Source organism: Oncorhynchus gorbuscha, linkage group LG09 (assembly GCF_021184085.1).
Source record: "Oncorhynchus gorbuscha isolate QuinsamMale2020 ecotype Even-year linkage group LG09, OgorEven_v1.0, whole genome shotgun sequence".
NCBI lineage: Eukaryota > Metazoa > Chordata > Actinopteri > Salmoniformes > Salmonidae > Oncorhynchus > Oncorhynchus gorbuscha.
In genome coordinates this window covers 17,591,628-17,720,891 of record NC_060181.1, presented here as the reverse complement: position 1 = coordinate 17,720,891, position 129,264 = coordinate 17,591,628, and the positions used below count along the sequence as shown (strand labels likewise).

The following is a 129,264-nucleotide window of genomic DNA, read 5'->3' as shown; positions in this document are numbered from 1 at the left end:
GTACTTCAGTGACTGTTTAATCTCTCTCTCCCTCTGCCTCTTTCTCTCTCTCAAACCCCACCTTCTGCCTCTTTCTCTCTCAAACCCCACCTTCTCTCTCTCTCTCTCTCCAGTATAAAGTACTTCAGTGACTGTTTAATCTCTCTCTCTCTCTCCCTCTGCCTCTTTCTCTCTCTCAAACCCCACCTTCCCTCTATCTCTCCCTCTCTATCTCTCCTCCCCACTCTCGCCCCCCCCTCTCCCTCTCTCTCTCTCTCTGTAATACGATTGTGTCAGCTCACGTTAGTGTATGGCTGTTTGGCAGGCAGCACCATGTTGAAGCTCTGTTGTATCTGCTTACTGCATCTGGATGGCTGTTTGTGCTAGTGCTGGACTACGGCCAGGTGTGTGTGTGTGTGTGTGTGTGTGTGTGTGTGTGTGTGTGTGTGTGTGTGTGTGTGTGTGTGTGTGTGTGTGTGTGTGTGTGTGTGTGTGTGTGTGTGTGTGTGTGTGTGTGTGTGTGTGTGTGTGTGTGTGTGTGTGTGTGTGTGTGTGCGTGTGTGTGCCACTGTAATTGTGTAGAGGTGGAAAGCTTGGCATTGTTGCTGCTTTCCCTCACTGTCTCCTCCTGTCATCTAGCTCCTAATACAGAGAAGGGTTCTGCTATGAGTTTGAAGTGTACTTGCTTTGTATGAAGCATTAATAACTGTTGTTTTCTACTCATGAAAAGCACAGAACATATGATTTACTATATTTACTAAAGATAGTAAACTTCATTTTAGTATCTTGCTTGACGATGCTGTAGTGGATGGGGGTGGTGCCAACAGCCCAGTACATCACTGGGGCTGAGCTCCCTGCCATCCAGGACCTCTATACCAGGCTGTCAGAGGAAGGCCCGGAAAACTGTCGAAGACTCCAGCCACCCAAGTCATAGACTGTTTTCTCTGCCACCACACGGCAAGCAGTACCGGAGCACCAAGTCTGGAACCAAAAGGCTCCTGAACAGAGAACCAAGTCTGGAACCAAAAGGCTCCTGAACAGAGCACCAAGTCTGGGACCAAAATGCTCCTGAACAGAGCACCAAGTCTGGGACCAACAGAACCCTGAACAGAGCACCAAGTTTGGGACCAAAAGGCTCCTGAACAGAGCACCAAGTCTGGAACCAAAAGGCTCCTGAACAGAGCACCAAGTCTGGGACCAAAAGGCCCCTGAACAGAGCACCAAGTCTGGGACCTAAAGGCTCCTGAACAGAGCACCAAGTCTGGGACCTAAAGGCTCCTGAACAGAGCACCAAGTCTGGGACCAAAAGGCTCCTGAACAGAGCACCAAGTCTGGGACCAAAAGGCTCCTGAACAGAGCACCAAGTCTGGGACCAAAAGGCTCCTGAACAGAGCACCAAGTCTGGGACCAAAAGGCTCCTGAACAGAGCACCAAGTCTGGGACCAAAAGGCTCCTGAACAGAGCACCAAGTCTGGGACCAAAAGGCTCCTGAACAGAGCACCAAGTCTGGGACCAAAAGGCTCCTGAACAGAGCACCAAGCCTGGGACCAAAAGGCTCCTAAACAGAGCACCAAGTCTGGGACCAAAAGGCTCCTGAACAGAGCACCAAGTCTGGGACCAACAGGACCCTGAGCAGCTTCTACCCCCAAACCATAAGACTGCTAAAAGTTAGTTAAATAATTCATCAAATAGCTACCCGGAATATCTGCATTGACTCTTTTCGCACTAACTTTGACTCATCACATACACTGCTGCTACTGTTAATTATCTATCATGTTGCCTAGTCTCTTTGTTCCTAGTAATATGTACATACCTACCTCATTACCTCGTACCTCAGCAAATCGACTCGGTATAGGTACCTCGTGTATATAGCCAAGTTTTTACCTCGTACCCCTGCACATCGACTCGGTACAGGTACCTCATGTTTATAGCGAAGTTATTACCTCGTATCCCTGCACATCGACTCGGTACAGGTACCTCATGTTTATAGCGAAGTTATTACCTCGTATCCCTGCACATCGACTCGGTACAGGTACCTCGTGTATATAGCCAAGTTATTACCTCGTACCCCTGCACATCGACTCGGTACAGGTACCTCATGTTTATAGCGAAGTTATTACCTCGTATCCCTGCACATCGACTCGGTACAGGTACCCCGTGTTTATAGCCAAGTTATTGCTCCTCATTGTGTGTCTATTACTTTTATTATTACATGTTTTACTTTTCTATTATTTCTCTATTTTCTCTCTGCATTGTTGGGAAGGACCAGTAAGTAAGCACTTCACTGTTAGTCTACACCTGTTGCTTACAAAGCATGTGACAAATAACATTTTATTTTCTTGAAGGGGTCCAGAAAAGGTTCCTTTTCTATGGTTTCTCTGACTGGGTTCTGATATGTGTTCTGCAGGGCTGGCTGTGTGAGCTGCTGCGCTGGAAGGAGGATCCGTCCCCGGAGAACCGGACCCTGTGGGAGAACCTGTGTATGATCAGGCGCTTCCTGAGTCTGGCCCAGACGGAGCGAGATGCCATCTACGAACAGGAGAGCAACGCTCTGCAGCAACACTGTACAGACAGACTGATACAGCAAGTCAACAACAACACACTGGTCAGTCTACTCTAAATAGCCTGTACAGATATAGGATCTTAATTTGATCACTATGTTGTTGCTGAGAATTTTCCTGCGCCGCAACAAATGCCAATTAGTTTTTTTGATATACATAAATTCACTGAAAACCTGCACTACCACACGGTCATATTAACAGTAATGCACTTTTCATGAAGTTTAATTTTAGCCAACTAATAGCCTAACCACCGATCAAGCAACATTATTGACTAAACATTCAAATCCAGTTGCTGCAGGATTGTTTTGCTACGACAATGCTGGTTAAATTAAGATCCTACATCTGTACATAGACACACTCATACAGTAATACACAGTCAACACAAACACAAAAACAACTTTGGAGAGACAGACTCACACAGCTAGTCAATGACTACACACTGGTCAGTCTACCCGGTATAGCCTACACACACACACGTATACGGATGGAAGCGCACACATAATTCTACTCCGTTAATGTACATGCGTTACACATGCGTATGTAGATAATTGAATGTAGAGTTGTGTAGCTGTTTGACGATAGTGTTGATACGTGTAGTTTGGTCCTCCTGTAACACAGCCATCAGCTCCCATTCGTTTGTTTAGAACTTCACTTCCATCTGTCTCCACCAGCTCCAACGCCACTCCCCATTGCCACAGCAACACCATCAACGACTCCTGACCCCTCGGTCCCAGCAGCCCTTTCAGCCCCAGGCGGGGCCTCGCCTGCCTCCACGACAACCGTCCACAGCATCACAAGCCGAGAATGAGGGGGGTGGGGACCAACTGAAGACCTGGTTGGGGGGTAGTAAGGTTGATGGGAGGGTAGAGGACATTACTGGTCTGGGCAATAGGAGTAGGGCTGAGGGTAGTAGTGACAAGGAAGGGGGCGAGGGAGGTTGGTCGGGGGCCAGACAGAGTAACGGGGAGGGCAATGGCGGGCGTAATGGTGAGGGGGGTGAGGGGTTTCGGGTGTCCCGGGAGGCGCAGGGGATCCTGCAGAGCTTCATCCAGGACGTGGGTCTGAACCCAGACGAGGAGGCTGTCCACACCCTGTCAGCCCAGCTGGGCCTGCCAAAACACACCATCCTCAGCTTCTTCCATTGCCACCACCATAGTTACACACACCAGAACCATAGACAGGACTACAGTGAGATCTACCACAACCAACTTCCCAGCCAGAACCACAGGGACCAGGACCTGCTCTTCTGTATTGGAGCAGGCCCAACCCAGCCTGACAGAACTACAGGGGAGAAGGAAGAAGGAGGAGCCGTAGATCCCACTGGACGGATAGGTGGAGAGGAGGACATGGAGGGGGAAGAGGTAATAGAGTGGGAGGGGGGGAAAGAGTTGGATGTGAGCACCCAGACTAACACCGTCGTCACCCTAAAGGAGGAGGAGCAACATGACTCTATCCAATCACAGCCGGAGACAACCCAACCACATGACTCTGATGAATAGCATGGCCCCAACCACTAGTTGTCCCCTCTAACCCAATGACTCAACTAGATATTTTCACTACGCTACTGCAAAAAATAATATTCCCCATTTCTGAAGAACTGTAGTAATGATGTGTCATAATAGGTGATTCCCTTATTTGTAATGAAATATTGGAATAAAGGACTATGTAGTTACACAAGATATTTTAACTGTTGAGGATCCCATTTTAAACACATGCCAACAAATGCCTTGTAGTATGCGTCACTACCCACCTGGTCCTATGGCTAGATCGTCCTCCCTGGATTCTGATGATACTGAAATGTGAATAGTTTGTTTTGATTTCTTTCTCTGTCACCAAACTCAACTATGCTTTCTTATATCTTTCTGTCACAACGTCCACTTTTAGGTGTCTCTTTGACTGACTGTAAAATCAATTTTATGGTCAACAATCAACATATTTGAGTGGCTTCTTTCAAATTGTGTATGCAAATTATTTCACTCATGCAATTTAATACTTCAGTTGGTCAACTGTAGAAGAAAAGGCTAATATGCAAATAATGTGTGTGTATAACTGCCTTTGATTTAACCTACCTTCTTTGTAAAAATGTATTTGTTTTAAAATAGTTAATTCATTCGATTTATGAGCAACTTGATCGAAGTGATTGTTTTTAACATCTTTAATAATTTATCTGTTCAGAAATGCAATGAATGTGGATGTTAATACATTTTGTATTTATACCTGTGATTTATGATTTGCTTCGTCACACATTAAACACTTATAAAATGGAGCTACTGTTGATTTGGTTGTTTTTTTCTGTGGTATCTATGGTTACAAATATTATTTTCAATCTAAGCTGTTTTTTCCCAAACAGACTAAGAGGTAGACAGGCATCTTTTTTCTGACATGTTCACACCTGCTCAGTTATTATTCCCTTGAAAATAAATGTACGACAGTTGAGTCTGAATTTAAATGCACCTTAGCCAAATACATTTAAAAATTCCCTGTCTTAGGTTAGTTAGGATCAACACTTTATTTTAAGAATGTGAAATGTCAGAATAATAGTAGAGAGGGTGAACCCAATAAATTGGGCGAATTTTGGCCCAGTCCTCCTGACAGAGCTGGTGAAACTGAGTCAGGTTTGTAGACCTCCTTGCTCGCTCATGCTTTTTCAGTTCTGCCCACAAATGTTCTGTAGTATCGAGGTCAGGGCTTTGTGATGGCCACTCCAATACCTTGACTTTGTTGTCCTTAAGCCATTTTGCCACAACTTTGGAAGTATGTTTGGGGTCATTGTCCATTTGGAAGACCCATTTGTGACCAAGCTTTAACTTACTGACTGATGTCTTGATGTTGCTTCAATATATCAAATCAAATTTGATTTGTCACATACACATGGTTAGCAGATGTTAATGCGAGTGTAGCGAAATGCTTGTGCTTCTAGTTCCGACAATGCAGTGATAACCAACAAGTAATCTAACAAACAATTCTAAAACTGTCTTACACTGTGTATAAGGGGGTAAAGAATATGTACATAAAGATATATGAATGAGTGATGGTACAGAGCAGCATAGGCAAGATACAGTAGATGGTATAGAGTACAGTATATACATATGAGATGAGTATGTAAACAAAGTGGCATAGTTAAAGTGGCTAGTGATACATGTATAGTGTAGATGATATAGAGTATAGTATATACGTATACATATGAGATGAATAATGTAGGGTATGTAAACATTATATTAGGTAGCATTGTTTAAAGTGGCTAGTGATATATTTTACATTTCCCATCAATTCCCATTATTAAAGTGGCTGGAGTTGAGTCAGTGTGTTGGCAGCAGCCACTCAATGTTAGTGGTGGCTGTTTAACAGTCTGATGGCCTTGAGATAGAAGCTGTTTTTCAGTCTCTCGGTCCCACCAGCTTTGATGCACCTGTACTGACCTCGCCTTCTGGATGATAGCGGGGTGAACAGGCAGTGGCTCGGGTGGTTGTTGTCCTTGATTATCTTTATGGCCTTCCTGTAACATCGGGTGGTGTTGGTGTCCTGGAGGGCAGGTAATTTGCCCCCGGTGATGCGTTGTGCAGACCTCACTACCCTCTGGAGAGTCTTACGGTTGTGGGCGGAGCAGTTGCCGTACCAGGCGGTGATACAGCCCGCCAGGATGTTCTCGATTGTGCATCTGTAGAAGTTTGAGTGCTTTTAGTGACAAGCCGAATTTCTTCAGCCTCCTGAGGTTCACGATGCTGTCAGTTTGTCTGTGATGTGTATGCCGAGGAACTTAACTTACTACCCTCTCCACTGTTCCATCGATGTGGATAGGGGGGTGTTCCCTCTGCTGTTTCCTGAAGTCCACAATCATCTCCTTAGTTTTGTTGACGTTGAGTGTGAGGTTATTTTCCTGACACCACACTCCGAGGGCCCTCACCTTCTCCCTGTAGGCCGTCTCGTCGTTGTTGGTAATCAAGCCTACCACTGTTGTGTCGTCCGCAAACTTGATGATTGAGTTGGAGCCGTGCGTGGCCACACAGTCGTGGGTGAACAGGGAGTACAGGAGAGGGCTCAGAACGCACCCTTGTGGGGCCCCAGTGTTGAGGATCAGCGGGGTGGAGATGTTGTTGCCTACCCTCACCACCTGGGGGCGGCCCGTCAGGAAGTCCAGTACCCAGTTGCACAGGGCGGGGTCGAGACCCAGGGTCTTGAGCTTGATGACGAGCTTGGAGGGTACTATGGTGTTGAATGCCGAGCTGTAGTCGATGAACAGCATTCTCACATAGGTATTCCTCTTGTCCAGATGGGTTAGGGCAGTGTGCAGTGTGGTTGAGATTGCATTGTCTGTGGACCTATTTGGGCGGTAAGCAAATTGGAGTGGGTCTAGGGTGTCAGGTAGGGTGGAGGTGATATGGTCCTTGACTAGTCTCTCAAAGCATTTCATGATGACGGAAGTGAGTGCTACGGGGCGGTAGTCGTTTAGCTCAGTTACCTTAGCTTTCTTGGGAACAGGAACAATGGTGGCCCTCTTGAAGCAGCAGACTGTTCCCACATCATTTTCATTTGCCTGAAATGCGTTGCCTTGCGTCTGTTTGACCAAGAAACAAAGCCTAGGCAAATGACAAGACTCTAGACAACGTGTGGAAGCTGTAGGTATTGCAACCTCAGCCCCATTAAATGTGGTTCACCTTTATCAATGGGTTCAAGTGGCGCATTGATATATTTTCCAATTTTCAGTGATCAGATTTTCCTGCGCTTTTCGATGAAACGCACGTTCTGTTATAGTCACAGCCGTGATTTAACCAGTTTTAGAAACGTCTGAGTGTTTTCTATCCACACATACTAATCATATGCATATACTATATTCCTGGCATGAGTAGCAGGGCGCTGAAATGTTGCGCGATTTTTAACAGAATGTTCGAAAAAGTAGGGGGTAGGATCAACAGGTTAATGACTCCAACCTAAGTGTATGTAAACTTCTGACTTCAACTGTGTATAATCAATGACATTAACTGAGTTGCTGTTGTTTTGATTTTAAGTCAATCTTGTAATTTCCCAATGTAGCATGGGGAAATGCGTTGTTGGCTATTGCTCTTATGATGTATAGCACAGGAGGTTGGTGGCACCTTAATTGGGGACTACGGGCTCTGGCGGATGAGGCAACTATGGAGGATCAGCTACCTACGGAGGAATGGCTAATATGGAGGATCAGCTACCTACGGAGGATCAGCTACTATGGAGGATCAGCTACTATGGAGGATCAGCTACTACGGAGGATCAGCTACCTACGGAGGAACGGCTACTACGGAGGATCAGCTACCTACGGAGGAACGGCTACTACGGAGGATCAGCTACCTACGGAGGAACGGCTACTACGGAGGATCAGCTACCTACGGAGGAACGGCTACTACGGAGGATCAGTTACCTACGGAGGAACGGCTACTACGGAGGATCAGCTACCTACGGAGGAACGGCTACTACGGAGGATCAGCTACCTACGGAGGAACGGCTACTACGGAGGATCAGCTACCTACGGAGGAACGGCTACTACGGAGGATCAGCTACCTACGGAGGATCAGCTACCTACGGAGGAACGGCTACTATGGAGGATCAGCTACCTACGGAGGAACGGGCTACTATGGAGGATCAGCTACTATGGAGGATCAGCTACTATGGAGGATCAGCTACTATGGAGGATCAGCTACCTACGGAGGAACGGCTACTATGGAGGATCAGCTACCTACGGAGGAACGGCTACTATGGAGGCTCAGCTACCTACGGAGGAACGGCTACTACGGAGGATCAGCTACCTACGGAGGAACGGCTACTACGGAGGATCAGCTACCTACGGAGGAACGGCTACTACGGAGGATCAGCTACCTACGGAGGAACGGCTACTACAGAGGATCGGCTACCTACGGAGGATCGGCTACCACGGAGGATCAGCTACCTACGGAGGATCAGCTACCTACGGAGGATCAGCTACCTACGGAGGAACGGCTACTATGGAGGATCAGCTACCTACGGAGGAACGGGCTACTATGGAGGATCAGCTACTATGGAGGATCAGCTACTATGGAGGATCAGCTACCTACGGAGGAACGGCTACTATGGAGGATCAGCTACCTACGGAGGAACGGCTACTATGGAGGATCAGCTACCTACGGAGGAACGGCTACTATGGAGGATCAGCTACCTACGGAGGAACGGCTACTATGGAGGATCAGCTACTTACGGAGGAACGGCTACTACGGAGGATCAGCTACCTACGGAGGAACGGCTACTATGGAAGATCAGCTACCTACGGAGGAACGGCTACTATGGAGGATCAGCTACTTACGGAGGAACGGCTACTACGGAGGATCAGCTACCTACGGAGGAACGGCTACTACGGAGGATCAGCTACCTACGGAGGAACGGCTACTACGGAGGATCAGCTACCTACGGAGGAACGGCTACTACGGAGGATCAGCTACCTACGGAGGAACGGCTGCTATGGAGGATCAGCTACCTACGGAGGAACGGCTACTATGGAGGATCAGCTACCTACGGAGGAACGGCTACTATGGAGGATCAGCTACCTACGGAGGAACGGCTACTATGGAGGATCAGCTACTATGGAGGATCAGCTACTATGGAGGATCAGCTACTATGGAGGATCAGCTACCTACGGAGGAACGGCTACTATGGAGGATCAGCTACCTACGGAGGAACGGCTACTATGGAGGATCAGCTACTTACGGAGGAACGGCTACTATGGAAGATCAGCTACCTACGGAGGAACGGCTACTATGGAGGATCAGCTACTTACGGAGGAACGGCTACTATGGAAGATCAGCTACCTACGGAGGAACGGCTACTATGGAGGATCCGCTACCTACGGAGGAGCGGCTACTATGGAGGATCAGCTACCTACGGAGGTACGGCTACTATGGAGGATCAGCTACCTACGGAGGAACGGCTACTATGGAGGATCAGCTACCTACGGAGGAACGGCTACTATGGAGGATCAGCTACCTACGGAGGAACGGCTACTATGGAGGATCAGCTACCTACGGAGGAACGGCTACTATGGAGGATCAGCTACCTACGGAGGAACGGCTACTATGGAGGATCAGCTACCTACGGAGGAACGGCTACTATGGAGGATCAGCTACCTACGGAGGAACGGCTACTATGGAGGATCAGCTACCTACGGAGGAACGGCTACTATGGAGGATCAGCTACCTACGGAGGAACGGCTACTATGGAGGATCAGCTACCTACGGAGGATCGGCTATTATGGAGGATCAGCTACCTACGGAGGAACGGCTACTATGGAGGATCGGCTACCTACGGAGGAACGGCTACTATGGAGGAATGGCTACTATGGAGGGTCAGCTACCTACGGAGGATCGGCTACTATGGAGGATCAGCTACCTACGGAGGAACGGTTACTATGGAGGATCAGCTACCTACGGAGGAACGGCTACTATGGAGGATCAGCTACCTACGGAGGAACAGCTACTATGGAGGATCAGCTACTATGGAGGATCGGCTACTATGGAGGATCAGCTACCTACGGAGGAACGGCTACTATGGAGGATCAGCTACCTACGGAGGATCAGCTACCTACTGAGGAACGGCTACTATGGAGGATCAGCTACCTACGGAGGAACGGCTACTATGGAGGAGCAGCTACCTACGGAGGAACGGCTACTATGGAGGATCTGAAAACGTCTGACAAATCAATGGGCCCTGATGAAAATTTCCTGGCTTGTCTGACAGACTGACTGACTGCGCTCTCCTCTCCAGCCAGACTGGTTGTTCGGGGGTATTAATAATTTTTTTCAAATAAATCATATCACATGATATATTTAAACACCATTCATACGAGATTAAGTCCTTCAGAGAAGCAATTTGACTTTTTAAAAACACCTCCACACAATAACTGCCACTGCATAGGCCTATGAAGTGAAATCATCTTAATTATTCTTTAATGTTGTTCAAGGCGAGGACTCTTTAATCAACTGCACATTTTCTCTCTTTAGATTATTTTTTGCGTATTTTAATAAACCTTTCTCTCCCGAGAGTAAATCATAATTTTCAAAGATAATTTCTCATATATTAATTCAGGGTTTATGTTATGTGTTGTGCACAGAAAGACTAATGTGTGAGACAAACTGCCTCTAATTTCTTTCTATAAACTCTGCTGTAGAAGAGCGAGAAGTAGAACACGGCCAAATTACAGTTAATAGATCAAATGACTTTCATTAGTCATACATTAGCATATAGCTTACTTCATATATATCTAATAACGTCTTATTATTCTCGATCGTTCTGTTGAGGACGTTAAAAGCTCACTTTGGAGCACAAAGGAGACACTCTGATATACACTATTAACACACACACTGTTTTTTTACTCTGACCAGTTCAAAGAACAATAATGTTACCTTTGATATCATTGAGTGCAACTAGCCAACATTTCAATCAAACAATAGTTGATGGAGCATGAGTAATGTACTCTTAGAAAAAAGAGTTCCACGAGGGTTCTTTGGCTGTCCCCATAGGAGAAACCTTTTGGATTCCAGGGAGAACCTTTTGTGGTTCCACATAGAACTCTTTGTGGAAAGGGTCCTACATGGAACCCAAAAGGGTTATACCTGGAACCAAAAAGGGTTCTTCAATGGGGACAGCTGAAGAATCATTTTAGGCTCTAGATAGCACCTATGGTAGTGCAGTGGTGCAGCATGGCTGTAAGGTTAGAGGAATGGTGTCCAACATCACTCATGAGTATCAATGCACAAGGCGAGACCCAGATGCAGACACAGGAGGCAGATGGTTGGAGTCTTACAATGTTTAACAATCCAAAAGGAGTAGGCAAGAGAATAGTTGTGGACAGGCAAAAGGTCAAAACCAGATCAGAGTCCAGGAGGTACAGAGTGGCAGACAGGCTCGTGGTCAAGGCAAGCAGAATGGTCAGGCAGGCGGGTACAGAGTCCAGAAACAGGCATGGGTCAAAACTGGGAGGACTAGGAAAAGGGAGAATAGCAAAAAGCAGGTGAACGGGAAAACCGCTGGTTGACTTGGAACATGCAAGACGAACAAAGAAACAGGAAACACAGGGATAAATACACTGGGGAAAACAACCGACACCTGGAGGGGGTGGAGACAAGAGGACAGGTGAAACAGGGTGTGACATGAGCAGTGGTGCAGCAGGGTTGTAGGGATAGAGTTAGACTAATGGTGTCCAACATCATTAAGGAGCAGTGGTGCAGTGTTTTTCATAGATTGGTGATGTCTCCACAACCTCAACTTTGTGGTTTATCAATCTGATGATGGACTAACACATTTTTTGGCAACAACCCTACCCTCCCATTCTCGTATTACACTGGCATGATACAGAATCAGTGAGGAAATATAGGTTGGGTTTTAGATCATCTCGTTCAGACACACACTTCTAATGCTCGGAAGGAGAGGGACAAAACTCGCTTTGCGCAACTACCCTAGGGCGGAGGTCATAGTTTAGTTTAGTGATGCACTACATGACCAAAAGTATGTGGACACCTGCTTGTCGAATATCTCATTCCAAAATCATGGGCATTAATATGAAGTTGGTCCCCCCTTTGCTGCTATAACATCCTCCACTCTTCTGAGAAGGCTTTCCAGTAGATGTTGGAACATTGCTGTGGGGCAATGCTTTCATTCAGCCAAAAGAGCATTGAGGTCGGACACTAATGTTAGGCGATTAAGCCTGAATTCTAGTCGGCGTTCCAATTTATCCCAACGGTATCCAATGAGGCTGAGGTCAGGGCTCTGTGCAGGCAGTCAAGTTCTTCCACACCGATCTCAACAAATAATTTCTGTATGGACCTCGTTTTGTTCACGGGGGCATTGTCATGCACAGAATTGTCTAGAATGTCATTGTAGCGTTAAGATTTTCCTTCACTGGAACTAAGGGGTCTAGCCCAAACCATTATTCCTCCTCCACCAAACTACACAGTTGGCACTATGCACTGGAGCAGGTAGCTTTCTCCTGGCATCTGCCAAACCCAGATTAGTCAGTCAAACTGCCACATGGTGAAGCGTGATTCATCACTCCAGAGAACGCCTTTCCATTACTCCAGAGTCCAATGGTGGCGAGCTTTGGTGATCTTAGGCTTGTGTATTGATCTTTGTCTTGCATGGCGTTGCGTGTGGAGATCTTAGGCTTGTGTGCGGCTGCTCGGCCATGGAACCCCATTTCATGAAGCTCCCGACAAACGGCTCTTGTGCCTTTACAAATCATGTACAATCAATTGAATTTACCACAGGTGGACTCCAATAAAGTTGTGTAAGCAGCTCAAGGATGATCACTGGAAAAAGGATGCACCTGAGCTCAATTTCGAGTCTCATAACAAAGGGTCTGAATGCTTTTCAGCAGACCCAAACGGTTTTCACTTTGTCATTATGGGGTATTGTGTGTAGATTAGTGAGGAGTTTATTTATTTAATCCATTTTATAGTAAGGCTGTAATGTAACAAAATGTGTACAAATTCAAGGGGCATCGTATTAATGGCAAACTAACATGCAAGACAGGCAACGAAAAACAACAACAAAAAACCAGTTGGGGATCAAACAGATTGCTACTGGCTGAGTTGATGTTGTTGTCAGATTAACACGTTTTCCATCATGCACTATGTTCAACTACTTCAATGCTCAAACTATCTGTAAGTCTCAGACAGAGCATTAATAGATACTGGTGTTTAATTGTAGGCCTAAAACTTTAAATAGATTGAATGCACAGTTTATCAGCTTTATTTAGTTATAGTCTGTCACCTTGTAAAATGTTGGTGCTTTCTGCCTGAGTGAATCTGTGTCTTGTAGGACATAGGTTAGTGCCTCTCAGTTTTCTGTCTGCCACTGTCTATCTCTGTCTGCCACTGTCTATCTCTGTCTGCCACTGTCTATCTCTGTCTCTCTTTCATTATGTCTCTCTCTCTCTCTATGTTCTTCTGCTCCATGATGTTGCCCATTGCTATTCTTTACCAGATAGTGAATCGTTCAAGCCCCATTTGCTCTGAATGTCTTTTAGCATAATTCAATAAAGATTTGCGGCATTCTGTCATCTGTTACCATGACGACATCTCTACCGGGGCCAATCAGGGCCTGTGGAATCCTCGTCATCGGTAATATTTGCGATAATAACGTTAATGGCGTTTCTGAAAATGCAGCGCTCCTGATTATTATTACGATGGTAATGATGATGATGATGATTAGACATTGTTGTTTCGTTACGCTGCCCCATCTCCCCCTCCCATATCAACATCCTCCTGTAGTACTCTTAATGCAGGACAGGTTAATGACCCTCCCCCCTTACTCTCTCCCATCAGACATTACTGAGGTTCTTAATGGACTGGAGACTCATTGCCTTTTACTGTGATGACCTTCATGGCTGTGATAACTTTCATGGCTGTCACCAAGCAGTCAACTCTGAGAAGTATGAAGCACCATCAGCATTGAAGTATCATCAACACTTGTCAAAAGCAATCTTAAAAATAAATCCCCATATGAATGGTTTCTCTCTCTCTCACACACACATACACACTCCCTCAAGTTTTTCAAAATGATAAATGTATAAACTTCCACCGAACTTTGTGCGTTACATTTATTTTCATATTGACTTCTGTTCCTATTATCATCAATTGTCTCTAATTATCTCATTAAGCATATCTTAATCAGAACTAATGAGTTAGATTTGTCTGAGAACCGCTCTTGATAATCAGTGTCAGTTTCTCTATCAGTGTCTCAGTTGCTCACCAAAAACCTTACATGTCTCTTACATGCCGATCAGACCGTTCGCATGTTGATTTTGTCCACCCACAATAGATGCGATCAGGACACGCAGGTTGAAATATCAAAATAAACTCTGAACCAACTATATTCATTTGGGGACAGGCTGAAAAGCATTAAATATTTATGGAAATTTAGCTAGCTAGCTTGCTGTTGCTAGCTAATTTGTCCTAGGATATAAACATTGGGTTGTTATTTTAACTTAAATGCACAAGGTCCTCTCCTCCGACAATTAATCCACAGATAAAAGGGTAAACCAAGTTCATTTCCAGTAATCTCTCCTCCTTCAGGCTTCATCTTTTTCTTTGGACTTTATATGGTGCTTGGCAACCAACTTTAAGGTGTATAACCTCTACCAACTGGACTGGAGTATGGACCTCAGTTCATGTTGCAATCACCCATGTGGGTATATGCTCCTAAAAACCAATGAGGACATCGGAGAGACGGGACTTGGAGCCCGTCAAGTGTCATAAATAGAACCAAGTTATATTTTAGCGCCTGGTTACGCAAATGGTCATTGATGCGTGCGAGCAGAGTAGGTGCAATGATTGAATAACATGTATGTGTACATTTATTTTGCAACGTTTGCACACACACACGCAACGTGAGAGGTGTGGTCAGCATGTTAGCATAGAATCACATATAAAGAGATACCTTATTTACAAAACTATTCAGAGCCTTTGCTATGAGACTCGAAATTGAGCTCAGGTGATGTTTCCATGAATCATCCTTGAGATGTTTCTACAACTTGATAGGAGTCCACCTGTGGTAAATTCAATTGATTAGACATGATTTGGAAAGGCACAGATCTGTCTAGAGAAGGTCCCACAGTTGACAGTGCATGTCAGAGCAAAAACCAAGCCACGAGATTGAAGGAATTGTCCATAGAGCTCCGAGACAGGATTGTGTCGAGGCACAGACCTGGGGAAGGGTATCAAAACATTTCTGCAGCATTGAAGGTCTCCATCATGGAATGTAAGAAGTTTGGAACCACCAAGACTCTTCCTAGAGCTGGCCCCCCAGCCAAACTGAGCAATTGGGGGAGAAGGGCCATGGTCAGGGAGGTGACCAAGAACACGATGGTCAGTCTGGCAGAGCTCCAGAGTTCCTCTGTGGAGATGGGAGAACCTTCCAGATGGACAACCATCTCTGCAGCACTCCACCAATCAGGCCTTTATGGTGGAGGGGCCAGACGGATGCCACTCCTCAGTAAAAGGCACATGACAGCCTGTTAGGAGTTTACAAAAGACACCTGAAGACTCTCAGACTATGAGAAACAAGATTCTCTGATCTGATGAAACCATGATTGAACTCTTTGGCCTAAATGCCAAGCATCACTTGAATCACGTCTGGAGGAAACCTTGCACCAGCCCTACGGTGAAGCATGGTGGTGGCAGCATCATGTTGTGGGGATGCTTTTCAGCGGCAGGGACTGGGAAACTAGTCAGGATTGAGGCAAAGATGAACGGAACGAAGTACAGAGAGATCCTTGATGAAAACCTGCTCCAGAGCCGTCATGACCTCAGCCTTGTATGAAGGTTCACTTTCCAACAGGACAACGACCCGAAGCACACAGCCAAGACGATGCAGGAGTGGCTTCGGGACACATCTCTGAATGTCCTTGTGTGGCCCAGCCAGAACCCGGACTTTACCCTGATCGAACATCGCTGGAGAGACCTTCAAATAGCTGTCTAGCAATGCTCCCCATCCAACCTGACAGAGCTTGAGAGGATCTACAAAGAAGAATGGGAGAAAGTCCCCAAATACAGGTGTGCCAAGCTTGTAGTGTCATGCCCAAGAAGTCTCAAGGCTTTAATCACTGCCAAAGGTGCTTCAAAAATGTACTGAGTAAAGCGTCTGAATACTTATGTAAATGTAATATTTACAATTTTATTTTTTATAAATTTGCAAAAATTAAAATAAAATAAACTGTTATTGCTTTGTCAGTATAGGGGTATTGTGTAACTAGACTGACATTATGACCAAAATGATCATATTTACAATTTGTAGTCAATTTTGACACTAGAATAAATGTCTGGCTAACATCGATGCCACATGATCCATTTTCTACCAGAGAAATTGTTCATGCCTTAATGCCTTCAGTTGCTCTATAATGGAATGTTTTTTATAACATCTTTCATACCTGTCTTGCCATACTCCGTTGCTCTCCAGACAGGGGTAAATTTGCCATACTCGCGTTGCTCTCCAGACAGGGGTAAATTTGCCATACTCGCGTTGCTCTCCAGACAGGGGTAAATTTGCCATACTCTCGTTGCTCTCCAGACAGGGGTAAGTTTGCCATAAACTGGCCTCCCTTGGGTTCTCAGTTGATGGTACTGATCACAGCTGGCTCCCTCGTGAACTACAATCCCGACGCTCTGTCTAAATGCAAATACGCCTCACTTGCGATACAGTTTTGGAAACATTTGGAATGTAACTTTTATACTGTATAATGAGAAAAAAGATACCCCCCCCCAGGGTTGGGTAGGTTACTTTCTAAATGTAATCCATTACAGTTACTAGTTACCCGTCCAACATTTTTATCAGTGTAACTTTTTGATTAGCCAAACTCAGTAACATAATCTGATTACATTCAGTTACTTTTAGATTACTTTCCCCTTAAGAGGCATTAGAAGAATACAAAAATGTATGTTACCAATTAAATGACATCTATTGCAGGATAGATCAATGTTAAAGTTTGCATAGCTGGCATGTTAAATTTTACTTTATGGGTTGGTTATGTAGGCTTCTTCTAACCCATCACTTTCTACTACATATAATAATATGGTTAAATTATATCTTTACATTAAAAACAAAGTCTATCAGAATTCCAGTCATTCCAATAAATGTTATACCCCTTGATCTTCAAGAACAGGACTTGGAATATGGAAGTATACATTATCCAAATTGTTTTACCTGAGCATGAACCCAAAACTAAGGACTTATTAGCCAGCCCTACTCTGTTGTTTATGATTTTGTTGTCATGGAGGACTGATTGGGCTCATTTGATTCGAGTTGAAAAATAAATGCTGCGCTCATGTAATGGCCTGCTTTGAGAACTACTGAAAAGTGCTATTTACATGTGAAAAATGAATGCCATATGCTGCGTTTGCGATAGGCCTGTTGTTTAACTTTTTGTTGGTGACATTTTGATATCTTGATAATATGCAGCTGTTTAAAGGACAAATCTACAGATTAAATAATAACTAAATGGTCGCCCCGCCTCTGTTTTGGTAAAATGCGGAGGGATGGGCCTGGAGAAATGTACCCATTCTCAGATTTATAGACAGCTATGGATGCAAGGACTGACCCTCCACAATATCAGAAGTATTGTTTTAACCATGTTATGAGGCAATTGGGTGTTTGTTTACATTTACAGTCTTTACAAACATTGGAATAAAACAAGTCTATATTTTGGGTTCTCATGGAGTGTGACAGTTGAACTAAACTCATGAGGCATTTATAAAGTTATATTATTTAAGAGTCAATAGGGCTATGGATGTATTTATTTACTTTGTATCAGCATGATTTGGATTGAGAAATAAAAGCCCCACTTTTATTCCATGGGCTTCAATCCACACAATGCAGCTGTTCCAAGAGTGCATTGTTCACCGGCTGTCCACTGGTTTCAAAAACATTGATTGATAGGCTGCTTAAATTTCTTGAATTCAACCCTACACACACACACACACACACACACACACACACACACACACACACACACACACACACACACACACACACACACACACACACACACACACACACACACACACACACACACACACACACACACACACACACACACACACACACACACACACACACACACACACACACACACACACACACACACACACACACACAAATCTGACACAATAGTTGTCTGCTCTACTTACAGAGGGCTAGTGGCTATGGGGCTCTTCAGGGGCTGTCTCTTATTATGCTGCAAACCCTAAAACAATGCAAGCATTGTTCCTCAGTCTGTTTGGGAATAATCAACGGGCAAGTGTGCTTAATGTACCGTTTAACCATTTCACCATTGTAGATTCTCTTTTATCCTTCACAGACATGCACTTTGCAAGTGGGCCATCATCACACACGTTTAATCCGCATCATTCATCACATGACAGTGGATAGTGATGTGTTGCATGATAATGTTTTGATGTAGAAGTATGTAATATAAATGAAACATATCCCAAGGTTACTATTTTAATATGGGTCCTCAACCCATCCTGTTTTTGTTATGATTGATCATTTCAAGATATTACCTCCCTGGTCACATGTTCTATCAGCTGTGCACCAGCATATCCGCCTGTTTCGCGACTGTTTACAATCAGAAGACAGACCAGAATGGGGAACCCCGCATGAGCAGAACTGGTAAAACACACTCACAGTAAACGACAGAATATAGAAATTATTTTTTATTTATATTTTATTGGGAAGTAACTATTGTGTTTGCATGAAGTTGCTATTTTGTTTTGTCTTTATCGAGCTGCATGTCGGAAGTGTACAGCTGGGCCTGTGTGCAATGCTCTTGCAGCTAGCCTGAAGAAAAAAAAAACTAGCGAGACAGTTTAACGATTAAATTATATTACGAGCCATCAGCAACGCAGTGGCATAATACATTATTTGCTTGCTGTTGTAAATATGCATGGTGTTGCTACGTAGTTAAAGACATGTTTGTTGGTCTACCACCATGTTGTTGGACAACTAACGTTAGCTGCTAAGTCATGCCAATATTACACACTAACATTGCGGTGAAAATGTGTCTGTTCACCTTTTCTGTTATTAAAGCTATAAAGCTATAATTTTGTTAACTGTCTATTTATCCTGTGTTCACATTCGGTCGATGCATTTTGAGACATTCAGTTGGCCTCTACTTTGAACCTGTTGTTTGCTAGTTAGCTATGCACTAGCCTACCTGTTTATTATGTCCAAGTTATAGTTGCCAACAACACTTGTGGCCCAGTATAAGGCATTGATTTATATTAGGTAATTGCAGGGCGTTTGCATAGTGTAGTGACAGTTGAGTCAGGTTGTATCCAGAGCTGTTTCGGAGGCCAGACAGGAGAGGTCTGTCCAGTAAGAACCTTTCTGTCAGCGTCGACCCTATGATCTCTGAGCGAGGTACGCCGACTGCAGGGAAGCAGCCAGTCTAACCTGTTACTGAAGACATATCTAATCCGTAACTCCTTGTCTGTCCATCCGGATAGTCTACCCAAGATGAGTTATAGGTGCCGGTTTGGAGATAAATGTAGGCTCAGACTGTTTCTTTACAGATTTCCACCCATTATACAATCCGGAGTTCCGGATTATAGATCTAGCTAGTTGTTGTCCAGGCCGCCCTGCATTGGATCTTTCTAGGACACCCATGCGCAAATGCTACTTAGTCTCTATAGCAGGGGCGTAGCAAGAAAGTATCTAAAAAAATAAATAATAATAGTGTATTTTGCACCCCTGCTCTATAGACCTCGCTGAGATGACAGCTGTAGGGAAAACAAATCCCTAGGTAGTGGATAGAAAGAAACCTTAAAAGGAACCAGACTCATGGTTGAAGCTGATTAGTTATGGACATGTACCAAACTGTGCTAGGCTAGGGGCAGTAGGATGATTCTTGCCTATGATTGTCTTCATACTTTGTTCTTTGTGTGTGTGTGTGTGTGTGTGTGTGTGTGTGTGTGTGTGTGTGTGTGTGTGTGTGTGTGTGGGGGGGGTGTTTCATGTCTCAAACACTGAGAGACAGAACATTTCAGGATCCCGGTCTGCACCCTGGCCTGCTCAGGATCTGTGGTAGCCTATAGGCTGCATCCCCAATGGCACCCTATTCCCTACATAGTGCACTAGTTCCTTTGGGCCCTGGGGGCAAGTAGTGCACTATATAGGGAATAGGGTGCCATTTGAGATCTATCATTAGCCTGTGTGTTGGTCTGGGAGCTCCTGTAGACCATGGGACTAGAGCCCTGTACAGCAGTAATATGGAGGTAACTGTGTGCTGAAGTTTAGGCATGTGAGTTTGTTTAACAGGGGTACTCTCTTTTTCTCTTCATTTTCTATTTTTTTCACCTAGCATGGAGTTTATTGCACCAGGTCTCTAGTCCTAACTCTTCCTGTCAGCTCTGATTAGAGCAGCTCCTCTCGCTCCAATTCAAGGAGCTATATTGGCATGGGAAAACATAGTTAACATTGCCAAAGCAAGTGAATTCGATAATAAACAATTTAAAACATGAATAGTAAACATTACTCACAAAGTTCCAAAAGAATAAAGAAATGTGTGTGTGTGCAGTGTTGTAATCATGTACAAATAGTTAAAGTACAAAAGGGAAAATAAATAATCATCAATATGGGTTGTATTTACAATGCCGTTTGTTCTTTACTGGTTGCCCTTTTCTTGTGGCAACAGGTCACAAATCTTGCTGCTGTGATGGCACACTGGAATTTCACTCAGTAGATATGAGTTTATCAAAATCAGGTTTGTTTTTAAATTCTTTGTGGGTCTGTGTAATCTTAGGGAACTGTGTGTCTATGGTCATACATTTGGCAGGAGGTTTGGAAGTGCAGCTCAGTTTCCATCTCATTTTGTGGGCAGTGTGCACATAGCCTGCCTTCTCTTAAGAGCTCTTCTCTTGTGGGCCAGGTCTGCCTATGGTGGCCTTTCTCAATAGCAAGGCTATGCTCACTGAGTCTGAACATAGTCAAAGCTTTCCTTAAGTTTGGGTCAGTCCTCTCTGTTTAGGGCCAAGTAGCATTCTAGTTTACTCTGTTTAAAAAAATATATATATATATTTCCAATGTGTCAAGTAATTATCTTTTTGTTTTTTCATGGTTTGTGAACAGAGCCCCAGGACCAGCATGCTTAGGGGCTTCTTCTCCAGGTTCATCTCTCTGTAGGTGATGGCTTTGTTATGGAAGGTTTGGGAATCACTTCCTTTTAGGTGGTTGTAGAATGTAATATCTCTTTTCTGGATTTTGATAATTAGTGGGTATCTCTCTGAGTTTATTATGAGGAGGATCATAAACATCCTGTCTTTCCCTGTAGGATGACATCACAGTAGCTTATATTGTTGGTAGGTAGACAGACTAGTGCTGTCAACAGAACAGCAGGTGATGAGTCTGTGTCAGCAGGTGGCATATATAGTTAGGGCCAGCTAGGCTTACATCCAGAAAGGCTTACAGTTGAAGTAGAGTATGTTTGCTGTGTGGGGAGTACTAGGTGATCCACCACCTGGATTTGATCCTATGTAGCAAAATTTGAAATGTTTAAAAAAAAGTTTTACTTTGGTGTAAAGTGGAGACTCAAAGCAACAAAATGGTATATCATCCACTGCAGTTGAGGAACAATGGGAAAGTAATTCTACATTGAAAGTTGATAAACTTGTAACCCCACTTTTGAGAAAATGGCCCTTGAATATTTTTTGGTACACATACTGGAGAGCTCTTATTTGTCTACATCCATTCAGCATTGTCAACACCCTCTTAAGCCTTAGCTCCACCCATCTCTTTAAGGATACACATGTAAAGGCCATGTACTGAACAGAGTGAATACGGTAGTCTAGTAAACAACTAAAGACTGTAAGTAGAAGAATAAAGTAGTAGTAAAAATACACTAGTCTTTGGCCTGTATCCTGATCTGACTTTGGTGCCGGTCAGGTTGATCTTCACATCACCGTCTCTGGTGAACACGCACTATATCAAAACCCAATCCAAGTTGAGTTTATTTGGCACATGCATGGGATAAAGGTGTAAACGGTACAGTGAAATGGTTACTTGCATAGTAGCCTTTTGTTTAAACATCTAGCTAGCTAAACAATGAACCATAATCCCAACTCATTCTACCACGCATGACTCTGCAGGTAGCTAAAGATAACCAACTAGGTTCAATGTTAGCTAGCTAGCTAATATTAAGCTATAACTAGCAATGCAAATGGTGTGAGATGCCAATAATATTACTAATCAGATCATACACGTAACGTTAGATAGTGAGCGAGCCAGCTAACGTTAGCTAGCTAACAGTATGCTTTAACTTGCAATGAAATTAGCTTTCTGACAAAATTAGAAACATTTTAATATCTGAAAATGTAGCTAGACTCTTCCCCGTCTATATGGATGACCGCTTCTCTGTCATGTAGTTGCCATTTGTTTGAAAATGTAATCCAGAGACAGGTGTTTTTATACAACAGCCTCTCTCATCTCTCAGCTTCCACTGATTTAAAAACTTGGGCAACTTGTTTGTAACAACCACTGTTGTTTGCTGTTTCTTCTGACGACAGTGATGGGGGAAGACTACAGTGTCTGGTTCAATTTTTTTAAAACCTAAAATCGGGGATTTCCTCATCGTGATTCATTTTCAGCATGTAACAATCGTCAAAAAAAAGTAGTCCATCACAACGTTTTCCCACTGATCTTTGTCTTGGAAGTGCTTGCACAAAGGATAGTAACATCTCATCCTGTGTTCTTGGAATCTATAGTGCAATTAACTTCAGGGCAGCAATGGAACACTTTTTTCAGTTCTTAATGATATCTTTAACAAACAGCGTTAGAGGATTATCCACACATACTGAGCCTCTGATGTTATAGACAGGAGCATGCTTCATGGTAGACCAATCCAAACTAATTTCTTGGCCTGTCCAGCCCATCCATTATCTTAGCCAATCATGGTGTCGTGTCTTTGGCTATGCCGGATTAAGTGATATGACATGCTATTCTATAAAATAATTTATCCGGAATTAATATTACCTGATTGAGCTAATCATGTAAATGTAATTAACGAGTCGGGCACCACAAAATAATATTTATAGAGCTGTTATCTTCTGAATAAACTCTTAAAGACAGTAATATTTTACATTTAATAGCAATCAATATCAATCGTCATCTTAATTCAGTCTCATCTGAAAGTTGTAAATTCTTAGTTATCTGCAAGAACCCTGGCTAACAAGTTGAATCAGCAATACAAAATTGGGTTTAATTATTTATTTACTAAATACCTAACTAATTACACATACACATAATTAAATCATAACTTGATTACAAATTACGTCATAAAGGAAAACGTCCCTAGCGGGCGGAACAGATATGACAGCTTCTTACACAAGAAATGGACTGGGTTTGAGTGAAGGAGCGGGAAGACTGAGGAACAAAGGCGAAGCTGTGCTATCGTAAATACAGTATCTTATGCATTCTAAATTACCGCCCATTTGGAAAAGGAAAATGCAATAAATATTTACTCAGAGCTGCGCTTTGGTAGGTTGGTGGTAGATGAAAGGCCGCGTTGCCCAACCGAGTCCTTTGAAGAATGTCTCTGGTTGTCAATTGAATATTTTGTAGTAACGTCGATGGGTGATAGACGGGATACTCTTGTCTGTTCCTTCCTAACCCTCGTTGCATTTGCTGTTGCTAACTCGACGGCTAGGAGGTATCATTTCTGTAGTGAATAAGAGTTCAAAGTTCATACATACCATTCGCAACCAAAGCTCACGCTGATGTTGGCTTCGTTCTGTAGTTATTATCTGAACCATTCTGACATAGGACCATCATCATACATCCTCGGAACTGGAAGTTATATTGTTGTCAAGGGCTTCTATAGGAAGGGAGAGGAGGGTGTGTTTGAAAAGTTTTATAGCCCATGTCCCTTCACAGGGACGGACCACTGATTGAGCAGAGCCCTGTCTCACATTTTAGAAGTTAAAATCACATTTCATCCCATCACAAATAATTTCATATTCAAACATTTAAATTGAACAACAATTCCATGTGAATCGGATAACTCTGTGTAGACTTTCCACTGTAGAGTTTGTCATCTGATCATTGATGAGAATGTCTCGGATGACAACCGAACTGACATCATTTTCATTAAGTACCAAAGCACATGTTCAATTGTTTGGATTACCAGAATATAGTTCATTTCCCCACACCTTCTGATGTTCCCTGAATCTCTATGTTAACCAAGGGTTTTGCAAATGTAACCTCAGTAGGGTAGAGAACGGAAAAGGTGTGAAGAGGTATTTATGACTTGTCATAAACCTAACCCCCAGGCCAACGTCATGACAATGGCTAGCGGGAAGGTTCCTGTATTCTTCTGTGGATAAACCAACTAGGCTCATAATTTAAATGTTATTTGTATTTACAGATGGCATACAAGTTTGTTCAAGCACATGAAAGCTTGCATGTTCCCGAAGGCATTTTTGTCCAAATCAATTTAAAATAACTTAAAATGCCTCTCCTGCCTCCCGGGTGGCGCAGTGGTTAAGGGCGCTGTACTACCAGAGACCCTGGGTTCGCACCCAGGCTCTGTCGTAACCGGCCGCGACCGGGAGGTCCGTGGGGCGACTCACAATTTGCCTAGCGTCGTCCGGGTTAGGGAGGGCTTGGCCGGTAGGGATATCCTTGTCTCATCGCGCACCAACGACTCCTATTGCGCTCCGGGCGCAGTGCAAGCCAACCAAGGTTGCCAGGTGCACGGTGTTTCCTCCGACACATTGGTGCGGCTGGCTTCCGGGTTTGATGTGCGCTGTGTTAAGAAGTAGTGTGGCTTGGTTGGGTTGTGTATCGGAGGACGCATGACTTTCGACCTTCGTCTCTCCCGAGCCCGTACGGGAGTTGTAGCGATGAGACAAGATAGTAGCTACTAAAAACAATAGAATACTACAAAATTGGGGAGAAAAAGGGGGTAATAAAAAAATATATATATTTTTAATCCTCTCCTGTGATGTGCTACATGCCCCCTAGCTTCTTGAAACAGGTTACACTAGGCAGAGTGAAGAAGACTGAAGACTGAACCAATCTGTATAGACTACTTCCACTAAGATGGACCCTCAGTCACATGAAAGTCGTAGTCTTCTACTTCAGTGCTAGTATAGAAATAGTAGCACTGAAGTACCCTGCTCTTTCTGTTTTTTCCTCAGTGTATTCTGCTGTTGTCAGAACTAAGAATGTCTACTTTATCTGCTGTTCTACAGCAACATAATCAGACTGACTGAAAGCAGAAGAAAGTCTTTATGGTTCTGGGCAGAAACTACACAGCCCCTCTTGTCTAGCTCAGTTTACATCCAATTTGTTTTCTACCATTTCAGGTCTTCCAAGTCCTCAATCTTTCTTTTAATTGGAGTGGAGAGGGAGGGAGGGAGGAAGGGAGGGAGAGGGACTTCAACTCTTCACAGCAGGCATGAAGTGATGTGCTTTTTACAGTAAAGAGGAAGTGAATCATTATGTTGGTTTATTAATCTCCCTGAGGGAATGAAAGTGTAGCTTTATGTATTTCACTTGCATGGCTCATTTTATTTTGTAAGGCAGTTGTCAAATTAACTTTCTGTTTCTGTAATGTGTTGTCATACGCTGTACAAACGACTATATAAGGCTAATCATTGTTTCTGGCTGGGATCATGTAGAGGTCAGGACGAGGACTCTAATGTGTGTCGTAATAATGTCTGTTAATGGCTCAGACTGTGCTAAGGGTGTCCTCATTCCCCAAATGTCTGGATCGTATTCATTAGTGCACACTGTAGCAAAACATTTTTGCAATGGAAAAATAACAAGTGTTTCTTATTGGACAAGTCCAGGTTTCCCCTGTTTCAGTCCGGTTTGTTATGTTTGGTACCTAGTGGGTATGGCACAGTTTTTCACACAAGTGGGATTTAGTGGGCCTTGTTTCAGTATGCTAACTCACAGGCAAGTATCTTATCTTATCCCAGTACATGCTTCTAGATAACTTTACATTGCTATTTACCTATTGGTTTATTAATGCCTTCCGTTATGTATTTATTTGATTACATAAACGATGAATGCGGTGAACTATTGACTTATCTTTTTGCGATATGTGGTAAATTATGCAGTAGTTCATTTGCGTTGATTATTGCACTGAGAAGTTTGTCGTTATTGTTACAGAAAATGAGTTGACACTCTGAAATATAACTTCAGAATAGAAGTGAAGTCTTCCTCCAGGCATGGCCACCCGCACGCACACCAGGCCTGGTATTTTAGGTGCAAGGCCATTTGGCCTTCAAGAGGTGCCCAACCTGCCTGGGCACCAAGGCCATCTGGAAAAACACTAACTATTCCTTTAAGTGTATGTACAGTGGGGCAAAAAAGTATTTACTCAGCCACCAATTGTGCAAGTTCTCCCACTTAAAAAGATGAGAGGCCTGTAATTTTCATCATAGGTACACTTCAACTATGACAGGCCAAGACCAAAGAGCTGTCAAAGGACACCAGAAACAAAATTGTAGACCTGCTCCAGGCTGGGAATACTGAATCTGCAATAGGTAAGCAGCTTGGTTTGAAGAAATCAACTGCGGGAGCAATTATTAGGAAATGGAAGACATACAAGACCACTGATAATCTCCCTCGATCTGGGGCTCCACGCAAAATCTCACCCCGTGGGGTCAAAATGATCACATGAATGGTGAGCAAAAATCCCAGAACCACACGGGGGGACCTAGTAAATGACCTGCAGAGAGCTGGGACCAAAGTAACAAAGCCTACCATCAGTAACACACTACGCCGCCAGGGACTCAAATCCTGCAGTGCCAGACGTGTCCCCCTGCTTAAGCCAGTACATGTCCAGGCCCGTCTGAAGTTTGCTAAAGAGCATTTGGATGATCCAGAAGAAGATTGGTAGAATGTCATATGGTCAGATGAAACCAAAATATAACTTTTTGGTAAAAACTGAACTCGTCGTGTTTGGAGGACAAAGAATGCTGAGTTGCATCCAAAGAACACCATATCTACTGTGAAGCATGGGGGTGGAAACATCATGCTTTGGTGCTGTTTTTCTGCAAAGGGACCAGGACGACTGATCCGTGTAAATGAAAGAATGAATGGGGCCATATATCATGAGATTTTGAGTGAACCTCCTTCCATCAGCAAGGGCATTGAAGATGAAATGTGGCTGGGTCTTTCAGCATGACAATGATCCCAAACACACCACCCGGGCAACGAAGGAGTGGCTTCCTAAGAAGCATTTCAAGGTCCTGGAGTGGCCTAGCCAGTCTCCAGATCTCAACCCCATAGAAAATCTTTGGAGGGAGTTGAAAGTCCATGTTGCCCAGCAACAGCCCCAAAACATCACTGCTCTAGAGGAGATCTGCATGGAGGAATTGGCCAAAATACCAACAACGGTGTGTGAACCTTGTGAAGACTTACAGAAAATGTTTGACCTCTGTCATTGCCAGCAAAGGGTATATAACAAAGTATTGAGAAACTTGTTATTGACCAAATACTTATTTTCCACCATAATTTGCAAATAAATTCATTAAAAATCCTACAATGTGATTTTTCTGGATTTTTTTTCTCTCATTTTTAAGTGGGAGAACTTGCACAATTGGTGGCTGACTAAATACACTGCTCAAAAAAATAAAGCGAACACTTAAACAACACAATGTAACTCCAAGTCAATCACACTTCTGTGAAATCAAACTGTCCACTTAGGAAGCAACACTGATTGACAATACATTTCACATGCTGTTGTGCAAATGGAATAGACAACAGGTGGAAAATATAGGCAATTAGCAAGACACCCAATAAAGGAGTGGTTCTGCAGGTGATAACCACTGAGCACTTCTCAGTTCCTATGCTTCCTGGCTGATGTTTTGGTCACTTTTGAATGCTGGCGGTGCTTTCACTCTAGTGGTAGCATGAGACGGAGTCTACAACCCACACAAGTGGCTCAGATAGTGCAGCTCATCCAGGATGGCACATCAATGCAAGCTGTGGCAAGAAGGTTTGCTGTGTCTGTCAGCGTAGTGTCCAGAGCATGGAGGCGCTACCAGGAGACAGGCCAGTACATCAGGAGACGTGGAGGAGGCCGTAGGAGGGCAACAACCCAGCAGCAGGACTGCTTCCTCCACCTTTGTGCAAGGAGGAGCAGGAGGAGCACTACCAGAGCCCTGCAAAATGACCTCCAGCAGGCCACAAATGTGCATGTGTCTGCTCAAACGGTCAGAAACAGACTCCATGAGGGTGGTATGAGGGCCCGACGTCCACAGGTGGGGGTTGTGCTTACAGCCCAACACGTGCAGGACGTTTGCATTTGCCAGAGAACACCAAGATTGGCAAATTCGCCACTTGCGCCCTGTGCTCTTCACAGATGAAAGCAGGTTCACACTGAGCACGTGACAGACGTGACAGTCTGGAGATGCCGTGGAAAACGTTCTGCTGCCTGCAACATCCTCCCGCATGACTGGTTTGGCGGTGGGTCAGTCATGGTGTGGGGTGGCATTTCTTTGAGAGGCCGCACAGCCCTCCATGTGCTCGCCAGAGGTAGCCTGACTGCCATTAGGTACCGAGATGAGATCCTCAGACCCCTTGTGAGACCATATACTGGTGCGGTTGGCCCTGGGTTCCTCCTAATGCCAGACAATGCTAGACCTCATGTGGCTGGAGTGTGTCAGCAGTTCCTACAAGAGGAAGGCATTGATGCTATGGACTGGCCTGCCCGTTCCCCAGACCTGAATCAAATTGAGCACATCTGGGACATCATGTCTCACTCCATCCACCAACGCCACGTTGCACCAGACTGTCCAGGAGTTGGCGGATGCTTTAGTCCAGGTCTGGGAGGAGATCCCTCAGGAGACCATCCGCCACCTCATCGGGAGCACGCCCAGGCGTTGTAGGGAGGTTATACAGGCACATGGAGGCCACACACACTACTGAGCCTCATTTGTTTTAAGGACATTACGTCAAAGTTGGATCAGCCAGTATTGTGGTTTTCCACTTTAATTTTGAGTGTGACTCCAAATCCAGACCTCCATGGGTTGATAAATTTGATTTCCATTGATCATTTTTGTGTGATTTTGTTGTCAGCACATTCAACTATGTAAAGAAAAAAGTATTTAATAAGAATATTTAATTCATTCAGATCTAGGATGTTACTTTAGTGTTCCCTTTATTTTTTTGAGCAGTACTTTTTTGCCCCACTGTAAATGTTGGAGTATTTTTAGTAATAATATTACATTATTGTGTAGCTTTTTCTCCATCTGATTGGGTGGGTGGGCCTGTGCCTTCCCAGGCCCACCATGCCTACCATGCCTAGGCCCTCCCAGGCCCACGCCCCTCCCCCACAGGGGGAATCTGGAATCTTCCCTGAGACTGTTTGTGCAGAAATTCTTTGGTTGTGCAAACCCAGTTTCACCAGCTGTCTGGGCAGCTTGTCTCAGATGATCCCGTAGGTGAAGAAGCTGGATGTGGAGGTCCTGGGCTGGCGTGGTTACACGTGGTTGTGAGGCCGGTTGGATGTACTGTCATCCTCGAAAACGTTGTTGGAGGCGGCTTAGAGAAATTAACATTCAATTCTTTGACAACAGCTCTGATGGACATTCCTGCAGTCAGCATGCCAATGGCACTCTCCCTCAACTTGAGGCATTGTGTTTCGCTACAAAACTGCCCATTTTAGTGTGGCCTTTTATTGTTCCCAGCATAATTTGCAGCTGTGTAATGATCATGCTGTTTAATCAGCTACTTGAAATTCATCCACCTGACAGGTGTGGCATAATCTTGGGAAAGGAGAAATGCTCACTAACAGGGATGTAAACAAATTTGCACAAATTGAGAGAAATAAGCTTTTTGTGTGTTTGGAACATTTCTGGGATATTTTATTTCAGCTCATGAAACATGGGACCAACACTTTACCTGTTTATATTTTTGTTCAGTGTAGTTGTTACATTTCTAAATATTGAGATTGGAACTCCCCCTTTTAATAATGGTTCGGTTGGTCTATATTGGGCCATTTGAAGATGAAGGCCGTCATCTTACATGATTAGAGGACCTTGAGATGCTGGAACTGCTGCACTGCTAGTAGCTTCTGTTACATGTTCTGATTCTTCTGTAAAAGACATGAAACGTACACAGCCCGTGGCCTGACAGTGAGCAGTCATAGAGTTTGAGGAACTAGACGATCAGGCACGTCTGAAACACGTCAAACTATTTTCAGAATCCATTCTAGTTCAAAATGAGGAAACGCAACCCATTATTTACCTATTCACAGCATCTCTCTCTCTCTCATTGGAGATTAGTTCTAATTATTTAATGGGATAATGCCTTTTTAAAAGGGGGAGAAGAAAAACTGAAATTACTTAAAGAAGGCATTAGTCTTTGTGAAGAACAGATGTTGCCGAGGCAAACGGGAGCATGCATTATGCATATAAAATGATTTATTTTGGTAGCGTGCACGGCTGATTTATGGAAGCCCCGTTCCATGTGCCTCGTTAATGGGTTTAAGGAGATGCCTTTTGTAAAGGTGATTTCCATAATTAATAAAGGGACATCCATAATGTGTGCGCTGCTGCAGTGGAAGGAGGCATGTGTTATGTAGGCTAGGTCTAATGTGTGTACACACCAACACATTGATAACCTGCGAGGCCTATCCATGATGAAGAACAGACAGAAGGAGTTGTTTAACCTAAATAAGATAAACAGGGTTTATTGAGGATGTTATCAAATGTTGGTGTTTTTTAATGAAAGACGTGAGTGGTTTAGGGGTTTAGGCTAATTCTGGAATGGAGATGCTCGATGGCCTATCGTATTATGCGAAACATCATGATTTTTCTCTTTTGATACTGTAGGACTTAGCCACGACAACGTCATGGAAATCAGACTATTTGTCACATCTCCCACATAGAGCTGTCAGTCTGAACATTCCCTGGGCTATCTTTATTCCCTACTTTCTCCATGGAAGTGATTGTTTTTGTGCACAAGTCACTCTATCATTTGCATACACATTTTCATATTAATTTACATAATGTTATTTTCCACTTCTTGTTCTTGTCCAATCTGTCTTATTACAGTGTAGGCTGTCAGCAGTGTTTGAAAGCCACTCAGCACACATTACAGTAGTCTAAACTCCATGCATCAACGAAGACAGTCATCTGATCTATCAGTTCCTCCTTCACTATTGTCTTGTTGAATTCCCTTCACTAGTGTTGTGTTGAATTCATTTGGTGTGATCTCCATACCCAGGGATAGAGAGAAATACAAAGACTGCTTTTTCTGGTTTTGATCTTTGATTTCTCTTCTTTTTGTCCTGAATGTCCCTCTTGTGTTGTTTCTCTCAGATAAGCCTTCATCTGTCGTGAGTCTAAGCTGAGGAGAAACACATTGTTGTGACTGTAAGTACTGACATGGAACAAAGACAAAAAAGCATAGGCCTAAAGCTTAATTGGATAAGAATATTCCCATTTTATACTGTTTTGTTCTGTTTTTAATTGCTCAACTTCCTTCCACTCTTTCTATTATCAGATAAATCCTCCTGTTCTTGCTCTGGTGTGTTCAGTTACTCCATGGTAATTCTTTACTGCTGCAGTCATCCATGTTTTTTCTGGGTTAAAAAGAGGCCTAGGTGGTGGTAGGTGCGGTCGGCACAATGGGCGCGGTCGGCACAGTGTAATTTTAGAACATTTATTTTGGTGTTTTAGCTTTTTTAAACCTATTTCCTGCAATTCTCAGAATTTGTCCTTGGAGCAGAGATATATTTTTGCAGTTTTAAGGTTTTGCCAATAATGCTGACAGAAGATGTAGCAGTTTTAAAGCTAATCTCCAGGGATTCTACACATTCTGCCATGGAGCTGAGATAATTTGAAAGATAATTTCCTGCAGTTCTATGCATTTTGCCATAGCTAATGCTGTGTTCTTTTGCTCAAAGGGAAACATCAAGTTTTCAACTTCATATTCATCTCCAGCACCAGCTCAACATCAACATATGTGAAAATTATAGAAACGTGCCATTTTCACATGTTGATGTTGGGCTGGTGCTGGAGTTGAGAAATTGTGAAATTTCTGTTTAATAACATAATCAATACTATTAAATCGTTTTGGGAATGTTCTATTGCCTGACTGTCTAGCTTTTATTTTGATGCCTGTTAATGCTCAAAGATGATTTTTAATCAAAATTCTATACTGTATGTCTAATCTTTTCTACATACTTTATATCTGGGTTTAGTCATTTAAGTTTACACAGTGTATTTTTGTTTGTTTGGACTTGTTCTATGGTACACGGGTAGCTCTAACCCCTCCTGTTGTTCTCATCACAGGTTCTGTTGGGTGGGTGTCATGCAGCACCCTAACTTTGAGACTCACCACCCTCTCCAGCCAGAGGGAGAGCAGGAGATGGGTTTTGACCCGCTCCACAACTTAAACAGGAATCTCAGCTGTGGTGAGTCGACATTTACAACACATTCATTAAGGATTTATTAACATGTTATAAGTCTTATCATCTGAGGCTTAATTAAGCTATTCTGAATATGAAATGTTAATATCTAGTAATGTGGGGAAAAGTCGATAGTTACTTCTGGAAGATAGTATATCGAAATAACTCCTAGTATAGATTAGTGAAATATTTACAGTACCAGTCAAGGGTTTTTCTTTATTTTTACTATTTTCTACATTGTAAACTCAGGGGAAAAAAATAAAAAATAAACGTCTTCTCACTGTCAACTGAGTTTATTTTCAGCAAACTTGTGTAAATATTTGTGTAAATATTTGTATGAACATAAGAAGATTCAACAACTGAGACACAACTGAACAAGTTCCACAGACATGTGACTAACAGAAATGGAATAATGTGTTCCTGACCAAAAGTAAGTCAGTATCTGGTGTGGCCACCAGCTGCATTTAGTACTGCAGTGCATCTCCTCCTCATGGACTGCACCAGATTTGCCCGTTCTTGCTGTGAGATGTTACCCCACACTTCCACCAAGGCACCTGCAAGTTTCCGGACACCGACCCAACAGGTCCCAGATGTGCTCAATGGGATTGAGATCCGGGATCTTCGCTGGCCATGGCAGAACACGGACATTCCTATCTTGCAGGAAATCACACACAGAACAAGCAGTATTTCTGGTGGCATTGTCATGCTGGAGGTCATGTCAGGATGAGCCTGCAAGAAGGATACCACATGAGAGAGGAGGATGTCTTCCCTGTAACGTACAGCGTTGAGATTGCCCGCAATGACAACAAGCTCAGTCCGATGATGCTGTGACATACCGCCCCAGACCATGACGGACCCTCCACCTCCAAATCGATCCCGCTTCAGAGTACAGGCCTCGGTGTAACGCTCATTCCTTCAACGATAAACGTGAATCCGACCATCACCCCTGGTGAGACAAAACCACATCTTGTAAGTGAAGAGCACTTTTTGCCAGTCCTGTCTGGTCCAGCGACGGTGGGTTTGTCCCCATAGGAGACAACGTTGCCCGTGATGTCTGGTGAGGACCTGCCTTACAACAGGCCTACAAGCTTTCATTCCAGCCTCTCTCAGCCTATTGCGGACAGTCTGAGCACTGATGGAGGGATTGTGCGTTCCTGGTGTAACTCGGGCAGTTGCCATCCTGTACCTGTCCCTAAGGTGTTCTGTTCGGATGTACCGATCCTGTGCAGGTGTTGTTACACGTGGTCTGCCACTGCGAGGACAATCAACTGTCCGTCCTGTCTCCCTGTAGCGCTGTCTTAGGCGTTTCACAGTACGGACATTGCAATTTATTGCCCTGGCCACATCTGCAGTTCTCATGCCTCCTTGCAGCATGCCTAAGGCATGTTCACGCAGATGAGCAGGGACCCTGGGCATCTTTCTTTTTGTGGTTTCTAGAGTCAGTAGAAAGGCCTCTTGTGTCCTAAGTTTTCATAACTGTGACCTTAATTGCCTACCGTCTGTAAGCTGTTAGTGTCTTAACGACCGTTCCACAGGTGCATGTTCATTAATTGTTTATGGTTCATTGAACAATCATGGGAAATGGTGTTTAAACCCTTTACAATGAAGATATGTGAAGTTATTTGGATTTGACAAATTATTTGAAAGACAGTGTCCTGAAAAAGGGATGTTTTTGCTGAGTTTATAAGAAAACATGCCTTTGTCAGAAAAGGGTGCATTGATCAAGTATTCAAACATCCATTATGTTGTAGCTGAGCTTCATTGTGCCACATCATTGGTGTCTATAGCGTCTTCTAGTGGCTGCATGTTTAATGCTTTTCATGTGTGTTTAACAGGAGGATCTCTGGATAGTAGCACTTTGTCTGAGTCCACTTTCCTCTCCTACAGGTAATGTGTGTAATTTATGTTTTGGTCCACGTCACAGCCAGATCTAATTCTATGCTTATTCCATATTAGATTAAATAAAATTGGAAAGGGCTGAAAACTCACTAAAACCTCTTCTCATCTCTCTCATTACCTCCCTCCCTCTAAAGGAAAGAATGGGATGACTTGTTTCTGAACAGTAATTACCTGACCAGGATCCGTCAGGCAGGCATCAACGGTCGATTGCGGAGCAGCCGATTCCGCAGTGTGTGCTGGAAGGTAAACCAGTCACAGACAAACATGGTTCTTGGGTGTCTGAAGGTAGTTCTACCATGTGAGTCGTGTGTTGTATTCTAGTTGTACCTGGAGGTCCTTCCTGAGGATAAGAGCCAATGGATCAACAAGACCAAGGAGTTACGATCCCAGTACGAGAAGATCAAAGAGAGAGTGAGTTGGTGTGTGTGTGTGTCATGCGTTCACCTGTGCCTGCTCGTTTGGGTGAGCATGTGTGTGTGTGCCAGTCACTGACCGCCTCTCCTCCTCCCAGCACATCACCAACCCCCGTAAGGCTGCAGGCCAGCAGGACTTGGTGGTCAACAACCCACTCTCACAGGACGAGGGGGTAGGTGTAGCCTCAGTCTCTCTAGATACAACTTTTTTTCCAGAACCGTGGGAATGTAAACATCTAAATAACTCTATCACAGGACTAAGTGGGGTGTCCCTGTTGTAAATGCCTACTTATTATAATACCTTTAGGATTCCTTTATTATGATCTGTATACAGGTAACTGACAAAATAATGTAATGCTGGATATAAAGTAGATTGCTTCCACACAGGTGTGTTTCTGAGTTAATGGAGCAATTAACATCCCATCATGTTTAAGGTCATAAAAATGCTGGATATTATTTAAGCTACCATGGCTATGCCCCCATAGGATGACAATGCCCCCACCCACAGGGCACAAGATGTGCCTGAATGGTTGTTGAGCATGAAAACGATGTAAGCCATATGCAGTGGTCGTCTGAGTCACTAGATCTCAACCCAATTGAACAGGTTTTCCACCTCCATCAACAACATTTCTCATGGAAGAATGGTGTCATATCCCTACGATAGAGGTCCAGACACTTGTAGAATCTAGATGCATTAAAGCTGTTCTGGCTTGTGGTGCCCAGCACCCTATTAAGACACTATGTTGGGGTTTCCTTTATTTTGTCATTTACCCAAATGTCCTTGTATTGTGTATTGACCCCAATGGGGAATGGGAACCGTGTACAACATTTTATAATCAGTCTGGTCGTAGGAGGCTAGGTGAATGAGTCTATGGTGTATTTCCTGGTCCATATGTCATTGTGTTCTCCTCCCTCCTGTCCAGAGCCTGTGGAACAAGTTCTTCCAGGACAACGAGTTGAGAGGGATGATCAAACAGGATGTTATGAGAACGTGAGTCTGATTTAACATTTCTTAACTGTTAACCAGAGCTGTATTTAAATGTTTATCAGACTGTCATTCTCATATCTACTGTACACCTCTGAAATAACCCCCCCCTCCCCCCTCTTTTCTCTATTCTGTCTGTAGGTTTCCTGAGATGCGGTACTTCCAAGAGGAGGACGTAAGGACCAAGCTGACAGACATCTTGTTTTGTTACGCCCGAGAGAATGAACAGTTACTGTACAAACAGGTACCATTCCAGCATTAGTTAAGATTTCTAGAGGCACACAAGTGTTAGATATGCCACTAGGCATGCTAATGCACCCCATAGACTAGACAGTGTACTGTCTTCATAGTGCTACAGACAGAGAGAGGACGATGACCAGTCAGTGTTCTAACAGGAAGTGACACACGTCTAGCCACTGGGTAATGAAGTTTAATGATACCGGTCAATAATGATAACACACCTCATGCATCACCCTGAAAGAAATGGGCCATTCGCGCTCTCAATTCAATTCAAGGGACTTTATTGGCATGGGAAACGTGTTAACATTGCCAAAGCAAGTGAGGTTGATGATATACAAAAGTGAAATAAACAATAAAAATGAATAGTAAACATTACACATACAGAAGTTTCAAAACAATAAAGACAATGTCATTTTATTTATATACATACATACAGTGTTGTAACAATGTACAAATGGTTAAAGTACACAAGGGAAAATAAGCACAAATGTGTTGTATTTACAATGGTATTTATGTGTATTTACAATGGTGTTTGTTCTTCACTGGTTGCCCTTTTCTTGCGGCAACGGGTTCACAAATCTTGCTGCTGTGATGGCACACTGGAATTTCACCCAGTAGGTATGGGGGTTTATCAAAATTGGATTTGTTTTTGAATTCTTTGTGGATCTGTGTAATCTGAGGGAAATATGTCTCTCTAATATGGTCATACATTGGGCAGGAGGTTTGGAAGTGCAGCTCAGTTTCCACTTCATTTTGTGGGCAGTGTGCACATAGCCTGTCTTCTCTTGAGAGCCAGGTCTGCCTACGGCGGCCTTTCTCAATAGCAAGGCTATGCTCACTGAGTCTGTACATAGTCTAAGCTTTCCATAATTTTGGGTCAGTCACAGTGGTCAAGTATTCTGCCACTGTGTACTCTGTTTAGGGCCAAATTGCATTCTAATTTGCTCTGTTTTTTTAAATGACTTGACACATTGGAAAGCATTCTTTCTTGTTGTTTTCTCGTGATTTGTTCAGGTCTAATTGTGTTGCTGTCCTGGGGCTCTGTGGGTTGTTTGAATAGAGCCCCAGGACCAGCTTGCTTAGGGGACTCTTCTCCAGGTTCCCCTCTCTGTAGGTGATGGCTTTTATGTAAGGTTTGGGAATTATTTCCTTTTAGGTGGTTGTAGAATTGAATGGCTCTTTTCTGGATTTTGATATTTAGTGGGTATCTTCCTAATTCTGCTCTGCATGCATTATTTGGTGTTCTACACTGAGGATATTTTTGCATGCAGAGTCTCAATTTGGTGTTTGAAGTCTTGGTTGGTGAGTGGACTCCAGACCTCACAACCATAAAGGGCAATGGGCTCTATCACTGATTCAAGTATTTTTAGCCAGATCCCAATTGGTGTGTTGAATTTTATGTTCCTTTTGATGGCATAGATAGCCCTTCTTGCCTTGTCTCTCAGATCGTTCACAGCTTTGTGGAAGTTACCTGTAGCGCTGATGTTTAGGCCAAGGTATGTATAGTTTGTGTGCTCTTGGGCAACAGTGTCTAGATGGTATTTGTGGTCCTGGCGACTGAACCTTTTCTTGGTACAGCATTATTTTGGTCTTACTGAGAATTACTGTCAGGGCCCAGGTCTGACAGAATCTGTGCAGAAGATCTAGGTGCTGCTGTAGGCCCTCCTTGGTTGGTGACAGAAGCACCAGATCATCAGTAGACATTTGACTTCAGATTCTAGTAGGGTGAGGCCGGTTGCTGCAGACTTTACTAGTGCCCACGCCAGTTTGTTGAAGAGGGTGGGGCTTAAGCTGCATCCCTGTCTCACCCCACGGCCCTGTGGAAAGAAATGTGTTTTTTGACAATTTTAACCGCACACTTGTTTGTGTTCATGGATTTTATAATGTCGTATGTTTTAACCCGACACCACTTTTCATCAATTTGTATAGCAGACCCTCAAGCCAAATTGAGTCTAAGGCTTTTTTGAAATCAACAAAGCAGGAGAAGACTTTGCCTTTTGGTTTGTTTGGTTGTCAATTAGGGTGAATAGCCAATTTGACATTTGCTCAGTACATTGTTTTCATTGAGGAAATGTACGAGTCTGCTGTTAATGATAATGCATAGGATTTAAGGTTACTGTTGACGCATATTCCATGGTAGTTATTGGGGTCAAATTTGTCGCCACTTTTGTGGATTTGGGTGATCAGTCCTTGGTTCCAAATATTGGGGAAGATGTCAGAGTTTTAGTATAGCCGATCATTTCATTAAGAATACCATGAACACCACAGGCCTTTTTGCGTTTACTGTAACTCATTCAAGGTAATTGGAGAATCCAGTGGGTTCTGGTAGTCTTTAATGGTTGATTCGTATATGTTTTTGCTCTATATTTTGTTATAGAGCCAAAAAGATTGGAGAAGTGGTTTACCCATCTATTTTGGATAGATAATTCTTCGTGTTTGTTTTGTGTTTTCCAATTTTCCCAGAAGTGGTTAGATTCTTCAATTACATTGAGCTGATTTCTGACGTGCTGTTACTTCTAGTGAATTTTCCTGGTCCCTCATTTTTGCATTAATCATTTAAAATTTGATAGGGAAGCTGAGAGGTCAAGTATACTGTTAAGATTTTCTACTGCCAAGTTTAGTGGAACATTTTACCCAGGAAATTGTCTAAAAGGGATTGAATTTGTTGCCTAATTGTTTGGTAGGTTTCCAAACTGCATTTCTTAATGTTACTCAGTTCCTTTGGCTTTGATGCCTCAATCATGAGTATTGCTCTGTTCAAGTAGACTGTGATTTTGCTGTGGGCTGACTTTTAACGCTCTGAGAGAAACTGGTTTGAGGTCAGTGTTAACCTCTTGCGACGAGCAATCCCAGCATCAAATGCATTAGCATAACGCAGCGGACATAAATACCTCTTCAAACACAAGCTTAACCTTAACACTCATCTCAGATTTTCAAAATATGCATTACAGCCAACGCTAGACAAGCATTTGTATAAGTTTATCATGGCATAATGCTATGCTAGGCACTGCTGGCAGCAGGCAACATTTTCACAAATAAGAAGCAACCAAATTAAATCATTTACCTTTCAAGAACTTCAGATGCTTTCACTCAAGAGACTCCCAGTTAGATAGCAAATGTTCCTTTTTTCCCAAAAATATAATTTGAGGCGAAATTGCTGCAGTTTCTTCATGCTTGTTGAGAAATCAACCGGAAAATGCTACACTTTATTCAAAATTTGCTCCATAATGTTGTTTAGGATCCATCCTCAAGGTGATAATATATCCGCCGCGATAATTAGTTTCTCATAAGAAGCGATTGGAAAAATGGCTACCTCAGTATTTTGCGGGAGACACCATGTGACCACTTGCTATATATATATGGTCCCTTACAGCCATTCAATATGACGTTTTTTTATGCATTTCCAATGCTGTGGAAAACGTAAGCTCATTCACAACCATGAGGCGGTTTCAATAAATGCGGCACTTGCGCGTGGTTGGATATTTATCTGGGTTTCGCCTGTAACATTAGTTGTGGAAACGTCAGTGTTTCCTTTCCAAAGCTGTCAATTATTATCTCCAAAGGGAGACAATGTGGAGATAAGGAGTAACAAAACATAGTTATTTAATAAGTATAATATACAATGGTGTGTGTAATCAGTAGTGTGAGTGTTTTGCATGCATGAATATGATAATGCAGGATGTTGAAAGATGCTAAAACAAACAACCAAAAACAAAATCCATAAAGGTGTCTGCATGGAGAGAGTCTCCATGAATCGGGAAGTGGTGTATTTATCCTGGGACACCTGGCCCAGGTGTTTCCCCTGTAGCTGACGACCCTCCCAACTCCGCCCACCGGCATCCTAATAATAATAATAATAATAATTATAATATGCCATTTAGCAGACGCTTTTATCCAAAGCGACTTAGTCATGTGTGCATACATTCTACGTATGGGTGGTCCCGGGAATCGAACCCACTACTCTGGCGTTACAAGCGCCATGCTCTACCAACTGAGCTACAGAAGGAAACGAGAACAAAAATACGGCAGACAGAGTGGGAGGGGCGTCACATTCCCCCCCATAAACATACCAGCCTCTGCCTCCCAAATTGACACAGCCTCTGCATGTTCATACCTCCACCTGCCCCAGCCAACCTCCTCCCCAGACCTCAGCAACCTTTGCACATAGGAAGTAATGTTTAAGAGGAAAGAACAAGACCAGGAGGGAACAGACAGGAAAGATGGAACATGACAACCCCAAACAATGGTCAGTCACGTAAACATTTAGGAACATGGCACAAGACAACAGCTACAAACGAAAATAACATCAGGGTCCTTCATTTTTACGTCAACTTCCAACGATTCATAGTCACTTCCCAAAGTAACAGAATTTCACTAATTTCAATCATTCAACCTTGTAGTGTTCAGCGATCTTCAATGCTGTTCTTTAGTACATAATTCTAACAGTTCTTCTGATGGAAAGCGAATGATCTTGTCTACATGAGACAGTAAATAATCTTGCTCAACCCCTCTGCTGAGCACATCAGACCACAACCAGAGAAATGACAATCACCCTGAGCACCACAGAAGAGAGATGAGATACGGAGCTTCCCCAAAACTTACAATAACTCAACCCTAGTCTTCGTGCGGATTTGCGGTGGGTATTTACGCACTGTAGCCCGCTGGCAAGGAAATATAACTCCCCAGCATGCTGGCAAATTCCACCAAGCCACGGATGTGCCCCTGAGACAATTGTTCAGTCCAGACACAACACAAAAAGAAAACATTTATCCATGCCCAACATATTTCAAAAATGAAACAAGTCACTAAGCCTATCAGGGGAAAAAGGCTATAGCTCCAGGTAGCAAGTTCCACTACCCTACCCAAATCTCCATTGGTACACAGCCAATTTACTCACCTCAGACCGATGTCCCAACAGCAAGTAGAACAAGAGTTTCCAGGCTGGGCAGGTCCTGGAAACTAACCATTATACTCCAACGCTGCAAACATACCAAACAAGGCAACCAATACTGGGCTTATCAAACTCAAACAAAATATGCAAACCAAACATGTACAAAATGTAACATTACCTCCACGTTCTCCCAAACCAATACGTTCCCGGATAGGCTCCCACTTGTCACGAACTGTAACAAAGAGATAAGGAGTAACAAAACATATATTTATTAAATAGGGTAAACTAAGTACAATATACAATGGTGTGTGTAATCAGTAGTGTGAGTGTTTTGCATGAATGAATGTGATAATGCAGGATGTTGAAAGGTGCCAAAGCAAACAACCAAAAGGCCACCAAGATACACAACAAAATCTGTAAAGGTGTCTGCATGGAGAAAGTCTCCTCCATGTATGGGGAAGTAGTGTATTTATCCTGGGACACACCTGGCCCAGGTGTTTCCCATGTAGCTGACGACCCTCCCAACTCCGCCCACCGGCATCCTAATAAGGAAACAAGAACAAAGAGTGAATACGGCAGAGTGGGAGGGTCGTCACACATAGGAGTCCCCTCGAAGCCTACCCGTGACTATATATATTACCCAGCGTGCGACAGAGCTGAAGGAGTTGTGAACCGTTTTTGTTGGCTATGTTGTCATTGTTGTGCCTAGGGGGGCATATGTGGGAGGGAATGCTGTCACCTGCAGGCAGGTGTTTGTCCCCCTGTGTGCTGAGGGTATCAGGTTCTTGTCCGGTTCTGACATTTAGGTCGCCACAGACTAGTACATGTCCCTGGGCCTGGAAGTGATTGATTTCCCCCTCCACGATGGAGAAGCTTTCTTCATTAAAGTATGGGGATTCTAGTGGGGGGATATAGGTAGCACACAGGATGACATTTTTCTCTGTTAAGATAATTTCCTTTTGAATTTCTAGCCAAATGTAAAATATTCCTGTTTTGATTAATTTAATGGAGTAAGTTAGGTCTGCTCTATACCAAATTACATACCCCCTGAGTCCCTTCCCTGTTCCACACCTGGTAGTTTGGTGGATGGGACTACCAGCTCTCTGTAACCTAGAGGGCAACCAGTGGGTCCTTCTCCTCTATACCAGGTTTCTTGCAGGATGACAATGTCTGTATTACCGATTTCTTTGGTGAAGTCCGGGTTCCTGCTCTTTAAGCCAAAGGCAGATGACCTCAGGCCTTGGATATTCCAGGATGATATAGTGAATGCTTTTTGTTCGATGAAGTGTCCAATGTTGTTGGTCGTGGTTTGGCCTCAGGCCAGTAAGTGTGAGCAGAGCCTGCTGAGCATCTGGTACATGCCATTGGCTTGGGCAAGTGTAAGAGTGGGGGTTGGGCCTGTTTGCCCGCTCACTACCTGGGCGTATGTGTGGCTTCCATGTTGAGGCCCTCTTTGCAGGGGTGGGGTGCATGGGGTGGGCAGGAGTGGCATAGGTCTGATCTGAGGGGGCCTAAATGGGGTGTGGGCATGGTTGACGTGGGGGTGTGGATGTGTCTGGGGGTGCTGTGGTCTGGATGTAAGTCCTCTTTGCGTGGGTCCTCTGTGTAGGTCCAAGGGGGAGGTCCTGCAGGTCTGGGAGGGTGTCTCGCTGGTATGGGTGGGGTGTCTAATTGACCTGTTGCTCCTGTGTGTAGTGTTAGGGATACGTTTGAGAGCAATGTCCTTTAGAGTCCGGGCAAAGGTGGACACTGCTGCCTTGTAGATGTGGACCTGGTCATAGAGGCTGTTCAAGTCCAGGGTGGAGTGGTGGGCACAGTCACGGGAAATACTTGCATTTACCTGCTGTATTGTGGCAGGGTGGAAGTCTCTTTGTGGTAGCAGGGTGGAGATAACCACTTGTGCGTTGGGGAAAGTAGAAGAAGCCTTTTTAATCACTCCCTTCAGTGCTGTGGCCAGCCTTTCCTGCTGTGCTCTCAGGTCGTTTGTGTCTGTGTGTATTATTATGTGGGGGGGGGGTGCTCAGAGGGGGTGAGAGCCGCTAGGCTTGGGATTCTTCATTTGTCTGTTCTGCTGTGATGTCGAGACTTTTGTCAGGTGCTGAGGTGGGCTGTTCTGCTGGCTTCTCTGTGGGGGTGGCCACCTCGCTCGTGGGTTGTTCTTTGTCACATGCCATCCCCCTCAACCTCTTCTCCAGCAGTCTGATCGTCTCTCTGGCGCGCTGTGTCTCTCTGGCGCGCTGTGTCTCTCTGGCGCGCTGTCTCTCTCTCAATACAGAACACACCTCATGCATCACGCTGAGAGAAACGGGCCATTTGCTCTCTCTCTCTCACTGTCTCTCTCTCGCTGTCTCTCTCACGCTGTCTCTCCCCCTTGCTCTCTCATGCGGTCTCTCTCTCTCACGCTGTCTTTCATGCTCTCTCACGCTGTCTTTCATGCTCTCTCACGCTGTCTTTCATGCTCTCTCACGCTGTCTTTCATGCTCTCTCTCACGCTCTCGCGCTCTCTCTCACTCTCTCTCTCTCACTCTCTCACTCTCTCTCACACACTCTCACACACTCTCTCTCACACTCTCACTCTCTATCCCCCTCCCTTTCTGCAGGGAATGCATGAGTTGTTGGCTCCTATTGTGTTCGTCCTACACTGTGACCATCAGGCCTTTCAGCACGCCAGCGAGACCGCCCACCCCAGGTCAGTCACACCTGCACTCCTCCTCCACATTGACTTCCCTTCAGTTTAACCCTATCCTGTCCATTCCTCGAAATTGGTCTGTAATGATCTAATGCTTTTGTCTTTGGTCCACAGTGAGGAGATGATGTCTCTACTGAATCCTATGTTCCAGGAACATGATGCCTAGTGAGTTAAATATTAATTATTCTCCTACATTCATCACATCGTAGGTCAGGGATGGCCAACTGGTCTTTAGGCCCGTGAACTAATTTCACTTTTATTATCATTTTTATATAAATGTATATTTTAGGAAATATATAATAATAATATAATATATAAATATATATGCCATTTAGCAGACGCTTTTATCCAAAGCGACTTACAGTCATGTGTGCATACATTCTACGTATGGGTGGTCCCGGGGATCGAACCCACTACCCTGGCGTTACAAGCGCCATGCTCTACCAACTGAGCTACAGAAGGAACTCAGTCAGGGTCTCAACTTACTATTGAGAGTTAGAATAGTAAAATACACTAAATTAGCCTTTGTCAGCTAAATGTTTTTTAAATTAAATAGTTGGCCGCTTGACTAACTTACCAAACTTGAATTATGACCGGGGTGGGGTCCATTGATCATCATTTACCTCAACCCTGTGGCAAAATGTGTAGAATTGCATGAAATGAACATAAACCCACATTTTGTTTTTATCTTCGCTTTCACGAGGGGGGCAGCTAAAATGTTTTGTCTGCGGGGGGGCCTCATGATCAGTTCTGTTTTTTTGAGGCCCCTACCCCCATCAAAGTTGCCCATCCCTGTCCTAGGTGATGGCAATAATATGAACAAGTCAGAGAGACTTCTAACATGAGACATTCTCCTCTGTGTGTCTTTGTTGTGCAGTGCCATGTTTTCCCAGCTGATGGAGACAGCAGAACCCTGGTTCTCCAGCTTCCAGAGGGAAGTCAGAAGGGTCAGTAGTAGTAGTACTCCTGCTAATACTCTTTAGTTGTAACACTCACCAGCTATTTTTGTAAAGACCTGTCAGAAACACTCCGCCAATGGCTTAAATGAGCTCAATGGAATATATTTTCTTTACGTTGCATCTATAAGAACGCTGAAGCTTTGTTGGAGATTTAACACATTGTCTCAACACTTGTTTCACAAGAAAGAGAACTTATTTTGGTGGTTGTTCCTTTTTTTGCGGAATAGAGAAAAATGATAATTTAATACAGTTGACAGATTTACACATTTAAATGCCCTGAAATGAAAGCAACTTTCAAAAATGAACAAACAGATTATAGTGATATTATGTTGATTTTTCATCTGAGGGTACCCCTCTATTGATACACAACAACAGTAATTCATTTCTACATTTTATTTCACCTTTATTTAACCAGGTAGGCCAGTTGAGAACAACTTCTCATTTACAACTGTGACTTGGCCAAGATGAAGCAAAGCAGTGCGACAAAAAAGAAAAGAGTTAGACATGGAATAAACAAACAGTCAATAACACAATAGAAAAATCCATATACTGTGTGCTGTGCAAATTAAGTTTTTTTTTTTTTTTTTCACCTTTATTTAACCAGGTAGGCTAGTTGAGAACAAGTTCTCATTTGCAACTGCGACCTGGCCAAGATAAAGCATAGCAGTGTGAACTGACAACAGAGTTACACATGGAGTAAACAATTAACAAGTAGTAAAAAAAAGGGGAGTCTATATACATTGTGTGCAAAAGGCATGAGGAGGTAGGCGAATAATTACAATTTTGCAGATTAACACCGGAGTGATAAATGATCAGATGGTCATGTACAGGTAGAGATATTGGCGTGCAGAAGAGCAGAAAAGTAAATAAATAAAAACAGTATGGGGATGAGGTAGGTAAAAATGGGTGGGCTATTTACCGATAGACTATGTACAGCTGCAGCGATCGGTTAGCTGCTCAGATAGCAGATGTTTGAAGTTGGTGAGGGAGATGAAAGTCTCCAACTTCAGCGATTTTTGCAATTCGTTCCAGTCACAGGCAGCAGAGAACTGGAACGAAAGGCGGCCAAATGAGGGATGATCAGTGAGATACACCTGCTGGAGCGCGTGCTACGGATGGGTGTTGCCATCGTGACCAGTGAACTGAGATAAGGCGGAGCTTTACCTAGCATGGACTTGTAGATGACCTGGAGCCAGTGTGTCTGGCGACGAATATGTAGCGAGGGCCAGCCGACTAGAGCATACAAGTCGCAGTGGTGGGTGGTATAAGGTGCTTTTAGTGACAAAGCGGATGGCACTGTGATAGACTGCATCCAGTTTGCAGAGTAGAGTGTTGGAAGCAATTTTGTAGATGAAATTGCCGAAGTCGAGGATCGGTAGGATAGTCAGTTTTACTAGGGTAAGTTTGGCGGCGTAAGTGAAGGAGGCTTTGTTGCGGAATAGAAAGCCGACTCTTGATTTGAATTTCGATTGGAGATGTTTGATATGAGTCTGGAAGGAGAGTTTACAGTCTAGCCAGACACCTAGGTACTTATAGATGTCCACATATTCAAGGTTGGAACCATCCAGGGTGGTGATGCTGGTCAGGCGTGCGGGTGCAGGCAGCGAACGGTTGAAAAGCATGCATTTGGTTCTACTAGTGTTTAAGAGCAGTTGGAGGCCACGGAAGGAGTGTTGTATGGCATTGAAGCTCGTTTGGAGGTTAGATAGCACAGTGTCCAAGGACGGGCCAGAAGTATATAGAATGGTGTCGTCTGCGTAGACGTGGATCAGGGAATCGCCCGCAGCAAGAGCAACATCATTGATATATACAGAGAAAAGAGTCGGCCTGAGAATTGAACCCTGTGGCACCCCCATAGAGACTGCCAGAGGACCGGACAGCATGTCCTCCGATTTGACACACTGAACTCTGTCTGCAAAGTAATTGGTGAACCAGACAAGGCAGTCATCCGAAAAACCGAGGCTACTGATTCTGCTGATAAGAATATGGTGATTGACAGAGTCGAAAGCCTTGGCAAGGTCTATGAAGACGGCTGCACAGTACTGTCTTTTATCGATGGCGGTTATGATATCGTTTAGTACCTTGAGTGTGGCTGAGGTACACCCGTGACCGGCTCGGAAACCAGATTGCACAGCGGAGAAGGTACGGTGGGATTCGAGATGGTCAGTGACCTGTTTGTTGACTTGGCTTTCGAAGACCTTAGATAGGCAGGGCAGGATGGATATAAGTCTGTAACAGTTTGGGTCCAGGGTGTCTCCCCCTTTGAAGAGGGGGATGACTGCGGCAGCTTTCCAATCCTTGGGGATCTCAGACGATATGAAAGAGGGGTTGAACAGGCTGGTAATAGGGGTTGCGACAATGGCGGCGGATAGTTTCAGAAATAGAGGGTCCAGATTGTCAAGCCCAGCTGATTTGTACGGGTCCAGGTTTTGCAGCTCTTTCAGAACATCTGCTATCTGGATTTGGGTAAAGGAGAACCTGGAAAGGCTTGGGCGAGTAGCTGCGGGGGGGGGGGGGGGCGGAGCTGTTGGCCGAGGTTGGAGTAGCCAGACGGAAGGCATGGCCAGCCGTTGATAAATGCTTGTTGAAGTTTTCGATAATCATGGATTTATCGGTGGTGACCGTGTTACCTAGCCTCAGTACAGGGGGCACCTGGGAGGAGGTGCTCTTGTTCTCCATGGACTTCAGTGTCCCAGAACATTTTGGAGATGGAGCTACAGGATGCAAACTTCTGCCTGAAGAAGCTGGCCTTAGCTTTCCTGACTGACTGCGTGTATTGGTTCCTGACTTCCCTGAACAGTTGTATATCGCGGGGACTAGTCGATGCTATTGCAGTCCACCACAGGATATTTTTGTGCTGGTCGAGGGCAGTCAGGTCTGGAGTGAACCAAGGGCTATATCTGTTCTTAGTTCTGCATTTTTTGAACGGAGCATTCTTATCTAAAATGGTAAGGAAGTTACTTTTAAAGAATGACCAGGCATCCTCAACTGACGGGATGAGGTCAATGTCCTTCCAGGATACCCGGGCCAGGTCGATTAGAAAGGCCTGCTCACAGAAGTGTTTTAGGGAGCGTTTGACAGTGATGAGGGGTGGTCGTTTGACTGCGGCTCCGTAGCGGATACAGGCAATGAGGCAGTGATCGCTGAGATCCTGGTTGAAGACAGCGGAGGTGTATTTGGAGGGCCAGATTTAGGGTTGTACCTGGTGGGTTCCTTGATGATTTGTGTGAGATTGAGGGCATCTAGCTTAGATTGTAGGACTGCCGGGGTGTTAAGCATATCCCAGTTTAGGTCACCTAAAAGAACAAACTCTGACGCTAGATGGGGGGGGCGATCAATTCACAAATGGTGTCCATGGCACAGCTGGGAGCTGAGGGGGGTCGGTAGCAGGCGGCAACAGTGAGAGACTTATTTCTGGAGAGAGTAATTTTCAAAATTAGTAGTTCGAACTGTTTGGGTATGGACCTGGAAAGTATGACATTACTTTGCAGGCTCTCTCTGCAGTAAACTGCAACTCCTCCCCCTTTGGCAGTTCTATCTTGACGGAAAAGGTTATAGTTGGGTATGGAAATCTCAGAATTTTTGGTGGCCTTCCTGAGCCAGGATTCAGACACGGCAAGGACATCAGGGTTAGCAGAGTGTGCTAAAGCAGTGAGTAAAAAAAACTTAGGGAGGAGGCTTCTGATGTTGACATGCATGAAACCAAGGCTTTTTCGATCACAGAAGTCAACAAATGAGGGTGCCTGGGGACATGCAGGGCCTGGGTTTATCTCCACATCACCCGCGGAACAGAGGAGGAGTAGAATGAGGGTGCGGCTAAAGGCTATCAAAACTGGTCGCCGAGAGCGTTGGGGACAGAGAGTAAAAGGAGCAGATTTCTGGGCATGGTAGAATATATTCAGGGCATAATGCGCAGACAGGGGTATGGTGGGGTGCGGGTACAGCGGAGGTAAGCCCAGGCACTGGGTGATGATGAGAGAGGTTGTATCACTGGACATGCTGGTTGTAATGGGTGAGGTCACCGCATGTGTGGGAGGTGGGACAAAGGAGGTATTAGGGGTATGAAGAGTGGAACTAGGGGCTCCATTGTAAACTAAAACAATGATAACTAACCTGAACAACAGTATACAAGGCATATTGACATTTGAGAGAGACATACAGCGAGGCATACAGTAATCACAGGTGTTGAATTGGGAGAGCTAGCTAAAACAGTACGTGAGACAACAACAGCTAATCAGCTAGCACAACAACAGCAGGTAAAATGGCGTTGACTAGGCAGGGAGGGTCGGATTAACTACACACAGAGCCTGAGTGCGGCTGGGGCCGACAGATAAAACATAAACAAGCAGAATGGAGTACCGTGATTAATGGACAATCCAGCATGCATCAGCTATATAGCCAAGTGATCAGTGTCCAGGGGGCAGCGGTGGATGGGGCAGGGAAGCTGGACTGGTGAGTATTATCCAGGTTAAAAAACTGGCTGGCTGTGCAGAAGGTAAAAGGTAAACCCGCTAGCAGTGGCTAACAATGACGAAATAGCTTGTAGCTAGTTAGCTGGTTAGCTTCTGGAGGTTCTTGAGTGTGTTTTAAAAATAATAGCGATTCTGTATCACATTGGGTGAGGCAGGTTACCGGAAGGTATAAACAAATTACAAATCGAAAAGAGATTGAAAGTAAATATGGTTCCAGTGAGTGTTTGGGACGCGGCGAATCAGACGGTTAGCAGACCTGTGCTAACAAGCTAACAGTTAGTAGGCCGGGGCTAAACAAGGTAGCAGTTAGCGGACCGGGGCTAAACAAGCTAGCCGTTAGCGGACCGGGGCTAAACAAGGTAGCAGTTAGCAGGCCGAATTAGCAAGCAGGGAGATAGCAAGGGCTAGAAAGTTAGCCTTTGGTGGGCGTCGCAATGGGGTGAGTCTGTTTATGCCTCTTTATGCGGTGACATCGATAGACCGGTCGTGGGTCCGGATATTGTAGCCCAGGAGTATGCTTCGGTGGTAGCATAGGAACTCTGGCCGGGATAGCTTCAAGCTAAGTGGGTGGAAACGCTAGCCAGGAGTAATCATCCGGGGTTGCAGTTAGCTAGTTGTGAAGATCCAGCTGAAAATGTCCCGTTACGGTGGGAATCCGGTGGGAATCCGGGGATTAAAAAAAAAAATATATATATATATAGGTTCGTTATGCTCTGGTTAGTCGCGTTGTTCGAACTGACGAGAGCTTTCCGAGCTAAAGGTTAGCTGATGACCAGTTAGCTGAAGACCGCTAGCAATAGTTTGCTGACTGATACCTGGTAGTTAGCTGGTTAGCTTCAGTTGAGGGGATCCGGATCCGAAGAAAATATAAGTACTTTAGAAAAAATAGCTGCATTGGGTGAGGCGGGTTGCAGGAGAGTATTTAGGAGTTGAGGTTTAGCAAAATGTTTTAAAAGATATGCGAAGAATTTTTTTTTTAAACGATATATACAATATATACAAGGGACACGACACGACAAGACGTCCGACTGCTACGCCATCTTGGAATGCGTTGTAGTAAGGAGTAAGGAGGTAGTGGTGAATTAATGACAATTTAGCAAATTAACACTGGAGTGATGGATGTGCAAGTAGAGATGGGTATTTCTAGGATATTTACAGATGGGTTGTGTACAGCTGCAGCGATTGGTAAGCTGCCCTGACAGCTGATGCTTAAAGTTAGTGCGGGAGATATGTCTCCAACTTCAGTGGTGAAGCAGTCTAGACGCCGCAGATGAGTGAAGGTAGTGGTAGACGGACCGGGTAGTGGTAGACAGACCGGGTAGGGGGAGACGGTGCGGGTAGGCCTAGACGGACCGGGTAGGCCTAGACGGAGCAGGTGAGTGCAGGTAGGCCTAGACAGTGCAGGTGAGTGCAGGTAGGCCTAGACAGAGCAGGTAGGCCTAGACAGAGCAGGTGAGTGCAGGTAGGCCTAGACAGAGCAGGTAGGCCTAGACAGAGCAGGTGAGTGCAGGTAGGCCTAGACAGAGCAGGTAGGCCTAGACAGAGCAGGTGAGTGCAGGTAGGCCTAGACAGAGCAGGTAGGCCTAGACAGAGCAGGTAGGCCTAGACAGTGCAGGTAGGCCTAGACAGTGCAGGTAGGCCTAGACAGTGCAGGTAGGCCTAGACAGTGCAGGTAGGCCTAGACAGTGCAGGTAGGCCTAGACAGTGCAGGTAGGCCTAGACAGTGCAGGTGAGTGCAGGTAGGCCTCGACTGTGCAGGTGAGTGCAGGTAGGCCTCGACTGTGCAGGTAGGCCTCGACTGTGCAGGTAGGCCTCGACTGTGCAGGTAGGCCTCGACTGTGCAGGTAGGCCTCGACTGTGCCGGTAGGCCTCGACTGTGCCGGTAGGCCTCGACTGTGCCGGTAGACCCTAGACTGTGCCGGTAGACCCTAGACGTTACAGGTAGACCCTAGACGGTGCAGGTAGGGTAGACCCTAGACGGTGCAGGTAGGGTAGACCCTAGACGGTGCAGGTAGGGTAGACCCTAGACGGTGCAGGTAGGGTAGACCCTAGACGGTGCAGGGTGGACGGGTAGGGTGAATTTGACAAATGTAATACTTAAATTCCCACAAATTCCTGAACTCTTATTCATTATTTGTCCGTGTCAGTAAAATGTTTTGTACCTAATGGATTTAAAACCAATTCAAAAAGTTTGGAGTATCTTTATCCATTCATTAGGATTGTTTTTAAACCGAACACTTTTGATGACGTTGCTAATTCTAACGTATTCCAGCATTGTATGTTATGTTCATGTTTCATGTTATTCCAATGCTGTGATGACGCCGTCTAAACCTCGTGTTGACGTTCTCCTCAGGGAAAGGAGGAAATGCTAACCAGCATGCCGTTCGCCCGGCCGCAAGACTTGGGGCCGTCCGTTGCCATTGTAACCAAAGTGAACCGCATCCAGGACCAGCTGGTGAAAAAGCACGATGTGGAGCTGCACATGCACGTCAACCGCCTGGAGATCGCCCCACAGATATACGGCATGTGAGTATCGCCACCTGTGTTTGTGTGTCTGGGTCTAAGTGCATGTGCGTGTCTTTATTGTGTGTGGTGTGTATTCGTCTATCTCTAGTCGGTGTGTATGTGTGCGCACGTCTGTTTTGTTCAGTCAGTATCTCTCGTCGGTGGTGTGTGTGTGTGTCCGTATGTATGGTGTGTGTGTCCGTATGTATGGTGTGTGTGTCCGTATGTATGGTGTGTGTGTCCGTATGTATGGTGTGTGTGTCCGTATGTATGGTGTGTGTGTCCGTATGTATGGTGTGTGTGTCCGTATGTATGGTGTGTGTGTCCGTATGTATGGTGTGTGTGTCCGTATGTATGGTGTGTGTGTCCGTATGTATGGTGTGTGTGTCCGTATGTATGGTGTGTGTGTCCGTATGTATGGTGTGTGTCCGTATGTGTGTCCGTGTGTGTGTGTGTCCGTCTATATGGTGTGTGTGTGTCCGTCTATATGGTGTGTCTGTGTGTGTGTCCGTCTGTATGGTGTGTCTGTGTGTGTGTCCGTCTGTATGGTGTGTGTGTCCGTCTGTATGGTGTCTGTGTGTGTGTCCGTCTGTATGGTGTCTGTGTGTGTGTCCGTCTGTATGGTGTCTGTGTGTGTGTCCGTCTGTATGTCTAGACGGTGAGTGCTTCTGTATAATGTGTCTGTCTGTTTAGTGTGTTTGCTCCCACTCATCTGTTTACTGCGTGGGTGTGCATCTGTTCAGTGTGTATCAGTCTCTCTAGTCGGTGTGTGTGTGTGTGTGCGTCTGTTTAGTGTGTATCAGTCTCTCTAGTCGGTGTGTGTCCGTCTGTATAATGTGTGTGTGTGTGTGCGTCTGTTTAGTGTGTGTGTGTATCCGTGTATATCTAGTCAGTGGGTGCGTCTGTTTTGTGTGTATCCGTGTATATCTCTAGTCAGTGGGTGCGTCTGTTTAGTGTGTGTGTGTATCCGTGTATATCTCTAGTCAGTGGGTGCGTCTGTTTAGTGTGTGTGTGTATCCGTGTATATCTCTAGTCAGTGGGTGCGTCTGTTTTGTGTGTGTATCCGTGTATATCTCTAGTCAGTGGGTGCGTCTGTTTTGTGTGTGTATCCGTGTATATCTCTAGTCAGTGGGTGCGTCTGTTTTGTGTGTGTGTCTGTGTACACGTGTCTTTACTGTGTGTGTATCTGTGTATATCTCTAGTCGCTGGGTGCGTCTGCTGTTTGGCCGTGAGTTCCCCCTGCAGGACCTGTTGGTGGTGTGGGATGCCCTGTTCGCTGACAGCATCACCCTAGACCTGGTGGACTATGTCTTCGTAGCCATGCTGCTCTACATCAGAGATGCCTGTAAGGGCCTCCCTCACTGCCCATCAATCAGCTGTCAATCAGTTAGTCAGCTTGTCAGCCAGTTAGTCATTGAGCCCTGCTAACTGTTTGTGTTGTTCCCCTGTCTGGCTCAGTGATAGCGAGTAACTTCCAGACCTGTCTGGGCCTTCTAATGCACTACCCACCTATAGGAGACATCCACACCCTACTACACAAGGCTTTGTTCCTCCGAGACCCCAAGGTAAGAGCTCACACACATTTCTGAGAGACATGAGCAACACACACCTCTACTTGGTTGTTTTTCCACCCTGAAGGTGTGTGTTGGAGACGGCAGGGTCGCTGCCCTGACGGTGTTCTGGTTTGTTATGAGCTGTCCTGACTTATGTCCCTTCACTGCCCAAATGACATCCAGCCAACTTGACACAACTGTGGGAAGCATTGTAGTCAACATGGGCCAGCATCCCTGTGGAACGCTTTCGACACCTTTTAGAGTCCATGCCCTGAAGAATTGAGTCTGTTCTGAGTACACAATAATAGGAAGGTGTTCTTAATGTTTTTGACTCGTATTGGCTAGGCCTTCTAGTAGTTTTAATAAAGTAACCTTATTAGAGTAAAATAAATATGCTGGTTATGCAGCGCTGTGGTCGGGTCCACTCGGGTCTATCAGCTGTAGTTACATAGGCCAGAGACCTGACAACAATCCAACAGGACCTGACCCAGATGACAAGTTAGAATTTCAGAACCTGGTCCCGGTAATATCAGGTCCACCCGGACCCATTAAGACCTCTAGTTCGTAGCGTGGCATGGCGATGTTATTCCGAGTAGTTGGCTCAACCACATGGAGATCTGGGACCATGTGAGACCACACACACACTGTTTTTCACAGCGTCTCTATTTTATCACTATTTAAGCTGAGCTGTATTCACTGTCAATACCTTTTCCTTTAGAACAATCCTCGGCCGGCCAACTACCAGTTCCAACAGAATCTGGACTATTACAAGACCAGAGGGGCAGACCTGGTCAACAGCACCCGGTAAGCTTGCTTGCACACACACACGAGCATGAGGGACAATGATCGTAATAACCACACACACACACACACACACACACACACACACACACACACACTTTGTTGTTTCACAATATCTTCCTAAACTAACTTTCTTTTTTCTCTCTCTCTCCCACCCCCTCAGTGCCAGTGCCAAGACGGCTCCTCTCAACATCAACAAAGTCTCCAGCAGCCTGCTCAGCTTCGGGAGGAAGCTCATCGCCCCAGCCATATCAGGGGGTGTTGCCAGCGTTATCTCTCCAATCAACAGCGAGATTCGTTCTGCCCCCTCCCCCCTCACTGCAGCCCCCCGCCCCCAGGCCGAGCCCATGTTCTCTGGCTACGCCCCCTTGCAGACACACTCCCAGTCCCAGCACCAGCGCCTACTGAAGTCTGAGAGCATGCCAGTCTACCTGAGCCAAGGTGAGTGTTGGGAACACATACACACATAATCTAACAGGTATACTAGGACATTGATGCTCACACATCCATCCATACAGAATCTTAGAAAATATTTTTGTATTTTTTTTCACCCTTATTTAACCAGGTAAGCTAGTTGAGAACAAGTTCTCATTTACAACTGCGACCTGGTCAAGATAAAGCAAAGCAGTGTGACACAAACAACAGTTACACATGGAATAGTTACACATGGAATAAACAAGTGTGCGGTCAATAACACAATAGGGGGGAAAAGTCTATATACAGTGTGTGCCAATGGTGTGAGGCGGTAAGGCAATAAATAGGCCATAGTAGCGAAGTAATTGCAGTTTAGTAAATTAACAATGGAGTGATAAATAGCAGATGATGTGCAAGTAGAAATACTGGTGTGCAAAAGAGCAGAAAAGTAAAATAAAAACAATATGGGGATGAGGTAGGTAGATTGGGTGAGCTATTTACAGATGGGCTATGTACAGCTGCAGCGATCGGTTAGCTGCTCGGATAGCTGATGTTTAAAGTTAGTGAGGGAATTATAAGTCTCCAGCTTCAGTGATTTTTGCCATTTGTTCCAGTCACTGGCAACAGAGAACTGGAAGGAAAGGCGGCCAAATGAGGTGTTGGCTTTGGGAATGACCAGTAAGATATACCTGCAGGAGCGCGTGCTACGGGTGGGTGTTGTTATTGTGACCAGTGAGCTGAGATAAGGCGGAGCTTTACCTAGCATAGACTTATAGATGACCTGGAGCCAGTGGGTCTGGCGACAAATATGTAGCGAGGGCCAGCCAACTAGAGCATACAGGTCGCAGTGGTGGGTGGTATAAGGGGCTTTGGTGACAAAACGGATGGCACTGTGATAGACTGCATCCAGTTTGCTGAGTTGAGTATTTGAAGCTATTTTCTAAATGACATTGCCGAAGTTGAGGATCGGTAGGATAGTCAGTTTTACGATGGTATGTTTGGCGGCATGAGTGAAGGAGGCTTTGTTGCGAAATTGGAAGCAGATTCTAGATTTAATTTTGGATTGGAGATGTTTACAGTCTAGCCAGACACCTAGAATATGTGGACAACTACAAATAGCTAAGTCAGAACCGTCCAGAGGAGTGATGCTAATTGGACGGGCGGGTGTGGGCGGGCAGCGAACGGTTGAAAAGCATGCATGGCCCCATCACCATATAATAGCAATAACCAACTATGAAGTGTGTGTGTGGGTCGGTGGGTGTGCATGCCCCTTTTTTTCAGACTTTTTCAAAATGTTGTTACGTTACAGCCTTATTCTAAAATGTATTAAATAATTTCCCCCCTCAATCAACACACAATACCCCATAATGACAAAGTAAAAACAGGTAAAGACATTTTTGCAAATTGTATAAAACTGAAATCACATTTACGTACGAATTCAGACCCTTTACTCAGTACTTTGTTGAAGCACCTTTGGCAGCGATTACAGCCTAGAGTTTTCTTTGGTCTGACGCTACAAGCTTGGCAAACCTGTATTTGGGGAGTTTCTCTCATTCTTCTCTGCAGATCCTCTCAAGCTCTGTCAGGTTGGATGGGGAGCGTTGCTGCACAGCTGTTTTCAGGTCTCTCCAGAGATATTCAATCGGGTTAAAGTCCGGGCTCTGGCTGGGCCACTCAAGGACATTCAGAGACTTGTCCCGAAGCCACTCCTGAATTGTCTTACCCGTGTGCTTACAGTCGTTGTTCTGTTGGAAGGTAAGCCTTCGCCCCAGTCTGAGGTCCTGAACGCTCTGGAGCAGATTTTCATCAAGGACATGATGTTTGGCATTCAGGCCAAATAGTTACATATTGGTTTCATCAGATCAGAGAATCTTGCTTCTCATGGTTTGTGAGTCTAGGTACCTTTTACTGAGGAGAGGCTTCCATCTGGCCACTACCATAAAGGTCTGTTTGGTGAAGTGCTAAAGAGATGTGATATCCTTCCAGAAGGACAACCATCTCTACAGAGTAACTCTGGAGCTCTGTCAGTGACCATCGAGTTCTTGGTCACCTCCCTGACCAAGGCCCTTCTCCCCCGATTGCTCAGTTTGTCCGGGCAGCCAGCTCTAGGAAGAGGCTTGGTGGTTCCAAACTTCTTCCATTTAAGAATGATGGAGGCCACTGTGTTCTTGGGGACCTTCAGTGCTGTAGAAATGTTCGAGTCCACCTGAATTTACCAATCAAGTTGAAGAAACTTTTCAAGGATGATCAATGGATCCAGGATGCACCTGAGCTCAGTTTGAAGTCTCATAGCAAAGGGTCTGTTTTTAATATTTAATACATTTGCAAACATTTGTGTGTAGATTGATGGGGGGGGGGGTAATTTAATCGATTTTAGAATAAGGCTGTAACGTAACAAAATGTGGAAAGATTCAAGGGGTCTGAATACTTTCTGAATATTTCTCTCTTTCACAGTTCAAACGTTTGGGGTCACTTAGAAATGTCCTTGTTTTTGAAAGAAAAGCAAAATTTTTCTCCATTTAAAATAACATCAAATTGATCAGAAATACAGTGTAGACATTGTTAATGTTCTAAATGACTATTGTAGCTGGAAACGGCTGATTTGTTATGGAATATCTACATAGTCGTACAGAGGCCCATTATCAGCAACCATCACTCCTGTGTTCCAATGGTACATTGTCTTATCTAATCCAAGCTTCTCATTTTAAAAGGCTAATTGATCATTAGAAAACCCTTTTGTAATTGTTAGCACAGCTGAAAACTTGTGCTGATTTTAAAGAAGCAATAAAACTGTCCTTTAGACTAGTTGAGTATCTGGAGCATCAGCATTTGTGGGTTCAATTACAGGCTCAAAATGTCTAGAATCAAAGACCTTTCTTCTGAAACTCATCAGTCTATTCTTGTTCTGAGAAATGAAGGCTATTCCATGTGAGAAATTGCCAAGAAACTGAAGATCTCGTACAACGCTGTGTACTACTCCCTTCGCAGAAGAGCGCAAACTGTTTCTAACCAGAATAGAAAGAGTGGGAGGCACCAGTGCACAACTGAGCAGGAGGACAAGTACATTAGTACAGACATCCTCTTTCTATTCTGGTTAGAGCCAATCATTACCACGAGCCCGTCCTCCCCGGTTAAGGTGCCACCAACCTCCTGTGGTGTGCTCGGGCGATAGACTCACCCTCCTGTATGTTAGATGTAGTTTCAGGCGGAGTCTCTCCACCCACATTTTCTGACACACAAGGTAACTGCTACCATAGCAACCGCTTGTATGCATATGAGTGTGTTGCCGTGTTTTTGTGTCCCCTTTCAACCGTTTGTTTAAACCCTGATCTCTGAGCATCACAGCACTGTTGGCTTTGTAAAGTATTTTCACCAAAGAATCCATCAGTCAATGGCATTGAACTTTCATAAGGTCCACATTCACACTGGTCTTAACCAATCACTGAAAGATGCAAGCCAGCAGAAGTGTGGTAGTCCAGAGTTGAATAGTATAGTGCCTTCTTGGATGCATGTTATACCACCAGTCAGGAGAGACTGGCTCTGACTCAAAACATTCTCCTTCGCTGCAGTAAGTAGGTTGAACCTGAATACAGTCATCACACACTCATATGTTGAGGAGATTTGAACATTGTGGAGGTAAGAACAGGATCAAGGTTGGTGACAACAGCACTGGTTCATCGGTTCTCTCTCTGCTACTCACAGCCCTCATCTGTTTGTCTTTGTGTTCATCTTTTCTCTCTTTTTCAGGCCAAACCTACAGGACAGTTAGCTCCTCCCCCAGCATAGAGAGTCTCTCTGGGGGACAGGGTCACACCACAGCGTCCCCGCCCCTTCCCGTCTCCAGGGGAAGTGACATCAGCACCTTGTCCCCACCCCTCTCAGCCACCAAGAAGGACTCCTTCTTCAACATCACTCGCTCCCACAGCAAGACCATGGGCAAGAAAGAGGCTGTGAGTATCTCTCTTTTTCTCTTCATCTTTCTCTGCAGGTCTCTTTCCTAGCTCATATTTCTCTCTCTCTCACGCTGTCAGGAGGAGGAGTTGGAGGCCCAGGTGTCCTTCCTGCAGGGTCAGATCAATGACCTAGAGGCCATGAGCAAGTACTGTGCCAAGATGATGAACACACACATTGGTAAGGTTCCCTACATATATTAACATGCACATTGAGTTTAACAACCCTGACACATCAGTGGATAGATTGCACATCCAGTATCAACACACGCATCTGTGATGTTCCAATGTTTTGAACAATCTAGTGATTGAACCAGTAAACCGGTGTAATCAGTTGTCGTTAAAACAAAGGCTTTTGTTAACTGTCTGTTACTGCTGTATCAAATTGTGTTTGTCACATGCTTCAGTGAAAGTGAAATGCTTACTTACCGGCCCTTTTCCAACAATGCAGAGTGAACGATAAAATGTCAAATTAAATAGAAATAGTGACACGAGGAATGAAGAAACAGTGTCTGAATACCGATACTTGAGTCCTAAATAGTAGGCTGTTTGAGTATGCGAAAAAATCAAGTAAACTTTAAATGCCCGGATGTCATACTCATTTCAGCTTTGACAACAGTTAGATATGGGGGTGTGCTACTGAAATCAACAGCTGATCAGTTAGACATGGGGGTGTGCTACTGAAATCAACAGCTGATCAGTTAGACATGGGGGTGTGCTACTGAAATCAACAGCTGATCAGTTAGACATGGGGGTGTGCTACTGAAATCAACAGCTGATCAGTTAGACATGGAGGTGTGCTACTGAAATCAACAGCTGATCAGTTAGACATGGGGGTGTGCTACTGAAATCAACAGCTGATCAGTTAGACATGGGGGTGTGCTACTGAAATCAACAGCTGATCAGTTAGACATGGGGGTGTGCTACTGAAATCAACAGCTGATCAGTTAGACATGGAGGTGTGCTACTGAAATCAACAGCTGATCAGTTAGACATGGGGGTGTGCTACTGAAATCAACAGCTGATCAGTTAGACATGGGGGTGTGATACTGAAATCAACAGCTGATCAGTTAGACATGGGGGTGTGATACTGAAATCAACAGCTGATCAGTTAGACATGGGGGTGTGCTACTGAAATCAACAGCTGATCAGTTAGACATGGGGGTGTGATACTGAAATCAACAGCTGATCAGTTAGACATGGGGGTGTGATACTGAAATCAATGAATAGCAGGAAACTACGCAATAGCGCAGGACGCAGTTTCAGTATGGTATAATATGTTTTATAGTATGTGCATTTTTGAAAGTCTATGGTTTAAAAACCAGGATGTTCTACTTTCAGCTCTTCTAGTAGAATTCAATGTAGACTTTTCCACAATGCATTGGAAAAGCTGGGCTGCTTTTTTTTTTTAGGTCTTTTTACCCCAAAGTGGATTTCTGTTTTCTCATCAAGTTGTTTATTGTTCTCTTGGCAATCAGAGCTTTTAAACTAAATACTAAACCATGTTTTGATTTCTGAATGTGTTGGCACCGAGGACTCATTCCCAATGATCACTCCTTTAGTTTAGTATGTTGCTGTCCAGCAGTTCTGAATTTGCAATGCAGCTGACGGTCCACGTTGTCCTGTGCCTTTTGATTTGAAAGGTTTTAGTGTGTGTACTAGGCTATTTGGTTTGAAAGGTTTTAGTGTGTGTACTAGGCTATTTGGTTTGAATTAAGATATGTTACAGCACTTTGGTTTCACTAATAAATAGACTGTTGAAATGGAACCAAATTCTGTTTCTGTCTTCAGTCCTTCTTAAAAAGGATATAGAGTTGAAGTCGGAAGTTTACTTACACCTTAGCCAAATACATTTCAACTCAGTTTTTCACAATTCCTGACATTTAATCCTAGTAATAATTCGGTCTTAAGTCAGTTAGGATCACCACTTTATTTTAACAATGTGAAATGTCAGAATAATATTAGTGATATATTTCAGCTTGTATTTATTTCATCACATTCCCAGTGTGTCATACGTTTACATACACTCAATTAGTATTTGGTAGCATTGCCTTTAAATGGTTTAACTTGGGTCAAACGTTTCGGGTAGCCTTCCGCAAGCTTCCTACAATTCATTTGGTGAACTTCGGCCCATTCCTCCTGACAGAGCTGGTGTAACTGGGTCAGGTTTGTAGGCCTCCTTGCTTGCACACACTTTTTCAGTTCTGCCCATACATTTTCTATGGGATTGGGGTCAGGGCTTTGTGATGGCCACTCCAATACCTTGACTTTGTTGTCCTTAAGCCATTTAAATAAAAAATAAAAAATGTATTTCACCTTTATTTAACCAGGTAGGCTAGTTGAGAACAAGTTCTCATTTGCAACTGCGACCTGGCCAAGATAAAGCATAGCAGTGTGAACAGACAACACAGAGTTACACATGGAGTAAACAATTAACAAGTCAATAACACAGTAGGAAAAAAAAGGGGGGGAGTCTATATACAATTTGTAAGTCGCTCTGGATAAGAGCGTCTGCTAAATGACTTAAATGTAAATGTGTGCAAAAGGCGATGTGTGCAATTAGGCGAATAATTACAATTTTGCAGATTAACACTGGAGTGATAAATGATCAGATGGTCATGTACAGGTAGAGATATTGGTGTGCAAAAGAGCAGAAAAGTAAATAAATAAAAACAGTATGGGGATGAGGTAGGTAAAAATGGGTGGGCTATTTGCCGATAGACTATGTACAGCTGCAGCGATCGGTTAGCTGCTCAGATAGCAGATTTGCCACAACTTTGGAAGTATGTTTGGGGTCATTGTCCATTTGGAAGACCCATTTGCGACCAAGCTTTAACTTCCTGACTAATGTCTTGATGTTCTTCAATATATCCACATCATTTTCCCTCCTCATGAGGCAATCTATTTTGAACCTAATGTGTCTCCTTCCTGAGTGGTATGACGGCTGCGTGGTCCCATGGTGTTTATACTTGCGTACTATTGTTTGTACAGATGAACGTGGTACATTCAGGTGTTTGGAAATTGCTTCTAAGGATGAACCAGACTTGTGGAGGTAAAAAAAAAAATATTCTGCGGTCTTGGCTGATTTCTTTTGATTTTCCCATGATGATGATGTCAAGCAAAGAGGCACTGAGTTTGAAGGTCGGCCTTGAAATACATCCACAGGTACACCTCTAATTGACTCAAATGATGTCAATTAGCCTCTCAGAACCTTCTAAAACCATGACATTTTCTGGAATTTTCCAAGCTGTTTAAAGGCACAGTCAACTTAGTGTATGTAACTTCTGACCCACTGGAATTGTGATACAGTGAATTATAAGTGAAATAATCTAGTCTGATAGTCTTTTAAACAATTGTTGTAAAAATGACTTGTCATGCACAAAGTAGATGTCCTAACCGACTTGCCAAATCTGTAGTTTGTTAACAAGAAATTTGTGGGGTGGTTGAAAGACAAGTTTTAATGACACCAACCTAATTATGTAAACTTCTGACTTCAACTGTATGGGCTGGATAAATGGGCAATGGTATAGGGCCTATGTGACAGCCTATAACCAGGCTGAGTAGGCCTATAACTCCATTCCTATTTGATTCAGAGTTTACAGAAAGTAATCGAATTGCAAATGAGCAATCATCAGGCTGGTTAATGTGTCTTGAATATGCAAAAATCGAGCTGCCCCACCTACTCAGACAGTCAAGAGCCACTACTGTGTTGTGCCCTTGTCATTCCCGCATACGTTTTACTAAACGGTGCATGCTAAATAGTATGCAGTACACTAGTGTGGGTATATTCAGACAAACGGTGAATAATGAGTAAAAATAGCATGGCTATATACAGGGAGTACCAGTACCAAGTCTATGTGTAGGGTTACGACTGTGATCTAAATAGACGAGGTGGGATCTTTTTGTCGGTAACAGTAATTATGCAAGAAATGGCGTTGGAAACGCCTTAATGCGCAAATATTGATATAATAATAATATCGAAGTGAACTTGGGAGTCACGCTTTGATGTGTTATCTGGTCCTCCCACTACGACTCTGGAAAGGATCTATGGGATGTGCCTACCCCCATTGAAGTTGACATATAAAATGGTTACGGTTTAAGTTATGGATGTCCCGAGGATCCCGGATAGCACTGACCCTCAGGAAAGCTACAGATGAAACGCGTTAGGATAGGATGAGTATTCCCTCTCACCCCCCCCCCCCCTTTAAGATTTAGATGCACTATTGTAAAGTGACTGTTCCACTGGATGTCTTAAGGTGAATGCACCAATTTGTAAGTCGCTCTGGATAAGAGCGTCTGCTAAATGACTTAAATGTAAATGTAAATGTATAACTTCACAGGGTGATGAAAGTGCAAGGTGATGAGCTTGATGCTCCTTTCCAATAAATATTGAGGGTCTTATTCTGGTGACATGATGATTGATGCTTGGCTGCTGTTTGACAGATACAAATATGGCTCTTATCCATAATAATCTCATGTAGGTAGCCTACCCACACTGTATCTGCCAGCTGTTGGCTAGAGCGCATGTGCCAAGACGAGTTGGCACACTCTCTATAGAACACAACAGTTTGTGACAAAACCATCAGTAGAGTTGAAAATGCGATGGAAATCTATTTAACTTGCATTTTTCATTCGGTATAGAATATAACCGCAACAATTCGATGGGAACATTTCTGGTGGGAAAATGCACATTGTTTTTATGCATATTTTAGAATATTCAGCATGAAAATCTGTCACCAGTTGGATTGAAACCTAGCTTGTGATCTGATGTCTGTCTCCTCAGGTAGGATCCAGGAGGTGATCCTACAGGAGCACCTGGAGAAAGAGGATGAGGTGTTGGTGTCACTGGCTGGACTTAAACAGGTACTGGACAGCAGCACCACATAAGTGGGGGGGTTGCATGTTAGCTCCTCTCTGAGTGAGTTAGCATTTTAACCATGTGTGTAGTACGTGCATGTGTACTGTACATTGTCTGTGTGTGTGTTCTCAGTACATCTGTGTGTGTTCATCATGAATTGCTCTGTGTGTTTATGAATGAATCCGTCAGATCAAGGACATCCTGAAGGGAGCTCTACGTTTCAACCAGAGCCTGCTGGAGACTGAGGAGAACGAGGAGATCACCATCGCTGACGACCACTATGACCACGCCTCTGCCGCACAGCAGCAGCACGCCAACAGTCACCATGAAGACCAGCCTTACCTGGCCGCACCACAGCGTGGCGACGGTGATGGAGAACAGGAGGAAGAAGAGCAGGAGCAAACCCCACCAGAGCAACAGGTGAACACGTTGTATTAATACGTGGACTCATGTTTGCAGTGAACCCTTGCATACTTTGGTATCATTCCCTATGCTTCAAAATCTGTGATGAATTGTGGGTATATTGTGACTGACTGATCTACAAATAATACTAGTAGTTATTTATGATGGAACTTGATTTGTAGATCAGCCAGTCAACAGCAGTGTTGAACAAGCCCCTTGTCTCTCTTTCAGGCATCTCCCCCAGAGTCCTCTCTGTGTGTGGGCTCGGAGGGGAGGAACTGGGATGACTACATTCTGGTCTCGCAGGACGGAGAGCTGCCGCCCACCGGTGTAGGGGTGGAGAGGACCCCTCCAATCAGACAGCTCCACGGCTCTGTCAGGGTGGAGCCGTTCCAGGGTGCAGCGTCGGGTTCCTCCAGCCCAGACGAGGGCAGCATTCACAGCAAAGACTCAGACTTCGCCATGGTCAACTCCCAGGACCTGTGAGGGATTGGACTTTACTGATCTGGGTGGGAGTTACCACTAACCAGAGATCTAGGATCAGTTTATCTACTCCCTAATCCCCCACCTTAACCATTTGGAGGGATTCATCCCAACCTGGAGGATATGCTGCTCCACACGGGAAAACCAACTCGCCACTGCTGGATCGGACAATGGCAGCCTACCGTTAGGCTGTTGCCAATACCTTAACCTACCTGCTCTGTATTCCTTCATGAATACCATAGATAGCCTCTTCTCCTGAATGCTAGAGACTTAGTGCTTATCCAACCCCATCTGACTTTAATGGTGATACCCATTTCTGCCACATGAGGGTGCTACAAGACAGTTCACCACAGGCTACCCTCAGGAACTGGAATTCATAGTGCATTTATCAGTGTGGGGGATGCCTTTCCCTTCTCGGTATGTAATAATGGTAGGGTGGTACACTGTTTCTCCAGGTAGGGGAGTTGTCTGTACCATACCTCTGTCTATCTAAAGAGCTTCTCTTGTCTTACCTCCATTCACCGCCTCTGATTGTCCTTTAACTGTTTCGAGGTAGAAGTTGCTCCTAACCAATCGGCAGTCCTACACCTACCATTAGGGTGGATGGTACAATATCTGATCCTGTATCAGTTGTTAGGAGGCAACTTCTACCTACTCTTAACCAGTGCCTGGAAACCATTGACAGATTAACTGACTCACTTCTTCTTTACATTTTGTTTAAAGATACAATTTTAACCCAAAACAGCTGCATTACAATGTGAAATGATTAAATTAAGGAAAACAGGCTTTAAAAAAAATAATCAATTCCATGTAATAAGATTTCATTATTTCTGATGCCCTTGTATTTATATTGCTTCCTGGGGTAGCCAAGTGAAGCATTGCACACACGAGGGATGTCCCTACAGCAGAGAGATGGTTATCTATAGACCAATAAAATGCTCGTTACAGTATGCCTGTGTCATGTTCAGAGGGGGAGAGAATGGCTTTTCAACAGGACAGTATACAAGTGCTAGCAACATGCTGAATTGTGAGTACAACTAATATTTAAATTAGCAATGCTAACTAAAAACACTATCAACATGCAGTGAAGGGGTAAACAATGCTCATAAGTGGAGGCTGGTGAGGGGAGGACGGCTCATAAATGGCTGGAATGGAGTGCAATGGGATTTGATGGCTGGATTGGAATGAAAGGAATGGTATCAACAACAAAAACATGCTTGATTCCATTCTGGCCATTATGAGCCTTCCTCCCCTCAGCAGCCTCCACTGTTGTAAGTGACATTTGAAAATGGCAGTGGATATCCAATACTTTGGCTTCTCTTAGATATCAGGCCCTGGTTTTCTGTTTCTCTGTTGACTGCATGTGTTGCCAGCTGGCTATCAGTCGAGCAAATACATTTACATTACATTTAAGTCATTTAGCAGACGCTCTTATCCAGAGCGACTTACAAATTGGTGCATTCACCTTATGACATCCAGTGGAACAGTCACTTTACAAATGGCAAAGTGGTGTGTAAAACAACAGGGTTTTCTGTTTCTCTGTTGACTGCATGTGTGGCCAGCTGGCTATCAGTCGAGCAAATGGTCAAAGTGAAGTGACTGGCTTATTTGCTTACTGGTTGGTTCTGGTAATGAAAATGAAATGGATATGTAATGGATATAGTTTGAAGGAGATATTGATGTCAATTTACCACGAAACAAGGAATCATCCTACAGCATGCAGGTTTTCAAGAGGACAACAATTGTCTTCTGACAGGTGGAGTCTACGTGATGCTCAGAGCAGACTGATTCGTCACGCCATCTGACGGTAAACCATGGAGGACGTCAGTGTCAGGAATGTTTTTTTACATTTTATTATCGGAAGTCACCATTTTGTTAAATCCAGTAACATTTGACAGAATGAGGATAATACTGTAAAGTGTGACACACCTAGAAAAGCATTGGTCAAGGTGCTATGGAAGGAGTGCTTGAAATACTGTTTTTGATCATACAGTTGAGTCAGTAACCCTGTCCCACCAATATCCACAGGTGAGGGGAGTTCCTTACTAATCAGCACCCTTAATTCATCAGTCAAGTACAAGGGAGTGAAAACCTGCAGACAGACACGTACATTACGGCATAATTGACATGAATGGGGATTCCCATTCTACTCTGTACACGTCTACATTCTTTTGTTCCTCTGTACCTGGAGAAGCTGAAGTGGCTCAGTTGGTGTTTGCAACTTCAGGATCGTAGGTTTGATTCCCGCTGAGGCCACCCATACAAAAACAAAATATGCATGCACTACTGAAAGTCACTTTGGATAAACTTGTCTGCTAGATAGCATATTTTATTGGTAGCAGTCACAATTCACACATTCTGAATCAGCCTCCCACTTCGGTCTCATTCAGTTTCACATTGTTCTGTAGTTTTGATCACCCTGAAAGCCCTCCACTCCCCCCAACAAAAAACAAGGACTCCATTCAATCCATATTGCTGAAGAGACACTTTTAAAGCGCGATCAACAATTAAAGTCAATATTCCCGCGGTCGCTTCATACTGTATGTCGGCTCAAACATTTGAAAACGGATCTTCATTGATAACTCGGCGATTACAGATTGAATCCAGCTCCAAAAAGAACAAACATTTCACAGAGAGTAGGATTAAAAACATTTCCAGCGACATTCAGGGACAGGCCATTCTGATTGTCTGACTTGATTCCTCTCCACATTCCTGTCTCCAGTGTCTGACGTCACTCCTCCCTCCTGACAGTGGTATAACAGGAGTATTTTTCTTTCATTGTTGTAGTCCATCTTCCTTCTCTTCATCGTTGTGTGGAGAGAATGGCCAACTAGACTCCAACAGCCCCTAACCGGGTTAGATGCAGAAGGAGCCATTCACTTTTGAGTGAGTGTAGCAACTTGGTTGTCAGTTCTGGCCAACCTGCCGATCCTCAGAAGGATGACGGTGCCCTTAGAAACTGATCTAAGGTCAGATTTGACATTTCCCCCGTTTTGATTTAATATATAATTTGAGGTGGGTAAGCTGGTCATAGACCTGTACCTAAGGGGAACCTCTAGCCGGAGCGGTAGCTCTCTCCTGGATGGTGTCCAGGCTGCGTCGGGGGCGGGTCGCCTCTCCTGTCACACCCTTACTAAGGTTAGAGGTCAGGGCAGCATAGTGTACCTGCTTCATGTTCTCCTGCACCTCCGTCATAGCCCGTTTCAGTAGGTCTGCCTGCCCCTGAGAGGGAGAGTTAGAAGGGGGAGGATAGGAGAGCGAGCTGTTTGTCAGAGTTGGCTAATATGGAAACAGACTGGCACTGTTCTGTGGTTGTGTTTGGTCTGCTGTGCGTGACAGTGTGTGTGTGTGTAGAGTCACCTTCAATATGGTGATGTTCCAGCTGAAACTCTCCACAGCTCTGGTGACCTTACGATCCTTAAGCCCCTCCTTCACTGCAATGGAATGCAACGTCTCATGGAACTTCATGGCTAGGGGACGACACACACTAATTAGCAATGTTGAACCTTTCCCTCTTTGTCAACCTCTCCAGTTCTTAACCAAGGTTCAAGACCGGCTCAGGTCTGTGGTTTGGTGGTGTCTGGTATTTGTGATTGAACGATCAAGTCTAAACCAGTCTATTACACTACGCAGAGAAAGGTAGAGAGTTAAGAGATCTGAATAAAAGAATAAGAAAGTGCATTGATTTTTTTTTTTTTTACTTTTAAAGGTAGTTTTACGGTTGACCCGAAATCTACAGTGTTTATCCGTGAATGCAATCTCTGCATTGTCTACAGTGAAATGTGCCTTTCTACAATGTGCCTTTGGTTTAATCCTGGCCTCAATTAAAGAGCGATAGATGGGGAAAGAGAACAAGAGAGATTCAAGAGTGACAGGCAGAGTCCTTGTCCTCTCTTCCCTCTGGCCAGATTGAGTATGTGTGGTGTTGTCACTTTCTCTGTCTGCCCCAGGACACTGTCACACTCTGTCACCATCTCCATGGAGACTAAGAAGTGGGTTAACGCAGAGCTCGCGCTGTAAGCTCTCCTAACCTGCTACGTAAAGTACCTTCCGTCCATAGCTGTATACCATCTAGTCAAAACCAGGGATAATGTGAGGGGACTTTTAAACACAGCATCCTGAGCACCACGACCGCTAACACAGACCTGAACACAACTCAGTATATTTTATTTCAATTTTCACTCACACACACACACACACACACACAAAAACAACTCACTAACTTCAACATTCACTAGTACACAATTACACAGAATTTAATATATACATTACACACACACACCACATTGGCTGCCTGCCTGCCTGCCAGTGCAGTTGCTAGGCGACTTGAGGCTTGAGTGCCAGGGCATTCCGTTGTGTGCATGTTGTAAACGTTCCATTTCCCTGTGTAACTGAGCGTAACCAACATAACGGCGAGAGAGAGAACATCGGCACTGGCCAGAACTCTGCCTGATACTGCCCAAACATCCCACCCCCACCCCCACAAAAAAAGTACCGAGCTCCCTGCCAACTGACAGGATGTGTCAAGGAAGGCTCAAAAATTGTCAAGACTCCAGCCACCCAAGCCATAGGCTGTTCTCTCTGCTACCACATGCTACCACATGGCAAGCAGTACCAATGCACCTAGTCTGGAACAACAAAAGCCTTGAACAGCTTCTACCTCCAAGCGTTAAGGCTGCTAAACAAGTCTGCTAAATAGCTAATGAAATGGCTTTGAACCTTTCTTCCACTAACTCTCTTGCTTGAACTCTATCCACATAAACTGGACTTAGACAGTAGCAGCGTGTGTGTGTGTGTATCTGTCCTGTTGCCTAGTCACTTTACCACTATGTACATACTGTATCTACCTCAATGACCTCGTACCCCTGCACATCAACTCTGTACTGGTACTCCCTGTATATAGCCATGGTATTTTTACTGGTTATTCCTTTTACACTGCATTTATCCCTCGTTTCACTATTTCTATTTTAACTCTATTGTTGGAAAAGGACCCGTAAGCATTTCACTGTTAGTCTAGACCTGGTGTTTACGAAGCATGTGACAAATAACATTTATTTTATTTGACACACAAACACAATTTTCATTTTTCATATTTATCTGAGAATAAAGGGTTGAACTCAGGTGAGCTGAGAAAATCTCTGAGAGGAGACTGGGAGCAGACTCTGGGGTGTTTTGCCATATCTACATATTCACTCTATTTTCTATCACCGGTCTTCCACTCTGAAATACATCCATTTATCAAACTTGTCATCTCTCCTCTAGCTATTAAGCCATTCATATATCTCTCGCTCTCTCTCTAAGCCTTATGGAACAACGGGGACTGTGAAGCAACACAAACACAGGCACAGACACATGCATACACACACACACACGATAACATACACACTATACACACACATGGATTTTGTACTGTAGTTATGTGGTAGTGGAGGAGTAGGGGCTTGAAGGCACACAGTGTGTTGTGAAATCTGTCAATGTATTGTAATGTTTTTAAAATAGCATAAACTGCCTTAATTTTGCAGGGCCCTATGAAGACTAGCTGCTGCCTTGGCAACAGCTAATGTGGATCCATAATAAACACTAATCTACAGAGCCTTCATAAAGTATTCAAACCCTTTTAATTTTTCCACATTTAGTTGCATTACAAAGTGGGATTCAAATGAATGTCATTTTTTGTCTGATCTACACAAAATACTAATCAAAGTGGAAGAAAAATTCTAACATTTTGTAAAAAATAAAACACTATCTTCATTAGATAAGTATTCAACCCCCTGAGTCAATACATGATAGAATCACATTTGGCGGTGATCACAGGTGTGAGTCTTTCTGGGTAAGTCTCTAAGACAATTGAATTGTGCAACATTTGCCCATAATTCTTCTGTCCAGTTGGTTGTTGACTAGACTAGACAGCCATTTTCAGGTCTTGATGTAAATCTTCATGTCAAAAATGTAACTCCGCCACTCAGGAACATTCACCAGCTTCTTGGTAGGCTACTTCTGTGTAGAGTTGGCCTTGTGTTTTAGGTTATTGTTCTGCTGAAACGTGAATTCACCTCCTATTGTCTGGTGGAAAGTAGACTGAACCAGGTTTTCCTCTAGGATTTTTCCTGTGGTTAGCTCCATTCCGTTTATTTTTTTATCCTTAAACTCCCATTCTTTTAATGATTAAAGTATACCCATAACATGATGCAGCCACCACTATGCTTGAAAATATTGAGAGTAGTACTCAGTAATGTGCTGTATTGAATTTGCCCCAAACATAACACTTTGTATTCAGGACAACAAGTTAATTACTTTGGCACATGTATTGCAGTATTACTGCTTTGTTGCAAACAGGATACATGTTTTGTAATATTTTTCTTCTGTACAGGCTTTCCGTCTTTGCCCTCTGTCATTTAGGTTATTATTGTGGAGTAACTACAATGTTGTTGATCAATCCTCAGTTTTCTCCTATCACAGCCATTAAACTGTTTTAAAGTCACCATTGCCCTCATGGTGAAATCCCTGAGCGGTTTCCTTCCTCTCCGGCTACGGAGTTAGGAAGGACAACTGTATGTTTGTAGTGCCTGAGTGCATTGATACATCATCCAAAGTGTCATTAATAACTTAATTTTGGTCAAAGCGATATTCAGTGTCTGCTTTTACATGTTTTTACCCATCTACCAATAGGTCCCCTTCTTTGCACGGCATTGGAAAACCCCCCTGGTCTTTGTGGTTGAATTCACTGCTCAACTGAGGGGCCTTACAGATAATTGTATGTGTGGGGTACAGAGATGAGGTAGTCATTCAAAAATCATGTTAAACACTATTGTTGCACACAGAGTGAGTCCATGAAAATGTATTATGCGACTTGTTAAGCACATTTTTGCTTGTGAACATATTTAGGTTTGTCATAACAAAGGGGTTGAATACTTGAGACATTTCAGCTTTTCATTTCAAATGAATTTGTAAAAATCTTGACATAATGGTGTAGACCAGTGACACAAAATCTCAAAGTCATTTTAAATTCAGGCTGTAACACAACATGTGGAAAAAGTCAAGGGGTGCGAATACAGTGCATTCAAAGTATTCAGACCCCTTGACTTTCTACACATTTTCCCCCTCAATCTACACACAATGACAAAGCAATGTCTGTTTTTTAGAATTGTTGGCATTTTTTGTTGTTGAAATATCACACTTACATAAGTATACAGACCTTTTACTCAGTACTTTGGCAGAGATTACAGTGTTGAGTTTCTCCTATAGACCTCCATTTTTATGGAATGGTCTGCCTACCCATGTGAGAGACGCAGACTCGGTCTCCACCTTTAAGTCTTTACTGAAGACTCATCTCTTCAGTAGGTCATATGATTAAGTGTAGTCTGGCCCAGGAGTGTGAAGGTGAACGGAAAGGCTCTGCAGCAACGAACCGCCCTTGCTGTCTCTGCCTGGCCGGTTCCCCTCTTTCCACTGGGATTCTCTGACTCTAACCCTATTACAGGGGCTGAGTCACTGGCTTACTGGTGCTCTTTCATGCCGTCCCTAGGAGGGGTGCATCACTTGAGTGGGTTGAGTCACATGATCTTCCTGTCTGGGTTGGCGCCCCCCCTTGGGTTGTGCTGTGGCGGAGATCTTTGTGGATATACTCGGCCTTGTCTCAAGATGGTAAGTTGGTGGTTGAAAATATCCCTCTAGTGGTGTGGGGACTGTGCTTTGGCAAAGTGGGTGGGGTTATACCCCCAGACAGGGCCAAACAGGAAGGATATCATCGAATGGGCCACAGTGTCTCCTGGCCCCTCCTGTCTCAGCCTCCAGTATTTATGCTGCAGTAGTTTGTGTGTTGGGGGGCTAGGGTCAGTTTATTATATCTGGAGTACTTCTCCTGTCTTATCCGGTGTCCTGTGTGAATTTAAGTATGCTCTCTCTAATTCTCTCTTTCTTTCTCTCTCTCGGAGGACCTGAGCCCTAGGACCATGCCTCAGGACTACCTGGCATGATGACTCCTTGCTGTCCCCAGTCCACCTGTCTGTGCTGCTGCTCAAGTTTCAACTGTTCTGCCTGCGGCTATGGAACCCTGACCTGTTCACCGGACGTGCGACCTGTCCCAGACCTGCTGTTTTCAACTCTCTAGAGACAGCAGGAGCTGTAGAGATACTCTTAATGATCGGCTATAAAAAGCCAACTGACATTTACTCCTGAGTTGCTGACTTGTTGCACCCTCTACAACTACTGTGATTATTATTACTTGACCATGCTGGTCATTTATGAACATTTGAACATCTTGGCCATGTTCTGTTATCTCCACCCGGCACAGCCAGAAGAGGACTGGCCACCCCTCATAGCCTGGTTTCGTCCTAGGTTTTGGCCTTTCTAGGGAGTTTTTCTTAGCCACCGTGCTTCTACACCTGCATTGCTTGCTGTTTGGGGTTTTAGGCTGGGTTTCTACAGCACTTTGAGCACTGAGATATCAGCTGATGCTAAAGGGCTACATTAATAACATTTATTTGAGTCTTCTTGGGTATGATGTTACAAGCTTGCCACACCTGTATTTGGAGAGTTTCTCCCATTCTTCTCTGCAGATCCTCTCAGGCTCTATCAGGCTGGGTGGGGAGCGTCGATGCACAGCTATTTTCAGGTCTCTCCAGATGTTTGATCAGGTTCAAGTCCGGGGTCTGGCTGGGCTGCTCGAGGACATTCAGAGACTTGTCCTGAAGCCACTCCTGCGTTGTCTTGCCCGTGTGCTTACGGTCGTTGTCCTGTTTGAAGGTGAACCTTCACCCCAGTCTGAGGTCCTGAGTGCTCTGGAGCAGGTTTTCATCAAGGATCTCTCTGTACTTTGCTCTGTTCATCTTTCCTGCAATCCTGACAAGACTCCCATTCCCTGCCACTGAAAAACATCCCCACAGCATGATGCTGCCACCACTATGCTTCACCAAAGGGATGGTGCAAGGTTTCCTCCAGTCGCTTTGGATAAAAGCGTCTGCTAAATGGCATATATACATATATATATATACGTGATGCTTGGCATTCCGGCCAAAGAATTCAATCTTGGTTTCATCAGACCAGAGAATCTTGTTTCTCATGGTCTGAGTGCTTGAAATGTTTTTTTTGGCAAAATCCAAGTGGGCATGTGCTTTTTAATGAGGAGGGGCATCCGTCTGGACACTCTACCATAAAGGCCTTATTGGCGGAGTGCTGCAGAGATGGTTGTCCTTCTGGAGCGTTCTCCCATTTCCACAGAGGAACTCAGTGACCATCAGGTTCTTGGTCACCTCCCTGACCAAGACCCTTATCCCCTGATTGCACAGTTTGGTCGGGCAGCCAAAGTCAATGTGGTTCCAAACTTCTTCCATTTAAGAATGATATAGACAGGTGTGTGCCTTTCCAAATCATGTCCAATCAATAAAATTAACCACAGGTGGACTCCAATGAAGTTGTAGAAATATCTTAAGGATGATCAATAGAAACAGGATGCACCGGAGCTCAATTTTGAGTCTCATAGCAAAGGGTCTGAATACTTATGTAAATAAGGTATGTTTTTATTTCTAAAAACCTGTTTTCACTTTGTCATTATGAGGTATTATGTGATTGATGCCAAGTTGTCAGCCGTCCCATGATGCCCAGCAAGCAGTCACTGCAGGGTAAACAAACCTTGCTCCGCCAAGTTACACCACGAGACTGATCTAAGGTCAGTTTTGTATTTCCATCCCTATTGGTTAAGGATGAGATTTGGGGAGGATAAACTGATTATTGACCTGTACTCAGAGCTTACGCCAACACAAACTACATAAATCAAGAGCACAGTCAATAAATAAACTCATCTAATATTAACATATGGACAAATCTCCCTCAGAGCCAAGATGAAAATAGTTCCTGTGATGGATGAGGTAGAGACATGGTGTGCGTTCCAAATGGCCCATAGGACTCTGGTCAAAAGTAGTGCACTATATAGGGAATAGGGTGCCATTTGAGACAACCATGGAAGTCTCAGCAGACTAAAGGCTTCAGGCTGTTGTTGATGAGGTCTTAGCAGGAGAGTCGGTTGGCAGGGCCTGTAGGCAAGTCTTTCACACGACTACTAGACTGTTGACATGGAGTCAGATCACTGAAGAAAACAATCGTGCTCTCTAACCACCTAACTGGCCATAGCCAACTCCAATTTCATCACTGTTGATGTTGCTTTGAGTCACGTGATGAGGCCTGCCTCTCTCTCTCTCAATTCAATTTAAGGGCTTTATAGGCATGGGAAACATGTTTACATTGCCAAAGCAAGTGAAATAGATAATAAACAAATGTGAAATTAACAATACAAAAATGTACAGTAAACATTACACTCACAGAAGTTCCAAAAGAATAAAGACATTTAAAATGTCATGTGTGCAAATAGTTAAAGTACAAAAGGGAAAATAAATAAACATATATATAGGTTGTATTTACAATGGTGTTTGTTCTTCACTGGTCGCCCTTTTCTTGTGGCAACAGGTCACATATATTGCTGCTGTGATGGCACACTGTGGAATTTCACCCAATAGATATCGGAGTTGATCAAAATTGGGTATGTTTTTCCAAATATTTGTAGGTCTGTGTAATATGTGTCTCTATGGTCATACATTTGGCAGAAGGTTAGGAAGTGCAGCTCAGTTTCCACCTCATTTTGTGGGCAATGTGCACATAGTGTCGAGAAGACAGAATTTCTCAATAGCAGGTGTAACGCAGGTCAACTAATGTTGAATACTTACCGTTACTAGTAAGATTCCAGTAACCAATCATATTAGACTATATTGCTATTGATATGGTTAAGTCGACAGCTATTACAAATCAGCTGTCAGAAGCTGTATGACGAGCAGTTTATTTTGAGCCAATCATAACTCAATATTCTCTAAGTCGCTCTACTAAAAACTCACATTATACACAAGTTGGTGCCATAGTTCTGGAAAAAAAAGCTTGAACGGAATGTGAAGAGCTTCCGCTATTCCATGGAAGAAAAAGTCTCAGTTTGTGAGAAGTTGTATAAAACTGAACTGAACAGAGAGAACTGGATATTAACACGTATCTATACAAACTGTGAGGGGATTGAGAGAAAGATTGACGCCAGGATTTGGTCAGGTTTTTTTGAGTATGGATTTAGTTCCACCAAGGATGGCGAGCCGCCCGAACCCAGGACATCAATAAGAAGATTTGTTTTCCTTGGAGAACACTGAATTTGCACTGCCATACTACGTTGTGGTGACTCTTATAATAATAATAATAATATATGCCATTTAGCAGACGCTTTTATCCAAAGCGACTTACAGTCATGTGTGCATACATTCTACGTATGGGTGGCAAGACATCATTGCAGAGGGATTGTTATAAGCACATGCTACACTTAGACACCTGACAGTGTTGATTGTTAGGCACAGTCACTCACATTTGATTCCATCTCATAGAGGTTTATAAGTCAGTATTTGTGAATTGCGTTGGGTTTTTCTGTGGATTCATGTTTATTGTATTGCTATTGAACTTTGAAATCTGAGAGACTCTCAGATTAAGAGAGTTGGGTGCATCCTAGTAAACTATTGGCAGGATATGTGGCTTATCCTGTATCTATGTCTTATTGATGCATTTCATTTACATTCAGCTCATTGAACAAATTTCACATATCAATATTTACTCAAGGTGATTCATTTTTTGTAAGTATGGTTATTTACAAAATACAAGCTGGCATTCTTTTCCTAAATTATTCAGTTGTGTGGTTTTCATTTCTCCCTACTGCTCCAGTAGAGAACCCAACTGGTCCAATAGAGAACCCAACTGGTCCAATAGAGAACCCAACTGGTCCAGTAGAGAACCCAACTGGTCCAGTAGAGAACCAAACTGGTCCAGTAGAGAACCAAACTGGTCCTGTAGAGAACCCAACTGGTCCAGTAGAGAACCCAACTGGTCCAGTAGAGAACCCAACTGGTCCAGTAGAGAACCCAACTGGTCCAGTAGAGAACCCAACTGCTCCAGTAGAGAACCCAACTGCTCCAATAGAGAACCCAACTGGTCCAGTAGAGAACCTAACTGGTCCAGTAGAGAACCTAACTGGTCCAGTAGAGAACCTAACTGGTCCAATAGAGTTTAAGCTTAAACATACAGTAGTCCATAGTGTTAAGCAATTGTTACACAAGGCTATGCTTGACGCAGATGAAGGAGATGGATGGGCCCATAGAATTACCTTCAGGAGGCTGTGCAGTGAAGATTGCTAAGGTCCTACACCTATTTGTTTGGTGCATTTCTCTATGGGTGTTTGTGTGGGTTCAGATTTTACATGGGTTCTAAGTTGATTCTACTGTGGTATTTCACCCAATAGATATTTAACAAAATTGGATTTGTTTTCAATTTCTTTGTGGGTTTGTGTAATCTGAGGGAAATATGTGTCTCTAATAATGGTGTCTCTCTCTCTCTCTCTCTCTCTCTCTCTCTCACCTGTTGTCTGTATCTGTAGGATCCTGTCATAGACTCCGTCTGACAGCTCCATCACTGCTCTGCTCGCCTGGATCATCTGTAGACAGAGTACACAAGATCAGTCTATTATTCACACACACACACACATCAAAATAACAAACATTTCATGAATAACCCCGGAGAGATTCAGACCCCACGTCTGATTAACTAAACACTTCTGGCGGCAATGCCTTTTGGGACACGACCCCACTTTGAGTCTGGTGTTCGACAAATGAGGATGAACACTACTGCTCCTAGGGGTCTGTCCAGATCCCCCCCCCCCACACAGCTTCCTCCCATTCATTTCTCCCCCAAGCATTCAAGTCAAGGCGTGAGATCCACTTAGCGAAATAATCTCCCGTGAAGATATGGTGAGCTCTCCCTCACTCTGATTCATCAGGAATGAGGATGCACTCTCAAAGCGCACACACACACATTCTACTTTGGGGGCGTCTACGAAAGTAATCACTTTTAAATTGAATCAGTGCCATGATGTCATGGTGGCAGGGAGAGAGAGGCAAGTAGAGAAAGAGGTTAAAAACAAGTCAAAGAATCAATCAACTTATAACCTGCACAACTATTCAATGGAAACCCAAAGCGCTACATAAATAAAATGTGAAGGACTGACTAGGTTTGATTGATCCTCACCGTTTCGTAGGTGGAGACCACCCTGCGTAGGACGTCCGGCAGGGGCCCTTGGGGCTCCATGGAAGGGTACTGCTCCCTCAGCTCAAACAGCATCAGGGGGTCCCCATCGGCCCCCACCACACGGGATCCCAGGGCCAATACACACTGCATGAGGTTAGCCACCGCTGACACCCCACACAGCTCCCTGAACACTGCCACAGAGTTCTACAGGGACAGAGAGAGATACAGAGGGTCGGGGGGTTTATGCAAAACACACACCCACACAGCTATATAAACACACACACACACATACTGCTTGTCCTGTATTAGTGATGTAGTGTTCTGTGGATCATACTGTAATCCTCTACTAAGCGATTAGTTGCTAGAGTTTAATCATGGAACAAACTGTGACATGGTTTCCTGGGATACCATCACTGAGAACATCTGATTGAATTAGAGAAGCTTTATTGGGAGATGGTTAACGTGACAACCACAAAGCCACCGTATCACTGTCGTACTATTGAATTCATGTTTTATTGGGGTCATTGAACCACTAATATCCAATCAGTTTTATTTAACAGCACAGGTTAGTGTTTTTCATCATGAAACCTAACCCTAACCTTAACCACACTGTTAACTCTAATGCCTAACCCTAACCACACTGTTAACTCTAATGCCTAACCCTAACCTTAACCACACTGTTAACTCTAATGCCTAACCCTAACCTTAACCACACTGTTAACTCTAATGCCTAACCCTAACCACACTGTTAACTCTAATGCCTAACCCTAACCTTAACCACACTGTTAACTCTAATGCCTAACCCTAACCACACGGTTAACTCTAATGCCTAACCCTAACCTTAACCACACTGTTAACTCTAATGCCTAACCCTAACCTTAACCACACTGTTAACTCTAATGCCTAACCCTAACCACACTTAACTCTAATGCCTAACCCTAACCTTAACCACACTGTTAACTCTAATGCCTAACCCTAACCACACTGTTAACTCTAATGCCTAACCCTAACCTTAACCACACTGTTAACTCTAATGCCTAACCCTAACCTTAACCACACTGTTAACTCTAATGCCTAACCCTAACCTTAACCACACTGTTAACTCTAATGCCTAACCCTAACCTTAACCACACTGTTAACTCTAATGCCTAACCCTAACCTTAACCACACTGTTAACTCTAATGCCTAACCTTAACCACACTGTTAACTCTAATGCCTAACCCTAACCTTAACCACACTGTTAACTCTAATGCCTAACTCTAACCTTAACCACACTGTTAACTCTAATGCCTAACTCTAACCTTAACCACACTGTTAACTCTAATGCCTAACCCTAACCTTAACCACACTGTTAACTCTAATGCCTAACCCTAACCACACTGTTAACTCTAATGCCTAACTCTAACCTTAACCACACTGTTAACTCTAATGCCTAACCCTAACCTTAACCACACTGTTAACTCTAATGCCTAACCCTAACCACACTGTTAACTCTAATGCCTAACCCTAACCTTAACCACACTGTTAACTCTAATGCCTAACTCTAACCTTAACCACACTGTTAACTCTAATGCCTAACTCTAACCACACTGTTAACTAATGCCTAACCCTAACCTTAACCACACTGTTAACTCTAATGCCTAACCCTAACCACACTGTTAACTAATGCCTAACCTTAACCACACTGTTAACTCTAATGCCTAACCCTAACCTTAACCACACTTAACTCTAATGCCTAACCCTAACCTTAACCACACTGTTAACTCTAATGCCTAACCCTAACCTTAACCACACTGTTAACTCTAATGCCTAACCCTAACCCTAACCACACTGTTAACTCTAATGCCTAACTCTAACCTTAACCACACTGTTAACTCTAATGCCTAACTCTAACCTTAACCACACTGTTAACTCTAATGCCTAACTCTAACCTTAACCACACTGTTAACTCTAATGCCTAACTCTAACATTAAATTATGACCAATAAATCACATACATTTTTACAATGTAGATTTTTTTTTTTTTTTTTTTAAATCTCTTCATGATGTCATGGTGCTTGCCTTCAGTGTTTACTTCTGTTTAGGTGTGTGTGTGTGTGTTTCAAGACTGTGTGTGTGTGTATGTTTTTCAAGACTGTGTGTGTGTGAGAGAGAGTGTGTGTGTGTGTTCATGGCCTCTTTGTATTAGTGCATCAGTCTACTACATCAGGGTGGCATCATAGTCTGATGACTCATAGCATGAATCCCAGGTATCTCCAACATAAACACATCAGAGGTCCTTAACATCATTTAGACAGCCAGACTAAATGTTTATGTAACCGATGTGAAATGGCTAGCTAGTTAGCGGTGGTGCGTGCTAATAGCGTTTCAATCATCACTCGCTCTGAGACCTTGAAGGAGTTGTTCCCCTTGCTCTGCAAGGGCTGTGGCTTTTGTGGCCTGATGGGTAACGATGCTTCAAGGGTGACTGTCTGTGTGCAGAGGGTCCCTGGTTCGAGCCCAGGTAGGGGTGAAGAGAGGGGCGGAAGCTATACTGTTACACTTACAGGGACCATCACCTTACCATCAGCTTACTATAACCATAACCTGTCAGTCTAAAGCAGACCTTCAGAGATCAGGCCACTGCGCCACCGCCACTCAGTCTCAACCATAACCTGTCAGTCTAAAGCAGACCTTCAGAGATCAGGCCACTCAGTCTCAATCATAACCTGTCAGTCTAAAGCAGACCTTCAGAGATCAGGCCACTGCGCCACCGCCACTCAGTCTCAACCATAACCTGTCAGTCTAAAGCAGACCTTCAGAGATCAGGCCACTGTGCCACCGCCACTCAGTCTCAACCATAACCTGTCAGTCTAAAGCAGACCTTCAGAGATCAGGCCACTGTGCCACCGCCACTCAGTCTCAACCATAACCTGTCAGTCTAAAGCAGACCTTCAGAGATCAGGCCACTGTGCCACCGCCACTCAGTCTCAACCATAACCTGTCAGTCTAAAGCAGACCTTCAGAGATCAGGCCACTGCGCCACCGCCACTCAGTCTCAACCTGTTGATGTCTGTTTTTATTGAACCTTTATTTAACTAGGCAAGTCAGTTGATGTCTCTGGAGGAATGATCAGCCATCTTTATGGTCATAGTTTAGTGATCACTGAGATGAACCCAACCCATGGAGGTTTCAATCTACCATTCTGAGTTAGACATCATCTGTTGTGAATACAGGTATACAGGCATTTCAGTCATGAAATGTGAAAATTGTGATTGATAAATTACTGTTTTTCCTTCCGCCTCACCTGCATGTTCTCCCGCAGGTCCGTGGCCTCCTTCAGTTGCGGGCCGGCCATTTTGAAAACCTCGTCCACTTCTTTGATCCCCAGGTCCCGGAGTGCAGCGTAGTCCCTCCCTCGCCTCGCCTTCCGCACAGACAGCCCCCGCTTGTAGGGCTTTCCCCCTCCTCTCCGGTTGGTGAGGGCCACATGGACGAACAGCATGGCGTACGGGAGGTCCTCCCCCATCAGTGACTGTAATGGTATGTGCCGGTAGCCTGGCTGTAGGCACTCCAGGGGAATGGTGTACTGACCTGTGGTAAAACGGGGGATTACAAATTATGTACAAGAGTGTTAGACAATGAAATGACCATGAGAAGATAGTGAATGTTCACTCACTCTTTAACTGCTACCAAGTGTTCTTTATCTTAGCTAGTGATACTTGCTTGTGAGCTAGCAATAATCTTCACATGGCTGAAAGGTTGTTGTAGTATCAAATCAAATATTTATTGGCTTCAGACAAGCTCAACCAAAAGCAGACTGGACACCGGACTAGCAGTCAGTGCAGAGCTGACTTTCGCCCTCCCTCCACTACTAACCTATGAACTCGTCCCCTATGAATTCGTCATCCAGCACCACGAAGCGCACCATGGCCAGCTCTGGCAGGTTGATCTGGAACTCAAAGCTCTCGTCAAAGATGGGGTTGTCTCCGTTCTGCATCACCGTGCGGGTGCGGCGCTCGGCACAGTCGGCAGGGATACCGTGGATCTCCACGTAGACGTACGGGTCCACCACATCTCCTTTAGCTCCAGAACCCCTCGGACGGGGCAGGTTCTGACCACTGATCACCTGAATGGATGGATCCGGTTTATTGATTGATTGATTGTCTGTTAGTTTGTTTATTTGTTTGATTGATGCAGGTGTACTGAATAATGGAACCAATACCATTCAACCACGAAGAGAAGTGTACTGAATAACTGAACCAATACCATTCAACCACTAAGAGAAGTGTACTGAATAACGGAACCAATACCATTCAACCACTAAGAGAAGTGTACTGAATAACGGAACCAATACCATTCAACCACTAAGAGAAGTGTACTGAATAACTGAACCAATACCATTCAACCACTAAGAGAAGTGTACTGAATAATGGAACCAATACCATTCAACCACTAAGAGAAGTGTACTGAATAACTGAACCAATACCATTCAACCACTAAGAGAAGTGTACTGAATAACTGAACCAATACCATTCAACCACTAAGAGAAGTGTACTGAATAACGGAACCAATACCATTCAACCACTAAGAGAAGTGTACTGAATAACTGAACCAATACCATTCAACCACTAAGAGAAGTGTACTGAATAATGGAACCAATACCATTCAACCACTAAGAGAAGTGTACTGAATAACTGAACCAATACCATTCAACCACTAAGAGAAGTGTACTGAATAACTGAACCAATACCATTCAACCACTAAGAGAAGTGTACTGAATAACTGAACCAATACCATTCAACCACTAAGAGAAGTGTACTGAATAACTGAACCAATACCATTCAACCACTAAGAGAAGTGTACTGAATAATGGAACCAATACCATTCAACCACTAAGAGAAGTGTACTGAATAATGGAACCAATACCATTCAACCACTAAGAGAAGTGTACTGAATAACTGAACCAATACCATTCAACCACTAAGAGAAGTGTACTGAATAACTGAACCAATACCATTCAACCACTAAGAGAAGTGTACTGAATAACTGAACCAATACCATTCAACCACTAAGAGAAGTGTACTGAATAACTGAACCAATACCATTCAACCACTAAGAGAAGTGTACTGAATAACTGAACCAATACCATTCAACCACTAAGAGAAGTGTACTGAATAACTGAACCAATACCATTCAACCACTAAGAGAAGTGTACTGAATAACGGAACCAATACCATTCAACCACTAAGAGAAGTGTACTGAATAACTGAACCTATACCATTCAACCACTAAGAGAAGTGTACTGAATAACTGAACCAATACCATTCAACCACTAAGAGAAGTGTACTGAATAACTGAACCAATACCATTCAACCACTAAGAGAAGTGTACTGAATAACTGAACCAATACCATTCAACCACTAAGAGAAGTGTACTGAATAACTGAACCAATACCATTCAACCACTAAGAGAAGTGTACTGAATAACTGAACCAATACCATTCAACCACTAAGAGAAGTGTACTGAATAACTGAACCAATACCATTCAACCACTAAGAGAAGTGTACTGAATAACTGAACCAATACCATTCAACCACTAAGAGAAGTGTACTGAATAACTGAACCAATACCATTCAACCACTAAGAGAAGTGTACTGAATAACTGAACCAATACCATTCAACCACTAAGAGAAGTGTACTGAATAACTGAACCAATACCATTCAACCACTAAGAGAAGTGTACTGAATAACTGAACCAATACCATTCAACCACTAAGAGAAGTGTACTGAATAACAGAACCAATACCATTCAACTATTAAGGAGCCATCAAGCCCGGCAGTGAATAGGAGCCTCCATTAAAAGATGTAAATAAACACTGCTGTCTATCTGCTAGCCACTCACCTTGACATGGAGCAGCTGAGGGGACACACCCGGCACAGAGTCTCTTGTATCAGCGCTGAAATACGACACCTCCTGTCGCATGATGGCGGGTCGCAGCACATACCCACAATTCCCGTTCTGGCGGAACCAGGCGATGTTAAGGTCCATCATCAACCCGGGCGTCTGGTAGTTCAAAGCCACAATCTGGCAACCGCACTTCCACAGGTCCTGTGGGTTCATGTTGCTGGAGTCGATGCGCATGGCGCTGGGGTAGACCCGCGACAGGAAGCGCTTGTTGTAGTTGACAAAGTCTCCTGGGCGCTCACTGGCGCAGCGCAAAGCTAGGGTCTCATTGAATGAGCAGAGCTCCCAGGGTTTCTGGATAGAGAACGACATCTGGAAGTCTGTGAAACGTACTGACTTGCACAGAGTCACCAAGTCAGAGAGATCCTTTAGGAGCTGGAACCGTTTAGGGGTAGTAGGAGGGGTCAGGGATTTAATGCTACTAGTACCACCACCCCCTCCAGCTTTCTGCCCCCCCTCCCCCGCTCCTTCTCCACTGTTACCAGCCTTCATTCTCTGGCACATCTCCGCCCCCTCGTCTTCGTCAGTCACGTCCCCCTCCGCCCCCCCGCATCCCTCCTCCAACTTCTGCCCCTTCAACAGGATCTTGCCCCTCAGGGCATTAGGCGAGGGCAGGTACACCTCCCCTTCCCTGAGGGGCTTCGTGTACAACCTCTCCCCTAGTATCCTCCTCAGGTGCTGGAGCATGACTCTCTGCTGGCAGGGGGAGCAGTGGTTCTCCACACACAGGATCAGTGGAAACTCCGAAGCCTCGAACGCAAAACGGCCGATCACATCCAGGACACAGTGGAACTTGACGGGCGAGGTGAGGGTGTGACTGGTATAAACCACGGGTTCGTCGCTAGGGCCGTCCCAGACATCCACCTCCACACACCTGCAGCCCATCTTTAAAGCGCGGATGTAGCCGGTGATGTCAGCGGGCCCCTTGAACTGGTCCTCGATGAGGTAGGTGTTGTGGGAGGAGTTGATGTAGTAGTGGGATAGGGGCTGGCTCATGTCCTGGCACACCTGGCTGTGCTCTGGGTCAAACAGGTGGCACTCCAGGGAGGTGAGATATCTGGTGAAACCGTCCAATGAGAGGCAGCCTTGGCGACGTCCCTCCTCCGACGGCTCGTGGGATTGGATGAGCTCCAGACTGGTGTCTTCAGTCACCTAGACACGGAGGGCAGAGGAGAACAGAGAAATGAGCATCTCTTGAAGTGAAATTGTTATTTGTATTTCTAAATCGACAACTGTCTATTGGAGAGACACTTTTTTTCTTATCAGCTAGACAGAGCTAAGAGGGACAATAGAAGAGAAAAGGAGAGAAAAGGGGAGAGAACCCATTGAAACAGTCCTACTGGTAGAACAGAAAACCCATTGAAACAGTCCTACTGGTAGAACAGAAAACCCATTGAAACAGTCCTACTGGTAGAACAGAAAACCCATTGAAACAGTCCTACTGGTAGAACAGAAAACCCATTGAAACAGTCCTACTGGTAGAACAGAAAACCCATTGAAACAGTCCTACTGGTAGAACAGAAGTGGTCCTCTTCACCATCCTTACCTGAGCCATGCCCTGCTCAACCTCCAGGAACCTCATTAGATCCTTGGTATCCAAGTACTCCTTGTTGCTAGAGAACTGCACCAGCAGGAAGTAGATCTCCGGTCGGGTGCAAAGGTCGTGAAAGACCTCAATGAACTCCTCCTTGGTTACCCTGTCCTCTATCCCTCCTCTTCTGTTGTCTGCATTTGCTCCAGTCCCAGCTCCAGATCCACCCCCATCCCTTTCCTCAGCTTCGGTCACAGCTGGAGCCCTATCCTCATCGCCAGCTCCTGAGCCAATCACAGCTACAACTGAAGCCCCAACCTTTGCTTCAGCCACAGTTCCAACTCCAGATGTCCCGGCCCCATTCATCCTCTCCCTGACACGATGGAGCTCCTTAAACCGGTGTTCCACTTTCTCACTCCTCACCCCGGGGTTAACACTCCTGATCAGACGTACAGCCGACCGCAAACTGATCCCCACCTCCTCTCCTCCACCCTGTCCATCTGAGACAACCATAGAGGAAAATGTCTCTGCTAGCCAGGCGAGACGAAGGCTGTCCTCACTGCTGGCCATCATGTCTATGGCATGCTTCCCATACAGAATCAGATACCTAGGATGAGACGGAGAAGGATTGCACAGAGATTGTCATAATTAAAAGATACCAGGGTAGGAAATACTGTGGGAGTCATCTGTTCCAGTTGTTTTCATTCACTTCCATTGTCTAACTGTGAGATCCATTTGGGTGTCGGTCTAGATTTACTGTACATCTTCAAGGATCTTGACATCCTTTTGATATGACACCACTTAGCCACGGAGAGTTGTTTAAACTAAAGCACAACCAGATCTGGCAACCTAGCAAGACATTGTGGACATCTATCCTACCTCAGGCCAGTGACCCAGACGTTGGCCACCTCTGCAGAGTTAGCCACCAGGTCCAGAGCTTCATAGGTCTCTCCATAGATGATAGAGAAGGCACAGTCCTCAGAGATTTGGTCATAGACGCCGTTGGTCCTAAAGGTCTCTGTGTTGCGGCCGGTGCGGACCTAGAAAGACACAAAGAAGGATCCAATCAAATGAGACCAAGTACAGAACAGTATACATGAGAGTCAAGAGTTCTTATTGTTTCACTCAGTTCCATTGACTGACTGAGTTATATTTGGCTCCAAGACAGTGCTGAAGAATAGTCCATTCCTGATGAGTGCAAACTCCATTTAAATGTATTGCAGATCATTCAATTTAATTGCTCTGTTTTTTACAGGAAACCAGACGTCATTGCATGTATCAGGAGTTAACTCCATAAAGATTCATAACATCGCTGTCTCCACTTTGGTCTCCTCCTAGGTGTGTACCTACCTCTGATGGAGGGGACGGCGATACGGGTGTAGCTACCTACCTCTGATGGAAGGGGACAGCGATACGGGTGTAGCTACCTACCTCTCTGATGGAGGGGAAGGCGATACGGGTGTAGCTACCTACCTCTCTGATGGAGGGGAAGGCGATACGGGTGTAGCTACCTACCTCTGATGGAGGGGACGGCGATACGGGTGTAGCTACCTACCTCTCTGATGGAGGGGAAGGCGATACGGGTGTAGCTACCTACCTCTGATGGAGGGGACGGCGATACGGGTGTAGCTACCTACCTCTCTGATGGAGGGGACAGCGATACGGGTGTAGCTACCTACCTGTGATGGAGGGGACGGCGATACGGGTGTAGCTACCTACCTCTCTGATGGAGGGGACGGCGATACGGGTGTAGCTACCTACCTCTCTGATGGAGGGGAAGGCGATACGGGTGTAGCTACCTACCTCTCTGATGGAGGGGAAGGCGATACGGGTGTAGCTACCTACCTCTCTGATGGAGGGGAAGGCGATACGGGTGTAGCTACCTACCTCTCTGATGGAGGGGACGGCGATACGGGTGTAGCTACCTACCTCTCTGATGGAGGGGACGGCGATACGGGTGTAGCTACCTACCTCTGATGGAGGGGACGGCGATACGGGTGTAGCTACCTACCTCTCTGATGGAGGGAAGCGCGGGTGTAGCTACCTACTGATGGAGGGGGGTGTAGCTACCTACCTCTCTGATGGAGGGGACGGCGATACGGGTGTAGCTACCTACCTCTCTGATGGAGGGGACGGCGATACGGGTGTAGCTACCTACCTCTGATGGAGGGGACGGCGATACGGGTGTAGCTACCTACCTCTCTGATGGAGGGGACGGCGATACGGGTGTAGCTACCTACCTCTCTGATGGAGGGGGGGACGGGTGTAGCTACCTACCTCTGATGGAGGGGGGTGTAGCTACCTACCTCTGATGGAGGGGACGGCGATACGGGTGTAGCTACCTACCTCTCTGATGGAGGGGAAGGCGATACGGGTGTAGCTACCTACCTCTCTGATGGAGGGGACGGCGATACGGGTGTAGCTACCTACCTCTCTGATGGAGGGGACGGCGATACGGGTGTAGCTACCTACCTCTGATGGAGGGGACGGGTGTAGCTACCTACCTCTGATGGAGGGGACGGCGATACGGGTGTAGCTACCTACCTCTGATGGAGGGGACGGCGATACGGGTGTAGCTACCTACCTCTGATGGAGGGGACGGCGATACGGGTGTAGCTACCTACCTCTGATGGAGGGGACGGCGATACGGGTGTAGCTACCTACCTCTGATGGAGGGGACGGCGATACGGGTGTAGCTACCTACCTCTGATGGAGGGGACGGCGATACGGGTGTAGCTACCTACCTCTGATGGAGGGGACGGCGATACGGGTGTAGCTACCTACCTCTGATGGAGGGGACGGCGATACGGGTGTAGCTACCTACCTCTCTGATGGAGGGGACGGCGATACGGGTGTAGCTACCTACCTCTCTGATGGAGGGGACGGCTACCTACCTCTCTGATACGGGTGTAGCTACCTACCTCTCTGATGGAGGGGACGGGTGTAGCTACCTACCTCTGATGGAGGGGGTGTAGCTACCTACCTACCTCTGATGGAGGGGAAGGCGATACGGGTGTAGCTACCTACCTCTCTGATGGAGGGGAAGGCGATACGGGTGTAGCTACCTACCTCTCTGATGGAGGGGAAGGCGATACGGGTGTAGCTACCTACCTCTCTGATGGAGGGGAAGGCGATACGGGTGTAGCTACCTACCTCTCTGATGGAGGGGAAGGCGATACGGGTGTAGCTACCTACCTCTCTGATGGAGGGGAAGGCGATACGGGTGTAGCTACCTACCTCTCTGATGGAGGGGAAGGCGATACGGGTGTAGCTACCTACCTCTCTGATGGAGGGGACAGCGATACGGGTGTAGCTACCTACCTCTCTGATGGAGGGGAAGGCGATACGGGTGTAGCTACCTACCTCTCTGATGGAGGGGACAGCGATGCAGGCCTTGTCGGACTCCTTCTTGGAGGGCTCCCATCGCAGGGCCTGCAGACTTGACTCCAGCAGGTAGTAGCGTTGGTAGACTCGTGAGTTGGAGCGCACCTTCCGAAACTCAGTACCCTCCATCTGGAGACAGATGAGACGTCAAACATGCACACACCTTGATCCTATTCACTAGGAAGCAAATGGGCAGAAACAGGGAGGAACTGCCTGCACTTGACCAATAAGAAACTTTTTTTTCTCTTCGTTTTCCGTTGTGAAATGTTTTGCTATGCTGTGCACTAACGAATACACCCCAGTTATATTTCAGTCACTTGTATAAAAAACAAACCAACAGACACTGCCACTTCAGAACTGTACAACTAGAATGGAACAAGTGTAACTAGTGTAGTAACTGGTTTATAACTAGTGTGTGTAATGGGTGATGTTCCCCACCATGGCGCTGATGCAGTCTGCAGCGCTGCTGATCTTCCTCTCAGAGAGACTTCTGCTGAAGGATACCGTCTTCTTCCTCTCACGACCAGCACGAGACCCATCCTATAGAGAGGAGGAGCGGATGTGCGGGGAATCGATAAGAGGAAATTAGAGAGACAGAGAGAAAGATGAATACAGATAAACCTACACTCCTACCCAGCCCAGCAGAGGCTCATTTCACTTTGCTGGTGTTCTTTCTGATAACATGTGTCAGAGTGCCTTTGATCTTCACCAATAACCCATTAATCAAACACTGATGGGCTTTGAAAATTCTAATTCCATGCCCCCTTGATGACTTTGGCCTCCGAATGATCTGAGTTCTATCACTGTTCCACTCGAGGAGAGAGAGAGAGAGAGAGAGAGAGAGAGAGAGAGAGGGGTGGGTTTATTCAATTACAGATATATCTAGCTCTAGATTTTTTAAACTGTCAAAGGCAATCTGTGGCAGCATCGGTGCTGGAGTCTGACAGAATGATGGAGAACCAGGGAAGAACAGAGGGGGCACGGTCACGTTCTGTAATGGCAATCTTATCAATCAGCCTAGCCAATACTCAAGAATAGGTCTAACGCGGGTAAACATTCAACTTAAATCGGAGTAATGTAGAATCAATGTAGAATCTGAACCCACACAAACACCCATAGAGAAATGCACCAAACAAATAGGTGTAGGACCTTAGCAATCTTCGCTGCGCAGCTTCCTGAATGTAATTCTATGAGCCCATCTAAGGTACCTTGCTTGCTGTGGTGATAATCCTTCTCAGCATATTTCTCTGGCTGACAGTGGAATTGCTAAACCAACAAACAATACAAAAAGTTAAAATACTCTCAATAAAAGATTTGTAAAACAGAGTCAGTATAGTACAACTAACATTACAAGATTCCAGATTTTTGAGAAAGTACAGTCTCTGTTGGCTCTTTGTAGATCAGGTCTGTACATTTACTCTACTGAAGCTTCTTGTCCAAGAGGAAACCCAGATACCTTGTTCAGAAGCTTCAGTCATTTAGCACGTCCTTTTATCTATGTCATGGATATCGTTCAGTGTATGATGCAGTCAACCTTATCAGGGTCAAAGGTTAGTTGGCTAGTCAGGTATAACCAATAAAAAGCCCCTTTAACTGTAAACAGCAGGACTGTTTGATAAAAAGAGGAAGAGAGATTGCTGTGCCATCGAGAGAGAGAGAGAGAGAGAGAGAGAGAGAGAGAGAGAGAGAGAGAGAGAGAGAGAGAGAGAGAGAGAGAGAGAGAGAGAGAGAGAGAGAGAGAGAGAGAGAGAGAGAGAGAGAGAGAGAGAGAGAGAGAGAGAGAGAGAGAGAGAGAGAGAGAGAGAGAGAGAGAGAGAGAGAGAGAGAGAGAGAGAGAGAGAGAGAGAGAGAGAGAGAGAGAGAGAGAGAGAGAGAGAGAGAGAGAACACGGAAGGGCAGCAGTGTTTTATCTGAAGAGTAGGAATGAACGTGTGAACAGGGGGATAGCTAGAGACAGAGAGAGAACAGTGGTGGTGGGTTTTAAGTCCCTGTTCCTTCATGTCACAGTCTCTGTCGAACAGGTGTTCTCCCAACAGGGATCAGTTATGTCTGATCATCATGCCTCCTTTATTCATCAACTCATGGCTCCCTTTTCTCTCTTCTCTATTCCCACTCTTTATTTGTTCCTGGAAGATAAATATCCCTTTCCTCTCTGCTGCTTCTTCTTTGAGAATATCTTTAGAGAAACCCTGGTTACACGCCAGACAGCCAGCCAGACACTAGCTCCAGTGATGCCAAAGAAAATCAGCGTGGCACTAAATCTACAGTACTTCATCAGTACTAGTGTAGTTTCTCCCGGCCATTCACACCCAGGTAAAACGCCTTGAGACCAAGCGATAATGACTGGACATAAATACCATTCTAAATGCTATCAATGACTTGTTTATCTTGCAGTCTAAAGGCCTGTGTCTGTACCATGTATAGCTTAGACACCAGACATCCGTTACTGATACTTCCCCAATCAGAGGTGTCCCAGATGGCACTCTATTGCTTATACAGTATAGTACACCACCTTTGACCAGAGCCCTATGTGGTGCCATTTCACACACTGTCAGACAATGGCCGTGTCCTAAATGTGGCTTGCCTACTACTTATTTAAACTCCAAAATTTGTACTAATCGTACTGTGTACTATTTAGAACATACTGTTTAGTACGCAGCAGGGTCCAAATATCAACATACTACTCATCCATACTGAGAATGTGTCATCATATGTGCAATCCAGCTTGTTCCCAGCCGTTTGTTGATGTTGTGGAACACGCCCCCTATTCTGATTATCAGCTGTTGTCGAACATGCCTGTGTGAAAAAAGATTCTCTTCCTCAAAAGTGTGCAGTGAATTCTACTAGATGAAAAGCCAAACTGAGTATGACATCCTGGCATTTAAAGCACACTAGATTATTGAAATTGCACATAATATAAACCTACATGTTTTTGCTAGAGGTGCAGCGGAATGGCCGATTAATTAGGGCCGATTTCAAGTTTTCATAACAATCGGTAATCGGCATTTTTGGATTCCAATTATGGCCGATTACTTTGCAATCCATGAGGAGACTGTGTGGCAGGCTGACCACCTGTTACGCGAGTGCAGCAAGGAGCCAAGGTAAGTTGCTAGCTAGCATTAAACTTACCTAATAAAAAACTAGCAATCTTCACATAATCACTAGTTAAACTACACGTGGTTGATGATATTACTGGGTTAACTAGCTTGTCCTATGTTGCATATAATCAATGTGGTGCCTGTTAATTTATCATCGAATCACAGCCTACTACGCAAAATGGGTTATGATTTAACTAGCGCATTCGCGAACAAAACACAATCATTCCACGGCTGTACCTAACCATAAACATCAACGTCTTTCTTAAAATCAATACACACAAGTATATATTTTTTAAACCTGCATATTTAGTTAAAAGAAATTGATGTTAGCAGGCAATATTAACTAGGGAATATGTGTCACTTCTCTTGCGTTCATTGCAAGCAGAGTCAGAGAATATGCAACAGTTTGGGCCACCTGGCTCGCTGCGAACTAATTTGACAGAATTTTACATAATTATGACATAACATTGAAAGTTGTGCAATGTAACAAGAATATTTAGACAACGGCTTGTATTTCTGTGTTTATTATAATTAAAGCTATGATTTGATAGAGCAGCCTGACTGAGCGGTGGTAGGCGGCAGCAGGCTCGTAATACCCTGACTACAGGGACGCCGTGGAGAACGTTCTGCTGCCTGCAACATCCTCCAGCATGACCGGTTTGGCGGTGGGTCAGTCATGGTGTGGCATTTCTTTGGGAGGCAGCACAGCCCTCCATGTGCTCGCCAGAGGTAGCCTGACTGCCAATAGGTACCGAGATGAGATCCTCAGACCCCTTGTGAGACCATATGCTGGTGCGGTTGGCCCTGGGTTCCTCCTAATGCAAGACAATCCTAATGCTAGACAATGCTTGTCTCAGGATGGTAAGTTGGTGGTTGAAGATTTCCCTCTAGTGGTGTGGGGGCTGTGCTTTGGCAAAGTGGGTGGGGTTATATCCTTCCTGTTTGGCCCTGTCCGGGGGTGTCCTCGGATGGGGCCACAGTGTCTCCTGACCCCTCCTGTCTCAGCCTCCAGTATTTATGCTGCAGTAGTTTTGTGTCGGGGGGCTAGGGTCAGTTTGTTTATCTGGAGTACTTCTCCTGTCCTATTCAGGTGTCCTGTGTGAATCTAAGTGTGCGTTCTCTAATTCTCTCCTTCTCTCTTTCTTTCTCTCTCTCGGAGGACCTGAGCCCTAGGACCATGCCCCAGGACTACCTGACATGATGACTCCTTGCTGTCCCCAGTCCACCTGGCCATGCTGCTGCTCCAGTTTCAACTGGCCTGGGCCCTAGGACCATGTCCCAGGACTACCTGACATGAGGACTCCTTGCTGTCCCCAGTCCACCTGGCCATGCTCCTGCTCCAGTTTCAACTGTTCTGCCTTACTATTATTCAACCATGCTGGTCATTTATGAACATTTGAACATCTTGGCCACGTTCTGTTATAATCTCCACCCGGCACAGCCAGAAGAGGACTGGCCACCCCACATATGCTCTCTCTAATTCTCTCTTTCTTTCTCTCTCTCGGAGGACCTGAGCCCTAGGACCGTGCCCCAGGACTACCTGACATGATGGCTCCTTGCTGTCCCCAGTCCACCTGACTGTGCTGCTGCTCCAGTTTCAACTGTTCTGCCTTATTATTATTTGACCATGCTGGTCATTTATGAACATTTGAACATCTTGGTCATGTTCTGTTATAATCTCTACCCGGCACAGCCAGAAGAGGACTGGCCACCCCACATAGCCCGGTTCCTCTCTAGGTTTCTTCCTAGGTTTTGGCCTTTCTAGGGAGTTTTTCCTAGCCACCGTGCTTTTACACCTGCATTGTTTGCTGTTTGGGGTTTTAGGCTGGGTTTCTGTACAGCACTTTGAGATATCAGCTGATGTACGAAGGGCTATATAAATAAATTTGATTTGATTTGAATTTGATTTGATTAGAGAGAGAGTATTTGGCTTGAGTGTGTCAACAGTTCCTGCAAGAGGAAGGCATTGATGCTATGGACTGGCCTGCCCGTTCCCCAGACCTGAATCCAATTGAGCACATCTGGGACATCATGTCTCACTCCATCCACCAACACCACGTTGCACCACAGGCTGTCCAGGAGTTGGCGGATGCTTTAGTCCAGGTCTGGGAGGAGATCCCTCAGGAGACCATCCGCCACCTCATCAGGAGCATGCCCAGGCGTTGTAGGGAGGTCATACAGGCACGTGGAGGCCACACACACTACTGAGCCTCATTTTGACTTGTTTTAAGGACATTATATCAAAGTTGGATCAGCCTGTAGTGTGGTTTTCCACTTTAATTTTGAGTGTGACTCCAAATCCAGACCTCCATGGGTTGATAAATTTGATTTCCATTGATAATTTGTGTGATTTTGTTGTCAGCACATTCAACTATGTAAAGAAAAAAGTATTTAATAAGAATATTTAATTAATTCAGATCTAGGATGTATTTTAGTGTTCCCTTTATTTTTTTGAGCAGTGTATTTAGGAGGCAAGTGTGGGTATTGGGACCAGTAACAAGTCTCTAGAGAATGATATGTAGTTCTATGAGGATATCGTCTCACAGACAGAGGTTTGTGTTGATAAGGAGGAGCAAATGCCATGTGACCTATTCAATAGACTGATTCAATTACAGTCTCTATAGAGCCACTTCATTTGTCATATGCCTACACACAACCTCAGTGCACATATCAACACACACACCTCGGACATCAATATAGACCCTGCACAAATGACCTTGAAAAGAGAGTACCTGGGCACAAAAACACACTCATTCAGTTGTACACAAGTGACCTGTACGCAGGCTTATAAAGACAAGCATGGTGAGAAAAACAAACAAACACACACACAGTGTACACTGTCTTATAAATGTTTGCCAAAGAGTCATGTCACCTTTAACATTCTGTAACCTCTACTTGAATGATAGAATTAGCCACGCTACCTTAACCACACTCAGTCTGTGTGTGTGTGTGTGTGTGTGTATCGGTGGGAGAAAGAAAGAAAATCTTTGTCCTCAACAGTTCTCTCCTTGTCGCCAGTGTTTCTCATAAATCCGAGACATATGGTGAAAACCTCCCATCGCCACCTCCCTCTGAAGCCTACAAAACAGGAAGCAGTGGTCAGTCACAAAGCAACTTCCTGTGGTGGTCTGGGGCATCACAGGAAGAACTGAACTGAAGAGCCAAGCTCCTAGACATGAGACAAAGCTGCATCCAAATGCACCCTATTTCCCTACGTAGTGCACTACTTTTGACCAGGGCCCATAGGGGACAAACAAGATTGTAGACGCATTGAAACCACAGAGTTGTGTTCTCTGAAATGAAGCTGTTGGGAAGCCTTGCGAATGTGTTTTTTTTATCACAAATGTATGTGTGTATCTACACTATATATGCAAAAGTATGTTTCAGCCACACCCGTTACTGACAGGTGTATAAAATCAAGCATGCAGCCAAGAAATCTCCATAGACAAACATTGCCAGTAGAATGGCCTTACTAAAGAGCTCAGTGACTTTCAACGTGGCATTTTCATAGGATGCCACCTTTCCAACAAGTCTGTTCATCAAATTTCTGCCCTGCTAGAGCTGCCTCTGTCAACTGTAAGTGCTGTTATTGTAAAGTGTAAACGTCTAGGAGCAACAACGGCTCAGCCGCGAAGTGGTAGGCCACACAAGCACACAGAACAGGACCGCTGAGTGCTGAAGCTCATGAAAGTCCTTTGACCTTGGTGGCAACACTCACTACCGAGTTTCAAACTTCCCCTGGAAACAATGTGAGCACAAGAACGGCTATTTGGCCATGGAAATGGGTTTCCATGGCCGAGTAGCCGCAAACAAGCCTAAGATCACCATGCTATGCATCGGCTGGAGTGATTTAAAGCTTGCTGCCATTGGACTCTGGAGCAGTGAAAACGCGTTCTCTGGAGTGATGAATCACGCTTCACCATCTGGTAGTCCAATAGACAAATCTGGGCTTAGCAGATGGCAGGAGAACACTACAGTTGGCACTATGCATTGAGGTAGGTAAAGGTTGGTGGAGGAGGAATAATGGCCTATGGCTGTTTTTCATGGTTTGGGCTAGGCCCCTTAGTTCCAGTGAGTGGAAATCTTAACACTACAGCATACACTAGCATTCTAGGAGATGCAACTTTGTGGAATCAGTTTGGAGAAGGCCCTTTCCTGTTTCAGCATAACAATTCCCCCGTGCACAAAGCGAGGTCATTTTAGACCCAAGCCACACCCTGTACCTGGATTTTGAACTACTCCCCTCTGGGCGCAGGTATAGGGCACCCCTCAGCAGGAAAAACAGAACGAGACAATCATTTGTGCCAGGTGTGTCATCCCTCCTAAATAGCTCGGGCGAATGTTGCCATTGACCCCGTAAGGCCAGCAGGCTAGTCTTTTCTTTTAAAAAATATATATATATATATATACTTCTTATTTCTTACTATTATTATTTTTATTGGTGCGTGTTATGAAAATCAATCTTGTTTTGTATTTAAACGCCACTTTAAATGTGTACATGACACTGCAACAAAATTTCCCCTTGGGGACAATAAAGTCAGTAAGTAAGTAAGTCCATACAGAAATGGTTTGTCGAGATCATTGTGGAAGAACTTGGGATGAATTGGAACACCGATTGCGATCCAGGCTTAATCCGCCAACATCAGTGCCCGACCTCACTAATGCTCGTGGCTGAATGGAAGTCCCTGCAGCAATGTTCCAACATCTATTGGAAAGCCTTCCCAGAATATATACATGTAGGTCCATCATCATTTCTACATATTCTATCTAGTTTTAGACGCTCAAGTGTGGCCCGAGCAGACAGGAGAGATCCATTTTACTGGATTATATGGGTAAGTGAACAGATGGAGGGAGAGAAAGATGGAGAACAAGAGAAGGAAATGGCAGATAGGCCTTGAGAAGCAGGGAGAGGTTGAGGTTCTGAGGGGAAGTATGAGGAATAAACAGGGGATATAGCTCAAAAGGAAAGGTTCATCTATGATAGATAGAGGTATGCCGAAAGAGAGCGAGGAGAGAGATAGACGTGGGGGGATGAAGGTCGGAACAGAGAATACTGTGTGTGCTAAATAAATCCAAGCCTTTCCTGGAATGCATTAATACTGAAAGCTTTGGCGCACAGACAGACCACATTCCTAAATCACAGACCCTTTAATCAACCATTCTCTAACCACTGACCTAATTCCAGAAGATAAAGCTGTGTGTGAAAATGTTTGAGGGTGTGTGCGCGTTGTATGGATAGGTGCCTTGTAGCAGGTAGTCTCTAGTCTATCTATGCTGTCGCATAGCAACTTCAGATGCAAACATGGTGTTCAAATCATGGTCTCAGAACACAGGTGTGTAATCAACACCTACCCAGAATGAGCCTCATTAAAGAACACTCCAGTCAGCAGAATTAGAATGTTTTCAGAATACTGTCAAATCTCAGGATATTCAAAAATTCAAATTAAATAATGGCAATAGGAATTATCCTTTAAGTGGACAACAAAAAATATTAAATAATTAGGATGCTTAATAAGTGACAAAGAAACAAATATATAAAGTTAACTTTATCCCATTAGCAGATTGAATGAAATGGAACAATTCTCCCATCAATTTTAAAGGTAGAATAAACCTCTTCAAAATGGCATGGCTCCCAAAAGTATCCTCGGGCATAACAGACTTCATATGGGCAAATAAAACTCATAGAATAAAATAGGAAGGTTTTACATCTTCCTGAGTCTGAGGGTGGTTTTAACCTTCCAGATGTGGAACTGTATCAATTAGCCACCCAACGAGATTTGAGATGTAGAGTTAAATGCACTAAACTGGAACAATGGGTACATATTGAAGATGCGCATAATCAATCACAGATGATTTTTTTTATGTGTTTGTTTTCAAAGGATGGAGCTAAGAACATGAACAACTTCCCAGTTAGAACACTAGAACAACATGGAAGATTAAACTGATTCTACAAGAACCAATATCACTCCTAAAAACGCACCCCTATTGAGCAATCCTTGGATAGCTTTTCAGAATTCACAAATAAATTCACCCACATGGGAAACTAAAAGGTATAAAATAAATGACTTGGTAACAGGAAATACAATTATTTCCATGACAGAATTAAAAAGCCATTTTGGACTGACCAATGTGACATTTTTAAATACATGCAACTTAATAGTTGTATAGCACAACATTTTTATTTTAAATATTTTGGACATCAAAGCAATGTTGAAGTAATTCTATTTTAGTCAGAAAATTAAATTCAAATGATAGTTAAGATATATAAAACCTTGCAGAGAGCATATCCAACTGACAATCTCTTAGAAAAAAATAACTAAACTAAACTATTGGAACCAAGACCTAAAAATAATTGATATAATGGCACAAGATGGAGGGAGTGTTGGAACATAACGAAATAAATTACAGTGAAAGAAAATGTATGCTTAATCCAGTATAAACCAATGTACAGAGTGGATTATTCAAGAAACAAAACGTACAAAATCGACAGCACAACGGCAGAGTCATGTCTTAAGTGTAAAACTTCAAAGGACTCAATAATGAATGCTTTCTGGGAGTGGCATAAAGTCCAAAAGTTATGGGCGGAGTTAGAACGTTGGCTGTCAGAAGTTTTACAATGTAAGTTCACTTGTAATCTATCTATCGACATATTTGACGACACGGCATATGAGGGTGCGGTGAGATACCCAATGGGTTGGACCATACTTTTCTCATCAATTATTTTGAAAAAAATTTTACTTAACTGGAAATCAAATGATCCTCCATCGTTAAAACAGAGGATTAATCAAATTCATTATTTAAATATTGACAAAATGTGGGCTACAGGGAGAAACAAAACAATGCAATTTGAAGCCATTACAAGCACTGAAGATATCCCCAAAATGTGAAATGAAAAGGGATGTTATACAGATGGGTATGAATTCAGTGGGAGCATGTGGGTCTGAGCAATTATGATGTCATTAATGTTTGTCTGAGTTGTTGTGTTTGTTTCTATCCATCTATTTTTCTCTGTATGCTGAAGGTTGGGCAGTCCCAGCCAACATCATGTCTAGTTTAGTGGAGCTATGTTTGGGGGATGTTACGTTGTCTTTCTATGTTCTTTATAACATTTTAACAAATTATTTAAAAAATAATTAGGATGTAGTGTAGGTCATTAGTGGGCAGACAACTAATTAAGAGACGATCAAGAGACACACAGTAGGTACCAGCAGGAATAAACACATGGCTATCTGAGATATCTGTGCTAAAAACAAAACACACACACAACCAAACCCATCACACAAAAAAAATTGAATAAATGTTCTGGACGGGGAGTCTTAGAATTCAAAAAGTGTAGGCCTAACTATGATCATTTTGTCCCACTTCCTCAACTGTGTGTGTGTGTATGACATTCATGCATTTTGTGTGCGCATGCGTGTCACTGTTACAACGGGGAGGAGAAACAGGAAGTGTGAAGTGGTTGTGTCATTCCCTCAGCAACAACATGATTCAACACACCATTTACTTCACAACACCCACACTAATCCATAACCAGCAGATGGACTCAGTCAAGTCAAAACCACCAACTAAGAGCTTACCAGAAGTATCTCTCCTTCTGTACAAATCTTTGATGTTCCAGATGAGATACATGTTTTAGGATGATTCTCAGGTAAAAGGCAGACATGATGAAGGTAATTCAGACAGCGAGTTAACCACAGTTTCTGCTTAAAACGTGACAGCAGCCCTCAGCTGTCCTGTAGGCCCTCAGTTCAACCACAAACCTACTGAACCACCAGAGGCTGGAGGGTAGTGGAGTTTGAGCTATCAAGCACATTGTAAATATTTGTTTGGCTGTTTGGGCATGAGCAGGGTATTTGTTTAAAATGTAGGACACCTTAGTGAAGCCTTAGTGAGTTAGGCGGTGATGAGTCTGGTGATTGTTATCACACACACACACACACAGTTGAAGACGGAAGTTTACATACAGTACACTTGGGTTGTAGTCAATAACTCGTTTTTCAACCACTCCACAAATTTCTTGTTAACAAACATTCATTTTGGCAAGTCGGTTAGGACATCTACTTTGTGCATGACACAAGTCATTTTTCCAACAATTGTTTACAGACAGATTATTTCAATTATAATTCACTGTATCACAATTCCAGTGGGTCAGAAGTTTACATGCACTAAGTTGACTGTGCATTTAAACAGCTTGGAAAATTAAGTTCTTCAAGCTCTGTCAAGTTGGTTGTTGATCATTGCTAGACAGCCATTCTCAAGTCTTGCCACAGACCTAATATAAGTCAAAACTGTAACTAGGCCACTTAGGAACATACAATGTCATCTTGGTAAGCAACTCCAGTGTATATTTAGCCTTGAGTTTTAGGTTATTGTACTGCTGAAAGGTGAATTTGTCTCCCAGTGTCTTTTGGAAAGCAGACTTAACAAGGTTTAACTCTAGGATTTTGCCTGTGATTAGCTCTATTCTGTTTCTTTTTATCTTAAAACAAATTCTAGTCCTTGCCAATGACAAGCATACCCATAAGATGATGTAGCCAGCACCATGCTTGAAAATATGAATGATGGTACTCAGTGATGTGTTGTGTTGGATTTGCCCCAAACATAACGCAAATTCATTTCTTTGCCAAATTTGTTGCAGTTTTACTTTAGTGCCTTATTGAAAACAGGATGCATGTTTCGGGAAATTGTGTATTCTGTACAGGCTTCCTTCTTTTCACTCTATCATTTAGGCTTGTATTGTGGAGTAACTACAATGTTGTTGATCCATCCTCAGTTTTCTCCCATCATAGCCATTAAACTCTAACTGTTTTAAAGTCATCATTGGCTTCATGGTGAAATCCTTTGAGCAGTTCCTTCCTCTCCGGCAACTGAGTTAGGAAAGACGCCTGTATCTTTGTAGTGACTGGGTGTATTGATACTTGAAAAACATAAGGAGAGCAGCACACTCTAGGAGCTTAGATGCAATACTTTAATAACCAACGCTTCAACAGACAAGCTGTCTTCATCAGGGTATAATGACAAGTGTAACTACAAGTGTAATGGCTGTGATTATTAAATTATTGCATCTGAGCTCCTAGAGTGTGCGGCTCTCCTTAAATTGTTAGTGTTCTACTCCGGTGGCCAGCCGCTCGCCTAAACAGGTGTACGTTTCTTTTGCCTCTAGATGGATGTACTGATACATCATCCAAAGTGTAATTAACTTCACCATGCTCAAAGGGATATTCGATGTCTGTTTTTTTTACCCATCTACCAATAGGTACTCTTCTTTGCAAGGCATTGGAAAAACCTCCCTGGTCTTTGTGGTTGAATTCACTGCTCAACTGAGGGGCCTTACAGATAATTGTATGTGTGGGGTACAGAGATGAGGTAGTCATTCAAAAATCATGTTAAACACTGTTATTCCACATCGAATGAGTCCATGCAACTTATGTGACTTGTTAAGCACATTTTTACTCCTGAACTTATTTAGGCTTTCCATTATAAAGGGGTTGAATACTTATTGACTCAAGACATTTCAGCATTTCATTTTAATTCGTAAACATTTCTAAAAACATAATTCCACTTTGACATTATGGGGTATTGTGTGTAGTTCAGTGACACATTTCAATTGAATCCATTTTAAATTCAGACTAACACAACAAAATGTGGGAAGGGGGGGTGAATAGTTTCTGAAGGCACTGCATGTATGTGAGGAAAACAGGATTAGTGTGTGATTCAGAAAACATCATTTGTTCCATCACAACCACTGAAGGAAAAATATTTAAAGTTGTTGGTTTGCTGTGGTTACTTGTTCTAAAACAGCCTGAAGCAATGGGAAGTGATCTAAAGTAGGCCAGAGCATGCTAAAGTGGGCCAAAGACATTAATCAATGTTAACCAAAGTAGCAGGTTGGAGGAGCTACAATTCAAACCATAATCCTTCCCCAGCTGTCTGCCAACCCCCCAGGCTAACACTGTTCTCACAGTCAGAACACACACACACACACACACACACACTGGGCAATCATTAATACTCATACAATACTACAAACACAGACCAGATTTGTCATCCAAACAGTTGAAAATATACCACTCAAGTTCCAAACAAACTCACTACACCTAAACACCCCCACTGCCCCTCCATAGGCAGAGACAGGATACTAGACAGATACAGGGTACCCCTCAGAGACAGGGTACCCCTCAGAGACAGGGTACCCCTCAGAGACAGGGTACCCCTCAGAGACAGGTTACTCCTCAGAGACAGGGTACCCCTCAGAGACAGGGTACCCCTCAGAGAGACAGGGTACCCCTCAGAGAGACAGGGTACCCCTCAGAGACAGGGTACCCCTCAGAGACAGGGTACCCCTCAGAGACAGGGTACCCCTCAGAGACAGGGTACCCCTCAGAGACAGGGTACCCCTCAGAGACAGGGTACCCCTCAGAGACAGGGTACCCCTCAGAGACAGGGTACCCCTCAGAGACAGGTTACCCCTCAGAGACAGGATACTAGACAGATACAGGGTACCCCTCAGAGACAGGATACTAGACAGATACAGGGTACCCCTCAGATACAGGGTACCCCTCAGAGACAGGGTACCCCTCAGAGACAGGGTACCCCTCAGAGACAGGATACTAGACAGATACAGGATACCCCTCAGATACAGGGTACCCCTCAGAGACAGGTTACCCCTCAGAGACAGGTTACCCCTCAGAGACAGGTTACTAGACAGATACAGGGTACCCCTCAGAGACAGGTTACCCCTCAGAGACAGGTTACCCCTCAGAGACAGGTTACCCCTCAGAGACAGGTTACTAGACAGATACAGGGTACCCCTCAGAGACAGGATACTAGACAGATACAGGGTACCCCTCAGAGACAGGGTACCCCTCAGAGACAGGATACCCCTCAGAGACAGGATACCCCTCAGAGACAGGGTACCCCTCAGAGACAGGGTACCCCTCAGATACAGGGTACCCCTCAGATACAGGGTACCCCTCAGATACAGGGTACCCCTCAGATACAGGGTACCCCTCAGAGACAGGATACTAGACAGAGACAGGTTACCACTCAGAGACAGGTTACCACTCAGAGACAGGTTACCCCTCAGAGACAGGTTACCCCTCAGAGACAGGTTACTAGACAGATACAGGGTACCCCTCAGAGACAGGTTACCACTCAGAGACAGGGTACCACTCAGAGACAGGTTACCAGACAGAGACAGGTTACCCCTCAGAGACAGGTTACCCCTCAGAGACAGGATACCCCTCAGAGACAGGTTACCCCTCAGAGACAAGGCACTACCCAGAGCACCCTTACATACCTACTCAGCCTGCACGTACACCAGACAAGAAGAGAGGATTAAACAGGCCTCTGTCCCAAAGAAGTTAACCATGTAGGGAATAGGGCACCATGTGGGATCCAGCCCAGGCCAAGGATGGAGAGAGGAAGAGGCGGTAAAGGAGCATAGAAGGGAAGAGGAAGAGAAGAAGAGCAATAGGGAGGAAAGACAGAAAATAGGAGAGGTGATCTCCAGGCATATGAGACAGACAGTTAAACTCTTCCCTACATGCCCCTATCCAAACACACACACACAGCCAAATGCTCGGAATTATGTTCAAAAGGTCAATAATGTCATATCTCCAGTTTTCCTACATACTGTACCACATAGGGATTGATCTCATCCCGAGGATCATGATCCAAACACACCAACACAGTCATGAGGATGGCACGACAACACCTGCTCCCCCTCAGGAGGTTGAAAAGGTTTGGCATGGGTCCTCAGATCTTCAAATTCTACAGCTGCACCATTGAGAGCATCTTGACTGGCTATATCCCCACTTGGTATTGACTGGCTACATTCCCACTTGGTATGGCAACTGCTTGACATCCGAGCGTAAAGCACAACATAGTGTAGTGTGTATGACCCAGTACATCACTGGGGCTGTGTTCGCTGCCATCCAGGACCTCTATACCAGGCTGTCAGAGGAAGGCCCGGAAAATTGTCGAAGACTCCAGCCACCCAAGTCTGAAGCACCAAGTCTGGGACCAAAAGGCTCCTGAACAGAGCACCAAGTCTGGGACCAAAAGGCTCCTGAACAGAGCACCAAGTCTGGGACCAAAAGGCTCCTGAACAGAGCACCAAGTCTGGGACCAAAAGGCTCCTGAACAGCTTCTACCCCCCAAGCCATAAGACTGCTGAACAGTTAATACAAATGGCTACCTGAACTATTTACATTGACCCCCTTTTTATTTGCACTGACTCTCTTGCACTGGACTCTACCCGCACACTCACTGGACTCTACCCGCACACTCACTGGACTCTACCCGCACACTCACTGGACTCTACCCGCACACTCACTGGACTCTACCCGCACACTCACTGGACTCTACCCGCACACTCACTGGACTCTACCCGCACACTCACTGGACTCTACCCGCACACTCACTGGACTCTACCCGCACACTCACTGGACTCTACCCGCACACTCACTGGACTCTACCCGCACACTCACTGGACTCTACCCGCACACTCACTGGACTCTACCCGCACACTCACTGGACTCTACCCGCACACTCACTGGACTCTACCCGCACACTCACTGGACTCTACCCGCACACTCACTGGACTCTACTCAGGCAGGTCACTCATGACACAAGTCAGTATTCGACATCCATCCATGTCTGAGGATGTCGGGCGATGAAGTGGAAACCGGCCGCTTGGGGGCAACAGTGAGCGCTGTGACCTTGAGGATTTGTGGACGGTGATGGCGGAGGGGTGTAAACGTCTGCCTCTGATTCCAAATGCTGCATGTTTGAATCCAGCGATAGAAAGTTGTTTTTGATATTTTTGTTTTGTGCCAATCTCAAACCTTAACCCTTACCTTAACTATTCAGAGATAATGCTTAATCTTAACCTTTGAACGATAAAGAGAGGTAACCAAACACTTTGAAATGTGATATTTGAGAAGCATGGATGAACATCTAATTGTGACGTGAGACTGTGAGAGCTGGTGGCTCTACCCACACAGTCACACATACTACACAGACACTCCAACACAAACTACATATGCTCACACACCCACTCACACTTTCACACACGCTGCTGCTACTATGTGTATTATTTATCCTGGTTGTCATTTTCACCCTTACCTACATGTACATATTACCTCATACCCATGCACATTGACTCATATTACCACGTACCCATGCACATTGACTGATATTACCTCATACCCATGCACATTGACTCATATTACCTCATACCCATGCACATTGACTTATTACCTCGTACACATGCACATTGACTGATATTACCTCATACCCATGCACATTGACTGATATTACCTCATACCCATGCACATTGACTGATATTACGTCGTACCCATGCACATTGACTGATATTACGTCGTACCCATGCACATTGACTGATATTACCTCGTACACATGCACATTGACTGATATTACCTCGTACACATGCACATTGACTGATATTACCTCATACACATGCACATTGACTGATATCACCTCGTACCCATGCACATCGACTGATATCACCTCGTACCCATGCACATTGACTGATATCACCTCGTACCCATGCACATCGACTGATATCACCTCGTACCCATGCACATCGACTGATATCACCTCGTACCCATGCACATCGACTGATATCACCTCGTACCCATGCACATCGACTGATATTACCTCGTACCCATGCACATCGACTGATATTACCTCGTACCCATGCACATCGACTGATATTACCTCGTACCCAGGCACATCGTACCCAGGCACATGATATTACCTCGTACCCAGGCACATCGACTGATATTACCTCGTACCCAGGCACATCGACTGATATTACCTCGTACCCAGGCACATCGACTGATATTACCTCGTACCCATGCACATCGACTGATATTACCTCGTACCCATGCACATCGACTGATATTACCTCGTACCCATGCACATCGACTGATATTACCTCGTACCCATGCACATCGACTGATATTACCTCGTACCCATGCACATCGACTGATATTACCTCGTACCCATGCACATCGACTGATATTACCTCGTACCCATGCACATCGACTGATATTACCTCGTACCCATGCACATCGACTGATATCACCTCGTACCCATGCACATCGACTGATATCACCTCGTACCCATGCACATCGACTGATATCACCTCGTACCCATGCACATCGACTGATATCACCTCGTACCCATGCACAGACTGATATCACCTCGTACCCATGCACATCGACTGATATCACCTCGTACCCATGCACATCGACTGATATTACCTCGTAACCATGCACATCGACTGATATTACCTCGTACCCATGCACATCGACTGATATCACCTCGTACCCATGCACATCGACTGATATCACCTCGTACCCATGCACAGACTGATATCACCTCGTACCCATGCACAGACTGATATCACCTCGTACCCATGCACATCGACTCATATCACCTCGTACCCATGCACATCGACTGATATTACCTCGTACCCATGCACATCGACTCATATCACCTCGTACCCATGCACATCGACTCATATCACCTCGTACCCATGCACATCGACTCATATCACCTCGTACCCATGCACATTGACTCATATCACCTCGTACCCATGCACATTGACTCATATCACCTCGTACCCATGCACATTGACTCATATCACCTCGTACCCATGCACATTGACTCATATCACCTCGTACCCATGCACATTGACTCATATCACCTCATACCCATGCACATTGACTCATATCACCTCGTACCCATGCACATTGACTCATATCACCTCGTACCCATGCACATTGACTCATATCACCTCGTACCCATGCACATTGACTCGGTACTGGTAATCCTTGTATATAGTCTCATTATTGTATTGTGTTACTATTTCCTTTAAAAAACTAAAAAACATTTCAAATCTGTGTTGTTGGGAAAGGCCTCGTAAGTAAGCATTTCACAGTAAAGTCCACACCTGTTGTATTCTGCACATGTGACAAATAAAATAGTATTTGATTTTAATTCTTGAGATGAACCATTGTGGCAAACTTAAATGTGTTACACATCAGTGTGTAGGCTACGTGGCTCACTTTAGTTGGTAGAGCATGGCGCTTGCAAAGGCAGGATGTGGGTTTGATTCCCACTGGTGACACCCATATAAAAATGTATGTACTGTAAGTTTTATTTTTTAATTTTTTTTCCAAAGTGACTTTGGATAAAAGCGCCAGTATGTATGTATGTATGTATGTATGTATGTATGTATGTATGTATGTATGTATGTATGTATGTATGTATGTATGTATGTATGTATGTATGTATGTATGTATGTATGTATGTATGTATGTATGTATGTATGTACAGTTGAAGTCGGAAGTTTTCATACACTTAGGTTGGAGTCATTAAAACTCATTTTTCAACCACTCCACAAATTTATTGTTAACAAACTATAGTTTTGGCAAGTCAGTTAGGACATCTACTTTGTGCATGACACGAGTCATTTTTCCAACAATTGTTTACAGACAGATTATTTCACTGTATCACAATTACAGTGGTTTACATACACTAAGTTGACTGTGCCTTTAAACAGCTTGGAAAATTCCAGAAAAGGATGTCTTTGGCTTTAGATGCTTGTGATAGGCTAATTGACATCATTTGAGTCAATTGGAGGTGTACCTGTGGATGTATTTCAAGGCCTACCTTCAAACTCAGTGCCTCTTTGCTTGACATCATGGGAAAATCAAATGAAATCAGCCCTCCACAAGTCTGGTTCATCCTTGGGAGCAATTTCCAAACGCCTGAAGGTACCACGTTCATCTGTACAAACAATAGTACGCAAGTATAAACACCATGGGACCACGCAGCCGTCATACCGCTCAGGAAGGAGACCGGTTCTGTCTCAGAGATGAACGTACTTTGTGGCAAAAAATGCAAATCAATCCCAGAACAACAGCAAAAAACCTTGTGAAGACGCTAGAAGAAACGGGTACAAAAGTATCTATATCCACAGTAAAATGAGTCCTATATCAACAAAACCTGAAAGAACGCTCAGCAAGGAAGAAGCCACTGCTCCAAAACCGCCATTAAAAAAGCCAGACTACGGTTGGCAACTGTACATGGGGACAAAGATCATACTTTTTGGAGAATTGTCCTCTGGTCTAATGAAACAAAAATAGAACTGTTTGGCCATAATGGCCATCGTTATGTTTGGAGGAAAAAGGGGGATGCTTGAAAGCCGAAGACCACCATCCCACCGTGAAGCACGGGGGTGGCAGCATTATGTTGTGGGGGTGATTTGCTGCAGGAGAGACTGGTGCACTTCACAAAATTGGTGGCATCATGCGAAAGGAAAATTATGTGGATATATTGAGGCAACATCTCAAGACATCAATCAGGAAGTTAAAGCTTGGTTCTTCCAAATGGACAATGACCCCAAGCATACTTCCAAAGTTGTGGCAAAATGGCTTAAGGACAACAAAGTCAAGGTATTGGAGTGGCCATCACAAAGCCCTGACTTCAATCCTATAGAAAATGTGTTGGTGTAACGGATGTGAAACTGCTAGCTAGTTAGCGGTGGTGCTCGCTAAATAGCGTTTCAATCGGTGACATCACTTGCTCTGAGACCTTGAAGTAGTGGTTCCCCTTGCTCTGCAAGGGCCGTGGCTTTTGTGGAGCGATGGGTAACGATGCTTCGTGGGTGACTGTTGTTGATGTGTGCAGAGGGTCCCTGGTTCGCGCCCGGGTATGGGCGAGGGGACGGTCTAAAGTTATACTGTTACATGGGCAGAACTGAAAAAGCGTGTGCGAGCAAGGAGGCCTACAAACCTGACTCAGTTACACCAGCTCTGTCAGGAGGACTGGGCCAAAATTCACCCAACTTATTGTGGGAAGCTTATGGAAGACTACCCAAAATGGTAGATCAAAATTAAACAATTACCAAATATTAATTGAGTGTATGTAAACTTCTGACCCACTGGGAATGTGATGAAATGAATAAAACCTGAAATAAATAATCCTCTCTATTATTATTCTGACATTTCACATTCTTAAAATAAAGTGGTGATCCTAACTGACCTAAGACAGGGAATGTTTTACGAGGATTAAATGTCAGGAATTGTGAAAACCTGAGTTTAAATGTATTTGGCTAAGGTGTATGTAAACTTCCGACTTCGTATGTATGTATGCATGTATCTTTGTGTTCAGTTGTCCCATGCCGTGTCGTTTTCTGCTGCCCTTTGAAGATACACAGTTTGTGTTGCAAGTTCGACGTGTGCTGCAGCTATCACCACCACATCAAACAAACGCAGCAACAGCAGATAGCAGCGCTGTGGCTCCACACTCTGCCGCATACGTCGAGCAACAACGCCCTTTTAGAGAAGTCATTTAACGCCATTTTCAGCCCAGCGTGGGACAGAGCTGGTTATTTTAGGCGCCACACAACTTTTCTGAAGCATGACAGAAAGTTAAACACATTTGTGTTTCTGAAAATCCTTTACTGGCAACGCAGAAACAAATAAAGTCAACGAATAGAAAGTGAAAAAAAGGAGTGAGGAAGGAAGTTAGAGTTGAAAGAGAGTGACAGCAACAAAACATGAGAGAGGGGATGAGAAAGAGAGAGTGAGAGAGGTGACAGCAACAAAACATGAGAGAGGGGATGAGAAAGAGTGAGAGAGGTGACGGCAACAAAACATGAGAGAGGGGATAAGAAAGAGTGAGAGAGGTGACGGCAACAAAACATGAGAGAGAGATGAGTTAGAGGAGAGAGGTGACGAGGACAAAACATGAGAGGGGATGAGAAAGTTAGAGGAGAGAGGTGCGGCAACAAAACATGAGAGAGAAAGTTAGAGGAGAGAGGGAGAGAGAGAGAGAGAGAGAAAGTTAGAGGAGAGAGGGCGAGAGAGAGAGAGAGAGAGAGAAAGAAAGTTAGAGGAGAGAGGGAGAGAGAGAGAGAGAGAGAGAAAGTTAGAGGAGAGAGGGCGAGAGAGAGAGAGAGAGAGAAAGTTAGAGGAGAGAGGGCGAGAGAGAGAGAGAGAGAGAGAAAGTTAGAGGAGAGAGGGCGAGAGAGAGAGAGAGAGAAAGTTAGAGGAGAGAGGGCGAGAGAGAGAGAGAGAGAAAGTTAGAGGAGAGAGGGCGAGAGAGAGAGAGAGAGAGAGAGAGAGAGAGAGAGTCATCAGTATCTCTAACTGTTCGTGACTCAAAGCAACATTGCAACATCAAATGTGAGGAAATTGGCCAACCTCCTGCCCTGCCAAGCGCTGGGAGCAAATCAGACCGGCATAGAGCCAACATTGACGACAAGTCATTCCTCTGTAGGGAGCAGTATCATACAAAACTGGCAACGTAAGAGATCAATATAAGGCCTAATAAAACATTCAGCAAAACCTACAACACAAGATGAACTGTTTGGACAAGCCCAAAGTTTATGAATTACATTAAAGTCCCATAAAGAAACAGAAGTCTTGCTGTGATCACAGATCAAGCAATGATTTCATCACATACTTGAGTCCTTCTCATCAGTTGTCAGATTACCTTCGGGATGTGAAGATAAAGTTATAAAGTTTAAAACAGGGATGAAGTCTGTATAAAGTTGAAGAATAAAGAGGGAGGAGCTGGGTCAGATTGGTCATTCCATCCATCCATCTTTCTGTCTGTCTTGAAGATGAAGACGACGCAAAGCTAGCTTAGTAATAGGCCTAGAGATAGGCATTAAGAACACTGCCAAATAATAGCCTATTTATTTCAAGCATGTATTGCATTCATTGCCAGCAGCTGGAGCGCATGGATCTGGGGTGCATCTCAATAGTCTAAAGGTGCTTCCTCTCCTTGTATATCCTTCCCTTTATCTGCATTGATCTGGAAAGACAGGATAAGTGAAAGCGATCACCTGTCCAGGTCTTGCCAATCAGTGTGGTCTAAAGAGAGGGACTGGGAGAAGAAGAGGCAACAGGGTGAAGGAGAGGAGACAGGGAGAAGGAGAGGAGACAGGGTGAAGGAGAGGAGACAGGGAGAAGGAGAGGAGACAGGGAGAAGGAGAGGAGACTGGGAGAGAGGAGAGGAGACTGGGAGAAAGGAGAGGAAACAGATAGGAGACAGGGAGAAATAGTATTTAATGCCCTCCAACCTTTACCTTGATAATACTGCTCCGCCTCGGGATTCCTTTGGCATCTGTAGTTTCTCCCGCTCCCGGTTTGTCAGTCATTGGGGATCCGGGACCAGTTTCAGGTTGGACAGCAGTCACGGTGTCTGACACCCCGCAGCCTCCGTTGGACAGCAATTCCTCTCGATGCGTCTCGAGGCTCACCCCATTGCCTGGCGAGGGTTTCATCCCAGCAACAGGTGGGCGCGCACCCCAACTGTCTTTAAATCCGCTATAAATGTGGATTTTCGTTCACGGTAGCTGTGTGTAGGTCTTGATTGTTGATCGCCTCGCTACGTGAAATAACTGACAATAATACGATCCACGATGCTTCAGCACGCCAAAGCGACAAGGCTTTAACAGATAGCCACACAGCCCGTGTTATCTTGCAAAGTAGACTACCCAAAAGATATCCTCTACAAATCTTGATTCTCCGTCGGTAGACATTGCTTTACACGAGAATGGGAATGCCAATGATACAAATAATCTGCAGCATCACCTTCTGCCGGCGACTCACCAGATTGGAAATTCAAAAAGAGATTTATGTTACAATGAACCGGATGGCACACCTCAAGTGCCCTGCGCAGTTGTAACCACTCCTGACGGCGCTATAGTCATCTTCATAACAGGGAAGTGAAAGCAACTGGCTTCAGGGGTCATGTCTAGATGGGATACAGGTTTTGTCAAATTGACGTCAAAACTATTTTTTTTGTGCATTTTAGCCAACCTTGACCAAATTATCCTAACCTGCTGCGTAAATTCTCCTAAACCTGCTACGAAAAGTCAAGTTAGACAAGAGCTGTATCCCTTCTAGATAAAACTGCTCCGGGGTCTTGACTTGTCAGTTCTCACTACCTAATCGTTGTAGCCTAGGCATAGTCTATACTACTACAGTAGATGAGCAGCATATTTCCAGCTGTTGTCGAATTTATTCACTGTCTGCGTGGAAACAGTGGCGCGAGTGTTACACTTTGGGCACCTACCTATTGATGGGTTTTCATACAACAGCCTAGTACGGATGCAATATTGGCTACGTTTCCATAAACATGTCTACTTCTTCTCGACTGGTAAGTGTGAACCGTGGTGATCCCCACGTGGTATGAAACAGCATACCCTCCTGAGACCCAGCAATTCATTTGTGTCCTCTCTAGTGGACATGAGTTATTGGTCAGTATCTCTGAGTCCATTCAAGCCACTGTGTTAACTCCTGTAGTCCCTTTGAAAAGACATTATGGGCTTTCCAATATCACGTGTGTTACCTTGACAACTTTACCTACGTGGTTCTTTAAAAAATTTCTGCCTAGAAAATTAGTACATTTTATGGAAATTTGAAAAGAAGTGTGTAAGTATTACCTTTTCTGATATTCAAATTGAATATAGTAAGTAAGGAATGGTTAAGTGAGTTGTCAGGACTGTGTAATATTTTTTTAAACATTAAATAAGAGCTAAATAAGAGATCAAGAAATGGTCTCTGTAGTGGACACCCAGATGTCACAGCTATGCTTTCATCTACTATACCCATTGACAGTAATGTAAATGTTTTTAATCTACTATACCCATTGACAGTAATGTAAATGTTTTTAATCTACTATACCCATTGACAGTAATGTAAATGTTTTTCATCTACTATACCCATTGACAGTAATGTAAATGTTTTTCATCTACTGTACCCATTGACAGTAATGTAAATGTTTTTCATCTACTATACCCATTGACAGTAATGTAAATGTTTTTCATCTACTATACCCATTGACTGTAAGGTACTTTTTGTTTCTTATTTATGTCCTAATGTCAACTACAGAGGACAATTTTGCACTTACAATAAAAGATAAATAACAATATTTTTCTAATTTATTTCTTGGCAACATGTTTTTCTTCCAGCCCAAACACTTACTTTATATTACATTCAAAAAAATCTAAAAATTGTGTATCATGAATATAACATTTACATTTGACATTATAGTCATTTAGCAGACGCTCTTATCCAGAGTGATTTTCAGTAGTGAGTTTTTCCTTTTTTGATTATAATGATTGGATTTTCACATGAAAAGTTATTGGGCAAACATTGTTTAATTGTGCCAATATTCCAATGGACATATCCAGGCTACGGATGCATAAACACTTCTATTCTGTTGGGAAAATTGCACAAGTTGCTCTTTTCTGATCTGCACTGATCTGCTGCAAATGTCCTCATTGTCTTTTGTATAGCAACCCATATTTGATGCCCTTTTAAAAATAAGTTGAATTGAATGTCATGGGATGAATAACACAATAAATTGCATTAGCTGGGCTTCTGAGGGGCATTATTATGGAGCCTTTCTTCTTCAAGGGTAAATACCAGCCAGATGCATTGAATAAATATCTTGTGCTTTATTTTGTTCTTCCTTCAAAACAAAAAAACACCAACCTATTCCTGCAAATACAAGTTGCCACAGGGGCATCCAAGACCTATAAGTGCAAAAGGAACAATCTCTGTTCTGCTCCTTGCAGTGACTCGTTTTGTCGACTTCCGCCGAAGTTGGCTCCCCTGCCTGTTCGGGCGGTGCTCGGCCTACTAGCCGCCACCGATCCTTTTTTCTGTTTGTTTTGTCTTATTAGTTGCACCTGTGTCTAATTGTGTTTTTCTGATGTGCTTCCTTGATTTGTTTGATCGTAGCTAGCTACATAGCCGTCTTTGTATCAAAAATAATTGTGTAGTCTAGAGCGATTTTCTAGGTTAGCTAGCCAGCTATTGTCGTTCTTTTAACGCAACGTAACGTAATCAACACTGCTAGCTAGCCAGCTAGCCCCCGAATAGCAGCACTGTAGAAACTATTACACTCAACGGAACGACTTGATTAGTGTAGTGTCAACAACGCAGCCACTGCCAGCTAGCCTACAAAGTCAACAACGCAGCCACTGCCAGCTAGCCTACTTCAGCAGTACTGTATCATTTTAATCATTTTAGTCAATAAGATTCTTGCTACGTAAGCTTAACTTTCTGAACATTCGAGACGTGTAGTCCACTTGTCATTCCAATCTCCTTTGCATTAGCGTAGCCTCTTCTGTAGCCTGTCAACTATGTGTCCGTCTATCCCTGTTCTCTCCTCTCTGCACAGACCATACAAACGCTCCACACCGCGTGGCCGCGGCCACCCTAATCTGGTGGTCCCAGCGCGCACGACCCACGTGGAGTTCCAGGTCTCCGGTAGCCTCTGGAACTGCCGATCTGCGGCCAACAAGGCAGAGTTCATCTCAGCCTATGCCTCCCTCCAGTCCCTCGACTTCTTGGCACTGACGGAAACCTTGGATCACCACAGACAACACTGCTACTCCTACTGCTCTCTCTTCGTCCACCCACGTGTTCTCGCACACCCCGAGAGCTTCTGGTCAGCGGGGTGGTGGCACCGGGATCCTCATCTCTCCCAAGTGGTCATTCTCTGTTTCTCCCCTTACCCATCTGTCTATCGCCTCCTTTGAATTCCATGCTGTCACAGTTACCAGCCCTTTCAAGCTTAACATCCTTATCATTTATCGCCCTCCAGGTTCCCTCGGAGAGTTCATCAATGAGCTTGATGCCTTGATAAGCTCCTTTCCTGAGGACGGCTCACCTCTCACAGTTCTGGGCGACTTTAACCTCCCCACGTCTACCTTTGACTCATTCCTCTCTGCCTCCTTTCCACTCCTCTCCTCTTTTGACCTCACCCTCTCACCTTCCCCCCCTACTCACAAGACAGGCAATACGCTCGACCTCATCTTTACTAGATGCTGTTCTTCCACTAACCTCATTGCAACTCCCCTCCAAGTCTCCGACCACTACCTTGTATCCTTTTCCCTCTCGCTCTCATCCAACACCTCCCACACTGCCCCTACTCAGATGGTATCGCGACGTCCCAACCTTCGCTCTCTCTCCCCCGCTACTCTCTCCTCTTCCATCCTATCATCTCTTCCCTCTGCTCAAACCTTCTCCAACCTATCTCCTGATTCTGCCTCCTCAACCCTCCTCTCCTCCCTTTCTGCATCCTTTGACTCTCTATGTCCCCTATCCTCCAGGCCGGCTCGGTCCTCCCCTCCCGCTCCGTGGCTCGACGACTCATTGCGAGCTCACAGAACAGGGCTCCGGGCAGCCGAGCGGAAATGGAGGAAAACTCGCCTCCCTGCGGACCTGGCATCCTTTCACTCCCTCCTCTCTACATTTTCCTCCTCTGTCTCTGCTGCTAAAGCCACTTTCTACCACTCTAAATTCCAAGCATCTGCCTCTAACCCTAGGAAGCTCTTTGCCACCTTCTCCTCCCTCCTGAATCCTCCTCCCCCTCCCCCCCCTCCTCCCTCTCTGCAGATGACCATTTTGAAAAGAAGGTCGACGACATCCGATCCTCGTTTGCTAAGTCAAACGACACCGCTGGTTCTGCTCACACTGCCCTACCCTGTGCTCTGACCTCTTTCTCCCCTTTCTCTCCAGATGAAATCTCGTGTCTTGTGACGGCCGGCCGCCCAACAACCTGCCCGCTTGACCCTATCCCCTCCTCTCTTCTCCAGACCATTTCCGGAGACCTTCTCCCTTACCTCACCTCGCTCATCAACTCATCCCTGACCGCTGGCTACGTCCCTTCCGTCTTCAAGAGAGCGAGAGTTGCACCCCTTCTGAAAACCTACACTCGATCCCTCCGATGTCAACAACTACAGACCAGTATCCCTTCTTTCTTTTCTCTCCAAAACTCTTGAACGTGCCGTCCTTGGCCAGCTCTCCCGCTATCTCTCTCTGAATGACCTTCTTGATCCAAATCAGTCAGGTTTCAAGACTAGTCATTCAACTGAGACTGCTCTTCTCTGTATCACGGAGGCGCTCCGCACTGCTAAAGCTAACTCTCTCTCCTCTGCTCTCATCCTTCTAGACCTATCGGCTGCCTTCGATACTGTGAACCATCAGATCCTCCTCTCCACCCTCTCCGAGTTGGGCATCTCCGGCGCGGCCCACGCTTGGATTGCGTCCTACCTGACAGGTCGCTCCTACCAGGTGGCGTGGCGAGAATCTGTCTCCTCACCACGCGCTCTCACCACTGGTGTCCCCCAGGGCTCTGTTCTAGGCCCTCTCCTATTCTCGCTATACACCAAGTAACTTGGCTCTGTCATAACCTCACATGGTCTCTCCTATCATTGCTATGCAGACGACACACAATTAATCTTCTCCTTTCCCCCTTCTGATGACCAGGTGGCGAATCGCATCTCTGCATGTCTGGCAGACATATCAGTGTGGATGACGGATCACCACCTCAAGCTGAACCTCGGCAAGACGGAGCTGCTCTTCCTCCCGGGGAAGGACTGCCCGTTCCATGATCTCGCCATCACGGTTGACAACTCCATTGTGTCCTCCTGCCAGAGCGCTAAGAACCTTGGCGTGATCCTGGACAACACCCTGTCGTTCTCAACTAACATCAAAGCGGTGGCCCGTTCCTGTAGGTTCATGCTCTACAACATCCGCAGAGTACGACCCTGCCTCACACAGGAAGCGGCGCAGGTCCTAATCCAGGCACTTGTCATCTCCCGTCTGGATTACTGCAACTCGCTGTTGGCTGGGCTCCCTGCCTGTGCCATTAAACCCCTACAACTCATCCAGAACGCCGCAGCCCGTCTGGTGTTCAACCTTCCCAAGTTCTCTCACGTCACCCCGCTGCTCAGCTCTCTCCACTGGCTTCCAGTTGAAGCTCTCATCCGCTACAAGACCATGGTGCTTGCCTACGGAGCTGTGAGGGGAACGGCACCTCAGTACCTCCAGGCTCTGATCAGGCCCTACACCCAAACAAGGGCACTGCGTTCATCCACCTCTGGCCTGCTCGCCTCCCTACCACTGAGGAAGTACAGTTCCCGCTCAGCCCAGTCAAAACTGTTCGCTGCTCTGGCCCCCCAATGGTGGAACAAACTCCCTCACGACGCCAGGACAGCGGAGTCAATCACCACCTTCCGGAGACACCTGAAACCCCACCTCTTTAAGGAATACCTAGGATAGGATAAGTAATCCTTCTCACCCCCCTTTAAGATTTAGATGCACTATTGTAAAGTGACTGTTCCACTGGATGTCATAAGGTGAATGCACCAATTTGTAAGTCGCTCTGGATAAGAGCGTCTGCTAAATGACTTAAATGTAATGTAAATGTTATTAAGGCTAGTGAACCCGCCCTTGTTTTGTGCAGGATTGATTTTGTGTTACGTGTTGTTGTCGTTGGGTGTGTTCGTGCTCCAGACCGTGTACCCTGTGTTTTGGGTTGGTCAGTATTTTTCGCGCCTTGTGTTTTGGGCATTGGATTTTGGTGCCATATTAAAGTGCACTTTTTCGCTGTGGAACTCTCTGCTCTCTGCGCCTGATTCTTACATCACACACCCAGTCCCTCGTGACACGTTTGTACACCTAGATGGGCTCGATGATCAGTTGAATTCATGACACACTTCAAAATGCAGCTAGAGAGCCTCCAATATTCTATAATGTCATAATTATTACACTGTCTTGGGTAATATGCTGACATCTGTATCAGCCTTTTAACTTTTAGGCCTACAAAATAATTCCATATAGGAGTACTGATCTGAGATCAGGTCTTCCCTGTCCATGTAACTTTTTTCATTGTGCTCTAAAAAGCAAAACTGATGCTAAATCGAACTCTTACTTTAAGACGCTTGATACATAGGAACCCTAGATATTCCATGCTCTCTCATATCTGCTGGATTATTGGACCATAGCTTGTACTGATGAAGGGGAATGGAATGCTAATTAGAGCATGTTGGCAAATATGTCATTAGTCTACATGGGTCTCAATTCCAAATCAATAATCAATAGCCACAGTGTGTGATCATTTTCCCAAGGGATTTCACTCCCACACTCCTTTTTGGCACTTATGCTTAAAAGGCAATGGGCTGGTGTGTGTGTGTTTACTCCAATCTATATACTCCACCCAGTCCCTGGTGTGTCATTGAGAGAGGGAGCACTCAGGGGAACTATCAGTATGGCCTGTTTGACATTTGGAGGACATCCATCCCACTGGGCACACACTGAATGAATCAACGTTGTTTCCACGTCATTTCCAACATGGATCAAAGGGGGCTTGTGAAGTGAATGGAAAAGATGAACAGTTCTTTACTTTTTTATTTCACCCAGAGAAGTTGACTGATGGAGAATATGTACATAGAACACATACTATTTTGGTTCTCTATGAACTTAACGACTGGTAGTAAAACAAGGGGTTTGCTAGTGATGCTACTTAGATGCAGTTAAGTTATGTGCAGTGAATTCTAAATAAATACAACATGAAGCATCAAAAAGGTTTTACATCAATCAAAGTAGTTTGCGATTGGGAATCCCCCCTTCACACACACACACACACACACACAACTAACAGGACACATTCAACAGTGAATCTATAGTGAACTCTAGTGGCCATTTGTTGGGAGCTCTGATAGGAACTCAACCGCATGAAATGCAGACACAAGGGGACACCCTAACCCTGTCTAGACTAGAGTCACGCCTGTCCTGCATGTCACCAGATAGAACAATGAGACAGGTATTTAAATATGTGAATGTACTGTAATGTTTTTTTAAATTGTATAAACGGCCTTAATTTTGCTGGACCCCAGGCTTTTGCCTTGGCAGCTGCTAACGAGTAAAAAACAAATATTTCACCGGATGTGTAAATGTGAAGCATCTGTTTGGCGTTTCCACTCTCTACCACATATGGTGATGAGCGGGAGCCTAGTGACCAGCAGTGGGAGATGATGGAGCGAAATTGATTTTGGCTAAGATTCTGCCAATTTTCTCACCGATTAAACATTTGATGTCCATACAGTTTTCTATTTCCAAAACTACAATCTGTAACAAACAGAGTGAACTGCATTTTGTGGACTTTACCCTTTGCCAAAGTTACACAAAAAAAATGCGTTTAGGAGTACAAGGGCGAATTGAGTTATTGCACCCGCGCATTTGACATAATAGTAGTCGTTCCCTTTCGGGAATGTCCAAATAATTGCTGGAACGCGCAAATAGGATCTCAATAGCGCGTGCTTGGCTTTGCCCATCTCATTCCTTGTTCTGCCCATTACGATTAATTTGCTCATTGGAAACGTCAGGTTATGGTCTATCTTTGGTTAGTTGTAAAAAATCTTAGATTTTACTCTCCCTCAGCAATATCATGTGGTAGCTCGGTTGATCAAGACCTGACTCTGATTAGCTAAATGTCATCAAAGGAATGGATTTGATTACTGTACTTAATGCCACATTGCGGTTAATTAGTTATTTGTTGCAATGGAGTTGCTGCTGAATGTCAACACAGGCGCCATTTGTGAACAATCCTATACTTTCACACACTTGAAACAGCTAACGTCAGCTACATTCTTGCTCTTTGTGAAACCTATTGTAAGAACCCTGGGTTTATAAGCGCGGATATCGACTCTGCCGCTTGAGCATGATTTTGCAGCACAGTCGATAGCCCGCTGGACGTCGGGCTAGGACGTTGAGGGATCGAGACCTGCTCTCTGCTGTTTCATTACATTGGTGTCAGAATTGATCGGACCTTGCATCCACGACTGTGCGTGTGCTTGACCGGTGAGCGCGTTCCTATAAAACGTTGAGTCGTGTGCTTGACCGGTGAGCGCGTTCCTATAAAATGTTGAGTCGTGTGCTTGACCGGTGAGCGCGTTCCTATAAAACGTTGAGTCGCAGACTAGAGATGATGCGCTATTTGAAAGGCTGGAGTAGCGTAACGACTCTGGGTTTATAAACGCTGATATAGAGGATGCTTTTGTGGCACAGTCGACAGAGCGTTGGACAGAGGGTTGAGGGTTCGAGACCTGCTCCCTACCTGGTTCATTATATTTTATTTGCGGAGGGAGATGAAATCTAGACGCTTGATATCAGATGTAATTATTTAAAGAATACACCCCAAAATAGTTTTAACCTTTTTTTCCCGACAGTATTACTCGTGTAACGAAATTACACGTTAAAAAAAACAACAGAATAAAAACACACAAAAGCAACCAATGTACTTTTTGGAACATCCCAATTAGGTTCAGCAAATGTAAGCTGGCGCGTGGCGTATCGCTTTTGGCAATCGGTTCAACGTTTTTTCGTGCACTTCAAGCGGGGAAAGTTTGCGCGGCAGTGTGTTTAATTTATTCTGTTTTAACGGTTTTAGAAATGGTGAGTAGCTAGCTACATCATTGTTTTGAGAATTACCCAAACATATGTATAATTTTTAAGTAAGGAATAAGAGAACAAAAAATCACTGTCCAATTTCTCAGGAGTGAGTTGGCTAAAGTCAGCAAGCTATATATCACATTTCTAGGTTAGCTAGCAAGTTAAATATACTTAAAATGAAAGTAGTGTATCGTCTGTTCTCATGCTTGATAAATTCAGCTCATAACATTATAGCTAGGTCGTTTAGTTAACTATTTAATAATTTTCCCTCCAATAAACGACCACGTTTTCTAGTTAATAACATAACGTACCTAGCTAGCTAAAGTTAGTTGCTCCTTTGTGTCTTTGTTACGCTAGCAAGCTAGGGCCCGGCCATCCAAGATAGGCAATCGTTCATTACCTGGCTGGCTAACTAGCTAGCTAGTTTTGTCACATATGAATAATAATAATTTGGTATAGTTAACTTTAGCTTATCAAGTTTTTCTATAGGTAAGTTAGTTAGGAACTAACTAGCCGGGAATGGTTGGACAATGGCAATACCCTGATGGCTGAAATAGAAGTGGATTGCCCTCTGAGTTCCCCTTGCCTTCTTGACGTTCTATCCTGGATAGAATGGTTGAGCACATGGTATAACTCATTCCTTTCACCTGTGACTGAGATAGCTAGCTGGATCAATAGATTATCCATCTGATGATGAGGCTTACTCTGAGATGGCTACAATCTTTCTGCCCACTTGAGCATGTTGTGATTAGACTTTGTAGAAAAGTGAAAGGCAACTGGTATGACCAATGTCTAGCTACTTTAATTTCTTCCAGGATATCCAGAAACAGAGCAACGGATGTCAGACTTCCGCAAGTTTGAAGCTGTCAAATGGTTATATTTTACCTGAAGGTAAAATGACTCCAAACACACTTTTTGTTGGAGGAATCGACATGAAGGTGAGTAAGCTCAAATAATTTCCAAATGGATTGGGATACATCGTCATTATCTAACGTGCTCATATTGTCCTTTCCAGGTGGATGAGAATGAAATCCGTGACTTCTTTGCGAGATTTGGTGCCGTGAAGGAAGTGAAAATCATCACTTACCGTGGAGGTATCTGCAAAGGGTAAGTCCCAAATTAGTAGGCTCCACCTTTATTCAAGAAAAGTGCATCCACGTAAACATTGTCTTATGGAACAATGTCACTCTTTGACTTTGTGTAGTTATGGATTTGTTTACTTCAATGAAGACGTTGACATCCAAACCATCATTGAAGTAAGGGTAATTTATTTAACATGGTCACATTCAAGTCTTTCAAACTTTGCCTTCACTCTGCTCACAAGCTAATGTGTTTCGTCTTCACCATGTTTACTCTGTAGCAACAGATCAGTTTTAAAGGGAGGAAACTCAAGCTGGGTCCAGCAATCATGAAGGAAAGGAGCTCACGTGAGTGTGTTGCTTGTGTGCATTTGGTCCATTGATATGTCGTAGTCTCAACATTTTCTTATGTCTTCGGCTCCTTGCCTTTAGTAATCCATTGCCACAACAGAAGTCTGGGTTGTGGCTAAACGTGTTTTACGTCGACCACATTGCAGACATTGCATTGCATCAACCAATGGTTGCATGCCAGATCGACTGCAGTCGGCCGTCAAATTGCTATATCAAATTACTAGTGGTTAGTTGAAATTTCAAACACCCATCTAGGCATTGTGAGACCTGGCATGTCTTTAATTATAGTCAGCCTAGAATGAGGATGAAGGTTTGTTCATTTGTTTACCCGCCCAGGTTCCATGCCGTCTCACCTGGTTGATCAGGCCCCCTGGATATCCCCCTCCCAGTACATCTACTGCACCTGCTGCTCTCCTATGGGCGGGGGCATGGCTCAGCCTTCACCTGTACTCAATGGCGGCAATCCCTACTTCCAGGTAAGGGCCTGTCATTACCCCAAAGCCACTAAGTGTGTCTTAAATGTCACCCTATTCCCTGTGAAGTGCACTACTTTTAACCAGGGTGCCATTTGGGACGCAAGCACTGTGTTGCGAGATGGGATTGAATCAGTTCACACTTTAGAACTAATAGTGGTCCCAAAAGTGCACCAACCCCAACCTGCCCGCCCAGCACACCAGACCCATGTTCAGCAGGCAAACCTTGTGGAACGTTGCAGATAGAACTTTGCGTACATCTACCTTTGACACTGCGGTTTTCTCCTTCCTCTCTTCTCAGCCTTACTCGTACAACGGCTTTCCAGGAGTCATGATTCCACAGATGCCCATGCGCTACTCGCAAACCAATTACGCGTACCAGGTAAACAAACAAACCAAACACACTCATGCAGGCAGATAACCTTTTTTTGCGGGGGATAACGTATTCATTGAATAAATGTATTGTTCCCTGGAGAACTCTTAGTGGCGATTGGTATGAAAACATGCACTACAACGTGACCAATTCCTCAACACTAATCCAAACTAATATACATGCGTGACATGCTAGAGACCACACACATACATCTGTTTTGATACTGTACCATAGCATGATAAACACACTCGTTCCTCTCCCCATATAACTTATTGAGGAAAGGGATGCATTTTAGACATGTATGTATTGACCTTTTGACTCCTGCTCTCCTCTCCCAGTACGCCTCACCACACTGGACTGGAGAGCAGAGGACACGGCTCATCAACCAGGTGACACTTCCTCTGAATGACTACGTTTTGCAAACTGCTAAGATGCATCCCCAATATTTGATTTTAACTGATTGGAAAAGCTATGTAGATGTGACGTTTTTACCATCTTATCTGTATCAGGGATGGGCAACTTTGATGGGGGTGGGGCCACAAAAAAATCTAAAATCATCATGAGTTCCATACCCATACATGCCAGGGCTCGTCAGCATTCTGGGGCAAGTAAAAAAATAAAAATAATATATGATTTTTAAAAAATGATGGACAACCAGAATATAGATTTAAGTTGTCTGAATGGGCAAGTAAAAAAAATCGCAATATGAAACAATTACTCCAATCAGAATTGGCAGTGGCAGCATACAGCAGGGTAGTAAATTGGCTATATTCCCATTTGCTATAGCCCATTTCAATAAATATTTTATATTTACACAAAGCAAGAGAACAATGTAGATCTAGCTAAATCTATATTTTTCTCTTTCAAATGATAAGGGCCAATAGCCAACGTCTGTTTTTATAGGGGACACTCCGATGTCTTATCGTTATAGAAGCCCAAATGGTCTATTTTCTGTCCATTTGATATGAATCTGACTTGGCCTATTAACCCTTTAGATCCCAATAGAATTTTAGGCCGCTGCTGTAGAATACTCAGAATTTCAAACAAACATACCTTGTGCAAAAACAAAGAACAAATAACAATTAACCTGTTTTTTTAAAGAGCACAACCTCTTTAATGACACCACAGTCATGTCAGTAAGAATAACTCATTTTGTCATTCACTGTGTGAAGACCCTCACTATAAAAAAAACAACAACAGATTAACTCTCATGCATTATCATGCTGAAACATGAGGTGATGGCGAGGGATAAATGGCACGACAATGGATCTTAGGATCTCATCACGATGTCTGCAATTGTGTCCGTTGTCCGTAGCTTATGCCTGCCCATACTATAACCCCACCGCCACCATGGGGCACTCTGTTCACAACCTCAGCAAATCTCTCACCCACACAACGCCATACACGTTGTCTGCCATCTGGCCAGAACGGTTGAAACCGGGATTCATCCATGAAGAGCACACTTCTCTAGCAGGCCAGTGGCCATCGAAGGTGAGCATTTGCCCACTGAAGTCGGTTATGACGCTAAACTGCAGTCGGGTCAAGATCCTGGTGAGGATGAGGAGCACTTGGATGAGCTTCCCTGAGACTGTTTCTGACAGTGCAAACCCACAGTTTCATCAGCTGTCCGGTTGGCTGGTCTCAGATGATCCCGTAGGTGAAGAAGCTGGATGTGGAGGTCCTGGGATGGTGTGGTTACACGTGATCCGCGGTAGAGAAATAAAGATTAAATTATTTGGCAACAGGTCTGGTGGACATTCCTGCAGTCAGCATGCCAATTACACGCTCATTCAAAGCTTGAGACATCTGTGTCATTGTGACAAAACTGCACATTTTAGAGTGGCCTTTTATTGCCCCCAGCACAAGGTGCACCTGTAACTATCATTCTGTTTAATCAACTTCTTGATATGCCACACCTGTCAGGTGGATGGATTATCTTGGCAAAGGAAAAATGCTCACTAACAGGGATGTAAACAAATTTGTGCACAACATTTGAGAGAATCTATATACAGCTAAACACTGCAACTATTTCCATGAGTCAGAGAGCAACCATTGGAGCTCCTGCTCCACGCTTATGTGCTCGCCTGTACTTGCTGTACCAACCAAGTGATCATGACAGGATTTGCTACTCCCCAAGTTTTACAGCATCAAACATCAACAACGCCAAACGTATATCTGCTGTTGACTTGTTTCACTCACCTCGACATCATCGCTTTCAAAGTGCAAGTACGTGTCCGAAATCCTTATCACAAACCAACATGGATACAGCCTCTTCCACAGTGAAAAGTCATCGTTGCTTCGGCACCATCATTTGGTAAATACGTTTATTTTTGTATATTTTTTCTAAAGTCAAATGACATCATCAACCAGAAACAGGGTATGCTAACAGCCATGCGAATATGACAACAGTTTGTTAGCAAGTTAATTTTGCGATAGACAGATATTATTGTTAGAAAAACAAGGACATTCGCGGCTGCTATAGCAATTTAAAGAAAGGCTGTTGACCACCACTATTGGTTCTAAAGGGTTTTAAGCCACTTTTAATTTAATGCATGCTAGATTTCATGATCAAACAATGAACTCCGTTAGATGTCTCAAAGTTTTAAGTTGCTTTTGAATAATTTCACATGGGAGGCCTAAGGTAAAAATGAGAGCGAGAGAGAAGAAACAATAGCAAGATATAAAAATCTAATGAGAAATTTGAACAAACCTTACAGTTGCGCAAAGCGTTAGACAGTAATGATGCATGCATCTGGCAGGAAAAAAATCTGTCCTTATCCTAGTGAGCCAAACAACCAAAAGCCTTGTCCTATTAATTGAAATATCATAAAAACTTTAAGATGAATATAAAGAATAATTATGAACATCAGGATTGTTTTTGTAATCAAACTATTCTCAAAATAAAAATCATTTTTAACTAAAATTGCAGCTTATAAATGGGAATAATTATGAACATCGGAGTCTATTGTGGTGGAATTATTGTAATCAAAAGGAGAGACTTTTATATTTCCTCAAAATAATGAAACTTCATTATTTAATTAGTATAACATAGTCTTGTAATTTCCACCGTAATATGCTATTCTCATTCACAGATTTATTTTGAATGACAAATATATTTCAATGACAAATGAAATTGAGAAAAAATACCAAGATGGAAAAATCTAATGAGTGAAAAGAGAACTATGACTACAGCTGAGGAAAGCTTATGAAATAAATGTGTAGTTGCCCTAGGCCTATTTCCATGTTATCCTAGCAGTGTGCAACCTACCTACAACGCATATAGCAGCCTAGGCCTAAATAAGAGAGGAGGATGAAGGGGGGAAATGTGAATGAGTTTATACTTATCCAGTTCTGAGGAGTGCAGAGTTGCACTGCAGCAAGGCTCATTGACTGTCACTTGCTCCATCTGCATGCTTTGGAGCACACAGACACACAGAGAGCCAGATAGGCCTAGGCTACTACACATCTCGCTGGTACCACGGAAAGCCAGATGGGCTAAGACACATCTCGCTGGTACCACGGAAAGGCAGATGGGCTAAGACACATCTCGCTGGTACCACGGAAAGGCAGATGGGCTAAGACACATCTCGCTGGTACCACGGAAAGCCAGATGGGCTAAGACACATCTGGAACCACGGAAAGGCAGATGGGCTGGCTACCACGGAAAGCCAGATGGGCTAAGACACATCTCGCTGGTACCACGGAAAGCCAGATGGGCTAAGACACATCTCGCTGGTACCACGGAAAGGCAGATGGGCTACGACACATCTCGCTGGTACCATGGAAAGCCAGATGGCCTACGACACATCTCGCTGGTACCACGGAAAGCCAGATGGGCTACGACACATCTCGCTGGTACCACGGAACCACAGCTGGCGCACAATCCCCCCCCAAAAATAATTACACCACTATTTTAACTCTCAACAGTAAGTTAAGACCCCGACTGCGTTCCGCACGGACCATCAGTTGCCTTGCCTGGAAACCTGGCATTGAATTTTACGTTGGGCAGAAATTTCTGTTTCGTCTCAAGACTTCTACAAGCCAGAATGTTGAATAAAATTATATTTTTTTATGTACTTTACCGATTGTCTGTGCGGTTGATCCATTTGGCAGTAGGAATGAGAGAATACAATGCATTCAGAAAGTATTCAGACCCCTTGACCTTTTCCACATTTTGTTACGTAACAGCCTTATTCTAAAATAGATTCAATTCTTCTTCTTTTTCTCGATCTACACACAATGCCCCATAATGGCAAAGAAAAAACATGTTTTTAGAAATTCTTGCAAATTTATTACATTTCAAAAACTGATATAACATTTACAAAAGTATTCAGAGCCTTTACTCAGTACATTTTTGAAGCACCTTTGGCAGTGATTAAAGCCTTGAGACTTCTTGGGCATGATACTACAAGCTTGGCACACCTGTATTTGGGGACTTTCTCCCATTCTTCTCTGCAGATCCTCTCAAGCTCTGTCAGGTTGGATGGGGAGCGTCACTGTACAGCTATTTTCAGGGATCTCCAGAGATGTTAGATTGGTTTCAAATCCAGGCTGAGGCTGGGCCAGTCAAGGACATTCAGAGACTTGTCCCGAAGCTACTCCTGCATTGTCATGGCTGTGTGCTTAGGATCGTTGTAACCTTCGCCCCAGTTCTGATGTCCTGAGCACTCTGGAGAAGGTTTTCATCAAGGATCTCTGTACTTTTCTCCGTTCATCTTTGCCTCGATCCTGACTAGTCTCCCAGTCCCTGCCACTGAAAACATCCCCACAGCATGATGATGCTACCACCATGCTTCAACTTAGGGATGGTGCCAGGTTTCCTCCAGAATTGACACTTGGCATTCAGGCCAGAAAGTTCCATCTTGGTTACTTCCGACCAGAGAACCAAATGGGCTGTCGTGCCTTTTACTAAGGAGAGGCTTCCGTCTGGCCTCTCTACCATAAAGGCCTGATTGGTGGAGTGCTGCAGAGATGGTTGTCCTTCTGGAAGGTTCTTCCATCTCCACAGTGCAACTCTGGAGTTCTGTCAGAGTGACCATCGGGGTCACCTCCCTAACCAAGGCCTTTCTCCCCCGATTGCTCAGTTTGGCTGGGTGGTCAGCTTTAGGAAGAATCTAGGTGGTTCCAAACTTCATCCATTTAAGAATGATAGAGGCCAGTCCACTGTTATTGGGGATCCTCATTGCTGCAGAAATGTTTTGGTATCCTTTCCCAGGTCTGTGCCTCAACACAATCCTGTCTCGGAGCTCAACAAACAATTCCTTCGACATCATGGCTTGGTTTTTACTCTGACATGCACTGTCAGCTGTGGAACCTTATATAGACAGGTATGTGCCTTTCCAAATCATGTTCAATCAATTGAATTTACCACTGGTGGACTCAAGTTGTAGAAACATCTCAAGGATGATCAATGGAAACAGGATGCACCTGAGCTCCATTTCGAGTCTCAAAGCAAAGAGTCTGAATACTTATGTGAATAAGGTATCTGTTTTTTATTTTTCAAGCATTCTAAACCTGTTTTCGCTTTGTCATTATGGGGTATTGTGTGTAGATTGGTGAGGGGGAAACATGTATTTAATCCTGTTTGTAATAAGGCTGTAACGTAACAAAATGTGGAAAAGGGGAAGGGGTCTGAATACTTTATGAATGCACTGTATATCCATAGGAAAGTCTAATTATATCAACGTTTCAAAGCGCTGGTAGTGCGTTCAGATTTATCAACTGAAGCAAGTGCACAAGCAAAAAATACATGCACGAGACTCATGCATACTTGCAGAGCCCGTGTCTGTGTTTTCATGGTTCTGCGCATGCTTCAGCTGATCAAAATCTGAATGCACTACCAGTGCTTTGAAACGTTGATGTAATAATTATACTTTCCTGTGGATATATTGTCTCACATTCCTACTGTCAAATGGACGAACCACACGGACAACCGTTAAAGTATCATTTTATTCAACATTCTGACTTGTAGAAGTCGTGGCAGGAAAAATGCCCTGACTCAAATGCTCATTTCAGCCCGACGTATAATTCAATTCAACGTGAAGTTTCCAGGCAACCAGTTGCCCATCCCTGATGTGTATTCTGTCATCTGATCGAGTAATGACTACTAGGTGGCAATGTTGGGAAAAGCCTATATTGTCATGTTGGTGTGAGTGCTTTAAGCGGATATAATATCAACCATCTGCCTGCCAGTGTGTATCCGTATTTGCAGTAATTCATGTGTTGGCTAAGGATGACTGATTTTCTGCCAAGGGTGTGTTTGCTGTAGTAGTTCCTGTGTTAAGGTTCACTGTGGTTGTTTCAGCCGGCTCATTATGTGATGTGATGCCCCGTTTCCAGAACTTTGTGGACTGCGGAGTCCAGACTCTGCTGTAGTCCACAGCCCACTGACCCTCCTGCTGTACCAGGTGAACGAACACACACACACACACACAGACCCTCCTGATTTCTGTCTCTTTTTGTTCTGCTAATCTTTCTATCCATCTTCCCCCTCCCTCCTGTATCTCATCTGCCATTTCTATCAACTCTTTCTCCATCTCTTCATTGTTCTTACAATTCTTCTCAATTGTTCTCCCTCCATTCTTCAGTCATTTCTACGTAATTAGTGATTGTGGAGCAAGTGTTCAAAGTGCTGATTCGAATGCTCAATTAGTGAATTATCTCTAGTTTGTCTGTGTATTGTCAGGGATGATGGCAGAATATGTCCATCTTGAGGAACATACTCTATTCTCTTTCCTCTAGTTGTCAGACTATGTGGACAGTCTCAATTTGTCTTGTGATTCCTCGCATCCTATCTCCTTGCCTCCTTCTCAATCAAATTGGAGGAGATGGACCAAGGTCCTGCCCCTCAGGTCTTATTTTCCAATGCAATTTGAGGACGAGGTAACCCAATGGGTTTTGAGAAGGAGGCGCGGAAAGGACGCAAGGAATAAAATAAATGCAATGAATATTCTCCCATTGGGGAAAAAGCTCTAGAATCCTAGCTGATGATAGTTGACTGAATGCTTGTTATTCCTCACCACCACAAGGGGGCGACGTCTCCATGCAGACTGGAGCACACGGTGACATCCTGGCCTTTAGAGAGCTAGCAGCAATAGACTTTAAAAATATACACTTTCAGGATGCTTTCTCTCTACGACATCTCTTGCTCACTTTGAGACCCGACCACGGCGGCTCGACACTTGCACCTGCACCCGATGGGCGTGGTCACTGTGACCGTGTTTGCTTGGCTAGGACCATGGTCCTGGCGTTTGGACCGCTTTCAACCCATCTCAAACACTAACGCAGGGAAGAGCGGAAGTGATTTTGGAGCTTCAGCTTGTTTACAGCACAGAGCAATGCCTTTTTTACATTTATTTGTTATTTTTTGGGGGGGGTGGGGGTTGGTTTTGATAACCCCCAAAAAGAAAATACTTTTAAGCTCATCTGCATATTTTTATATTTTATGTTTGACTATATTGAAAGTTTTTTAATGTCAGTTTGTTTGGGTGTAAGCTTTTTGCTGGGCTTCTGTACATAGATTTGTAACACAACAAATGACCCTTTTAAAGTAGTGTTGATTTTGACTTCTATTATTAATTCAAGTTTCCATCCCCATCTTCCTCTGATTTAAGAAACTAATGCATCAAATTATTGTGGGCAGAATTGGGCACAACACGGGCACATTATTTT

The 129,264-nt window shown here is 44.4% G+C and overlaps 4 protein-coding genes across 7 annotated transcripts in view; 3 read left to right on the top strand and 1 right to left on the bottom strand.

Moving 5' to 3' along the window:
• Positions 1 to 4,806, top strand: part of LOC124043090 (DNA-binding protein SATB2-like) — a 32,675-nt gene extending 27,869 nt beyond the window's left edge. Inside the window, exons 11-12 of the mRNA XM_046361259.1 lie at positions 2,387 to 2,584; positions 3,212 to 4,806. Of these exons, the coding sequence (XP_046217215.1) occupies positions 2,387 to 2,584; positions 3,212 to 4,039 (1,026 nt within the window). The 3' untranslated portion in view covers positions 4,040 to 4,806. The remainder of the gene's footprint in view (positions 1 to 2,386; positions 2,585 to 3,211) is intronic.
• Positions 4,807 to 18,599: 13,793 nt separating this feature from the next.
• LOC124043219 (TBC1 domain family member 5-like) lies at positions 18,600 to 64,915 on the top strand. 2 transcript variants are annotated; one of them, XM_046361548.1, is made up of 23 exons: positions 18,630 to 18,698; positions 31,361 to 31,414; positions 31,545 to 31,588; positions 32,336 to 32,457; positions 34,287 to 34,338; positions 34,485 to 34,593; positions 34,672 to 34,761; positions 34,862 to 34,936; positions 35,687 to 35,754; positions 35,890 to 35,992; positions 43,480 to 43,568; positions 43,683 to 43,733; positions 44,446 to 44,515; positions 51,353 to 51,525; positions 52,707 to 52,849; positions 52,963 to 53,069; positions 53,776 to 53,861; positions 54,022 to 54,299; positions 58,020 to 58,222; positions 58,304 to 58,403; positions 63,006 to 63,085; positions 63,270 to 63,500; positions 63,714 to 64,915. In XM_046361548.1, the coding sequence occupies exons 4-23, from the start codon at positions 32,355 to 32,357 to the stop codon at positions 63,966 to 63,968; spliced, it is 2,466 nt and encodes an 821-aa protein (XP_046217504.1). In that variant the 5' UTR covers positions 18,630 to 18,698; positions 31,361 to 31,414; positions 31,545 to 31,588; positions 32,336 to 32,354; the 3' UTR covers positions 63,969 to 64,915. The 2 variants fall into 2 exon arrangements, with proteins under 2 accessions (XP_046217503.1, XP_046217504.1); XM_046361547.1 differs by lacking the exon at positions 31,545 to 31,588 and having other exon boundaries at positions 18,600 to 18,698.
• Positions 64,916 to 65,793: 878 nt separating this feature from the next.
• Positions 65,794 to 111,257, bottom strand: LOC124043218 (inactive phospholipase C-like protein 2). The gene is made up of 12 exons (XM_046361546.1): positions 110,152 to 111,257; positions 88,360 to 88,461; positions 87,901 to 88,050; positions 85,417 to 85,577; positions 84,553 to 85,144; positions 82,944 to 84,158; positions 80,918 to 81,167; positions 80,346 to 80,632; positions 77,061 to 77,264; positions 76,395 to 76,470; positions 67,326 to 67,435; positions 65,794 to 67,187 (listed from the first exon to the last, which is right to left on the bottom strand). Exons 1-12 carry the CDS (start codon positions 110,347 to 110,349, stop codon positions 67,008 to 67,010), a joined length of 3,525 nt encoding a protein of 1,174 aa, XP_046217502.1. The 5' UTR covers positions 110,350 to 111,257; the 3' UTR covers positions 65,794 to 67,007.
• Positions 111,258 to 118,438: 7,181 nt separating this feature from the next.
• Positions 118,439 to 129,264, top strand: part of LOC124042709 (deleted in azoospermia-like) — an 11,098-nt gene continuing 272 nt past the window's right edge. Inside the window, exons 1-10 of one of the 3 annotated variants that reach the window (XM_046360803.1) lie at positions 118,439 to 118,726; positions 120,133 to 120,255; positions 120,333 to 120,424; positions 120,522 to 120,573; positions 120,678 to 120,744; positions 121,084 to 121,223; positions 121,522 to 121,602; positions 121,932 to 121,982; positions 127,933 to 128,000; positions 128,622 to 129,264. The exon at positions 128,622 to 129,264 is cut by the window's right edge and continues 272 nt beyond it. In XM_046360803.1, coding sequence (XP_046216759.1) covers positions 120,214 to 120,255; positions 120,333 to 120,424; positions 120,522 to 120,573; positions 120,678 to 120,744; positions 121,084 to 121,223; positions 121,522 to 121,602; positions 121,932 to 121,982; positions 127,933 to 127,968 — 561 coding nt within the window. In that variant the 5' untranslated portion in view covers positions 118,439 to 118,726; positions 120,133 to 120,213 and the 3' untranslated portion in view covers positions 127,969 to 128,000; positions 128,622 to 129,264. Of the gene's footprint in view, positions 118,727 to 118,753; positions 119,321 to 120,132; positions 120,256 to 120,332; positions 120,425 to 120,521; positions 120,574 to 120,677; positions 120,745 to 121,083; positions 121,224 to 121,521; positions 121,603 to 121,931; positions 121,983 to 127,897; positions 128,001 to 128,621 lie in introns of those variants that run through there. The other 2 variants (XM_046360802.1, XR_006840193.1) reach the window with 2 other exon arrangements.

What these genes read in the sequence shown, in the direction of transcription:
- LOC124043218 (XM_046361546.1), bottom strand. Translation starts at nt 110,349, where the DNA reads ATGAAACCCTCGCCAGGCAATGGGGTGAGCCTCGAGACGCATCGAGAG. An exon ending in GGCGGAGCAGTATTATCAAG is followed by an intron (nt 88,462 to 110,151) that starts GTAAAGGTTGGA and finishes TCCTCTCTATAG; the next exon opens with GATGGGTCTCGTGCTGGTCG. An exon ending in CAGACTGCATCAGCGCCATG is followed by an intron (nt 88,051 to 88,359) that starts GTGGGGAACATC and finishes ATCTGTCTCCAG; the next exon opens with ATGGAGGGTACTGAGTTTCG.
- LOC124043219 (XM_046361547.1), top strand. Translation starts at nt 32,355, where the DNA reads ATGCAGCACCCTAACTTTGAGACTCACCACCCTCTCCAGCCAGAGGGA. An exon ending in GCCAGTCTACCTGAGCCAAG is followed by an intron (nt 54,300 to 58,019) that starts GTGAGTGTTGGG and finishes TCTCTTTTTCAG; the next exon opens with GCCAAACCTACAGGACAGTT. An exon ending in GATGATGAACACACACATTG is followed by an intron (nt 58,404 to 63,005) that starts GTAAGGTTCCCT and finishes CTGTCTCCTCAG; the next exon opens with GTAGGATCCAGGAGGTGATC.